Genomic DNA, 127,500 nt, shown 5'->3' on the forward strand with positions numbered 1-127,500 from the left:
TCGAAATGAACGTGGTGTAAAATAGATATATTATGATTCTTGTCTACTCATATTCTTTTCATACCGCTCGTTATTAAAAAAAAAATATATTGATGCTCGTTAAAACTCACGTCAATTGAAATTTTGAAGATAACTCATGGTATGAATAGACACTCATTTATATCAACTATTTATTCCAGTTCTATTAGAATTAGGATTTTATATTAACCATCAAACGAATGTATCTTTACTTTGACAAATTTCTGATGAGTAATTATTATTATCATTATTATTATTATTGTTATTATTGATATTATTATTATTATTATTATTATTATTATTATTATTATTATTATTATTATTATTATTATTATTATTATTACAATGCATAACAGAGAGATGATTTATTAGACAAAAAAAATATCATCTTCCAAAACTCTTTACTATATAATACAATGTTTCCCTCCCGGCTAGGGTCTCCTGACAGGGCCAGGTAAAACTAAGTCATCTCATCCCAAGACAAAGACAGAAAGCATGTTGGAAAACAGATAATATAGGGGGATAGAAGACACAGTAAGTGCCTCCCTGCCCTATGGGAGGTAAGGAACAGTCCTCTTTCATTCGCAACCGACGTATTTTCCCTCCGAATTGAAGCCCTTTTAATTTCACAACTGAAACGGACACTAGCAATGGAGAGAGGCACATTATAGTGATAAACAATCATCATCATCATCATCATCATCATCATCATCAAGTGCCAGGCCTGTTTCAGACATCGGCAATCATGTCCTTCCAACCATATCTGTCCTCAGATCTTCTCAATAGCTCGATTCCTGTTCCTCCTCCACCAATCCATCCGTTCAAATTGTCAATGTAATCTATCCTCTTTCTCTCTCTTCTTCTCTTCCCAGCAACTTTACCCGTAAGTACAATCCTTTCAATTCCGTTTTTTCTGTGAATATGTCCGAGAAATTTTAACTGTCCTTTACAGATGGTGTTTACCAAAGTTGGTCGTACTCCAATTTCTTTTAATACCTCCTCGTTTTTTATTTTATCTTTCCGTGAGATTCTAAGAATACGTCTATAAAACCAAATTCCGGCTGCAGTTATTCTACGTTCACATTCATTGTTAATCTGCCAACACTCGATGCCATTAAGAAGCAGAGATCACACGTATGATTTCATTACCCGGAGCTTTGTTGCCGTCTCAATGTTGTGGTTGTTCATTGTTTGTTTTAATTGATTATATGTGTTCTTTGCTAAAGCAATTCTTCTTTAAATTTCATGGGTGGATCTACCATCAAATGTAATAATGTATGCCAAATTATATGTAAAACTTTCAACTCTTTCGATCTTTTCGTTTTGATAGGATCGTTTGCAGGTTGGTTTAACATCATTTCTGCTCAAAACCATACATTCTGGGTTTTTTTCCACATCAATATGATGTTCTAAAAGCGATTACAAAGAAATTACGTGTGATGTTACACTTTGCGGTGGGAATGTGATAGAAATTTTAATTCCGAGATAAAACGATTGTGTTCACTTCTAGTTCGACTGTGCAACTGAAAGCGAAAAGGGTTAAACCCAGATTCTGGTGGTGTAAAAGATATTGATGACGATTCGTCAACCAAGAGGAGAGATCAACCAGAGTAACAAGGAGCCCAAACAAAAATGATTGCACCCAGTCTTAGGCCTTCTTCTTCCATTAAGGCCAAAACTTCAGGGTGAAGATTGTATGGCCGTCTTTTCAGTAACAGGTGTTTTAGAGGGAATCAGGGAGCAACTTTTTGAAGTCATCAGTCGAAAGGGCTTGTTTACAAGGTAGGGAATTCCAAAGTCGGATGGTGGAGGGGAAGAAAGAGTAAAGATGATGGTTTGTTCTTGAGTGGGGGATTTCAAAATGAAATGCTGAGTTTTGCCTAAGACAAGTATTGTGATAACAAATGTCTACCTTCGCCAGGCGTGAATTTGACAGGCGTCACTTGTCCGGGATGTCTGCTTCGTCTCTAACATTTTTTACTGCAATGACAAGAATAAAAAGAGAAAACACATTAATCAATATATAATTTCAAAAAAAAGGCTGAAGCTTTGAATTATTATCCCCTCTCTTCTATAAATGAATATAAGATAAAATCCCTTCTGATAGCCCAGAACGATTCTGCCAAGCTTATTTATAGAAAGAGGAGAAATCAATCTGCATTGGGTTTTCTAAGACTCTCTTGGCTTCTAATTGAGAAACGTATGGAATTGAAGATCTATACTATTAGTACTTTTGTCTTTAAATCACTGCAATCTGCTTGCCAAAATGAGTACCTGGTTTGTCCGAAAAAATGTGTAATTTCGCTTAACAGGCGTCATGTCCTTTTCTAACTGTTAAATATTGCGACCAACTTTGATAAACAACATCAGAAAAAGACAGTTAAAATTTCTTGGACATATTTATAGAAAAAACGGAATTGAAAGGATTGTACTTACGGATAAAGTTGCTGGGAAGAAAAAAAGAGGGAGAAAGAGGATAGATTACATTGACAATCTGAACGGATAGATTGGTGGAGGAGGAACAGGAATCGAGCTATTGAGAAGATCTGAGGACAATGTTGGTTGGAGGGACATGGTTGTCGATGGCTGAAAGAGGCCTGGCACTTGATGATGATGATGATGATGATGATGATGATGATGATGATGATGATGATGATGATGATGATGATGATGATGATGATGATGATGATTGTTTATCACTATAATGTGCCTCTCTCCATTGCTAGTGTCTGTTTCACGCTAAAGAAATTGTGATAAACTCCGACTCCAAGGACTGAATGGCTCTGAAGGACTACAACTTGAATCTGAGACTGAAATACGAATACGCGGACTGAATATTTCTCTGTCGTCAATCTATTTTTTGGTAATGTATTTATGTTTTCATTGTTTTGTTTGTTTTTTGGTTGATAATGTTGTTGGCTGAAGAATGATTTTGGGCCTAAAACGTTCTGTGATTGGTATTTTGTTCCCTTTTTAAGCAGTTATATTCTTCATTTAGGTTTGTTTTACTTTTTACAGTCCACAGCTTCTAGCAGCTTAGTATCACTTTGATTTGCTATAGACTAGAGTCATATCTTAAGGGTAGCAACAACAAAAATATCCTATTATCAGCATGAAACTATCAAATAGTCCCATAAGAACACTGCTATAGAATCATCGCATAAAGGTTAACTTTTAAAACTTAATGAGAAAAATAGTATAGGACCTAACAATAGACAATGAAAAAATATGGAGATAGAGAGAGAGAGAGAGAGAGAGAGAGAGAGAGAGAGAGAGAGAGAGAGAATGAAAGAGAGAGAGAATGAAAGAGAGAGAGAGAGGATGAAAGAGAGAGAGAGAGAGAGAGGGAGAGAGAGAGAGAAAGGGAGATAGAGAGAGAGAGAGAGAGAGAGAATGTGTACTGGGACCCCTTGTATGCATCTCATGATTAAGAGGGCATTGTTCAATTTGATTTTTTCGTAATACTTTACTTTATATTTTAATATCGTAAACTTTTATATCTAATTTGATATATCAAATTTGAAAGTGTAATTTATTTTAGAGACGTATTTATAGCCTACATTTCAAATAAAATTTTAAAATACTGGTATAATGTATGGAGGAACGTTGATTGCAAGTAAAATGTTACTATAATCGTATAATGTATGGAGGAACGTTGATTGCAAGTGAAATGTTACTATAATGGTATAATTTATAGAGGAATGTTATTTGTCTAACAAAACGATGGATTGACTGGCCATTTAGTTTGAGCACATTGAAGTATGTGAGTGGAATTGGGTTGTGGATCAGCATTGTTCCGTACATCATCATCATTGCCTTTTTCACCCTGGGTCAGGGTATAGGCCACAGACAGTTTCAATCCTTCTCTATCCTGAGCTAACTTTTTTTTTATCTCATTCCATGTCTTACCACTTCTCTGTATATCAGCTTATTTAATTCTTCTCAATGTTCCTCGTGGCCTTCCCCTTGATCTTCTGCCCTGAGGATTCCAGTCGTCTTGGTTATAGTGGAGTCATTCTTTTTAAGGGTGTGCACATCCAATCCACCTCCATTGTCTTCTTCCTATTTCCTCTCCCACTGGTTTTTGCTGTGTCCTTTTCCATACTTCTTCAATTTTAATTCTATCCATCCATTCTATTCCTAGGCATGCACCTGTTTACAAATATCTGTACCGTCGTGTGATGCATTCCAAGGTCCGAACAACCAAAGTTAAATTCTTATAATTATTATTAATACACAAATACACCGCTTACACAGCAATTTTTCACAGTAGTAATGTTGCTTTGTTTTTTTGTGTTTTTTTTTTTGGGAGGGGAGGGGGGGTTGGGGTTTTTTAAATTTTTTTTAATTGGTCCAAAAGAGCTCCATAATGGACATAAAAGTGATTTTTATTTCTGTTTTGATAATAAAGAGGCGGGGCACTCGAGTAATTTTCACCAATGGCAATTTGGTTAATTTTTAATACCAAATTACAAAATCTCGGCGTTTATTGAAGTCGGTGTGGGCATGGGAAAAATTGATTTGACATTTAGATAGTCATGCTTTTTTTTTTGGTGCGGCTATGGGATCTTGTGGTATGACCCTCGCTTTCAGATCAAAAGGTCCTGGGTTCGAGCTTCGCTTGGCGCATAATTGAGTCATTGGAAAAAACTCTTTACTCACAGTTTCTCACAGTACTCAGTACCTGGTCTCTCTCGGAAAAAATGTATTGTCGCCTAACAGGCGTCATGTCTCGTTCTTTATGTAACTTATTGCTGTTGATCAGGAACCCTTTGTAAGCGCTTTGAGCACGTTTAGTTAATATTGCACTATATAGAAAGCCCTTTTCATTTTAATCAAAAGAAAAACCGAATCTAACGATGACGCATGTAGGGTGTAGTTTTTTAAAGTTTTAATTGAAGCCTTGGATCGATGAAGGAAGGGAAATCGCCATAGATAACCTAAGCATTCTACCATTTGTACACTACGGACAGACAGTAGATCGCTTAGATATTCTAGAATCGTGAAAAGATTTGAAGATGAGCATAGTATCCTTGTACGTACTTGTACCTTTTATAAATTCCTCCTCATCAGTCCTGAAAACTTGAATAATACAATAAATGCGCTTTGTGGTGTCATCTTTATAGATGGAATGAAGTTGACGTAAGTCAAGTCTTTGTTACTTTTTTTTCTTCTTTTTTTCGCCATCCACGTTTATGAGTAATTATCACTAAATTGTATATTATCTAGACTATAAACGTTCAAGGTTACACATAATTCTGTGTGTTGATCCGTTATACTTCCTGATGGCAATGTTATGAGCATCTTAGCCAAGCGCACGCTATCTATAGACATATCAATGATAAATAATACTAAAATGAACTTAATTAAAATACAAACTAGACATAGAGCATAGTACCCTTGTACTTTTTATAAATTCTTCCTCATCAAACCTGAAAGCTTGAATAATACAATGAATGTGCTTTGTGGTTTCATCCTTATAGATAGAATGAAGTTGACGTCACTCAAGTCTTTGTTATTGTTTTTTAATTATTTTTTGTTATTGTTGTTGCTGTTTTTTTGTGTTTTTTTTTTGTTTGCTATCCACGTTTATGAGTAACTATATTATCTAGAATATAAACGTTCATGGTGGGACACAGTTCTGTGTGTTGATCCGTTATACTTCCGGATGGCAATCTTGCGATTTTCTTAGCCAGGCGAATGCTATCTATAGACAAATCAAAGATAAATAATACCAAATGAACTTAATTAAAAGACAAACTCGACAAAGAGCATAGATTGTACATTTTTTTGTAAATTCTTCCTCCATTTGCCATTATTGTTAAAAGTCCTGATATGATTTTTAATTCAATAATTTATGTTAACAGATATTTTTCGTCTCTGTATGCATATGCACGTTTTGGTGAATGTGTATGTATTTGTGAGTGTGTGTGAGTGTGTTTGTGCACGCGCTTGTATAAATGGTTGTGTATACAAAAATGATTATAATGATGTTTTACAATGGTTGCGCCTAGAGCTGTTTTGTCAACGGGATTGGGCGCTATACAAATAAAGATGTCCTTCCTTCCAATCATTTGAGGAATATTCCGTCATTCCAGATTCTCTCAAATAGTGGTGGGTGCAGGGCCTCAGCATTTCTTTCAGCATCAACTTTTAGAGCCTCATGTGGAATCTGATCCGGTACAGCAGCTTTCTCCCTTTTCATCTTGTTAATGGCACCCACAATCTCTGATATCCATCGACCACCATCAATAATACCCTTGTACCATTTATAAATTCCTTGTCATCAGATCTCAAAACTTGAATAATGCAATGAACGTGCTTTGTTGTGTCATCCTTATAGATATTATGTGGTCTTGTGGTATGACACTCGCTTATGGATTGGAAGGTCCTGGGTTTGAGCCGCGCTCAGGGCATAGTTGAGCCCTTGGAAATGGCTCTTTACTCACATTCTCTCACCTTATCCAGGTGTAATAACAAGCGTCATGTCTCATTCTATACAGTTCATGTTGGCTGTTGGTCATGGACTCTTGGAAAAGCGCTTTGAGTAAGTTTAGTGAATTTTGCGCTATATAAAAGCTCAATTATTATATTATCAAAGATGAATATTACCAAAATGAACTTAATTGAAATACAAACTAGACATTGAAAACTTCACATTTTTTGTTATTCCAACGCTTTTCGTATAGACGAGGGCTAATGACTTAGACCCTAACTTTAGTGAAATGCTTTAAAAATGTCACTCCTTATATTATAATAATTATTATTATCACTATAACTTCAAATACGTCTACTACTACTACTACCACTACTACTACTACTACTACTACTACTACTACTACTACTACTACTACTGCTGCTACTACTACTACTACTACCACTACTACTACTACTACTACTACTACTACTACTACTACTACTACTACTACTACTACTACTACTACTACTGCTGCTACTACTACTACTACTACCACTACTACTACTACTACTACTACTACTACTACTACTACTACTACTACTACTACTGCTACTGCTACTACTACTACTACTACTACTACTACTACTACTACTACTACTACTACTACTACTACTACTACTACTACTACTACTACTACTACTACTACTACACTATTATTATTATTATTATTATTATTATTATTATTATTATTATTATTATTATATCATCATCATCATTATTATTATTATTATTATTATTATTATTATTATTATTATTATTATTATTATTATTATTATTATTATTATTATTATTATTATTATCATTATTATCACTATAACTTCAATTACGTCTACTACTACTACTACTACTACTACTACTACTACTACTACTACTACTACTACTACTCCTACTACTACTACTACTACTACTAACTACTACTACTACTACTACTACTACTACTACTACTACTACTACACTACTACTACTACTACTATTATTATTATTATTATTATTATTATTATTATTATTATTATTATTATTATAATTATTATCATTATTATTATTATTATTATTATTATTATTATTATTATTATTTTATTATTATTATTATCATTATTATTATTATTATTATTTTTTATTATTATTATTATTATTATTATTATAATTATTTGTGTTGTTGTTGTTGTTGTTGTATTTTTTGCTCAATTTGTTCGAGTTTCAGTTAAATTGTCATTGGCCTAAATATTAGAATTGGCAGTCGACCATGTACATCAATGTAGTCCCAATCCGTCGACAGTGAACATTGCATGGTTTGATCATCATGGCAAGTAAGTTCACATAAGTAACAGAACGAAATATATCTATACACGTTGTGTTGCTAATTTCCTCTTTGGAAGCCTTTTTGCGTTGAAAGTATGAAGGCTGATATCTCCCAATGTGGACAGGGAGGTAATTACTGTGTCTCCTATCTCCCTATTTACTGTTTTCCAACTTGCTTTCTGTCATTGTCTTGGAGTGAGATTACTTGGTTTTTCCTGGCCCTGGCCGGATATCCTGGCTGAGAGTAATACAGTTAAGTATAGTTAGTTTTGGGAGATGGTATTTTTTTTCCTTGAAAATCATCTCTCTGTCATGCACTGTATTATGGTTTTTATACATATTATACATGATTTGGAAACACTTAAGAGTATTCCTCTTGGTAGAGACCTGTGCTTGTGTCTGGACCAAACTTTTAGGTGATCTCAAACTAATTACTTTAATAGTGTGCTCTTGGAATCTATATCTGTTCCCTATTTTAACAAACTCCCATTTGTCTTACATTCTCGTGGGTGCTCTAATTATAATTCTAGAACTTATTACTCTCCCATTTTCTTCCTTCTTTTTTCCTGGCGCTGACATGACCTTAAATCTCTTTCGAGTTCATCCCCATGGAAAATGGAAAAACTGTGTTCGATATTCCATGAATATGAACTCGAGAGAGGAGGTAGCGTTCGTACCCGACAGACAACGAGTTCGATCACCCGCCGCTGCGTTGTGTGACCTTGAGCAAGTCACCTCGCCTTAGCTCAATTTGCGGCGCTGCATTGCGGCTAACGCCTGGGTTATTCCAGTCTTCCCTTGGAATAGACCCTAATGACAAATTTCTCCAATAGGATGAATAAAGGGAATTTTTTTCTGTTTATTTTTTTAATATGTTGAAAGTGCCGTAAAACCCTTAAAAACAAACAAACAAACATAACTTGAGAGTAAAAGTAAATAAGTAACATTAAAGTTGAGTTTCAATTGGCAGCAGCCTCTTATTACATTATATTACTGTTTAATGGTGATCTATTCATGCCGCAAATTCCTCGTCGCAAACGTGTACGGTCGTGAACTCGCCCGAAAGCTTCATCATAACGCAACGCTCGACTAGATGCTCTGCCGCCCCGGGCTCTCGTCCACAACGAGCACATGTGGGACAGGTCGAAAGTCCCCACTGATGAAGCGACACTGCCGTAAGGCAGGTTCTCGACCGAAGTCAATTCGCCACCACCAAATGCTTCCTCTTGCTGGTGCAGAAGCCTGGCAATAGGATTCAATAGTCTGATGTCACGTCCGTCCAGCATCCAGCAGCTTGGTTCTTAACAAAGAAAATCGATATTTTCTATTCTTCGTGCTGGCTAGAGTATTTTCACATGTCATGTGATCAGAATGTATAAAAGTCAAAACATGATCAGATTTATAATGTTATTCTCCTCTGGATACATTTTTACGCTTGTCGGAGAAATATTTCATAAGGGCGGTTATGGGGATTATGCCGTCCGCCAATGTTCCGCAACAGTTTAGAACGAGGAAAGTTGACTGTTGAACCTTATTGGCAATGATATAATCTGGATGTTTCGCTTTTCCTATAAATTAATTAAGAGAATCACGAAAGGAACATAAGGACATTTCCCGTTTCCTCTTTACCTGTAAATTGTAAACGAACCACGAGTATTAGACATAAAACAGTTGAATTAAAAATAAATAAAATGTAGATATGCCTTGAAATTTCTCTATTTACAAAATGGACAATGAATTAGATTGAAATGCTGAAAGTGAATTTCATTATCCCGAAAGCATCATTGTTTTAATAGTTTGTATTCATTATTTATTTATTTCTCTGTTTGTGTCTCTACTATTTATTATTTATTATTATTATTATTATTATTATTATTATTATTATTATTATTATTATTATTATTATTATTATTATTTTATTATTATTATTATTTATTATTATTATTATATTATTATTATTATATTATTATTATATTATTATTATTATATTATTTATTATTATTATTTATTATTATTATTATTATTTTATTATTATTATTATTATTATTATTATTATTATTATTATTTATTATTATTATTATTATTATATATTATTATTATTATTATTATTATTATTATTTATTATTATTATTATATTATTATTATTATTATTATTATTATTATTATTATTATTATTATTATTATTATTATTATTATTATTATTATTATTATTATATATATATATTATTATATATTATTATTATATATCATTATTATATTATCATATTATATTATTATATTATTATTATATTTATTATTTATATTATATCATCACATTATTATCATCTCATATATCTCACATTTATTTATTTTTTTATTTTTTTCTTTTGTGGCAATAATATTTTTAGTTTTGATTTACTTTGGGGGCGATGGGTTGGGGAAGGCGGGGGGGGGGGGGTTGGGGGAGGGGTCATCAAACTGCAATAGGCTTCAACAGTCATGACGTTACTTCCCTCGTAATGACGCATAGTAACTTAGTAACTGGCTCAAAACTATCGGAACAATGGCGGATGCCCTTATGAATTATTTCTCTGACGAGCATAAAATTGTATCCAGAGAAGAAACATTTTATAAAATATGATAATGTTTTGACTTTTATACACTCTGATCACATGACATATGAAAAGTTCTATGTGACCAATAAAAATTACCGATTCTTTCTTTGTTTAGAACCACGATGCTCGTTGTTGCTGGGCGACGTGGCATCAGAATCAGACTATGGAATCCAATTGTTTCAGGAGTTAAGAGTTGGTCATAGAGTTTACAATTTGATAGTGTCGTACAGTGGAAACTGGATAAAGCAGGGATTGCAAAACATGGACGTAACCCTTGATATATCCAATCGCTACCATATCCGATTTGAAATCACGTTATGATGCAAAAAAATGAGAGCTGTTTTTTTCAATTTCTCTTTGAAACTACTTCCAGGTTTAGTGAAAAGGATAAGTTTTTATCCAAACTGAGTTCTTGTCATAAAAAAGATTAAATTAACCCATTTTCTTGTACATCTTCGGGAAATATCACAGCTGAATTTCACTTCTAAATATTATTTTTACAGCTATTCAAATTGAAAAAGTATGAAATTTGAGAAAAGTTGCTGGATACATTTCCAATACATCTGACTGTAACTTCATGAAAAATCACCCGATTTACTTCAAATATGGATTAAAATGCTCTGAGAAGCATATTCTTTCAGAAAATGGAGAGAAAAATGCAATTCCAAAATTTTCAACTTCCGACTGAGTATGTCGTGCACTGACAAAATATATATCAGCATCGATAGCTGATGCAGCATTTGCTGGTTATACACTAGACAAGGGATATTATACGCTCGTGAACACCGTTCACAGTTCAAAATCTCTTCAATTTTCTAAACTCGAAGTATAAGATGAAAAAACATAATTCTAGCTGAGTCAATCGACAAATTAAAGATTGTTGCAAGGGTGCGATTAAAACCCATTTATACAAATAATAATCTACATTCTGTATCATGATTTCTTTATATTATATTATATGACTTGTAAAACATTTGAGTGTATTCCTCTTAAAAGAGGGGACCTGTGCTTGTGTCTGGATGAGACTTTTAGTGATCTCAAACTAAGTGCTTTGATAGTGTGCTCTTGGAATCTACACATGTTTCTTATTTGAACCAATTCCCCTTTGTCTTACCTTTTCTTGGGAGCTTTAATTGTAATTCTAGAACTTTTTACTATCCCATTTTCTTCCTATTTACTGGCGCTGATATGACCTTAATGTGTTGCAAGTGCCGTAAAACCCTTAAAGACATTAAGACCACTTCTTGGGTCCGACTATAACCATAGCTTACGCTTCAACTGTGGAAGTCATGACTCTCATAGAGAGCAGGGAGACATTTATTGTGTCATCTATCCCCCTATATCTGTTTTCCCACGTGCTTTCTGTCTTTGTCTTGGAATTGGATTTCTTGGTTTTGTCCTGGTCCAGGGCGGATGCTCTGGTTGAGAGGGAAACAGTCAAATGCATAGTTAGTTTTGGGATATATAGCTTACCATGTAAACCATCTCTCTGTTATGCATTGTATTATGTTTGTTTTCTTTATATTATATATAATTTGTTTAACATTTGAGTGTATTCCTCTTAGTGGGGACCTGTACTTGTGTCTGGATGATACTTTAAGGTGATCTCAAACTAAGTACTTCGATAATGTGCTCTTGGAATCTACATCTGTTTCCTGTTTGAACCAATTCTCCTTTGTCTTACCTTTTCTTGGGTGCTGTTATTGTAATTCTAGAACTTATTACTCTCCCGTTTTCTTCCTTTTTAACTGGCGCTGACATGACCTTAAAACTCTTTCGAGTTCACCCTCATGGAAATCGAAAAAATGTGTTCGATCTTCCATGAATATGAACCCGAGGGGTGATTTAACATTTTTGTAATGGACAATATTCCGCGTTGGTTTGATAGTAATTTCGATTACAACAATGAGCCCACAACATTTAGGGTTATCAGACCTGCAAATAAGTACACGTAGGTTTACACGATTGGAAGAGGACGTCAAAATGATTTTTACTCCTAATAGGATTAGAAATATGTAAGCTGTTAGAGGTAGGTGAACGTTTTGTCTACAGAAAGACTGTTGTCACACAACTACCAACCGCAATCGTTGTCACACAACCATCAACCACAATCGTTGTCACACTACTATCAACCGCAATCGTTGTCGACCAACTATCAACCTCAATCGTTGTCACACAATTATCAACCTCAATCGTTGTCACACAACTATCAACCGCAATCGTTGTCACACAACTATCAACCTCAATCGTTGTCACACAACTATCAACCGCAATCGTTGTCACACAACTATCAACCTCGATGGTTGTCACACAACTATCAACCTCAATCGTTGTCACACAATTATCAACCACGATGGTTGTCACACAACTATCAACCTCAATCGTTGTCGCACAAATATCAACCTCAATCGGTCAAGAAGCCCTTTGATGTTCCATATCATCTATCACCGTTACGTTGATAGTGCCTAGAGGCATTGCGTACAGAATACCTTGTTTGAACTCGTCCTTTTTTTAGATCATAACTATAGATAACAGGGGCAGTGTGGCTCAGCTGAACGGCCTTAGCTTCGTACCCGAAAGGTACCGAGTTCGATCACCCGCCACAACACTGTGTGGCCTTGAGCAAGTCACCTCGCTCTAGCTCAAATTGCGTCGCTGCATTGCGGCTGACTCCTGGGTCATTCCAGTCTTTCTTCGGAATAGATCCTAGAGACAAATTTCCCCTATGGGATGAATAAGTGGATTTTAAAAAAATATTATTAATCTATCGCTGGTCTTACCCACGTTCACGTACATCTTGTGATATGGATCAAGTTGCAATCTATGTTGACGAAGACATGTGGAATAGAACGACTTACACTATATTTTTTTTTAATTCTTAGAATTGGATGGAATATTACAAATGTAAAATTGTTGACATGTCGTGCTGTTCATACAAATCCGCAAGCCAGTGTCATACAATGATTTCTCTGGATATGGTTCCTGACATTCCGTAGTGGCCAGGGAGGTACTTACTCTGACTTCTATCCTCCTATAATATTTGTTTTCAAACTTGCTTTCTGTCTTTGCCTTGCAATGAGTCTACCTGGTTTTGTCCTGGCCCTTGCTGAGAGGGAAACAGTCAAGTATATAGATAGTTTTGAGGGATGGTATATTTTTCCTTGTAAATCATCGCTCTGTTATACACTGCATGATGTTTTGTTTACATATTATATATAATTTGTAAACATTTGATTGTATTCCTCTTAGTGGGGAACCGTGCTTTTGTCTGGATGAGACTTTAAGGTGATCTCAATCTAATTACATTGATAGTGTGCTCTAGAAATCTACATCTTTTTCCTAGTTGAACCGATATCTCGTTGGCTTACCTTTTCTTGGGTGCTTTAATTGTATTTCTAAAACTTGTAACTATCCCATTTTCTTCCTTTTCAATGGCGCTGATATGACCTTAATGTGTTGCAAGCGCCGTAAAACCCTTAAAATCAATAAAAACAAACAAACAAACAAACAATTGCTTTTAATATAAATTCGTGACCCTACACCTCAAAGCGGTATTAAGTCGGGTTGGTTAAAATGTTGAAAATTGAATTTGTAGCCAGAAATATCAGACTTGTGTTGAGTTTATATCCTTTATTGAGGAGAATGGATATCATATTTTAGGATTCTAATTCCAACAATTTATATTTTTGACCAGTTTAACATTTAATTCGGCTTCTAAGCATCTGGTTCATTCCGACATAACACGGTTTTGAGACCATGGGTCACATTTGAGTAACGTACCGTCGGAGTATGTTCCTTGGGAACAGTTCTGCAATGGATGGTTGTTGGTCGAAAACAACTCCAAAAACCAGCCTTCTTTGACAGAGATTTCATACTCTATCGAGGAGTGCTGATTTTTTGGAATTTTCCTTATTAAAAGTAAAAGTACTTTCCAAAAGATTCGGCAAAGCGCTCTCCAAAGTTTTAGCAGAAATCGTTACTTTCGTTTTCATGCTAAAAAATCATGAATCAACTCCGGCTTTTCGTTTCTTGTGCTTCTGAATGGATACTTTTCTTTTCAGGTAACAAATCATTCGGACTACTGCTGCGTTAGATTAAATTAAATTGAGCTTTTATATAGAGCAATATCCACTACACGTGCTAAAAGCGCTTTACAAGGGGTCCAAAAGCAACATTTAACATTATGGACGACGTGACATGACGTCTGTTAGGCGATGTTACAATATTTTTTTTTGGACAGAGACAACGCTGTTAACGGCCAGGTACTCATTTTACACCTGAGTACGGTAAGAGAATGTGAGTAGTAAAGAGCCTTCTCCAAGGACTCAATTATGCGCAGAGCGAGGCTCGAACCCAAGACCTTCCGATCCGAAAGCGAGTGTCATACCACAAGACCACATAGCCGCACATACACTACATACATCTTTGAAACAAACAAACAAACATTCTAAATCTAAAAGCAGGCTTGTGGTGCAATGCGTTCTTTAATTTTCATTTATTTGGGGTTTATTTGATATTTCTTGAAGCCATTTAATCTGTTAGACGTTTTTAAACTAATAAGATGGTTAGTAGATTATGCTGTAAGCGCACACAAAAAGGACACCGCCCTCCCCCAATAAAAACCGAAACAAAACAACAACAAAAAATAAACAAAAACAATACAAAAACAATACAAAACAAAACAACAAATTTTAAAAAATCAAACATTAAAACTTAGAGGTGGCTCTTGTTACAATGTCTACTTGTTTCCCATGTAAAAAAAAAATAATAACGTACCCTAAATTATGTAAAAACAACAATATCACGAAATCCCAGGTTTGAGAGTCTTTGTCAAGACGAGTGTCATTTAAACCGAGAGATTTGAAGTTCGAGTTTTCTGGCCAAATTTTTTTCAAAACGCTTTTTTTTTCGATAGTTAAGTCTTTATTACTCAATCTTTTTCATAGATAATTTCGGATATATTTTGATAGCTAAGGACACATTATCAAACAACAGTATCTATATGGCATCATGGCAACAATAAGTAAGATTAAAAACTGAGCAAGTGTGTATGTAATGTGCCAGACAAAGCAAGAAAAAAAGCACATTTCATACACACTTGTTCAGGTCTTTATCTGCACCATTCGCATGCACTTGTTCAGTTCTTTATCTTAGACTGGTGCCTGCTCCTTAATTTCTTATTTCAGCATTAAAAAAGCTTATATCCCGTCATATAAACCATTTAGCAAAACCATATTAACTCACTCAACCCTAACACCGACTATATCCGTAGTTTATCGGGGTTACTTTTACCCCATGCCTATTTATTACATTTTTTTTTCTTAAACAAATTATAGGCGTAGTATCAAAGCTAATGTTTTAAGATTTTACATGTTATTAGTAGTAGTTGAATAAAGCAATCTATGTACAAGATCATTTTTAATACATTTTTTCCAATTTTGAAAAGTAGCAAAAATCTCTAGGGTTGAGTGAGTTAAATAAATTTGAAAAAAAATATCAATGTTATCTAATATATAATATGGTTTTTTTTATTAGTCGTTTTACCAACTGTTGTTTTTTTACTTTTAAGTCCATGGCATATTATCTACACCATCTTTAAGAACATTTATACAATAATCTATACCTATTAAATGTTTTAAGCCCTCAAGGCGGGCAAATTATCTATTTGAATTATCCATACATAATACCATGGCCTCATTTTAAGACACGTATCGTATATCCACAAGCGTTAATCGATATAACATATCATTATAATCACATTCAGTTTCAGGCAATCACTGTTAATACACCCACTTCTGGAATATTCCAATTCTGTTTGAAAAGCGTGATTGCGATTATTTTTGTTTCACCTGCAGGGTACAAAAAGGAAACTTGTTTGAATAGAAGAGAGAAAACTTTTTTGAATTACCTTGTAGAAGAGATAATTGAAAGCATCATCCACTTATCCATTTTGGGTAATTTCTTAACGCCAATGGCATTCAATTATAACAACGAATAAAAACATAGATAGGGCTATGTATGTCGTTTGAAGAAACTTCGATTATCAAGAGTAAAATATATATCTGATAATCAATAACCAAGTGATGTGCTTCTTCATATAGTCACTAAAATGTCATCATAGTACATAACACATCGATTCATAGCCTAATAACATTCTGTGATATGTGACACCTTAGAATCTTATTTTAAAAAATGAACGAACTCCAAATTGATGTCAATCTATCTCAGCATTGTATTTAAAGAAGATAACCCTCTCCTTACCACCTACAGCGAAATCGTTTGTAATAATAAACTGAATAAGATAATAAGAGATGAAAATCATACTTTGTACCCTCAAATTAAATGCAATAGACGCCATAGGCTGCTGCTCTTAAAAGCAGACAAAGAACGCTATAACAAATCTTTCTTACCCGCTGCAATTAGGAATGATCAAATGTAATTTATTTAGTTATGTAGTTTTAATGCTCTCCATTTATTATTAATACCATTATTTCGGACATCTTTAATAAATGAGGGAGAACATAGATATAAGAGCGAGTGTGAGAATGAATGATCTGAATGTTTTCTAGGGTACTAAATCCCAACTAGCTATGATACATTGTTAGATTTATTTTGTACATCACAATAATCTTTGTTTAATTAATAAGAACATAAAGTTGTTTCGTAAAGAGCTTGTTTGAGTTTTTTTTTAATCATTTATTTCTGCTGGGTAAGCCTGTCATTTTGGGAAAATACTGAAACGGATCAATAAGGAGAGAGTTAAATATACTTTAATAGCTTTCAACTTTTGAGAATTTCATATCTACCTGGAGCGGGCTCCGATATTCAGATCTCGTGATAAACTGCGAATGGTATGTTTTGTATTTGAAGTATTGGCTAGCTATTTCACTGATCTACAACAATAATCGAGTTGGTTCGAAAATGAATTGGACTGACGAAATTAGGAACATGTCAAATGTTCCCCTTGAAGACGACGGGGGCGTCATAAGTGACGAGCTACGAGATATTATGGAAGAAACACTCAGGATCATCTATTTACCCGTGACCGTGATGGGCGTGGTGACAAACATCATCAACATCCGGGTATTTCTAGAACAAGGCGTCCGAAACGACAGTACCAATATTAGTTTCGTTTTCTTATCAATTTGGGACCTCTTGGGTTGTGCCTCTTTAATTCCTTCCTCTCTATGTCCCATTATCAGATACACAAACGGATTCATAACATCTTTCACGTGTACTACTATTTCTTTTGGGTTCAATAATTATATACACGTCGCAGTGCAGAACATGACTGTCTGGACCACTACGTACATATCCCTTATGAGATGCCTGTGTGTCATTTTCCCCATAAAAGTAAAGGTTTGGTTTACCCCTCAAAAAACAATCATTGTCAACATAGCCATATTTGCCGTTTTTCTGCCAGCCCAATATATCTATGCTGCATTTACCTCCTTTGTTTGGGTTTTTTCGTCCGAATTCAACGCAACAATAGCCATCTTGAAAGACTCGGCAACCGCACAGATTATACTTTTTTATCATCAACCCATCTCAAATTTTACGCTCCCTGTAATAGCCGTCGTTATTGTTTCCATCAACACCGTACTCTTGACTCGGAAACTTATTCAGGTCAAAAAATGGCGACTCGAGAATTCAAGTGACAAGGGTGGAAACGCAAGGGGAGACAAATCTTCCAATCCTACTTCAGGAAAAGTACTGGGATCCAAGGACATTGAGCTGATAAAATTCATCAACACAACAACAAGTATATTTCTTGTGTGTTCTTTAATGGGTTTTATACCGGGTGTTGCAATTATGTCAGTTCCCGGCGTTACTTGGGATGGAGTGAACAAGAACGTCTTTTTCGTGGCATTTTACTCGCGATTTTTATTCGACATCATCAATTCCTCAATTAATTTCTTTTTCTATATGCATGTTTCTAGTCGGTATAAATCTGCTTTTGCCTCAGCATTCAAAAAGTGCATTTGCCAGGATTTGAACGATGTCAGGAACAAGAATACATAAATATCAATCGGCAAAATATAAACAACTTCAGTAGTCAGGACTTTTGCAAAATGTCAAAATTCAGTGAAAACCACCTTACATCAAAGAGTATATAAATAGGCTTCAACATAGTAATGCATAGTAACTTAGTAACTGGTTCTAAACTATCGGAACAATGGCGGACGCCCTTATGAAACACTTCTCACACGAGCATTAAAGTGTATCCAGAGGAGAAAAACATTATAAATCTGAACATTGTCTTACTTTTATACATTCTGATCACATGACATTTGAAAAAGTTCTAGCCAGAATGAAAAATAAAAAGTACCGATTTTCATTACTTAGAACCAAGCTGCTCGTTGCTGGGCAGACATGACAGACTATTGAATCTTATTGACGTTTACAGTAACCGATATTGTTTTGGTCTCACTGTTGTAAATGGAAATACTCTCAACCAACATAAACATTGTCCAATGCAAATCAAACCCATTAATTAAATAACGTCCAGTTTTCAGACTTGCATGAGATCCAAGCATCGCCCCGCCCCCAACACACACATATTCGACCACTGACTCACAGTCTCATTTAAACTGCAAGGCGAATGGATGTGACTTAAAGTGCATCATGTGTTTGTGTACTGGGCGTCTCAGGTCGAGAATTAAATTTGATTAAATGTTATGATTATTTAATTTTATATTAATGATCTCCTGACCAATTAATTAAGTGTTTACAGTGTCAGCCATCACATGCACCCGTGGAATTTCTCTATTAATAGAATTTGTGTTGAGATAATCATAATAGAGGTCTGCGAATGGGGCAGCGTGGCTCAGCGGTACGGTCTTTGCTTCGTACCCGAGAGGTACTCAATTCAATCATCCGTCGCCTGTATCATCATAAGTAGTAATCGGTTACTTTGGAAACTGTTCGTGTGTGTACGTATTCATCACTTATTATACTAATAGACTGTTCAAGTCCTTCCAAAAAAAAAAGAACATTCATTATGCTTCCTGTTGAACACAAATGTGTTTGAGTCTCTCTCTCTCTCTCTCTCTCTCTCTCTCTCTCTCTCTCTCTCTCTCTCTCTTGATTTATTTAATTGAACTCTACAAGAATACGAGTTATATAACATGGTGTCAGAAGTGTTCGATGTCGTCATACAGGTACTCTATGTTTTTGTCCTGCTAGCCAATCTAGCTAAATTAAAAAGAAGTACGGTTGCAATCAACAAACCAGATGGCTTCTGACAATGACCTTTTCCATTATCCTCGTCCACTACTCTTTAATGGGAATGTTAGTGAAAACTTTCGACGTTGGAGACAATGTTACGAAATATACATGACGGCAACTGAGACAATAGATAAGCTAAAAAGTCAACAGGCATCTATTCTCCTTTACTCATTGGGAGATGAAGGAATTGAAATATTTATCACACTTGACAGATCGATTAGACCCAGAAAAAATTCTTGAAGCTTTCCAGAAGGATTGTGAGCCAAGAAAAATTGTGGTTTATGAACGTTACAATTTCTTCACAAGAAATCAGAAAGAGGGCGAACCAGTGGATCACTTTATCGCTGATTTAAATAAATTAAGTATGAACTGCGAATTTGGTGAGCTCAAATACGGCTGAATCAGGGACAGACCTTTTCGTGGAACAACGTCAGCATCACTCAAACAAAGAATGTTGAGGGAAACAGGTCTAGACTTGGAAAAGGCGATAGCTGCAGTTCAAAAGGAAGAGCAAACATAACGACAACTTTGGACCATGGACCCCGAAAACAGAAGGAGTGTTCATGCTATCAATAAGAAGCATGGAAAAGGAAAGACAGACAGATACAAATACAATCCCAAAGGGAATTCAGGAGCAGCACAAATGATCCACAAATGTTCCAGATGTGGAAAGGATCATAAGATAAGATAATGCCCTGCATTCGGAAAGACATGCAGTCGATGTCAAAGACAGAATCACTTTGCCGATAAAGTTCACAGCACCCTCCTCAGAAAAATAAATCCGTACATATGGTAAAGGATGATAATGATAGTTCTGATGAAGAACAAATATCATGGGTTGGAACTCTTAAAAATTCAAATGTTCCAACATCATAGTCGGTTAAAGTGAAAGTAAACAACAAACAGCCCTTGAACATGAAAATCGACACATGTGCCGAAACAAACGTTATAGCTGAAGCACAGTGGAGTAAACTAAAGAGTGTACCCAGTTTGAAACCATGCAAGTCGAAATTGAAGAATGTTGACAATGTGGTCACCGAATGTAGAGGTACAGCCGGTGTAAATCTCTCAGTCGGACAAAAAAAAGAACAAAAACGACAGTCTACCTATCAGCTAATGATGGTGTGTCGGTGCTAAGCTTACAGTCATCTCTTGCCTAGGGACTAGTGAGGCATGGAAAAAAAACCCAGCAAGACTGTGAAAATTAATTCAATCACTACAGAATCATTGACTGAGCAATACAAAGATTTGTTTACAGGACTAGGAAAATATCCTGATAAATATCACATTGCACTGGCTACGGATGCAGATCTAATTATATGTCATCCAAGACATGTGCCACCAATACTACACAAGCAATTAAAAGAGAAGTTGGACTCAATGGTCAGAGATGGTGTCATAAAATCTGTTGACCAACCTACTAAGTGGGTTCTTAACCTGGTTGTTGTGAAGAAGACTGATGGATCCCTACGAATTTGCTTGGACCCATGAAACCTGAACCAACACATTGAGAGAGAACTATTTGCAATACCCACTTTCGAGCAATTTGCAGCCAATTTGGGAGACAAGAAGTTTTTTTTTACCATTTTGGACCAAAAGGACTCTTACTCGCAAGTGGAATTAGATGATGACAGCAGTTCGCTTCTAACAACTTTCAATACTCCATTTGGACGTTACCGATTCCTGAGAATGCCCTTCGGTATATCGAGCGCGAGTGAAGTCCTACAAAAAAGAGCCTTCCAAACATTCGGAGACATTGATGGTGTCAACTGCCTGTCAGATGATATGGTCATCGTTGCCCAAACTGAAATTGAGCACGATGAAATTCTTGAAACAGTGATGAAAAGGGCACATGAAGTCGGTGTGAAATTCAACCCAACTAAAATACAGTTGAAGAAATCAAATGTGAAATACATGTGGAGAATCATTTCTAAAAATGGAATCACGCCTGATCCATCAAAAGCAAATGCCCTCATGGATATGCCCCTTCCCAAGGATGTCAAAAGAACACAACGATTCCTTGGAATGACCAACTTCATATATCCATTCATTCAGAATAAATATGTCAAAATTGACTGCGCCACTACGAGAACTCTTGAAAAAAAAGATGCACAGTAGGTCTAGTTACCAGAACGCACAGAACCAGTCAACCAAATAAAATCAGTAGTCATCAAGCTTCCTCCCTCAAGATATTTGACTCAAAGAATGAAACAATAATTCAATGCGATGCGTCATCAAAAGGACTTGGTGCTTGCCTTCTTCAGCAAGGCAAACCTGTTGCACTTGCGTCAAGATCACTGACAGACACAGAGAAAATGTATGCCCAAATTGAGAAAGAACTTTTAGCAATTGTGTTAGCGGCAGAACATATTTATTAGTACATTTACGGCCAATCTGTGAATGTGGAAAGCGATAACAAACCGTTGGAGACAATCCTAAGAAAACCTTTGTATAAAGCATCTCATGACTCCAACTGATGATGTTTAGACTACTGAGGTACAACCTACATGTCAAATACACCCCTGGATCAAAATTAGTCATAGAAGATATTCTCTGCGGAGAGCTTACAATATGAAGCCAATAGAAAAAAAAAACAAAAGAATTTGAAGAAGACACATTGAGAATTCATTCGACTATCTGTACAATGCCTGCCTCATAAAAAAACGGGAACAGATCAAATGGGAAACAAAGAAAGATCCTGTTTTGTCCCAAGTAATGAATAATATGAGAAATTACAACTGGACAAACACCTCGAGGCATGAAGGAAAGGAGTTGGGACAATTGAGGGCCATGAGAGATTTCATTTATGAAGAGAATTGCATCTTGTATACTGATAGCAGGATGATAATTCCAAGGGGGCTAAGAAATAAAATTCTAAGCAAGTTACATCAAGGACATTTGGGAATTGAAAAAAGCAAAAGAGAGCCCGATAGAGTTTCCTTTGGCCCAACATGAATTTATGTTTGTTTGTTTTTAAGGACTGTGTGTTACATGAGTTTGGTTTGTTGTGTGTTGTTGCTTGTTGAAGTGGTTCCGTAGGTTTGTAGTTGATTAGTATATGTTTTCGTCATCTGTGCAGCTGTTGTACATCTCATTTTTCGTGTTGAGTGTGGCTTCATGAGGGTGTTTGATTATAGCATATTTATTTTCTTCAACAAGCAACAACAGACAACTAACCAAACTCGTGTAACACACAGTCCTGACGATGGCTGAAAGGCCTGAAACATCGATGTAGACTGACTCCAACATCGTGGTAAATATTACAACAATAATTCGCTCCATTGATACATGTTGAGCACTATTCGTGCCATATAATTTGTATCCAACATGATTCAATAAACAGCTCCGCATCGCGCCACAACTTAGACCTACGACTTTCCCATATTCTATAAAGAATATTCCTACCTGCAACAGAAAATCTTACATTAAATTACTAATAGTAATAGCAAGAACATAAACATTTGTCAAGAATCTATGAGGGAGAACATTCTTTTTCCTGAACCCGTCCACAAGAAAACGTACAGCTTCTACTCTACAAATTCACACCCTCCAATGACTGAATTTTAAAAAATGGAAAATGGACTTTCAGATCTCATTCAAAATATATACAGTTCAAAAACAAAAATAACAACTTCCAAAACCAACTGACTAGCGATGTGAATAAAATAAACAAAGAGAAACAACTTCTGTTACCAGCCGACAAATCCAACAACTATTATAAAATGACACCTGAGGAATATGATAAAATGATGTTTTGTTTTGTTTTTAAGGGTTTTGCGGCGCTTGCAACACATTAAGGTCATATCAGCGCCAGTAAAAAGGAAGAAAATTGGATAGTAAAAGTTCTAGAATCACAATTAAAGCACCCAAGAAAATGTAAGACAAAGGGGAATTGGTTCAAATAGGAAACATGTAGATTCCAAGAGCACACTATGAAAGTTTGAGGTCACCTAAATGTCTCACCCAGTCACAAGCACAGGTCTCCACGAAGAGGAATACACTCAAATGTTTACAGATCATATATTATACGTAAACAAAATATAATACAGGACATAACAGAGAGATGATTTACAAGGAAAAAAAATAAACTCCCAAAACTCTAACTATACATTTGACTGTCTCCCTCCCAGCCAGGGTATCCGGCCAGGACCTGGACAAACCCAAGTAATCTCATTCCAAGACAAAGACAGAATGCAAGGGGGATTGAAGACACAGCAAGTACCTCCCTGTCCACTATGGGAGGTCAGGAATCTCCCACCCAGTGTGATAAAATGGCACACAAACAAATCAACAAAAACTATAAAAAAAAGACAGAACACACAGAACCGAAGAGATCACAAAAGAAGATAAAAATCTAGCGAACAGACTTGACCTTAGCGATCAAATTGATACAGCACCAAGAAGAGAAGCGTTCATCACATTAAAAGACCACAAGCCTGACTTCAAAAATAATCCAAAATGTAGACTAATAAATCCATACAAAACTGAAATTGGAAAAATCAGCAAAAAGATATTAGAAAAAAAACGCCAAAGAAGAAACTAAAATCAACCAGTGGAAAAACACCGATGATGTCATTGAATGGTTTGAAAATATCCAAAACAAAGAAAATTTCACCTTCATCTCTTTCGACATTTGCGATTTTTACCCCTCCATCACCCCAGACTTACTAAACAAAGCATTGGAATTCGCATCAAAATACACCAACATCACAGAAGAGGAAAAACACATCATCAAACACACCAAGCACAGCACACTATACTATGACAGCACGTGGTGACAAAGCGACATAATGATTTCGACGTAACAATGGGTTAGTTCGACGGTCGGACTCTACATCCTATCACAACTGCAACACACACACACATACATCGGCCTCTATAGAGATGACGGACTCGCTCTCAGCAATAAACGACCAAGAGCGAACAAAAACATTAAAAAACAAATCTGCAAAATATTCCAAAACAACAATTTGAAAATCACTATAGACGCAAACAAAAGAAAAAAAACAGTTGACTTCCTCGACATCACATTCGACATAAAATCCAATTCATTCCAACCGTTCAGAAAACCAAATAACACCATTAGCTACATAAATAAAAACAGCAACCACCCTCGTTCCGTCATTGAAAACATACCAAAAAACATAGCACTGCGGCTGAGCAAACTTTCGGGGGAAAAAAACAGAGAGATTCATCGTCGCAGCCACCCCCTACAAAGAAGCACTCACAAAAAGCGGATACAACACACCATTTGAATACACAGACGCCCCCCCCCTCTCTCTCTCTCTCTCTCTCTCTCTCTCTCTCTCTCTCTCTCTCTCTCTCTCTCTCTCTCTCTCCTATAAACCTCAACACACAAGTGAAGAACGCAAAACAGGAAAACGACATACTTGGTTCAACTCACTTTTCGACAAAAACGTCAGCACAACCATTGGACAGCAGTTCCTGAAGTTAATTGATACACACTTTCCAAAAAACCACAAGCTACATAAAATTTATCAACAAGAATACCATAAAAATAAACTACTCTTGTATGCGCAACATAGAACAAATAATTTCAAGCCACAACAAAAAAAATATTTTAAAACTACCGACAAGAACAAATCCTGCCCACCAGAAAATGCAACTGCAGAAATTAAGGAGCATTGCCCGTGAAATAAACAACGTTTAGAATCAAGTTTAATTTACCAAGCCACAGTCACCGAAACAAAAATAAACAAGCAGGAAAAATATGTAGAGTCTAGGACTAAAGAAAAATAATTTCAAAACAAGATACAATCTCCACACCTCAACCTTTAGAAACACCAACAAAAACAAATGCCACAAAACTCAGCGAACATAATATTTGGAAATTAAAAGACAACAAACTAGACCACAGCATTTCATGGAAAATTATATCTAAAGCGACATCATCAAAACAATGTAGCTTATGCCTGGAAGAAAATATACTATAATCAAACACCCTCATGAAGCCGCACTCAACACGAAAAATCAGATGTACAACAGCTGCCCACATAGACGAAAACATCTACTAATCAACTACAAACATACGGAACCACTTCAACAAGCAACAACACCCAAAAAGCCAAACTCATGTAATACACAGTCCTGACGATGGCTGAAAGGCCAGGACATAACTAAGTAATTTCATTCAAAGACAAAGACGGAATGCAAGTTGGAAAACAGATATAGGGGGATAGAAGACACAGAATGTACCTCCCTGCCCACTATGGGAGGTCAGGAACCCAAACCCAGTAATACATTTAATTATTTTATAAATGTAAATATATTTTTAACCATTGTATTGTTTTTAAACTGCATTTTAATTACATCTGATAAAATCCCACAGTATACATTTTGGGGAAACCCTGTATTTAAAACAGATCTCAACAAAACACGAACAAACAAAATTTAAATGATCAAACTCGAACAATAAATAACATCTATGATTTGCTTTTAATTTATCAAAATCTAAAACGAGTTCAGTTCACTTCGGCAAGATCATTTTTCTTGGATTAAATCCTTAAAAGGACCGAAAAAAAAACCCCAACAAAATGGCATAAAATATCCAAACATGAATATGCTATTGGAACGTTAGTAGAAAACTGGTTATATCAAAGAAGTATTTGTATGAGAAAAAAAATAAATAAATACAAGCGAACAAAATCACCAAAAAAAAATTACATAAAACTTAGGAAAATAGATTTTCCAGCGTTCACAAAAATGGCTTATGATAATACGATATATCTTAAAAACTGGAAATTTACTCCAAACAAAGAATGGAATATGCCTATTTTTTTTCAAGTATATCAAATTTTAATTTTAAAAATTATGTAGTGTTATGTCATGTAAATTGAGTTAAATTAGCCAATTTAAAAAGAAGGGTGCATTTCGATTTTGTTTTTTTGTTTTTAAGGGTTTTACGGCGATTGCAACACATTTAGGTTGTATCAGCGGCAGTAAAAAGGAAGAAAATGGGATAGTAAAAATGTTCTACAATTACAATTAAAGTACCCAAGAAAAAGTAAGACATAGGGGAACTGGGAACAAAGGGATCAGATGTAGATTCCAAGAGCATACCACCAATGTACATAGTTTGAGATCACCTATAAGTCTCATCCGGACAAGCACAAAATCCAACAAAGAGGAATACACTCAAATCCTTACATTATACATTCAAAATAACAAATATAATAATACATAACAGAGAGATGATTAACAAGGAAAAAAATATCATCTCCCAAAACAATAATGTGACTGTTTCCCTCCCAGCCAGGACTCCCGCCAGGGCCAGGACAAAACCAAACACGTAATCTCATTCCAAGACAAAGACAGAAAGCATGTTAGAAACAGATAGAAGACGCAGTATGTACCTCCCTGCCCGCTATGGGAGGTCAGGATCCCCACCCAGGAAAACAGATATAAGCGGATAGAAAACACAGAATGTACCCCCCTGCCCACAATGGGAGGTCAGGAACCCCACCCAGTCCTAGCGAAGGACTCCGGTCAGATTCAGGACAAGACTTAGTAATCTCATTCCAAGACAAAGACAGAAAGCAATTGGAAAACAGATAAACGGGATATAAGATACATCAACTACCTCCCTGCCCACTGTGGGAGGTCAGGAACCCCACCCAGTTTATTATGACATCTAACATTCGTCTGACAACAAAGGAAAAGAAAATGTCATATATGAAAGATCTTTAATAAAATGTTCTTATCATATATAGCATCAAGAATTTGTCTGATGTCATAGTATTAGAAAAAGTTATAAAAAAGCTCTAAAACAAAAGGTATTCGTTATTTATTATGGCATCAAGAATTTGTCTGATCTCCTAGTATTAGAAAATACCATATGAAAATATTTGACAAAAAGTATTCGTCTTTTATTATGGCATCAAGAATTTGTCTGATCTCCTAGTATTAGAAAATACCATATGAAAATCTTTGACAAAAAGTAATCGTCTTTTATTATGGCATCAAGAATTTGTCTGATCTCCTAGTATTAGAAAATACCATATGAAAATATTTGACAAAAAGTATTCGTCTTTTATTATGGCATCAAGAATTTGTCTGATCTCATAGTATAAGAAAAAGTCGTATAAACGCTCTATAACAAAATGTATTCGTTATATATTACTATGGCATCAAGAATTTGTCTGATCTCATAGTATTAGAATATATAAAATAATAGAGATAATAGAAACGATATAGAATATATAAAAGCTTTATGGCATCAAGTATTTTTATGATCTCATAGTATTAGAAAATGTCATATTATGAAAGCTCTATGACAAAATGTATTCGTTATATATTATGGCATCTGCCATTCGTGGCCAATAGTCTTACATGGCATTTATGTTTATTTTTCATGCAAAAAAATTATAAGATTTATTCATTTATGGATTTTCAAAATTTAAAAACTGTTTTCCCTTTAAGAATACTGCATTAATATACATAGTAAGAAAACTCCATTTCAACGATTTATAGATTATCTCTTGTAGTACCTAGTATTATGCAACAGTGAACCAACCCTGGAGACAAATTTCCCCTTTGGGATGAATAAAGGGAGTTTTATTTTAAAATGTTATTTATTTTATAACAATTTGAGTTATTTGACTAGTAATAAAGTACCCGTATGTTTGAGATTATTTCCAATACAACAATGAGGTTATAATTTGAGTTATCAGACCTGTAATAAAGTACCCGTATGTTTGAGAGTATTTCCAATACAACAATGAGGCCATAATTTGGCTTATCAGACCTGTAATAAAGTACCCGTATGTTTGAGAGTATTTCCATTACAACAATAAGGTTCTAATTTGAGTTATCAGATCTGTAATAAAGTACCCGTATGTTTGAGAGTATTTCCAATACAACAATGAGGCCATAATTTGGCTTATCAGACCTGTAATAAAGTACCCGTATGTTTGAGAGTATTTCCAATACAACAATGAGGCCATAATTTGGCTTATCAGACCTGTAATAAAGTACCCGTATGTTTGAGAGTATTTCCAATACAACAATGAGGCCATAATTTGGCTTATCAGACCTGTAATAAAGTACCCGTATGTTTGAGAGTATTTCCAATACAACAATGAGGCCATAATTTGGCTTATCAGACCTGTAATAAAGTACCCGTATGTTTGAGAGTATTTCCAATACAACAATGAGGCCATAATTTGGCTTATCAGACCTGTAATAAAGTACCCGTATGTTTGAGAGTATTTCCAATACAACAATGAGGCCATAATTTGGCTTATCAGACCTGTAACAAAATACCCGTATGTTTGAGAGTATTTCCAATACAACAATGAGGCCATAATTAGGGTTATCAGACCTGTAATAAAGTACCCGTATGTTTGAGAGTATTTCCAATACAACAATGAGGCCATAATTTGGCTTATCAGACCTGTAATAAAGTACCCGTATGTTTGAGAGTATTTCCAATACAACAATGAGGCCATAATTTGGCTTATCAGACCTGTAATAAAGTACCGTATGTTTGAGAGTATTTCCAATACAACAATGAGGCCATAATTTGGGTTATCAGACCTGTAATAAAGTACCCGTATGTTTGAGAGTATTTCCAATACAACAATGAGGCTATAATTAGGGTTATCAGACCTGTAATAAAGTACCCGTATGTTTGAGAGTATTTCCATTACAACAATGAGGTTATAATTTGGCTTATCAGACCTGTAATAAAGTACCCGTATGTTTGAGAGTATTTCCAATACAACAATGAGGCCATAATTTGGCTTATCAGACCTGTAATAAAGTACCCGTATGTTTGAGAGTATTTCCAATACAACAATGAGGCCATAATTTGGCTTATCAGACCTGTAATAAAGTACCCGTATGTTTGAGAGTATTTCCAATACAACAATGAGGCCATAATTTGGCTTATCAGACCTGTAATAAAGTACCCGTATGTTTGAGAGTATTTCCAATACAACAATGAGGCCATAATTTGGCTTATCAGACCTGTAATAAAGTACCCGTATGTTTGAGAGTATTTCCAATACAACAATGAGGCCATAATTTGGCTTATCAGACCTGTAATAAAGTACCCGTATGTTTGAGAGTATTTCCATTACAACAATGAGGTTATAATTTGGGTTATCATATCTGTAATAAAGTACCCTTATGTTTGAGAGTGTGTCAAAGCAACTGCAGAAAAGCATTTACCAATAGCTCAAATAAACAGCAAAAAGGAATGGATGACAAATGAAATTCTAAACCTATTTGAAGAAAGACGAAAATGCAACAGAGGGTCTGCAGAATACCAAACATTGAACAACCACATTAAATCCAAATGCATCGAGGCACACGAGAACTATCTAGACTGGAAATGCTGCGAAATCGAAAGAGAATACAAACCCAACCCCCAACAAGCTCACCAAAGAATAAAAGAACTATCAGGGAAAAGGAAAAGCAAAGCAGCAGGAAGTTGTATCCAAAACAAACAAGGGGAACTGCTATTTGAAGAACAACATATAGAAAGCCGATGGGTAGAATACATAGGCAAACTGTACAATGATCCAAATAGAAATGAACCACCACTGAAATTCAAAGAACCATTAAGCGGACCAAACATCACCAAAAGTGAAATTGAACATGCCATGGAACGAATGAGGGATGGTAAAGCAACAGGCCCTGATGAAATATCTGTAGAGGTATTAAAAAGCCTAGGAGATCTAGCAATTGATGAACTTCACATATTATTCAACAATATATACAATACTGGGAAAATTCCAGAAGATCTCTGTAACTCTATTTTCATAGCAATACCAAAGAAAGCAGGTGCAGTCAGATGCGAAAATTTTAGAACTATAAGTTTAATAAGCCACATCAACAAAATACTGTTGCGTATAATTATCAACAGGCTAAGGAATAAGATTAACCCCGAAATCGCAGAAGAACAATAACAGAGGGACAAGGAACGCAATATACCTCCTCCGTGTTTTAAGTGAAAGAGCTATACAGGTTCAGACCCCACTATACCTCTGTTTTGTCGACTACAAAAAAGCTTTTGATAGAGTACGCCACGAAGAAATACTAAAACAACTGCACTCCATTGGCGCTGATGAGAAAGACCTCAGACTCATGCAAACATTATACTACACCCAGCAGGCATCTATCAAAATCGGAAACTCTACAGGAAATTCCATTCCTATTAAGAAAGGAGTCCGTCAAGGGTGTGTTGCCTCACCAGATCTGTTTAATCTATACCAAGAAACAATCATGAGGGGCATAAATAATATGGAGGGAATAAAAGTGGGAGGTCACAACATAAATAATATAAGATACGCAGACGATACGGTACTCATTGCAACATCAGAAATCCAACTTCAAAAGATTGTTGACAAAGTGGTAGTAGATAGTGAAGCCAAGGGAATGGAAGTGAATATCACCAAAACGGAATGCATGGTAATACAGAAAAACCCCGAAAACAACAACACCTGCAATATAACGATTCACGGCGAGCAACTTACCAACGTAGAAAGTTTTAAATACCTAGGTTCAATAGTGACAACAGATGGAAGATGTAACCGAGACATACGAGCAAGAATAGCTCAAGCCAAACAGGCCTTCATGGACCTGGGAAACATTTTGAAAAACAAACAGATGTCGTTCGGGATTAGATTCCGAGTCTTGAAGTGCTACGTGTGGCCAATCTTGTTATACGGATGCGAAAGCTGGACTACAAATGCAGAAACACAAAAGAACATTGAAGCTTTTGAAATGTGGTGCTTGAGAAGGATGCAGAGAATATCGTATACTGCACACAAAACGAACGAAGAAGTGCTAAAACAAACATACCAACAAAGGAAACTAATGCCCTTAATAGTGGATCGACAACTATCCTTTTTCGGACACATAGTAAGGAAAGATAAGAATGAATACCTGGCAAGTTGTGGAAAAATACCTGGTAAACGCGCCCGGGGGAGACAAAGAAAAACACTCATAGACCAACTGAAGGGCTTCACCAGCCTAACAATCCAAGAGCTGTTTGAAAAGGCAAGAGACAGGGAGGAATGGAGAGAGATAATTCATGCAGTATCCGAAGCCTGGACCAGGCATGGAACCTAGAAGAAGAATGTTTGAGAGTATTTCCAATACAACAATGAGGCCATAATTTGGCTTATCAGACCTGTAATAAAGTACCCGTATGTTTGAGAGTATTTCCAATACAACAATGAGGCCATAATTTGGCTTATCAGACCTGTAATAAAGTACCCGTATGTTTGAGAGTATTTCCAATACAACAATGAGGCCATAATTTGGCTTATCAGGCCTGTAATAAAGTACCCGTATGTTTGAGATTATTTCCAATACAACAATGAGGCCATAATTTGGCTTATCAGACCTGTAATAAAGTACCCGTATGTTTGAGAGTATTTCCAATACAACAATGAGGCCATAATTTGGCTTATCAGACCTGTAATAAAGTACCCGTATGTTTGAGAGTATTTCCAATACAACAATGAGGTTATAATTTGGCTTATCAGACCTGTAATAAAGTACCCGTATGTTTGAGAGTATTTCCAATACAACAATGAGGTTATAATTTGGCTTATCAGACCTGTAATAAAGTACCCGTATGTTTGAGAGTATTTCCATTACAACAATAAGGTCCTAATTTGAGTTATCAGACCTGTAATAAAGTATACATTGGTTTGAGAGTATTTCCATTACATAAAATAATAAATAAGCATATTTCTATAGCGCCTTCGTAAAAAAAAAGCGCTTTAAAAAAATTTAAAAAAATTTTAATAATAAAGGACATTGTTTATCCAGGTAACAATAATGTTGCAAGTCCAATTAAACCAAAATATCAAAACAATTAAGAGCATAAAAAGGTCATCAAAACATCATCAATAAGTCACATACAATACATTTAAAATTCAATTAAGTAAATATTTCCTGAACAGATGTGTTTTCATGGATTTTTTGAAAATGTCTATTGAGCTCGAGAATTTCACAGATTGAGGGAAATCATTCCAAAATGTGGGTCCGAATTTCATAAGGGACCTATCACCAAAATACTTAAGTTAAGTTTTAGGAGATGCTAACAATTTTGAATCGTGGGATCTAAGATTTCTCAGAGGTATGTACGGTGGGAGTAAGCGTTAAATGTAGAGGGGGACAGAAGACTCAAATACACCAAAGCAGACAAGGGCTATTTTGCATTCAATTCTAGCCCGGACTGGCAGCCAGTGGAGGGTTCGAAGCATATATATCCTTTGTATCATCGTAATGAGATTTTCCCTGAACTATCCTAGCCGCACAATCCTGTACTCTCTGGAGCTTGTTTATTCTGTTATTAGGGAGACCAGCGAGGAGTGAAACCTCCGAGGTATATCATATCGGGTTGAGAAAGGTACTGGAATTGAATGTCAAGCAAAGGATATGAACATTGGGAATAATCGATTTCCGTTTGCTATAGTGGGAATAAAGACACTTCCATACAAATTGGAAATAGCTCAAAATAGACAATTAGATAACGATGCCTCAAGAAACAATTGTCATAATGTAAAAAATGACATTGATTGGTAAACGTAGCAAACTACACAGGCTTTACAATCGATGGTATGTATTTAAGTAAAATACCCACTGTTCTACCGCTTGATCAATAGAACCAACACAGAATCTATATAGAAACTTACACGTTTATAATATGATGGAGAAAATCGTGTGATAAATAGCCACCCATTTGGTGGAATAAAAACAATAACAACGATCAGAGAGATAGAAGTCAATTTCATTCATGATTTTGTTTATGGTTTGGTTTTTAAGGGTTTTACGGCGCTTGCAACACATTCAGGTCATATCAGCGCCAGTAAAAAGGGAGAATATGGGATAGTAAAAAGTTCTAAAATTACAATTAAAGCACCCAAGAAAAGGTCAAACAAAGGGGAACTGGTTCAAATAGGAAAGATGTAGATTCCAAGAGCACACTATCAAAGTACTTAGTTTGAGATCACCTAAAAGTCTCATTCATTCACAAGCATAGGTCCCAACTAAGACGGATACACTCAAATGTTTACAAATTATATATACTATGTAAACAAAACAATACACTGCATAACAGAGAGACGATGGACAAGGGAAAAAAATATCATCTCCCAAATAACTATACATTTGACTGTTTCCCTCTCAGCTAGGGTATAGGGCAGGGCCTGGACAAAATCAAGTAATCTCATTCCAAGACAAAGACGGAAAGCAAGTTGGGAAACAGATATAGGGGATAGAAGACACAGTATGTACCTCCCTGCCCACTATGGGAGGTCAGGAACCCCACCCAGTGATTTTGTTTATAAACAACCAACTATGTTTGTCCGAGCAGTGTGAAGGTGTGTCACAAATCCCATGTTTTGATTGGTCAAATATCAACTAGTTAATTCCTGTACCTCAACCTTTTAATTGTAAAATTTACTTTCAGAGGTTTGATCTTGCCTGACACAATATTATTTTGAGACAATAGCAGACCTGCCAACCCTTCACATTCCAAAAGTGGAATCAGAGCACATAAACATAGGAATTTGAGACAAAAAATAGGAATTTCGCCTGGCCATGACATTGTGTACAATGGACATCCAAAATGAGTAACATCTAGAGAAAATGCATACAATGCGTACAATCTTGCAAAACGATAAATAGCCCTAAATTTGAAAATGGGCTATTAGACCATACTAGGGATGTTATAATAGATCATTTAAATTCATGAATAAATAAATTAAATCTTTATATAGAGAATGTAAATGGTATCAACTTCCAGAATACACATATAATGTATATGGTGCAGCTCGAAGCTCGAAGAAATAAATAACAATGTGAAATTCAATTCAATATAATACAACAACAGATAAAATGGACACAATAGATGCAATATCTATTGTTCTAGTTTAATTCATGCTTCCTTACAAAAGAGCATACAATTTCCTGCTCATCCAATTTTTTGTTTATTCATCTTTAAAACGCCACTACCACATTATCTCATTCGTCTGTAGTGTTTCATTCATTCTGTTTTGTTGATAAAAGGGAAACCTGAAACGTCCATTTTATTTTTTCATATATTGAATAGCTTACATTCAATTTCACATTGTTATTTAGAATCCATATATATAAAGCTTACATGAACCCAGATACTACTATATTGAACTTCCTATATGAACGTCCAGGTCAGCAAAGAGATTAAAGTGTTTAATAAAATTAACAGAGTGTATGATTGTTAACAATGCTTAAATAATAATTTTTACAAAATAATTGCAAAATGTGTGCAATGAGCAAAAATGTGTAAAAATACGAATTTTTAAAACGTAAGTTTGGCATCGCCGTGTTAAGTCACATCCTTGACAATAGTTTGTTTGGGTTTTTTATGTTTTGTTTTTTAAGGGTTTTACAGCACTTGCAACACATTAAGGTCATATCAGCGCCAGTAAATAGGAATAAAATGGGATGGCAAAAGGTTCTAGAATTATAATTAAAGCACCCAAAAAATGGTAAGGCAAAGAGAAATTTGTTCAAATAGGAAACAGATGTAGATTCCAAGAGCACACTATCAAAGTACTTAGTTTGAGATCATCTAAAAGTCTCATCCAGACAAGCACAGGTCCCGACTAAGACTAAGAGGGATACACTTAAATGCTTACAAATCATATATTATTAATAATATGTAAACAATATATAATAAAGTGCACAACAGAGAGATGATTTATAAGACAAAAAATATAATCCCCAAAACTATGACTTTACATTTGACTGTTTCCCTCCCAGCCAGGGCCTGGAAAAACAAAAACAAACAAGTTATCTCATTCCAAGACAAAGACAAAAAGCATGTTGGAAAACAGATACAGTGGGATAGAAGACACAGTAAGTACATCCCTGCCAACTATGGGAGGTCAGGAACCCCACCCAGTGACATTAGTTTGTTTTATAACAGATTACTGAATTCCCAGTGAGAGACTAATGGACCTTTAAATATGACTTAAAACCCTGAAGACCTGAAGCTGATATGTTCCAGCTTGAATTCTATTTCGTATCCAAAGGGGTAAAAGTAAACTTGAGTGATTTGACAGGTTTCAATAAAAGTCGATATTCAAACTCCGTGTCCACACTTTTCGCTGCCAAACCAACTTTCATCTTATGTAGCAGTTTTGTGACAATGAGAAACAACTCCTGTTCAAAGAGGCATCTTCCAGGGCATCCTCTGGGTCCCATTCCAAAAGGAAGCAAAGCCCAACTACTGTCACTATCAGCTTTACTTTTTGAATCTCCTTTTACGTCAGGTCCTTGTTTATTTTGTCGCAGCCAACGTTCTGGCATGAAAACGTGAGGATTTTCAAAAACGTTTTCGTCACGACAAGCTATGGCATTGTACATGTAGATCGTGGCACCGGCTGGTACATTGTATCCCCCTAATACAACGTCCACTGGCAAAACCCTCGCAGGTCCAAAAGGAAAAATATTTCTAAACCTGTAAACTTCTTTCACAAAAGCTTTCAAATAAGGCATTTTATCAAAATGTTCTTGCGTTACATAAGTCTTATCCTCTTCTTTACCGAGAACGTTTTGAATTTCGTCTCGAAGTTTGTCCTGCTTATCTGGGTGCTTGGCCAGTGTGTGCAAGACAACATGCATCACAGATGCTGTTGTGTCCATTGAAGCTGTGAAAGCGCCATCTATGATCAATGCTACTTTGTCTTCTGTTGTGTAATTGAGTAATGACCTAATCATATTTCGCTCATCAGAAACAGATTTGCCATCCATTTCATTTAGGTTGATTTTCTCCTTGGCCTCTCTTACATATTTCAGGGACAAATCAGAAAATCTACCTTTAGCGGACTCGAATGATTTGTAATTTTTGCTTTTGTAAAACCTGAAGGCAATAGATTTCCCAATTGTAGTCGTGTACAGTATATCAAACAAATCCCATGCTGCTTTAAGTGACTTCGTTTCTTCAGTCTGAATCTCATCTAAGAATCCAAGCCTTCTGTTAAAGATGGCTGTGCCGGCACTTTCGGCTCCGTATGCCATAAAAGCTTCCTCGGCTGTGTAGTTTTCCATGTTTCCACGGGTCACCATCTTCATGAAATCATCCGCAACGCCATTCATCATTGGAAGATACTGGGACAGCTGTCCGGGTCTCATTAATATTCTCTGCATTGGCGCTCGGAGTTCCCACCATTCTGGGCCTATTGTATTTGTAATATTGCGTGGCCTCTTTGTACGCCTGTAGTAGACATCAAAAATTTCAAAGTTAGGCCTGAGTGGATACTTCCCCTCGTTCCGCATCATTTGGGCCACGTCTTTGGGATCACTGATAATAACAGATGGATGGCTTAACCGAATTTTGAATATTGAGCCGTACTTTTTATACATCTCCTGTAATAGAAGGTCTACAGTCCCAGTTGTGTATTCAGTAAACGGTTTCAGATGGAAAAGGAATCCGATGTAAGGTAAGTTGTAAATACCAGTGGGACCTGGAATGGCCTCAAATGGCTTTGCTGGTGTTTGATCAGACTTTATTTCATCCACTAGACAGGGGGTTGTTTTAGCCGACACTGAGCACATACGAAAGCAGATATTGATTCGCTGGCCCGTCATGCTTTTCCCGATATTCAATAATAACATTTTTGTAGTTCTTGCACGGGGCAGCATTTTCTATAAATGTTTATCTGTTTCCCGAAATATCTGAAAAGAAAACAAGAAAGATTTCAGAGCATGTGCCAGAAGTTGGATTTAAAAAGGATGTCAGAATTTTGGCATAGGTTTCAGCGGAGTGCTGAAGCTACTTAGAAACATACAAGAGCAGAAAGCAAGTGGACCACACAGCATCCCAAATCATATCCTACTAACATTATGCAATAGAACTTGCGCCTGCGATAACAAAAAAATTTAACTTGTCCCTCAAACTCAAATATGGAATCATCCAAAAAAAAAATGAGGAAACACGCAAATATAACACCAGTTCTCAATAAAGGCTGTAAACATGTTGCACCAAACTACAGGCTTGCATCTCTGACATGTGACTCTTGTAAATATTGGAACATAATATACTATGCCATCATATAATGGAACATATTGAAACAAACAGGTTAACATCTCGACATGAGTTCAGACATTTGTGTGAAAGCCAACTAATTATAACAATGCATGAAATTGTGTAATCTTTTGACAATACAATGCAAACTGACCCAAACATCTGAGACTTAAGCAAGCATTTGACACAGTCCCAAACAACAAACACCTCTATAAATTAAAAGGTTATTACATAAAAGGTAATATCCACAAAAAAGTGGCTTTCATCATTTCTGACACAAAGAACACAGCGAGTTGTTGTCGAAGGTCCATCATGATCATTCTATCAAGTTTACTTGAGAGGTTCACAAGAGACAGTTCTAGGTCTAATACTCTTCCTCTGTCACATAATTTACCTCCCACAAGCTGTAGTATCTAAAAAAAGGCTCTTTGCAGATGACTGTCTTCTCTATAGGCACATCAAATCACCAAATTCAACTGCAAGCAGACTTTAAAAATCGTGAACAATGGGCACACACCTGAGGCATGCACTTGACTGAAACCAAATGCTACAAGATGGAGATACTTCACTGCAAACTATCACTGACTTAGATCCAACTATTAAACAGCTCAAATATGGATTTTCTGCTACTTGTTTTATTTATTATTTAAAAGGAACAATTCACGTAAAACATTTGTGCAACAAGATCAATCATTGGCATTTAAACGTAAATAGTAGATGTTTCACCAACTGGCAAGGTCCTTGACCCTTTTGATCTCTGTCATCAGGCGACCCACTGTTTCTTTCATCTTCCGCCATGCCCTCTCTCTCTCTCTCTCTCTCTTGTCATAGTGACATCCCTTCCCCTTTGCAAATCATGGAAAACGAAAACTGTCTGCTCGGTTTGCAAATACATGTAGGATTTGTCTCTCACTAGGCCTAGGCTAATGGACTAAAAACCAAGACATCGGGTAGTGGGTGTCTAATACACCAAACTATAGATTCTCTATTTGCCCAATTTAATCAGGATGCCTATCACACAGATGCACACACACACACACACACACACACACACACACACACACAAGGGGGGGGGGGAATCAAGGTCATAAGTTACCGTGCACCAAGTTCAATGCCCCCCCCCCCCCCCCCCCCCACGCCCCTCCCTCCCAAAGCACGGTACAAGGTTAGTCTATATCTTACCCTGTACATAGATCCTGAGGCTAAGTGCCCTGTTACCGTGTACGTAGACACTCTGTTTTCAATATAAACATGAGCAAAGATCCTCATTTCTCGGAATATTTTCTTAGAATTTTACCAATTCAATAGGCTGTGAAACAAAATGAAAAAGTATACTTAGGACAAAAAGAGCCTTAAAACTAAAACATTATTATTAAATCCCACATACAGGACAGCATTCACCATGAAGCTGGCTTCAAAGTTGCTAAAGGGAAGGTGTGGAGATGAAGCATGTTGGTGTACTTTACTTGGCCCTCTTACTCTTACTCTTAGGGCCATGGGAGGATGACTGAGTAAAAGTGCCCTTCCTCTTTCTCCCTTGAATTTGTTTATTTATTTATTTATTTTCGGCGGAGCATTGCCGGCAAATTTACAGGCCTGAGAGAAGATAAAATGACGAGAGAGAGAGAGAGAGAGAGAGAGAGAGAGAGAGAGAGAGAGAGAGAGAGAGACATATAGAGAGAGAGAGAGAGGGGGAGGGAGAGAGAGAGAGAGAGAGAGAGAGAGAGAGAGAGAGAGAGAGAGAGAGAGAGACATATATATATAGAGAGAGAGAATGAAAACGAAGAGAAAATGGCAGAGACTGGAGAGAAAATGAGAATATTAATTAATATTATCTAAATATTAATATCACTCCGTGGAAGACACGAGCGTCTCTACTGATAATATTTCAGTGACAGACGACAGACAAAATTAAAAGTCTATCACTGTCAATAACGTCAGCCTACTTATAGTTATAGGTCAAACTAAACAAAACGAACCTCTATCTAGATTATTGTTGTAAGATGTGAGGATGTTACGATCTTACTTTGTTAAAAAGAAAGGAATGCCAACGACAAGCGAAAGATAAGATTAGATGTTTAATTTTAATAATAAAAAGACGAAGTGACTATTACTGTTACTCCAATAGTAGGAAAGTAAACAATATAAGAAGTGGCCAGATATTTTTGGGAAAAATCAACTAAACACTATTTGACGCCACATAGTAAAGACAGACGACATTATGCCAGAAATCCGTCAACTTTTTTCCTACTTCACCTGCGACATTTCCCAAAATCCGCCATTTGATTTTAAAACACTTATAATCAACAATAGTGTATTGTCTCAGAATAAAAATTGTGTTACCAAACGCTACTCACTTATTTACAACTATGTCTACTCACCTATTTACAACTATTTCTTTTTCAAGGCTAGTAGATTCGGGGTTGATATCCCCCAAAATCACACCATGGACTGGATTCATTTCAGCCTCAAGATTCTCTAAAGGTCAGTTTAGGGGGGATGTTGGGAAGAGGAAACGATTAGAATTGTTTGCCATAATTTTACTTTAATAAAGGGTAAACAAGTGATCAAAAATCCGCCATCCGCCAGGCCATTTTTCCCTCGCCCCCGCCTATTTGGCGGAAAATCCGCCAACCTGGCAATATTAGAAGTTTCACACATCAAACAGGAATAAACAATCAAGGGCATTCACTCTTCAAAACAAGGGAACAATACCAGGGTTGCCAGTTTGGCATTTTAAATGCCAGATTCCAAAAATCTGGCATTTTTGAAAACAGTTTGGCATTAGAAAAATCATTTGGCATTTGGCATTTTCATTTGGCATTTTCTTTTCTTGTATATTATACTTCAAATGACACATTTTCTTAATTATTTCTAAACGCGTAAAAACAAACATCTTCACATTTCTTTTTCATTCTTAAAATCCAACCTTGGTGTAGTGGTTTAGCACTCCACTTAGTAGTCAGTAGGTAAATAATTACCCCAACAGGAAATTTAGTATAATTCAAAAAAAAAACAAAAAAAACAAAAAAGAAAAAGAAAAGAAAACACGCAAGCCACCAGGATATGATAGTAAATTGTCTATCAAAAGTGAGTAGTTTTCTTAGTGGGGGTGGGAGTCAACAGACTTTGGCATTTTTTTTGAGTGTTTTGGCATTTTTTGAGTCTTCCCCTGGCATTTTGTTGAAAAATAATCTGGCAACCCTGAACAATACAGAGGATATAACTAACGAAAGAGTGAAAATGGAAAGGCTTCGTATGGGAACAAAACAGACAATGGACGTTTCGGGTACAAACCCTTCGTCAGCACAACAATACACAAATAAACGTGGAAAACAAATAAAATATAATGAAAAATAACTTGTATCGTCTGTACTCAATGGTGGTTGCAGTATGAATGAAATGTTAGCGTGGCGTGGGTAGAGGATAGGGTGCCCCAGGGGGGTGATCTAATTGATAAGCAAAGGTCAGCGTCAGGGAACAGAACTTTCCAGACTATAATGGAAGATAAAAGACATATTGGTAGTAGTAGTAGTAGTAGAACGCTGTAGTGGAACAGTAGGGTGGAGGGGGCGAGGTGAAAGGGTCACGGCGGAGGTGGGGGGGGGGGGGGGGGGGGGGGGGGTTTGTTGGATGAGCGAAGGTCGAATCTTCGCAAAGGAACGATGCGATAGTAAAGTGGAATACACCAATAAATAGATAGATGGATAGGCAGATAGGTAGGTAGATGGTCAGAAAAGAGGGGAGAGAAGGGAGAGAGAGAGAGAGAAATTAATAAAAGAAAAAAAATTAAAATAAAAATTAAAAAAAAAAAGGGGGGGCGGGGGGGGGGTTGGTTTGAGGCGGACCGGTAGAGAGGGGGAATCAGAGAGAGAGAGAGAGAGGGGGGGAGGGAGAAAGAGGGAGGGGGGGACAAAGACAGAAAGAAAGAAAGAAAGAAAGAGAGAGAGAGAGAGAAAGGGTGGAGGGGAGGTGAGAGAGGGCGAGTAAACAGCCGAGTGATAGCTGGGTCTATATGTATATTAATGGATGAAAAAGTGGATGATTGGACACAATGAGAGAGAGCTAGGAAGGTAGATGACTATTAATCGGTGGATAATCAGTAGATAGATAGCTAGCTAGCTAGCTAGCTAGATAGATAGATAGATAGATAGATAGATAGATAGATAGATAGATAGATAGGTAGGTAGAGTTGTACTTTTAGTAGTATGAACAGTAGTAGTAGTAGTCGTAGTAGTAGTAGTGGTAGTAGTAGTAGTAGTAGTAGTAGTAGTAGTAGTAGTAGTAGTAGTAGTAGTAGTAGTAGTAGTAGTAGCAGTAGTAGTAGTAGTAGTAGTAGTAGTAGTAGTAGCAGTAGTAGTAATAGTAGTAGTAGTAGTAGTAGTAGAAGTAGTAGTAGTAGCAGCAGCAGTAGCTGTAGTGGCAGAAGTGAGAGCAGCAGTGGTGATGAATATGGGTGACGTTGACATCTAGTGGTGGTCAATCCTGGTGTTGAGTCCGCGTGGAGTCAGCGTTCCCAACAACTTGATCAGGTGAGTTTCCCTACGTCGACGGGCGGAAGTGTCCGAATGGCAAAAACTGAGCACACACACACACGCACACACTGTACATCGCAGTGGTCTGGCAGATTGAAGTGTTTGGCCACTGCTGTGTCTGCACAGTTCGATATGTCACGCAAGTGCTGCACGAATCTGTCACCCAGCCTCTTTCCGGTCTCACCAACGTAAGCAATCCCACACAGGGAGCACGTAATCGCATAGACTAGATTACGGTCAGTGCAAGTAAACGGCCGCCTGATGTCCCAAATCTTGTCTGGAAAGCTGACTCTGTCATACTCCCACAGGTGCCCACAAGTCTTGCATCGGGGTCGCATACACGATCTGGCTTTAGGTCCATCCCTAGGTATGGGTTCCAGGCGGCTTCTGACAAGGAGATCCCTCAGGTTACGATCCCGTCGATATGCTACCAACGGAGGTTCTGAGAAAACTCTGTGGGTGTCTTCGCCCGCCTGGAGGATCCCATAGTTCTGCAATAGGATGTTCCTCACTTGATCGGCATGGGGGTGATGCGTGAGGACTAAAATGGGACGCTGTGTCTCCTGCTTCCTGGCATTGCGAGGCCTCATTGCTGCTTCTCTCGACACGAGGCTGGCTTTCCGGACAGCCTTAAGCAAAACCCTTTCGGGATATTCCTGTGCCCTAAAAAAAATCGAGCATGCGATCACGTTGAAGCGCAAATTCATCATCTTCCAGACAGAGTCTCCGCAAGCGGAGTATCTGACTGAATGGGATGGAGTCTTTGCACCTCACCGGATGGGATGACCGATAGAGCAGGTAGCTGTGACTGTCCGTTTCCTTGTAGTGTACAGTGGTCGGTACTCCCGTGCTGGTCAATACAGCCTTGATGTCCAAAAAGTTCACCTCAGAGGTTGAAATCTCATAAGTGTACTCTATGGACGGGTGGAAGGAGTCCATCGCTAGGATGAACCCTTTCAACTGGCTGTGGGTCAATGACGTAATGCCGAAACAGTCGTCAATGTACCTTTTGAACAGCTCGGGGGCAGGTCCACTGTACTGATGGAAGAAGGTTTCCTCAAGGTAGCCCATGAAGAGGTTAGCATATGAGGGACCCATCTTGGTGCCCATCGCAACACCTGAGATCTGATGGAAAAATACATCATTGAACTCAAAAGTGTTGAGTGTGAGTACAAGTTCGGTGAGCCTCACAATGCTGTTGCTGGAAATCCCTGGTAATGGATGGCGGTCGACGAAATGCCTGATGGCACGCAGTCCGTCAGGATGCGGTATGGATGTGTACAGTGCCTTCACATCCATGGTGAAAATTAGCCGTGGACGTTCATCCTGGAATCGAATTTCGTCAATGACACCAAGAGCATGGTTAGTGTCCTTGATATACGATGGCAAGGTGGGAACTATACGTTGAAATACCGCATCGAGGAACTGCGATACCTTCTCAGTGGGGCACGAGATAGCCGACACAATCGGCCTTCCAGGTGGAGTGTCAGACAATTCCCGGATCTTGTGTATCTTAGGGAGCATGTAAAAACATGGATTACCTAGGTCGCTGGGGTCGTGTTTAAGGACCTCTGCTCTACTAGGTAATTCTCCCTGCGATATCAAAGACTGGATTGTCTGGTGGACTCTGGTGTTGTTAGCAAGTGTTGGGTCCGAAGTCACTTTCTCATAAAATATCTGGTCACTCAATTGCCTGTGACCCTCAGCTCTATAGAGCTCAGCGTCCCAAACAACTACGGCCCCTCCTTTATCAGCCGCTTTGATCACTATATCACGACGTGATCTAAGTGATCGTACGGCAGCCCATTCAAGACGGGTGAGGTTAGACCTCTTGATAGGTGTGGGTCGTAGTGCCTCTATCTGTCTAAGACAAGTCTGGATAAACAGGTCGAGTGTAGGGGACTTGCCAGGACTAGGAGTCCAGTTACTTTTACGTCGTGAGAAAGCGGCAAACGGATCCTCAGGGTCACGGTCATAGTCATGGTCACGTTCATCATCTTTGAAGTGATACTTCAAGCGTAAAATACGCATGAAGCGACGTACATCCGACTCAATGCGGGACTGGTCGGACGTTCTTCGCAGTGGGATGAACTTGAGACCTTTCCTTAAGACCGATTCCTCTGCACTGCTCAACTGGATGGTCGGGGGGACAGAAACCACCAGCCGGTGGTTGTTGTGGTTCCTACTGGGGGGGATAGCTCCAACATTATCCATCACGTGGGTGGGTTCGCTGGTGGGTGGGGTGAATTGATCGCTTCCAGACTGGTCCCCGGCTGTTGGAGGGACTCCCAAACCACCAATGGTGACTGGCTGGTTATGGGTGCCATTAAGAGCAGTGGGGCCAGAGGAAGGTTCAATGGGTGAATCCACCGATGGGAGTGTTGCCGAATGGGAAGGGAGGTTATCGTCAAGATGTGTAATTCTGTTAGGAAAGAGAGCATCTAATTTACTGGTTTTGACATAATTTAAGCATGCATGGTAATGTTGATTACATAAATGTATGAATAACCTAATGGCTTTGTAAAGTAAATGATTATGATAAGTACGATGCCTCAAGCATGTGGAGGATGTGTCGATGGTGTGTGTTAATTTGGATATCTGTTTGCGAAGGATGTCTGTAGTAAGTCTAAGTCGTTGCATGGCACACTTGGATTCTAATTCCAGAAACTGGGAGAACTGGGATGAGGTTAGAGAGCCTAAAGAAGGGTGGAAATGTGAAACGAATCCTTTAGGGGCCGTGCGTTTCCTAAGGCAGTACATTAAGAAAGTCAAGTGGCTGCTAGCTCGAGTTTTATAGAGGGTGGCGTGGGCGAGAGTGTAGCCTACTTGAGATAGGTGGATAGGGAAAGAGGAAAGAAACGTACGAATGTCCCGTAAGGAAGAACGCAAGAGTTGCTTGGGAGATGTATGAGACATGGTGAAAATAGGGAAAGAGGGCGAAAGGCTAAAAGGATGAGTAAGGTAATCAATAAGTATAGGTAAACTGGAGAGGCGAGTGAATGAGAGAAAGGAAGGGAGGGATAGACTGCTGGTAAGAGAGAGGTAGTGGTTGAAAACGTGGGTGTGGTGAAAAATAATGCTGAGATGTAAATGATGAGGAGAGGGGGGGGGGGGGGGGTAGTGTGCTAAAAGAGGTAGACTGGTAGGGGAGAAGAGTGTAAATAAATATATAAATATGAGAGTAATGAAAAGGTGATGATAGTGCAATGTTGGATAAAACTAGATTGATAAACTGAAAAGTATATTTAAAAAGTGCAACATATAGCAGTACAAATAAAACAGAAATAAACACTATACCTAAGTAAAGTACTAGGTAACACTGATGGGGACGGTCCAAAAACACGGTATGGCAGCAGAAGTATAATTCAAGTGAATCAACGAAAAAACTCAAATGAATCAAAACGGAAAAGCAGAAAACGGTAAGGGCTGCCTTCAGGCAGCCCTTACCGTTTTCTACTTTTAGAGGATATAACTCTGTCATTCCTGCACTTACCAGAATAATTACGCAGTTATTTCCCATCAATTACATTCTACCTTTGAGATGAAAACTTCATTTCAAACGGTGAATGTTTCGATATTCAAGAACTAAACCATAATGAGCAAGTTACAATACAAGCAATAATGGCAGTACGACTGTGTGGTTTACTGGTATGAAACTCGCTTTCGTGTCAGAAAATCCTGGGTTCGAGCCTCGCTCGGCACATAGTTTCCTTAGAAAAGGTTCTTTAGTCACATTCTCTCACCGTACTCGTGTGAAAAATGAGTACCTGGCCGTTAACAGAGTTGTCACTGTCCGAAAAAAAAAGTAAAATCACCTTACGGGCGTCATGTCCCATCCTACATGTTAAGTATTGCTGTTGGCCAGGGACCCTTTGTAAAGCGCTATGAGCACGTTTAGTGGATATTGCGCTGTATAAAAGCTTATTTTAAATAATATTTAATGATATCTATTTCATTCTTGAACGTAACGACCTAATCTTTGAGGCTGTTTTACTCATTTGCGTGCTCTAAAAGTTTTAAACATGAAACGTAGGTGCGATTCTGCCAGACCTCTGCTTCATGACCTGCATTGGCTGCCTGTTGAGAAAAGGATTAAATTCAAAGCCTTTGTTTTAGTGTATCGTTGTCTCGAAAATACTGCCCCGTCCTACCTTTCGGAACTAATTGAAAGATATTCAAAACCCCGCCCCTTACGTTCGGCCAGTGATTCCACCAAACAAGTTGTCCATCGAATTTAGAAAACTGCTGGAATGAGATCCTTTTCTCATTTCGGACCCTCTGTTTGGAATGCCTTACCACAGAGCATTCGTGAAAAAGAATCTTTGTCTATTTTTAAACGTTGCTTTTAAACGTTGGCTTAAAACAAATCTGTTTCGATTTTTATTAGTTAGATGATATGGGAAGCGAGCTAGGTCTAGTTTGTGTTGTGTGTGTTGCTTCTGTGTGTGTGTGTGTGTGTGTGTGTGTGTGTGTGTGCTTGTGTGTGTGTGTGTGCTTCTGTGTGTGTGCTTGTGTGTGTGTGTGTGTGCTTGTGTGTGTGTGCTTGTGTTTATGTGTGTGAATGAGTATTTTCAACCAAAGTAATTTGTGATTTAAGCGCTTAGAGTCCGGTGTCTCGGAGTTATAGCGCTATATAAGTTTTCAACATTATTATTATTAACATAGGGTCTACTTATTCGGTTAAACTGAACACAACTCACAAAATCAAACAATTTATTAAAACAACAAGCCACATCGACTCAGCTCGCCATCCCGTGTGGAAAAGTCTTTGAAATATGACAAATAATAAATAAGCCGAGACGTCATACCTTCTAATCTTCTGGTTCCAAGATTCTTTGGAAGTGTGTATGTAACCAGTCCTTTAGAGCACTAATATTGAATATGTTATATTATATTTAATCATAAAGTGGCATAACAATTTTAGTAGCTTGATGTATAGGCAGATTACGGGACGTATAAGAACGCGGATGGACTCATCTTTATCGACGACTGGCATATATTTAGACTAGAAAATAAGATGCCATCACTCTAAAACCAGAAGATGAATTACACAAGCTATGTATTCAGTCCTTCGGATAGACAGTTTTACACTTCCATGAAATCGAAACCAATTTTTTTACATCAGTCTTTTGTTCTGTATTATTGTTAGCGCCGGGCATTCGGAACATTTTCATGTTCTTGTTACGATTGGGTTCCTGGTGGCGTTGTTCCTGTTCCTGGTCGAAGAGTTTCGTATCAGTCATGTCATCAGTAGTACGGCGTGCTTCCTCGTGTTTGTGGTTCCAGACTGAGAGGGAGGGACGTAGGCTGGTTTGCGCGCGTGCTCTCTCTCTCTCTCTCTCTCTCTCTCTCTCTCTCTCTCTCTCTCTCTCTCTCTCTCTCTCTCTCCCCACACATACACATACACACACACACACACACACACACACACATGCATTCACGGACACAGCCAAGGCCTTCACACAGCATAACAATAACGACGTCCGCCCATCTCCACCTATTCTTCGCCCGTAGACTGAACCCTTCCTCACCCCACAGACTAATAGTAATAGCTGTGTTATCTATGCCTCACCCTTCTCCTCACCAAATCACATCTTTTTGTTGACACTCGACACAGGAACAGTGACCATGAACGTGTTCCTGGTGTATGTTCCTGGTAAATGTTCCTAGTTGAGCTGTGTTCCTGGTGTTCCTGTTCTCAAGAACCAAAACCCGTGCGGCACTAATTTATTGTAAGGAAGGGAAGTGTGATGTAAAAAATCGGGTTCTTGTTGCATTGGCGACGAGGTAAACTCAGCAAATCACCAACTTTTCTCAACTCTATGAAAATTTTATCATCATGACTTCCTTCGGCTTCGGTCAGATTGAACAGTTTGTCCCTCAGCTTTGTAGTAGCATCGTTCGGCGACACTTCTATGTTCAAGGTATCAATCCAGGTTCGGAAGTCATCATCACATTTGTTGATGGTTTCAAATCCCCCTTCAAGTTTTGTCTCTGGGCAATCTAGTACGAGGTGGTTTGCATCTTGTGGTGCTTGGTTGCACTTTGGGCATGTTGGTGATTCTTGGAGCCCCCATTTGTGCATGTTGGCAGCTGTTCTTGTATGTTTTGACCGCAGTCTATTTGCAGCTACCCAGTATTTTTTTTTTTTTTTTTTTTTTTGGTTGATCCTGTAGACCTAGGAGGCTTTTACGGGGATCTTCAAAGAAAGCTGTCTTTATCTTAGCTATAATCCCCAAAAACATTTAATTTACTGAGAGATTTAGTAACACCAAATTCCATTTCCGACCAAACATTCGAGGAGATAAGACAAGTACTTCAAAATCTTTTTGAGCCAAAACCACAGAAATTCGTAGCAAGGACAGAATTTGAGAAAAGAATTATAAAGAAGGAGAAGTCAATCGGTGATTTTGTGGCCGCACTAAGAAAGCTGTCACAATACTGTCAAATAGAGGTGCCTAAATGAGTCAATATCTTTGTCTCCACAATATTGTCGGTTTGGTGATCAGGTGGAAAACCGGCTGTGTGAAAAACTAGTCAGATCAATCAACGATGAGACAAATCCAAAGAAAATACTCGCCGAACCAAATCTAACATTACAACGAGCTATCGGAATTGGATTCAATAGTTTGATGTCAAGTCGCCCAGCAACGGCGAGCAACGGTTCTAAACAAAGAAAATCGGTACTTTTTATTCTCCATGCTGGCTAGAACTTTTCATATGTTATGTGATCAGAATTATAAAAGTCAAAACATGATCCTATTTATAATGTTTTTCTCCTCTGGATACACTTTTATTCTCGTCGGAGAAATATTTCATGAGAGCGTCCGACATTGCTCAGATAGTTTAGAACCAGTTACTAGTTACTATGCGTCATTACGAGGGAAATGACGTCATTACTGTTGAAGCCTATTTGTCAAGCTATAAAACTAACGTACGATGGAGCAAAGGGGTTTAAACGAAAACTACCCACAAACAGTAAACCTCATTCGAACTCAACAAAATCAACACAAGTGTTGTGGTAACGATCGCCGAGGTGTAACGTGCAAATTTATCAACGCCGAATGCCATAATTTTGTCATAAAACGGGACACCTGGCAAAATATTGTCTACAACAAAAACAACAAAACTTCAACAACAACAGCAACAATGGCAACTGCTGTCACGTCTATGTAGGATGTTGGCAAGGGAAGAGATAGAGTCAAATAGTTTTCCCCATAGACAATGTTCCAGTTCCACAATATAAAAAGTAATAATTTTAAAATCTTTTACTGGCAGGTACTGTGGTAATCAGTAGTAATCGCAAATTTCTGATTTTGATTCAAATTAAAGTGAACCCTTTATATATCTTCAACATAGGACAGAAGGATTAATAAGTTTAGTTGTTTTTATTTAGAGTGGCTAGCACTATTCAGTATCTGATACTGAATAGTGGTTTTGCACTATTCAGTATCAGATACTGAATAGCGGTTTTCCACTATTCAGTATCTGATACTGAATAGTGGTTTTGTACTATTCAGTATCTGATACTGAATAGTGGTTTTGTACTATTCAGTATCTGACACTGAATAGTGGTTTTGCACTATAATACGGTGTTGTTTTTTTCCGAAACCCGACAAAGAGGGCAGCTGTGGGAGTGAATCTGGGACTCAGAGGAGTGTACACCTGTGGGGAGTGAACCTGGGACTGGGTTTCGGCGGGTTTCGTAATAAAAAGCAATTTTACTTTTTTACGAAACCCGACGACACCTGGCAATATCCGACAAAGTTATGGGAGTTAGGCATCAGCGTGTGTGTGTGTGTGTGTGTGTGTGTGTGTGTGTGAGTGTGTAAGGGAGGCGGGGGGGGGGGGGGGAGGAAGGGATGAACCTGAGAACCAGGGAAGTGTACACCAGTGGGGAGTGAACCTGGGACTCTGGGTTTTGTAAAACAGCAGTAACAAAATGGGGGGGGGGGGGTGTTACTTTTTTACGAAACCCGACAATATGCGGCAAACTTGTGGAAAGTAGGCAAAGCGTGGGACTGAACCTGAGACAGTGAAGTGTACACCAGTGGGGAGTGAACCTGAGACTATGGTTTTCGGCGGGCTTCAGATAATTTCATATAAAAGCAATTACATTTTTATGAAACCCGACGAAACCTGACAATATCCGATAAAGTTATGGGTAGTAGGCAACAGTGGGGAGTGAACCTGAGATTCGAGGAAGTGTACACTAGGGGGGAGTGAACCTGGGACTGGATTTCGGTGAGTTTTGGAGGAAAAAAAAAGCAATTACTTTTTGTTTACGAAATGCGCCAAATCCCAACAAAATGGGGCAAAGTTATGGAAAGTAGGCAAATAATGGGGAGTGAACGTGAGACTAAGGGAAGTGTACACCAATGGGGAGTGAACCTGAGACTCTGGTTTTCGGCGGGTTTCAGCGAGTTTCATATAAAAGCAATTACTTTTTTTCGAAACCCGACAAACCTGGCAATATCCGACAAAGTTATTGAAGTAGGCAACAGTGGGGGGTGATCCTGTGATTCAGGGAAGTGTACACTTGTGGGGAGTGAACCTGGGACTCTGGATTTTGTAAAAAAGCAAAACCAAGGGAAAGGGGGAATTACTTTTTATCGGAAGCCGCCAAAACCCGACAAAGTTATGGGAAGCAAGCAGCAGTGGGGAGTGAATCTGGGATTCGGACACCGATGAGGATTGAACCTGGGACTGCGAGAGGTTCATACCAGTGGACAGGGAGCTCAGAATGTACTTTTATTTCAAAACCTACCGATATTGTCAAAAGTTATGGGAAGTGGGCACCATTGGGCAATGAACCGGGACTCAGGGAAGTGCACACCGGTTGGGAGTGAACCTGGGACTGTGAGAAGAGGTTAACAGTGGGAATGAACCTGGGACTATGGAAGATGGATACCAGTGGGAAATGAAGCCGGACTATGGGAGGTGGGTACCAGACGAGAATGAAGCAATTACATTTTTACGAAACCCGCCAAAAGCTGTCGAAAATCCATAGACTTAGGTTTACTCCCCAATAGTGTACACTTCCCTGAGTCTCGGGTTCACTCCCCCACTGTTGCCTACTTTCTTTCCATAACTTTGTCGGATATTGTCGGGTTTCGTAAAAAAAATTAATTGCTTTTTTTTTTACGAAACCCAGTCCCAGGTTCACTCCCCACTGTTGCCTACTTCCTGGCGTGTTTCGTAAAAAAAAGAAACACCTCTAAAAATACCACTATTCAGTAAATAGATGTCAATTGTAGTCTAATATTCAGTATCTATTATTATTATTATTATTATTATTATTATTATTATTATTATTATTATTATTATTATTATTATTATTATTATTATTATTATTATTATTATCATTATTATATTATTATTATTATTATTATTATTATTATTATTATTATTTATTATTATTATTATTATTATTATTAATTATTATTATTTTTTATCATTATTATTATTATTATTATTATTATTATTTATTATTATTATTATTATTATTATTATTATTATTATATTATTATTATTATATATTATTATTATTATTATTATTATTATTATTATTATTATTATTATTATTATTATTATTATTATTATTATTATTATCACGTAAATTTTAATATAATACGGCAATTAATTCACGGAAGTACATCGCTCAATTAAAAATGGCAGAAAGTCTGGCCACATATTTATAATGAATCGGGTTTGTCTTAGATGACCAAACAAACAAACAAACAAACAACAACAACAACAACAACAACAACAACAACAAAAACAACAAATGAGACAAACAGAAAATTCAAGATTTTAAAAAGTAATAAACAAGAGAAGAGCACATCAATGAAAAACAACGAGATTATAACACATAAAAGATATTCGTAATAAATCGATAACTGATTAAATTACTCCAACTACTTGATTAAAAAAAATAATAAACATAATAATAATGATGATGATTACGATTACAACAATAATAATAATGATAATAATAATAATAATTATTATTATTATAATAATAATAATAATAATAATAATAATAATAATAATAATAATAATAATAATAATAATAATAATAATAATAGTATAATATCAACATTAAAGCATATTACAAGCAAATAAAATTATTAAAACAAAAGTTTTAAAAATATCAATAGACAGAAGGAATTTTTAAAATATTGGGGAAAAAAAAAGTTATCCCAGCCGGGATTTGAACTCTCGAACCTTAAGCTCAGAGTCAAACAGCTTATTTATATCCACCAAGACATGGTGTCACTTAACATTTGGTGACATTTAATCATGTCTATTTAGACATTTAAAAATGTATTTGAATGCCACTCTTACTTTGATATTTTGAACTAGATATGTTAATTGCACAATAGCAGAAATTTAAAAATTACGATCAAAATATTTTTACAACTTTGAATCGGGCTGTCAGTTACTGCACATGTTCAATCTGGAAGGAGGTCAGCAGTTTATTTACATTCAACCGAGATTGTCGCACTTTTCACTCTCTCTATAAAAAAGAGTTCCTTGTGGATACTGAATAGTGGAAAAGCACTATTCAGTATCTGATACTGAATAACCACTTCCTTTTATTTAATGTTTAGGTGAAAACTGCCAAACTGGTCACACTACACATTGTTTTGTTTATTTTGAGTTGAATAGAATCCTTTTTCCGTCTACCATTATCTAAGAATAGTGTTGTGTTGTTCTTTGAGGAAGACTTAAATGTAAAAATAATTATTATTATTTGAAATAACACATAATATATATTATAACGACGTACTAAATTCTTCACTTTTTTGTTGTCTGAATGTGATACGTGTTCCTCATTATATTCCGATAGAAAACATCCCAAGCATTGCTGTAACTGTAACACTCACACTCACAAAGATTATCGAATGGTTAGATTGATAGATATATTACTTACCTATAGTAAAGCGTTAGGTATGTGTTGGTTTTCTTTCCTTCTTAAATCGAATCATTTCTGCGTGTTCTCTCTCTCTCTCTCTCTCTCTCTCTCTCTCTCTCTCTCTCTCTCTCTCTCACACACACACACACACACACACACACACACACACACACTTTCTGTCCTTTGCCTTTGACTTTGACCATCTATACTAATTTTACGATTATTTTATACAACTCCACCACCTCCTCCTTTATTTTCTTCACCAACTACTCCTTTTCTTCATGGTCTTCTTCTTCTTCTTCTTCTTCTTCTTCTTCTTCTTCTTCTTCTTCTTCTTCTTCTTCTTCTTCTTCTTCTTCTTCTTCTTCTTCTTCATCATCATCATCATCATCTTCATCTTTTCTTCTTCTTCATCATCTTCGTTTTCTTCTGATCCAGAAATCGCCTGCTGATCCAGTCTATTTTAAAATTGCTACACGACTCATGATACGTGTATTTTCTATTAATAATATCGGGGAAAACCCTTAGATTCTTAGATGACAGTGAATTAAACTTAAGGAAATAAATTCAATCTCTGACAACAGCGGACTGTAAAAACTAATGGACTAGAATAATAAATGTGATAACAGCTTTTAAAAAGGGGGAAAATACAACAAATTAACAAAGAGATAACATTTTGAGCTAAAAACCCTTTTAAAGTTTAAGCAACTATCAAAATGTTTCGGGTTAGGAATTTTGTCCTTTTTTTTGAAGCTGTTATATTTATTCTATTTATTTTATTATTTTTTTTTTCACTTAAAATTGATAATTCATGTTGTAAAGTTCCCAGAGCTTGTGTTTTACACGAGAATGAGCTCAGTATAAATGTGTATTATTATTATTATTATTATTATTATTATTATTATTATTATTATTATTATTATTATTATTATTATTATTATTATTATTATTATTATTTTTATTATTATTATTATTATTATTATTATTATTATTATTATTATTATTATTATTATTATTATTGTTATTATTATTATTATTGTTATTATTATTATTATTATTATTATTATTATTATTATTATTATTATTATTATTATTATTATTATTATTATTTATTGTTATTATTATTATTATTATTATTATTATTATTACTCATCTCGTTTTACATTCCACAGCTTTTATCAGCTCAGTATCACTTTAATTATTCCTACAGCGACTGGCTCTCGATCTATCGGCATCCGTTGCAAAGCATAGCGATTTATGGGCAACCAAATTAATGCAACGCCCATAAAATGAGCTTTTATATAGTGCAATATCTACTAAACGTGCTCAAAGCGCTTTACAAGGGGTCCCTGGTCAACAGCAACATTTAACATTTAGGACGGGACATGATGACTGTCAGGCGATCTTACAATTTTTTCGTACAGCGACATCGCTGTTAATGGCCAGGTACTCATTTTACACCTGAGTTGGTGAGATAATGTGAGTAAAGTCCTTCTCCAAGGACTCGACTATGTGCCAAGCGAGGCTCGAACCCAGGACCTTCTGATCCGAAAGCGAGTGTCATACCACAAGACCACATAGTCACACACCACAAACCATGCTTTTATATCGGAGTCTATAACATTCTGGGCTGTCCGATAGCTCAGCTGGTAGAGCACTCGCTTCACACAAAAAGGGACCAAGATTGATCCCGAGTACAGTAAAGATTTTTTCTGACCTCCACCCTCAGTCTACCCAGCAGTGAATGGGTAGCTGGGTCTGTTAGGTCTGGCAGTAAGTAGTTTTCGATAGACTAGAAGTCCTATCCAAATGGTAGCAAGCAATAGCTATTGACCATTTCACGCTATAGAAACCGGGAAAAACTCTGGCTCTATGCGTCACATGGCTCTGAATGACTACTTTTTCTATAACGTTAAACCAACAATAGCTATTGCTTTTATCCACTACTCTTTGGATAGGACGTTAGTCTATTGCAAAGTATTTTCTGTCAGATTTAACAACCCAGGTACCCAATCACTAGAGAGGAGTGGACGATTAGTCTGAAAAGATGTGCGGCTATGTGGTCTTGTGGTATGACGCTCGCTTTCGGATCGGAAGGTCCTGGGTTCGAGCCTCGCGCTCAGCGCATAGTTGAGTCCTTGGAAACTGCTCTTTACTCACATTCTCTCACCGTACTCAGGTGTAAAATGAGTACCTGGTCATTAACAGCGTTGTCTTTGTCCGAAAAATTGTAATATCGCCTAACAGGCGGCATGTCCCGTCCTACATGTTAAATGTTGCTGTTGACCAGGGACCCCTTGTAAAGCGCTTTGAGCACATTTAGTGGATATTGCTCTATATAAAGCTCAATAATCAATAATCAAATATAACCCGGGATGGATCGATCTCGATACCTTTGCGTGTGAAGTTAGAGCTCTACCATCTGAACCATCGTAAGCCCCTTTATAAAGTAAAAGAGTTGAGACATGTGAAAAGTTGGAAGTCAATAAAGTAAAATGGAAGAAAATTATTTTATGGTGAACGTGAATATGAAGTTACGAGCAAGTTTATACTGTAAAAAGTATAGTATAATTCTGATTACGACAAACTGACATGATAAGAGAATGAAATGCTAAACACGTAATGTTTCGGACACTAAACCCTTCATGGGTCAAAAATAAAAACAGTCAGATCAATAAAGTCAGACAGAAAAGGAGAAAGTTCAACGCATGTCTGTTCGGGATTAACAATGACGAAATCAAATGTCACGGTTATCAATGATTCTTATTTTATCCGTTGTTGTTTTAACAGTGTCACGAAATGTTTTTATTAATGTTTTATTAAGTTTATTGTGTACACTAATCCCAATGTTATCCTTAGTTCGTGATGTCCCGATGTGATGATCATATCGCATTCGTCCTTTTGTGGTTGACTTCTCTGGAATAGATAAAGGGACATAGGGACCTGGTGTTGCGTAGAACCGTTTTAATGGCTTTAGTTTGAGGTCGGAAATTCTATTTCACAGTTCGTAGATTTTCCCGCGAGTCATTTCCGGGCACACAAAGAGAGACCATTTTAAAAAAAAAGTATTTCTTTTCTTTTAAAATTCTGTTTCTTGGTTTTTGTAAAACTTTCATCCTCCCCAGTCACCAGTTGGCCGTCCGACGATTCGGACGTATTTTATTTTCTATGCAAAGTTCAGCCGATGCTGTTTTGCAAGAAGTTTTTACTTCAGTTTATTAAAATCAATTAATTGTGATTTTAATTGTTACAGGCCTTGTGGTTGGTGGAATTATTCATTTGATTCTATCTTTCTGCTTATATTATGAGTGTATTAATACAAGTGATTTTCTAATTTGATAGTTTGTGCCAAGCACGTAGGGCAGTGACCACGTGTGTTGAGAAGTTTATAGTGTTGTGATGTGTGTAAAGGTGATCTAGTTTAAGTATTATTGCTTTTGTTTTTCTAGGGTTAATTAAATATTGTTTTCTTTCCCATTCTAGTGGGCCTGTTGATTTGGGGCCAAAGCCAAAGAAACTATTATATGAATTAACTTTAACCTGTTGAATTTTGGATGTAAGACCTTTCTTCTTTTGATTTGTGGCCAAAGCCAGAACATTTTAATAGCCTTATCCTTGGCCGATGCCATCGATATTATACCATATGAATATTGTTCATATCCGGCCAAAGCCGTGGACATTTTAGTTGTATTGTTATAAGGCCGACGCCTTAGATTCAAAGAGAGGTTGGACAGTACAAATTGTGACAGTAGAAAGAAAGGACGACAGACTGCATCATCTCGACTAGAGGAAGAAACCCTGACGGACCTGTTACGGACAGTTCATATTGTGTTCTATGTGTTCTGTAAAGGTAAGGGGCCCCACCTTCTTGTGAAATCTGTTTGTGACATGTGTTTATACCTATTCATCGTTACTGTCTAGTGAATTGAGTGATCGTCATTACATGTGCGAATGAGAGGCAGTGGGGGAGAGAGTAATTTGCATTAATAAATTATATGAAATCTGAAAATTTACTCATCATTCTTTGATTGTTAGTTTGTTGGGCTGGTCAATTTGTTGGACGTTAGCAACCCTTTAAGGCCATTGACTGGGACGGAGGTTCTGCAGACCACCGACTCACTCTTTGGCATTGTCACTTTGTGACATTTTTGGTGGTGGGGCTGCCGGGTATTTTTGCTGACGTTTAAAAGGTTGATTTTTGTCTAATACTGATGGTCGGGGGTGATTTGTAATTGACTCTCACCTCATCTGTTACTCACTTATAAAGACAGTTTATATTTTGTTGACTGACGTAAGACTGTATAGTCGTATCCCATGACATTGAATAGGAACTTGCACTGTCATTGATTTATTGCCTTTTGTTAAAAGACGCGGCTAAGTTGAAACCTTCTGTTATTGTTGTCACTTGCTGGTTATCTTAAACCAGTTGTCTGTCGCTGAGATTTACATGAATTGGGTCAGATTGACTTGTTATTTTAAACTGAGTTGGGAACAGGGAGCGTCGATACCTGCTGTATCCCCGTGGTTGTTATATTATGAGAAGTGTTGTTACACATCATCGCTGATTGTTTTATTTGCCATTAAAGGCGAGAAGAAATGATAATTGCTTGAAGTAAGTAATTATTGCAATATTTAAATTCATTCGTCAGTTATACCCGAAGGTATATAAATTTCCACTAGTTGATATTGTTGACTGATTTTCTATTTGTATAATTACAAAGACTTTGTTTTTAAGTTTCTCTTGCTTGCTCAAGTGGTTTAACTTCTTTGCTTTATTTTATTGAACTACATTGTCTTTTCCATACTTGAACCATCATGGATGTTGAGAAATTAATCAAACTCGGTGCTCAACTGGCATTGGAAGGCGAGGCTTTAAGGAAATGGGTAGATGAACAAATAAAGCAGGAAGAGGCTCGCAAGACGGATGCTCTGAATGAGGCCAAGGCGCGAAGGGAGCACGAGCGAGAACAAAGGGAGCACGAAAGAGAGCAAAGAGAACACGATCGAGAAGTGGCAAAGGAGGAGAGCGCCCGCGAAGAGAAGAAACTGGAGCTGAAAGCCACTCTTTTGGAAAGAGAGTTGGAGTTGGAAAGACTGAAGGTACAGCATCCAACCCATGCCTCCTCCAGGACTGATGTGCCGTCGTCGTCGGTCGGGAAGAGCCCACGACTACCGCCGCTTGATGATAGGAGAGATGATGTCTCGAGTTACATCTCGCGATTTGAGAGGCATGCTTCTGCCAATAACTGGCACAGTTCTGACTGGGCAACCCACCTGGGTGCCCTACTGTCCGGAAAGGCCCTGGAAGTTTATACCCGTATGGACGAGGCCGATGCCAAAGACTTCGGGAAGGTCAGGGACGCTCTGCTCGCGCATTACAATTTGACGGAGGATGGGTTTGCCGCACGCTTCCGTACAAGTAGGCCAGAGCATGGAGAGCGTATGGGCCAATTTAAGATTAGAATTGCTGGGTACCTGGACAGGCGGATTTCTTTGGCGGGGAAAAACAAATCCGACGCTGAAGAGATTATAGATCTGATACTGAAGGAGCAGCTAATAAATTCGTGTGGCCGGGATTTACAGGTGTTTCTCAAGGAAAGGAAACCTGGGAACACGGAAGAAGTTGTCAAGTTGGTTGAAAATTATGTGGAGGCGCACGGGGCGATGAACGCCTATTCTAGGCCTCACTCGACCATGCCTAGGACGGGTAAGGAGTCATCATTGACAATGAAGCCGACGAAGGATGAGCGTCATATGAAGGCCATGGAGACGAGTTCAATGGGGGCGCAGAAGGACAACCGGATGACTTGTCATCGATGCTCCAAACCTGGCCATATCGCTCGGGATTGCCGACAGAAGCCACACCAGCTCTCTGCTCTTCGAGCGGAAGTTCCAACGTGTGCATTTTGCAAACGACGGGGTCACACCGAAGAAAACTGCTGGAAGAAACGTGACCGTGTGTCACATACTGCGGCGTCATTGACCACAGAACCGGGGTGCGAAAATCACCACGGATCTATGGAACTCAAATGTGGGTGCACTATACCCGTGATCTCTGCAGCTTGCACAGCAGACGACAACCATCAATTCTCGCGTATGCCAGTGGCAACAGGCTTCATTGACGGGAAGCGTGTGACTGTTCTGCATGACAGCGGTTGTAGCTGCGTGGTGGTACGCAAGGGAATATTGTCACCAGAAAAAGTCAGCGACAAGAAAGTACCAGTTTCGCTTGCAGATGGTAGCATTGCAACAGCTTCCGTGGTAGAAGCGGAGTTGAGATGTCCATACTACGATGGGCCGGTTTCGGCAATGCAAATGGACAACACATTGTATGATGTAATTGTAGGGAATATTTCCAATGCAAAATGTCCAGGAATTGCCATTGGGGAAGTGAATGCGGTGGAGACGAGGTCAGCTGCGCGCAAGAAGGGCAAGAAGCCATTGACGACGCCGATTGCGTCAAATATCGACATCACTGTCAAGCAGTTAGTGGAGAAACAGACTAACGACCAGACACTGACGAAGTGCAGGCAGATGGCACAGACTGGAGAGGTAAGACAGACCGGCCGATCTAACGAGACTTGGTATGGTTTCGAAGATGGTGTCCTCGTCCGATATTTTAGGTCAAAGCTGACCAATCATGGAGATGTCATGAGACAATTGGTCGTGCCGAAGGACCTTAGACCAACGGTTATGAAGTTGGGTCATGAAAGTATACTTGCTGGGCACATGGCCGCAAAGAAGACTACTGACCAGATTCTCAACGAGTTCTTTTGGCCCAGCGTGTGGACCGATGTCCAGAGATTTTGCCATTCGTGTTACCGATGTCAGCGATCGGCACCTAGAGGGCGAATACCCAAAGTGCCACTTGAGACTGTACCCTTGATAGATGAACCGTTTAAAAGGGTGGCCATTGACATTATTGGACCAATAATTCCAGCATCAGAAAAGGGGTACAGATACATTTTTACAGTAGTTGATTACTGTACCAGGTATCCTGAAGCGATGCCTATGAAGTCTATGGAGACTGAGACCGTGGCTGAGGCTCTGGTAGATATTTTTAGCTGGATAGGAATCCCGCGAGAATTCCTTACCAATCGAGGCACTCAGTTTACATCGGAACTGATGTCTGAGGTATGTCGACTCTTGTCAGTGAGACAGCTCACGACAACTCCATACCATCCTCAGTGTAACGGACTAGTGGAGCGCTTCAACGGGACTTTGAAGTCCATGCTGAAGAAGTTAACAGCAGAGCATGAGAGAGATTGGGACAGATATATTAATGCCGCTCTCTTTGCCTATAGGGAAGCACCACAGGAGTCGCTCGGATTCTCACCATTTGAACTACTTTACGGTAGGTCAGTGAGGGGACCACTTACCATTTTGAGGGAATTGTGGTCAAGAGAAGTGGAGGATGAAGAAGTCAAGACCACTTACCAATATATTGTGGATCTCAGAGAGAAAATGGAGAACACAATAAAGCTAGCTCAGGAGAGTTTGGGAGCGTCCTCACTGAGAAGCAAACATTATTTCGACGGAAAGGCTAGACAGAGGTCTTTCCAGGAAGGAGACAAAGTGTTGTTACTGCTACCAACAAAGGGCAACAAGTTGCAAGTTAAGTGGCAAGGACCATACACTGTTGTGAAGAGAGTTGGGAGGAACGACTACACAATTGAAGTCGATGGTGACGAGAGGACATACCATATCAACCTGCTGAAAAGGTACTATGAAAGAGAGTCGCAGGAAGCTGTGGGGCTGCTTCAGTGCGCAGTTGCAGCTATCGTCCATGAAGAGGAAGTGACTGATGGAAGTGACATAGATAGTGATACCGTGCGTATAGAGTTGCCGAAGCAACGTCAGACTGAAACAATCCATGACGTCACAATTGGCACAACCTTGTCACCATTACAAAGAAGCGAGCTGGAGGGCGTTCTCAAGAAGTTTGAGGATGTGATGACGGATGTACCGGGCTGCACCGATGTGTATGAATATGACATCCGGCTCACCACTGACACTCCAGTAAGGAAGAAGCCATACCCAGTGCCTCAAGCGATGAAGGAAACGCTCAGACAGGAAGTCACGACGATGCTTGAGTCTGGGATTATTGAGCCTTCCGATAGCTCGTATTGTTCCCCTTCTGTCATTGTTCGGAAGAAGGACGGGTCAAACCGATATTGCATGGATTATCGTGCCCTAAACAATATCACAGTGTTTGATGCTGAGCCAATGCCATGCCTTGATGATCTGTTCCAGCAGATTGGCCCGGAATGCAATTACCTGACAAAAATTGATTTAGTCCGTGGGTATTGGCAAATTCGTCTTTCATCCAAGACCAAGCCCATGACAGCATTTGCAACAGAGCTAGGACTGATGCAATTTACTGTTTTACCTTTTGGCCTCCAAGGTGCACCAGCGGCATTCTCAAGACTTATGAGAAAGGTGCTACGTGGGCTATCAAATGTCAAGAACTACATCGACGACATTTTGATACATCATGCCGACTGGGAAAGTCATCTCAGGTGCATTGAGACGGTTCTTGGTAGGCTGAGACAGGCGAAACTGACAGCGAGACCAACCAAGTGTTTCTTTGGTCTCCCAGAAGTTGAGTTCCTGGGACATAAGTTGGGAAGCGGCAGGATTGCACCCACCATGGAAAAGGTTGAGGCAATCAGATCAGCTGACCCACCTCAGAATAAGAAGCAACTTCGGAGCTTCTTGGGTCTAGCGTCGTTTTATCGTCGTTATGTTCCCAACTTCTCGGCTGTAACGAGCCCGCTTACAGATGCAATTAGAAATGGTATGCCGAACCGTATTGTCTGGGATGAGCCAAAGCGTCGAGCGTTCGAACATGTAAAGAACGTGCTTATATCAGAGCCTGTTTTGCAACTTCCTGACTTTTCAAAGTCATTTATCCTCTCGACTGATGCCAGTGATACCGGAGTTGCCGCTATCATGAGCCAAGAACATGAAGGAGAGAAATTCCCTGTAATCTTTCTTAGCAGGAAACTGTTGCCAAGGGAGCAACGTTACTCTGTTGTGGAGCGTGAATGTCTTGCTATAGTTTGGGCAATACAGAAGTTGAGCACGTATCTTGTCGGGAGACAATTTGTCATTGAGACAGATCACGCGCCTCTTCTTTACTTGAATCGAGCAAAGTCCGAGAATGGCAGACTCATGCGTTGGGCTCTGTTATTGAGTCAGTATCGGTTCACCCTGAGGTCTGTTAAGGGAACTGACAACCATGGGCCAGACTTCTTGTCTCGGATGTGAACATTTCGTTCAAATTATTGTAACAAAAATTGTGTTTTTGTCTTAAGAAAGGGGCTGTGTCACGAAATGTTATTATTAATGTTTTATTAAGTTTATTGTGTACGCTAATCCCAATGTTATCCTTAGTTCGTGATGTCCCGATGTGATGATCATATTGCATTCGTCCTTTTGTGGTTGACTTCTCTGGAATAGATAAGGGACATAGGGACCTGGTGTTGCGTAGAACCGTTTTAATGGCTTTAGTTTGAGGTCGGAAATTCTATTTCACAGTTCGTGGATTTTCCCGCGAGTCATTTCCGGCACACAAAGAGAGACCATTTTTAAAAAAAAGTATTTCTTTTCTTCTAAAATTCTCATTCTTGGTTTTTGTAAAACTTTCATCCTCCCCAGTCACCAGTTGGCCGTCCGACGATTCGGACGTATTTTATTTTCTATGCAAAGTTCAGCCGATGCTGTTTTGCAAGAAGTTTTTACTTCAGTTTATTAAAATCAATTAATTGTGATTTTAATTGTTACAGGCCTTGTGGTTGGTGGAATTATTCATTTGATTCTATCTTTCTGCTTTTATTATGAGTGTATTAATACAAGTGATTTTCTAATTTGATAGTTTGTGCCAAGTACGTAGGGCAGTGACCACGTGTGTTGAGAAGTTTATAGTGTTGTGATGTGTGTAAAGGTGATCTAGTTTAAGTATTATTGCTTTTGTTTTTCTATGGTTAATTAAATATTGTTTTCTTTCCCATTCTAGTGGGCCTGTTGATTTGGGGCCAAAGCCAAAGAAACTATTATATGAATTAACTTTAACCCTGTTGAATTTTGGATGTAAGACCTTTCTTCTTTTGATTTGTGGCCAAAGCCAGAACATTTTAATAGCCTTATCCTTGGCCGATGCCATCGATATTATACCATATGAATATTGTTCATATCCGGCCAAAGCCGTGGACATTTTAGTTGTATTGTTATAAGGCCGACGCCTTAGATTCAAAGAGAGGTTGGACAGTACAAATTGTGACAGTAGAAAGAAAGGACGACAGACTGCATCATCTCGACTCGAGGAAGAAGCCCTGACGGACCTGTGACGGACAGTTCATATTGTGTTCTATGTGTTCTGTAAAGGTAAGGGGCCCCACCTTCTTGTGAAATCTGTTTGTGACATGTGTTTATACCTATTCATCGTTACTGTCTAGTGAATTGAGTGATCGTCATTACATGTGCGAATGAGAGGGAGTGTGGGAGAGAGTAATTTGCATTAATAAATTATATGAAATATGAAAATTTACTCATCATTCTTTGATTGTTAGTTTGTTGGGCTGGTCAATTTGTTGGACGTTAGCAACCCTTTAAGGCCATTGACTGGGACGGAGGTTCTGCAGACCACCGACTCACTCTTTGGCATTGTCACTTTGTGACAAACGGGTATTGACTGTATTTTCCTCTATTTTACCTTATTACTATTATTTACTTTTTAGGATTACTACACAAACATGGATGATAATCTATCGAAGATTTTACCACGAGGAAGTCATGACAACATTTCTTCAAAAAGACTCCATCACAAGGTTGAAGATGAACTCCCTGTTATGTCATCGCTCGAGTGTCATCACAACGTTGAAGACGATCGCCCTTGTAAGTTGTAAGTCATGCGTAACATTGGTACTAAAAAATAAGCTTTTAAATCACGCAATATCCACTAAACATGTTCAAAGCTCTCTATAAGGGGTCTCTATTCAACAGCATCATTTAGCAGTAGAATGAATCATGAAACCTGATAGGTAATAATACAATATTTGTTTCGATGAAGACAGCAATTTTAATGGCCAATAGCTATTTTATGCATGGGTGCGGTGAGAGAATGTGCATTTGCCAAGGACTCAACTATGCACCACTCAGAATGAGACATGAACCTTGAACTTTCGGGTCTGGAAGATGAGTGTCCAACCACTAGACCATGTAGCCGCACAAAGTATAGATGTCCTTTTGATGTAAGAATTATTTCCCTTTATGTTGTTCACGCCGAGAAGTTACCAGATTGAGACCCCTATGGAAACCACAAAAACCAAACAACGTTCGACTCTTGGCTTTCTTCATAAGACACAAAAGGCAAAGAATGATGACATTTCGTTGATTGTAGTAAGTTGTCGTTCCAAGCCATAAAGTCCAAGGCACCAGAGTTTATCCCAGTTTCTATAGCAGTAAACGGACAGTGGCAGCTTTTTACTATATATCGATAGGACGCATCTGTTGCAAAGGATTTTTCGTCATGTCTAACAGATCCAGCTACCCAATCACTACCGGGGACACAGGGTTAAAAATAAATTATTATTATTATTATTATTATTATTATTATTATTATTATTATTATTATTATTATTATTATTATTATTATTATTATTATTATTATTATTATTATTATTATTATTATTATTATTACTTGTATTATTGTTGTTGTTATTATTATTATTATTATTATTATTATTATTATTATTATTATTATTATTATTATTATTATTATTATTATTTTTATTATTATTATTACTTTTATTATTGTTATTATTATTATATTATTATTATTATTATTATTATTATATTATTATTATTATTATTATTATTATTTATTATTATTATTATTATTATTTATTATTATTATTATTATTATTATTATTATTTATTATTATTATTATTATTATTATTATTTATTATTATTATTATTATTATTATTTATTATTATTATTATTATTATTATATTATTATTTATTATATTATTATTATTATTTATTATTATTATTATATTATTATTTTATTATTATTATTATTATTTATTATTATTATTATTATTATTATTATTATTATTATTATTATTATTATTATTATTATTATTATTATTATTATTATTATTATTATTATTATTATTATTATTATTTATATTTTTATTATTATTATTATTATTATTATATTATTATTATTATTATTATTATTATTATTATTATTATTATTATTATTATTTTATTTATTATTATTATTATTATTATTATTATTATTATTATTATTATTATTATTATTATTATTATTATTATTATTATTATTTTATTATTATTATTATTATTATTATTATTATTATTATTATTATTATTATATTATTATTATTATTATTATTATTATTATTATTATTATTATTATTATTATTATTTATATATTATTATATTATTATTATACTATTATTATAATTATTATTAGTACTAAATACAGTAGAATTACTTGAAATACTTTAAACTGAAATTTTGGGGACCTTCTAAACCATTTCGGTTTAAAGACATTTTGGTTTAAAGCAAGTTCCCTTTTTGCGATGTTTTTCAAAGGTGGTACAATTTAGTTGCTGATTTAATCGTATCATGGGTTGTTTTCCCTTAAGTAAAGTTTTTGAATAAATGCCGCCTTGGTAACCATTTATTTATTTATTTTAAAAAATTTTTTGGTTGTGTTTTAAAAAATGTTTTAATAATACTTTTGGGAGTTTTGTTTTTACAATAAAAATTGTTAAAAGAATTGAGTTCGGGATGCCTTGTTTTTCACATATCTCTGTCTTGCTCAACTTTTTTTCATCGACTTCACATGGTATTTTGATTTTAATCTCCAAAGTGTAAGTGAAGTGCTTTATTTTTAACATCTTTTAGTAAAATGTAAAGCTAAAATAAGATCGAAAGTTCTTGTGTGATAATTGAGAATGAATGATTCGCAGCGACTCAGAAGTGAAGTGAAATGGAATTGAAAAGACGTGTCAATGCTAAGCTGTCTACTACATACCCCTCTTTTGCTGAAATGTCATTAGATTCAAAGGCCTAATTACATACCCCCCCCCCCCCCATTCACCTTCCACCCCCTCACACACACACATTTAAACAAAGTGGAAATGAAATGGCATGTCAGTGTTAAGTTGTCTACACCGAACCCCCCTTTTTGTTGTGTTGAAAATCCAGTCAGTTCCAAAGCATCAACACACGAGCGAGAACATTTTGCCTGCATGATTCTACACCCCCACCTCCCTTCTTTCCTCCGTTTTCGCCTGCCAGTCACCCGTTGTCTTCCTTTTCAGTTCTGTGCGATTGTGGTGCAGTGATTGAAATGTTTGCCTACCCCTGACCCCTACCCCACCCCTAAACCTCATCTCATACTTAGGCTCTTTGTTTAATATCGCTGGGCATTATAACGTATGGTCACCTTCCCGAATTTTTGAAGAAAAATAGAGAGAGAAATGGGTGAGGTGCTCTCAAGTTGTTTCAGTTTAAAGAAAGGCCTGAAGTATTTCGGTTCATCGTAAAAATTATTACAAAGATAATGAAGAAACTAGTACAATTTATTAAATTTTTTGCGGTTTAAAGTATTTTTCGGTTTAATTTTTTTTCGGTTTAAAATTATTTTACTGTATTGTCATCATCATCATCATCATCATCATCATCATCATCATCATCATCATCATCATCATCATCATAATCATCATCATCATCATCATTATTATTATTATTTTATTACTATCTTTATCCTTATATTTCCATCTACAGTTAGAGCAGAGTTTGAAGAGTGCTGTTTCGGGACTCCAGAGAGTGGTGAACCATTTGACAGATGTAAGAAAAACCCTGGTCATCAGAATTTTATTCCCGTAAATAAATTAAAAATGAGTGACCTTCCAGAAGACTGCAGAACGAAACGTGATATGGAAGATATCAAAGAATGCATTGACCGGACTGTGAGAATTGTAGTGAAATATATCAGTGAAAAGAGGCCGGATTACTATCAATATACAACAATACTATATCCGAATTCTAACCAACGTGGACGCCGGGTGGCTGGTATTTTGGGAACAGGATTCATAGAGGTGTGTACTCCAGTCCCTGACAAAGCCTGCCCTTGCATTGATTGCCGTAACAGCGGTGATCCAAAGATGGGTTATACAGAGTTCATAGTGAAGACAGCAACACATGTTGTATTTGACCAGCTTGAGTTAGAGAAAACGACAATAGAGTTATTTTTTGACTCTCCAGATAGGGATACAGTGAAATGTATCAAGGGAGTATCAATTATTGGTGATGATGATGATTATGATGATGATGATGATTATGGTAATGATGACAATGATAATCACTATAGTATATCTACTAATGAGGTAAAGCGATGTAGGACAGATGTGACGTTGTTAAAGTGTGTTAGTCATGATCCTCCTGACTTACCTCTAAGGTGCCTTGTCGGGCCTATCCACGTCAAGTCAACAGGCATTATAATATCCCATCCCCATGGAGGTAGCAAGCACATTACCATTGGACATTTTACAAAATATGATCTGCCATTCCAATTTACAAATACATCTGACGTAAAAATTGATCTGCCATTGGAATATGTTGCAGATTTGACACAAAACACAGATAGGAAGTCACTTATTGGGGAAGACGAGATCAATAAATACAAAGTCATTAAATGTAATGACGAGGCATCAATTTGGTTGCCCAAGAGTTCCTTTGAGATTCTAAAAGTTTTTTTTCCAAAATATAGGAATATCTTTGGTCTTACAAGATTCATTGTCGTTGGCCTACATTGTTTAATCCCACGAGATGCTGATTGGCATTATCCCTATCAAAATCATTTGAAAATGTGGATTAAGTTCCCTCCAGACACAATATTTTGTTTTAAAGAAATTAATCTATCTTTCTGCTTACCTGAATTGGAAATTTGGGATGATGACATCCCAATGGCAAGGTGCTATGACATTGACACTTGTCCAGGGTGCAGTGGTGCCCCAGTTTTCGGAGGTGGTACTTATTATTCTAAAAAATATATACTTACTCATTCTGGCAGTTTAGGAATCCGAACCAACCTCAGTGCAGTCTATAATTTGGTGATACCTTAATAGGATCTCTCACCGTATGTGGGTGTTTAATGTTATTGAGCAGGTTTGTCTCTGTCCCAAAAGAGGCAATGTCGCATCCTACATTTAAGTGTTGCTGTTGGCTTGGGACCCCCTGTAAAGTGCTTTGAGCACGTTGATTAGAAATTTCTCTTTAAAAATGCTTTAAGTTTTATATTTAAAATTTTGTCTTATCAGCTGTTCTTAGTGACTCGTTGCCAAAGTGTGGGAAACCTGTCAGTGTATTGGACAACACAACACATGATTTAGCCAACCAAGTATGGAGAAATGATATTTTATGTCAAAACAAACGTTGTAGAAAATTACTAATTTTTTAAATAGGACAAATGTGGCGTGACGTCACACCTTCTACTCTTCTGGTTCCAAACTCCCTAGAAGTGTGTACTTGTGTAGCCAGTGTTTCGGGGGATTAATAATGAATAGGTTATCTATCGACTCAAAAGGTAGCCTAAATAGTTTTAACTGAATTTCTAAAGATTCACGTAAGAGAAGTAAAAAGAAGTAATCCTACAGAGTCATTAGGCCCATGGATCCACAGTTCTATCCAGGTTTCTACAGGGCTTAACGGATGATAGCAATTGCCTGCTATCCTTTGGAAAAGAGGCTAGTCTAGAGTAAATTACTTTCCACCAGATCAAACAGACCCAGCTACCCAATCACTGCTTGGTGGACAGGGGGGTCAGAAAAAGTTTCGACTGTGCCCGGGATAAACCTCGGCCCCTTTGATTGACAATCGAGTGCTCTACCAACTGAGCTATCGCCCCCCTTCCCAATAATAGAAGAAGCACAACATTATCAAAATAACCTGCTTGACAACTCAGCTTTTTGACTTGTCTTGAAAATTGTGTTCCATTTGGTGATTTAGATCATTATTGGCTAGATCGGTTCATTGACCAGCATCAACGTGTACATATATACAGGTCTGACCTCCGGACCCGATTATGGGCCTAGTTTAACATTGTTGTAATGGACAATATTTTGCCTCATTTTTTTAGATTCCCATTACAACAATGAGCCTAAAAGGAATTGGGTTGTAAGACCTACACATAAGCGCACGTCGATCAGCGTCTAAAGATTCTATCCGATGACAGATTTTTCTCACAAATTTTGGGGCAGATTTTCTTATATAAATGAAATCTATTCCATATTGATTGGTAGCTCTGTATTCAAGGATTCAGATTTTGGTGTTTGGACATTTATCGACATATTCTCTTCTTTTTAAATGTATTTAAGCACTAAAATAGTTCTGCTGGGTCAATATTAATCGAATAATATACGATTCTTACACTCTTGCTTTTTGAAATTCCGGACGTGTTCTCAACCGTTGCACGAGCTTGCGAGTACGTGTTGGGAACAACGTTGTCACGTTTTGTTCTAATTCTATCAACCTAATGAAAATGGTGGGGAATAGACAATATCAACATTTACACACTCACTCAGAGAATATTGGAATAGAAAACTGGAAGGCTGATTTTTGGGGAAATTGTTTACTTGTTATTTTTTTTTTTTACTTCCTCTATCACTGTTTTCTACTATACACACTTTTTAAGATCTTTACAATTCAGTGAAAAAATTTTTATTGATGAAGAAATCGTGAATAAAATTATAAAAAAGTTATTATGTTTGTTTCTGTGTTTATGTGTGTGTGTGTGTGTGTGTGTGTGTGTGTGTGTGTGAATAAATAACTTTACCTATTCATATTTTTATGGCTTGATGTCATTTAAAATTCCTTAATAAAATGTGAAAATTGATTTGAAAAGTACCATAATATATGTTGTGCCTTTATATATTATGAATATATTGGTGTTGAAGTACATAGAATTCAAATTTCAACTGCTTTTCTTATCAAACACGTGTAATTGTAATATATATATATATATATATATATATATATATATATATATATATATATATATATATATATATATATATATATATATATCGAAAGTTTATGTATATATGAATGCTTCTGATTAACGTATATTTCCCTTTTCAATTATTGTACAGAATGTTGGATACCATCACATTTTATTTTTTCATATTTACTGATGAAATATACCATAATCAATCCTGTTGTTATATTTCCTTGACTTTGGCCTCTAAGATAAATATCATTTATATTTTATTTGCTTTCCATTTTTATATACAAGTCATAGCCGAGTGACACATTGTTCTATGAGGCTTATTGGTGGCCTCTAACATAAATATCATTTATATTTCATTTGGTTTCCATTTTTGTATACAAATCATAGCCCAGTAAAATTGTTCTAAGAGACTTTTTACTCGATTTGCCTAAAGAATAATCTTTAATTAAATGATTAAAAAATAAATCATTTATTTATGTTAAATAATACCCTTGACACATTTTTATTGATAGATGTCCTGTATTGTAAACAGTGCTTGATAAATTCATTCATTTAAAGCATAATATGTTGAGTAAAAGAATGGACAAGTTAGAATCACATCGATAATTCATGGCGTCATTCTGGTCTAATTATGGATGTTTTAAGTAAAGGTTGAACTGACCCGTTTTTGGAACAAGATGGGAGATTACTGTTAGAGAGTGGAAGATTGAGTACTTTCTGGGTGGGGTTCCTGACCTCCCATAGTGGGCAGGGAGGTACATGCTATGTCCTCTATCCCCCTATATCTGTTTCCAACATGCTTTCTGTCTTTGTCTTGGAATCAGATTACTTGGTTTTGTCCTGGCCCTTGCCGGAGTCCTTGGAGGGAAACAGTCAAATGCATAGTTATTGTTTTGGGAGATGATATTTTTTTCCTTGTAAATCATCTCTCTATTATGAATTATTATATTTGTTATTTTTAATGTATAATGTGAGCATTTGATTGTATTCCTCTTTGTTGGATTTTGTTCTTGTGTCCGGATGAGACTTATAGGTGATCTCAAACTAAGTACATTGGTGGTATGCTCTTGGATTCTACATCTGATCTCTATTTGTTCCCAGTTTCCCTTTGTCTTACGTTCTCATGTGTGCTTTAATTGTAATTCTAGAACTTTTTACTTTCCCATTTTCTTCCTTTTTTACTGGCGCTGATATGACCTTAATGTGTTGCAAGCGCCGTAAAACCCTTAAAAACAAAGGATTGATTACTTTACTTACAGATGGAACAAGATGGGAGATTACTGTTAGAGAGTGGAAGATTGATTACTTTAGCTATAGAGGGAATAAGATGGGAGATTACTGTTAGAGAGTGGAAGATTGATTACTTTAGTTATAGATGGAACAAGATGGGAGATTACTGTTAGAGAGTGGAAGATTGATTACTTTAGTTATAGATGGAACAAGATGGGAGATTACTGTTAGAGAGTGGAAGATTGATTACTTTAGTTTTAGATGGAACAAGATGGGAGATTACTGTTAGAGAGTGGAAGATTGATTACTTTAGTTTTAGATGGAACAAGATGGGAGATTACTGTTAGAGAGTGGAAGATTGATTACTTTATTTATAGATGGAACAAGATGGGAGATTACTGTTAGAGAGTGGAAGATTGATTACTTTAGTTATAGATGGAACAAGATGGGAGATTACTGTTAGAGAGTGGAAGATTGATTTCTTTAGTTATAGATGGAACAAGATGGGAGGTTACTGTTAGAGAGTGGAAGATTGATTACTTTAGTTATAGATGGAACAAGATGGGAGATTACTGTTAGAGAGTGGAAGATTGATTACTTTAGTTATAGATGGAACAAGATGGGAGATTACTGTTAGAGAGTGGAAGATTGATTACTTTAGTTATAGATGGAACAAGATGGGAGATTACTGTTAGAGAGTGGAAGATTGATTACGTTAGTTATAGATGGAACAAGATGGGAGATTACTGTTAGAGAGTGGAAGATTGATTACTTTAGTTTTAGATGGAACAAGATGGGAGATTACTGTTAGAGAGTGGAAGATTGATTACTTTAGCTATAGATGGAATAAGATGGGAGATTACTGTTAGAGAGTGGAAGATTGATTACTTTAGTTATAGATGGAACAAGATGGGAGATTACTGTTAGAGAGTGGAAGATTGATTACTTTAGCTATAGATGGAATAAGATGGGAGATTACTGTTAGAGAGTGGAAGATTGATTACTTTAGTTTTAGATGGAACAAGATGGGAGATTACTGTTAGAGAGTGGAAGATTGATTACTTTTGTGATAGATGAAACAACACGTGTTTCCACATTCAGACATAAGGTTTGCTGATAATGGATCAAGCTTGTAAGATTTCATCAGTGCTTTTGTAATCAGATTTTTCTTCTCATAAAGTAATCATGTATTTATCTAAAATTGTAAAGTCTATTGCCCAAAAAGGAATCTATTTCATTGTTGTTATCATAGATGTCACGTTTTATTCTAATTCTATCAACCTTATAAATATGTTGGGGAATAAACTCTAAGCTGGGTGGTGTTCCTGCCTCCCAAAGTGGGCAGGGAGGCACTAACTGTGTCTTCTATCACCTTATACATCTGTTTTCCAACTCGCTTTCTGTCTTTGTCTTGGAATGAGATTACTCGGTTTTGTCCAGGCCCTTGCCGGATACCCTGGTTGGGAGGGAAACAGTCAAATGTATTGTTAGTTTTGGGAGATGATATTTTTTTCCTTGTAAATCATCTCTCTGTTATGCGCTGTGTTATGTTTGGTTATATATATATATATATATATATATATATATATATATATATATATATATATATATGTATATATTATTTGTAAACATTTGAGTGTATATCTCTTATTAGGGACCTGTGTTTGTGTCTGGATGAGACTTTTAGGTGATCTCAAACTAAGTACACTGATAGTGTGCTCTTGGAATCTACATCTGATCCCTATTTGAAGCAATTCCCCTTTGTCTTACATTTTCTTGGGTACTTTAATTGTAATTCTAGAACTTTTTACTATCCCATTTTCTTCCTTTTTACTGGCGCTGATATGACCTTAATGTGTTGCAAGCGCCGTAAAACCCTTAAAAACAAAAACGATCACGATTGGGCATTTTGTTCTGCTTGACACCAGGGGCCGTTTTCATGATCGCGGACTAGCGCTTAGTCTCTGACTATCTCTAACTTTAGTCAACGACTTGAAAAAATCGGATTTCATGTTAGCTGACTAAGCAACTGTGCTCATTGATGTGTCCAAAATGTCTTGGTTGTTGTTGTTGTTGTTGTTATTATTTTTGTTGTTGTTGTTGGTGTTGTTGTTATGTTGAACACATATTTGTTGAGGCACTGTCTCATAATTGATGCATTTTCACTTTTGACCATTCTCCATAAATTTATGTAATCCTCTTTGGCATAAACAAAAGCTATCTGTCAAACTTTTACAATCAAAATTATATTGGAAGCGCGTTATGTTCATTTTCGTTTGTATTCACCAGTAATGTGTATTGATAGTTATAAAATGTAGATGTCTGATAGTTAATAATTGCCATTCATTGCTTCATATCCAAATACTGCACGTATGTCGTTTAAGCTTCAATTAAACGAACTCTCCAGTTAAACGAATTCCTTCAAAATGGATATGCGGAAAATTCATAATTTTTTATAATGTAAATCTTCTACGAGTTCCGATCCTCACCTGTTATCGATTTTAATATAGCTGTAATAAACTAAATCCTTTCCTATTGTTTTAAAATTCATGAAAAAATATTTTGTTTATTAAGACACATTGATTTAGAGGTTCATACAATTTTTTGCAGCTATGCATTGGGGGGCAGCTGAGAAAAAGAAGAAAAACACGCGCCATTTATTTAAAATCTGACTATAATACCTTACTATTTGGTTACAAAATATCTAATAATCTTACTTGGAGGGGTAGAATAAATTTTTCTTCCATTTCTTTGTATTTATTAAACTCGTTTTATTATTATCGTGCAATAACGACATACTCGCAAGCTCGTTGTGTTTTAGGGCACGATAAAAAAAAATAACGCGTTTAATTAAATACAAAGAGATGAAGGAAAGAATCGTATATAATAACACCCCTGTTGTACCGTTTCCTATAGATAGTATGTGCTTGGCTAAGAAGCTCACAACGTTGCCATCCGGAAGTATAACGGACCAACACACCAAACTATGTGTAATCATGAACTTTTATAGTCTGGAGAATACAGTTAAGAGAGAATTACTCATAAATGTGGCTGTCAAAAGACAATGACAAAGATCTGAATGACGTCAACTTCATTCTATCAATAGCAATACTTGAATAATTGTTGAAGTCAATAGATACAAAGTATTTAATTATTAGATTGATAGATTTCTATCGGAGGACTAGATTTTTGTTTCATTCAGAGTGTCAAAGATAGAATGAAATTGATTTCACCCAGGTCTTTTTTATCGCTTTTTGTCATCCCTGTTTACGAAGAATTCTCAATAAACTGTATAAACGTTCAGGTCTACGCATAGTCTCGTGTTTTGGTCCGTTATACTTCCGGATGACAATGTTGTGAGCTTCTTAGCCAAGCGCAGACTATTTATACACAAGGGAAATAAAGCGCTATGAACATGTCTAGTTGATGTTGCACTATAGAAATGCTCAAGCAAAAGTAAAGTAAAATATACCTTCTCTAAAATATAGGAATTATCATAATCTTCTTCTTCTTCTTCTTCTTCTTCTTCTTCTTCTTCTTCTTCTTCTTCTTCTTCTTCTTCTTCTTCTTCTTCTTCTTCTTCTTCTTCCTCTTCTTCTTCTCCTAGCGGATGGTTGGATGGGAGCATCACCCTTGAATCATATACCTATGATGTTCGTATGGGTGTACGATCCGATAGTGATGTCGTTTCTTCTTCTCTTTACTAGACTATCCTGCTTCTTTGGTTTGTGATTGTATTTTTGACAGGGGATATATTTTTTTTTCTGTAAATCTCCTGCCTGTTTGTTCTTGGTTATTTATAATTTAGCTTATGATATCTTTAGGTTATGATTTCGATTTACATTTGTACTATTTTTGTTAGATTGCTTGTTTTTTTTTGTTTCAGCGGTCTCTCATATAACCTCAATTGTGTTGGAAGAGACCTAAAGCAACAAACAAACAAACAAAATCTTCTTCTTCTTCTTCTTCTTCCTCTTCTTCTTCTTCTTCGTCGTCTTCTTCTTCTTCTTCTTCTTCTTGTTCTTCTTCTTCTTCTTCTTCTTCTTCTTCTTCTTCTTCTTCTTCTTCTTCTTCTTCTTCTTCTTCTTCTTCTTCTTCTTCTTCTTCTTCTTCTTCTTCTTCTGGGTGGGGATCCTGACCTCCCATAGCGGGCAGGGAGGTACATACTGCGTCTTCTATCCCCTTATATCTGTTTTCAAACATGCTTGCTGTCTTTTGTCTTGGAGTGAGATTGCTTGGTTTTGTCCTAACCTTGGTCGGAGTCCTTGGCTGAGAGGGAAACAGCCGAATGTATAGTTATTGCTTTGGGAGATGATATTTTTTTCCTTGTAAATCATCTCTCTGTTATGTACTGTATTATTTTTATTTACATGTTATGTTTGATTTGTTAACATTTCAGTGTATACCTCTTAGTGGTGACCTGTGCTTATGTCTGGATGAGACTTTTAGGTGATCTCAAACAAAGTACTTGGAATCTACATCTGTTTCCTATTTGAACAAATTTCCCTTTGTCTTACCTTTTCTTGGGTGCTTTAATTGAATTCTATAACTTTTTACTGTCCTATTTCTTCCTTTTTACTGGCGCTGATATGACCTTAATGTGTTGCAAGCGCCGTAAAACCCTCAAAAACAAAAACAAACTTCTTCTTCTTCTTCTTCTTCTTCTTCTTCTTCTTCTTCTTCTTCTTCTTCTTCTTCTTCTTCTTCTTCTTCTTCTTTGTTTTTTTCCCCTTTTCTTCCTCCTACTCCTCCTCCCCCCCGTCCACCTCCTCCACACACCGCCGAATTAATACCGATTAAATTACTTGAATATTTATCCTTGAACGGATCCATTTTAAACGTCACATCTTTGAATATTTCAACAGTTAATTAGCTTTTCGTCACACACACACACACACACACACTCACACAGACACACATACACACACACAAACTCACAACAAATCAAATTAAACAAACAAAAACGCATGAGCATTCTATAACGTTTACTGTCGCCTGTTTTTCTGTAGGTATTCGTTACAAGTCAAATATTATCATGTCAGAGGCGGCACAGACAAGACGACAAGGTTGTCGGAGCCCACTTAAATCACTTTTATTTCAGACGGCAGCTAAGAACTTATTACATCTACCACCTCTACAACTCAGCCCGTCCCGACATTTGCATGTGTAATAGGTGCTACCGAACTTAACTTCCGCGCAAGATGTTCCCATTCCATGCATACATTCTCTCTGAAATATAATATAAAAGGAGTAATTAGTGCTCAAAAATTTTAATCAGACTTATTTTTAAGAAAAAATAAAAGAAATCTGGAATATCCCGCTTTTCTCTTTATGTGCATGTACAGGATTACTAAGAAATTGAAGGAAAGATGAGGATAAAAAAATTAGAGGAAGAAGACTAAGAAAGATGGTGATAATGATGATGACGAAGAAGAAGAACAAGAAGAACAAGAAGAAGAATAAGGAGGAGGAGGAGAAGAAGAAGAAGAAGAAGAAGAAGAAGAAGAAGAAGAAGAAGAAGAAGAAGAAGAAGAAGAAGAAGAAGAAGAAGAAGAACAACAACAACAACAACAAAACAACAACAACAACAAGAAAAAAGAAGAAGAAGAACAACAACAACAACAAGACCAAGAAGAATAAACCTGACCCTTACCATAACCCCTTGACACATGAATGCGTGGTATATGTGTGAATTGCTAGTTTCTCTAGATACGACTATCATTGAGTCTCCAGGTTGACAGCGACACTTCTGATCCACAATTTCTCGGGGTTGGAACAGGGGTCCCTTTACTTTGAAGGCCTGTACAAGACGGGAGAAAGAAAAGAAAATATTTTTAGAGCTCTAAGAACCATGGAGCCGGAGTTTATCCGGGTTTAACTATAATGTTAAATGGACGAAGTTTTTTACTTGTCACCCTTTGTAAATAATAATAATAATAATAATAGTAATAATAATAATAACAATAATAATAATAATAATAATAATAATAATAATAATAATAATAATAATAATAATAATAATAATAATAATAATGATAATAATAATGATAATAATAATAATAATAATAATGATAATAATAATAATAATAATAATAATAATAATAATAATAATAATAATAATAATAATAATAATAATAATAATAATAATAATAATAATACACATTCATACAGCGCTCATTCTCGTGTAAAACACAAGCTCTGTGCAAAGGAAATTTTTTGTACAGACGTGTTATAATTTACACAATAAGATCAAAATACAATGGAAATAGGATGTATATATAAAAAAGGTAGCCCTATTCGTCCTTAAGGTCGAATATCATCAACCGCCATTGCCGTACGTAAGGACAAATAGTGTTGCTTGCGCTATTCGTCCTTCAGACTAAAGCTGGGCAATATTCTGTTTTGTTTTTACTGAGCTGGATTCGAATCCACGTAATTACATGATATATCCGTATCGTCTTAAATGTTTGACAAACCCCACCTCCTCTGTTTGTGAGTCAAATAATCAGTTGAGTGTGTATGTGTGATTGAGGTGTGTGTGTTTGTGTATGTGTTAATTTCGTGGGCTTTTTTTTTTTTTTTTTTTTTTTTTTCTCCTTCTGGGATATGATTTTTATTCCAGAATGGTGATTGATTTCTTATAAGGAACTATTTTCGTGTTCGCCTATTGGCAAGTATTCCATTCAAATACTGCTCGAGAGTTTGGGTTGGCTGGGCACAGAGGAAGATTCGTCAGGTTTTCTTTGTTTATTTTTTTTTGTTTGTTTTGTTTGTTTTTTTTTTTTTTGTTGTTTTTTTTTTTTTTTTTGGGGGGGGGGTTGTTGTTGTTGTTGTTGTTTTATTTGTTTTGTTTTGTTTTGTTGTTTGTGTTTTTGGTATTTTCCTGCTTTTGTGTGTTTATTTGTTTGATTTGTGTGTGTGTATGTGTGTTTTGCCTTTTTTACATTTTTTTCAATCTATAATAGTGGGTAAGCACTCAGTAACTATTTGTTTTAAATGACTAGTATTAAATTTGTCAAAAATATTATATATATTAGTCATAATAGTATAAGCAGCGCAAAAAACATCAAAGTTATGTATCTCTTAATCTTAAGAAGCAGTTTTATAAAAAATGTTATAATCTTGATAATTCAGTGAGTGCCATCAATAATGGCTTGAATTTAGCCAAAATTTTTGAACGATGTCGATACCTCAGAAAATTTTGTTATAAGTTGTACTGTCTTGACTAGACTAGCTGTATAACATAATGATAGATTTAATTCATGGAGAATTCAATGCGTTATCAAATTGGCAATAAACGAGGTAAATGTATAGACGGAATGGAATTTGGCGGATTTACAACACGCAAATTAATTCCAAAGTCGAAAGCAGAACTTTGCATTTAAACTTATCTCCATAGACGATGTCAATATATTAAAGATTAATAAAGGACACAGATACCAAGTCCTCAATATTTTCAGTACTTCGTTCGTTAGCTAATACTATTAAGTATTTGGTATCCACTTTTGCCCTGACGAGAAGTTAGAATATCAACGGGCTGGGATGTAGAATGTCTACGGGTTGAAACTGGGTGAAATAGAATGATACGGAACATTAAAACCCAGTTCGGCCTAAGAACAATAACTTGCCTATGTTCTTAAACTCAGAACAAGGGGTAATGTTGTCAGGGGTGTTGGGGTTGTTGTTTTGATCTGGGTAGGGGTCTAATAAGTCTGATAAAGTTACGATTACAGACCAAAAACAAATTCCTAACTTTAGTTTAAAATTATAAAATAAAAAGACGGAAATATATACATAAAAAGCTTGATATATAAGAAAAATAAATCCACGATTTTTCTCAATAATTCTTTACTCAAACTACTTTGTATGCAAATGTTGTTTTCCAGATGTGTAATTTGGCTTATCACCATTCAAGGTGGTATTTCAATAGATATTTTTACAACTAACGTGTGTCTATGTACGCAGTGATACAGACCTGCCAATCATTCGACTTATTGTGTTATAGTGGAAAAAAGAATACCATTTCGAAAGGGATTTGTGCTGCATTGTAAGTTAACAAAGCATCCACAAACACGCAGGTCTGACATCCGAACCCACTTATGGGCCTAGTTTAACATTGTTGTATAATGGACAATATTTTGCGTCATTTTTTTGAGATTTCCATTACAATAATGAGCCCATAAGGAAATGGGTTATCAGACCTGAAAATAAGTGCACGTCGATCCACATCAATTTTAAAACCATCATCATCATTACCACAAGCATTTTTACAACATAATCATTAACATCAGAATCGCTACCACCATCATTTGCACAATATCATAAATATCAACATCACAATCAATATCACTACAATAGCATTATACCAACCATTAGATCAGTGACACCACCACTATACTACTACCATCATTTCATCATCGTCGAAACAAGAACAACATCACTGCAATTTCTACCATTGTCACAAATACTAACGAGAGTTTTTATATAGCGCAATATCCGCTCGAAGTCTCAAAGCGCTTCACAGGGTGTCACAGCAACACTTAACATCCTACATGATGTCTGTTAGGCGATATTACATTTTTTCAGACAGAACAACGCAGTTAACGGCCTGGTACTTATTTTAAACCTGAGTACGGTAAGAGTGGACTCAACTATTCGTCAAGTGAGGCTCGAACCTTCTTCCTTATTTCACACTTTTCTTTGTTTCCTCTGTCGGGTTGTCACTGCTCCTTCTCTGTCTATTCCTCTCTTTCGTGATCTTCTTCTTCTTCTTCTTCTTCTTCTTCTTCTTCTTCTTCTTCTTCTTCTTCTTCTTCTTCTTCTTCTTCTTCTTCTCTCTCTACCTCCATGATTCCCACCACGACCACCGACTCAATATCTCGATTCATTACCATAGCAAGCTCACGACGAAAACTTTTTAGGTCTTCCGAATGTATTTTAATTCTTCTGTGGTTGGCAACTCTTAAGTTGTACAGGCGGCCAGGAAGTGTGTGTTTTTTTAAGGGGGTTATAATTTATGATGTTGCAGTCGCGGGGTGCGGTGTAATCTGTGTCGTTGTCCCCTTTTGTTATTTTTTTTCTTTTCTTTTCCTTTTTTAAAAACAATAATGGATCAGAGAAGGTGACACCATATCCCAGACGAAACGCGTTTGAGACCACTCAGACATAAAAAAGGATAGATCAATAGATAGATAGAGAGAGAGAGAAATAGAGGAATAGACTTAAAAGGAGCGAGAGACAACCCGACATAGGGAACATTAGAGATAGGAAGAAGAATGAGAGACAAGGAGAAAGAAATGTGACAGAAGTCAAGAAAGAAAGAGGGAGGGGGGAGGGGATAAAATTGAGAGATAGATAAAGAGAGAGAAAGGTTTTTAAGAAAATAAAAGAGGAAGAAATTAGGAGAGATAGATAGATAGAGAGCGAGAGAAAGAGAAGAGAGTATGTGAGAGAAAGAGAAATACAGAGGGAAAGAAAGACACACAGAGCGAGAACGATCGAGAGAGAGAGAGTGTGTGTGTGTGTGTGTGTGTGTGTGTGTGTGTGTGTGTGTGTGTGAAGAAATGAAAGAGGATGATAGCAAGATAAAGAGAGGAAAATACAAAGGAAGAGACAGATGGAGGGAGAGAAGAAATTATAGATAAAAGGGGGAAAATATGACAGAGAGAGAGAGAATAATATGCTTTTTTTTCTACTCATACTCGTAACGATGCTTATGTTTCAACAGTCGTTAAAAAAGTGAAGGCGTGAAGGACTGAAAACTCCGATTTTGTAATTCCAGTTAATTACATAGATAACATGGGTGCACACAAAAAGCCACGGAAGCAGTAACATATATAGGTCACTGTAATAACAATGCGATTTATTGGAGGGCAATAACCTTGAATTTAATACATATAAAAATACGGTGACAAATGTGAACATTCGCCTCAAAACGGTATTAAGTCGGGTTTGATAAAATGAAAATTTATTTTATAGCCAGAAATATTAGATTTGTTTTGAGTTTATATGATTTATTGAGGAGAATGGCGGCCATATTTTATGTTGCGAATGCCAACAATTTATATTTTTGACCAGTTTAACATCAAATTCGGCTTTTAAGCATGTGGTTCGTTCCGACATAATACCGTTTTGAGACGATGGTTTACAAAAATAAAAAACGGCCTTTCCGTCAATTGCCTGGTGCGTATTGCACGCCTACCTCATTTGCATAAGCACTGAAGGTCGGCTAGACACTTTAAGAATACGACCTGAAGGACGAATAGATACTCCGTATATATAAAAAAAAGGAACAGCTCCATAACCAGAGCTGCGCTTTATAATATGAATAAATTCAACACTGTAAAATAGTTAAAACTGTAACTATAAATTGAAAATTGAAAAGATTGCAAAACAAATAAATTAATAAATTCATATTTACATTTTTAAAAAGTAAAAATGCGAAATAATTATATAAAATGATTATTGCTTGTTGTTATAAAGCCTAATACTGGACGGCAGAAAAGATTTTCGGTGTCTCTCTGTTTTCGTTGAAATAGAGAAAGGGCGACCACTTCTTTCTGACATAATAACTGATGGTCTTAGTGGATAATACTGGTCATTTAATATTTTAGTTATTTTATTTATACAAAATTTCTCGTATAAAAGATCTACATCGTCAACATCATTTATATAGCGTTTAATGGATTTTTTAAATATTTGAATTTATTTTGTTCCTTTCCACTGCTAAGCAATTGCCTCCCCAAGCTGTTATACAAAATGACAAAACACTTTCGATTACTGCCCTATAAAATAATGTGCAGGGGGTTTTATCTATTCCAAACTGAGAGAGTTTTGATAAAAAATATGTACGTCTGCACATCTTATGCCGAATTATTTTCAAGTTTTCATCCCACTTGAGCCTGTCATCAATTGTTACACCAAGGTATTTGTAGTGAGGACCTCGCTGGACGAATTGGTCCTTTAATTTTAACGGTTCTATCGGTTCCTTCGCTCTCCTAAAGTCAATCACTAGCTCCTTTGTCTTGCTTATGTTAAGCTCTAGGTGGTGGGCATCACACCAAGACACAAATCTATCAATTTCTTGCCTATAAGCCACTTCGTTGCCATTTGTTATGAGGCCTTGAAGAGCGGTGTCATCTGCAAACTTTATTAAAGGGACACTCAGGTTTTGACTTCTACAGTCATTCGTGTATATTGTGAATAATACAGGGGACAATACACAACCATGAGGAGCACCAATATTTGTAGTTATACAGGAAGATATGTTTTGTCCTAATTGAACATATTGTGCTCTATCCGTAAGAAATTCGAGCACCCAAGCAATTATATACTTCTTTAAATTCAGACTAGTCAGTTTTTGAACAACCAACTGAGGTTGCATTGTATTCAACGCTGAAGAAAAATCTGCAAAAAGCAATCTGCAATAGCTCTTAGCGTGATCCAGATGCCTGTAGATGTTGTTTGTAAACAGCAAAATGGCATCCTCTACGCCACGTCCTGGTTTGTAAGCAAATTGATGACTATCACTCAATGGCATAAACTGGTTCCTAATTTTAACAAGAACAAGTTTTTCTAAAGATTTCATGACTATTGAAGTCAGTGCAACAGTTCTGAGATCGTTCATAGATTCAAGTTTTTCTTTTTTTGGATCAGGAATAATTTTTGAAGTTTTCCAAATTTCAGGGATCGAAACGCATTGGAGGGACCAGTTAAAAATATGTGTATAAATGGGGGAAAGCTGATGGGCACATTCTTTTAATAATTTTCCTTTCAATCCATCCGGCCCAGCAGTCTTCCTCTCGTTTAGTTTCGAAAATACGAATCTCGTTTTTTCTTCTTTGACCTCAATAGTCATTTCATCTTCCAAAGCCCTGTCTAATTTATGTTTTTCATTTTCAATATCAAATTTGTTTGCTGTGTCGAAACGTGAATAAAATTTATTCAGAGTGTCAATTTCGATATCTTCTGATATAATCGTGGGCTTTGGATTATAGTTAACAGCAGTTTTAAGCCCCCGCCACGTGTCCCGTATATTCCCAGAAGAAAAGCATTTTTCAATTTTATTTTTGTACTTGTCTCTACAACTAGATATTACTCTCTTTATCTCTTTTTGTTTTGTTTTCAGATCTTTTTTGTTTCCACTAGTCTGGGTGGGGTTCCTACCTCCCATAGCGGGCAGGGAGGTACTTGCTGTGTCTTCTATCCCCTCTTATATGTTTTCCAATTGCTTTCTGTCTTTGTCTTGGAGTGAGATTGCTTGGTTTAGTCCTGACCTTGGTCGGAGTCCTTGGCTGAGGGGGAAACAGTCGAATGTGTAGTTATAGTTTTGGGAGATGATATTTTTTTCCTTGTAAATCATCTCTGTTATGTACTGTCACTCTTTTCATTTTTAACATATGATTTGTAGACATTTGAGTGTATTCCTCTTGGTGGGGACCTGTGCTTGTGTCTGGATGAGACTTTTAGGTGATCTCAAACTAAGTACAATGATAGTGTGCTCTTGGAATCTACATCTGTTTCCTATTTGAACCAATTCCCCTTTGTCGCCCTATTCTTGGATGCTTTAATTGTAATTCTAGAACTTTTTACTATCCCAGTTACTTCCTTTTTACTGGCGCTGATATGACCTTAATGTGTTGCAAGCGCCGTAAAACCCTTAAAAACATAAAAAACAAAAACAAACGTTTCCACTAGTAAAGAGAGTTTTCTTTTGGTTCAATAAAAGTTTTAGATCTTTTGTTACCCATGGCTTGTTGTTAGGATAATATTTTATTTCTTTTTTTACAAGACACTAGCTGTTCACAGAATTTTAAATACTCACTCACACAGTCATTCAGCTCATCCACACTATCACATGATTCGATAAAAACATTCCAGTCAGTGCATTCAAAACAACCACGCAACTCCTCACACACACTTTCAATCATATTAGTTGGTAAACGATCTAAATCACATGACTTCGAGGGAGATGAACAAATTATTTTAGAAATCTCTTCTTCAGTTGTCTCTTTAAAACAAGAGAGTCCCTGTGAACCCGAAAAAGGGTGGGAATTTATATCTTCATTTTGCAAGAGGTCCAAATTGTTCCGAATTTTCGATATTTTTCACGAAAGGAAATCTTAAAATGCATCCGGCTATTTTTCTACCGAGATATTAGTGGGTACACACATGCCCTTTTCTTCCCCTAAAAGTTTCTTTGAAACAGAGAAAAATTTCTTAGTGTCCCTCACTGATGATAGTTTCGTGTTATAGTAGTTTCTTTTTGATATTTTGAAGGTGCTTTTATATATATATATATATATATATATATATATATATATATATATATATATATATATATATATATATATATATATATATATATATATCCTTTCTTTAAAAAATATTAGCATTGTGGAGAACATTGTGCTTATTTGAGTCAATAAAAAAATTGATACGGTGCACAACTCTACTGAAAGATTTGAAAATTAGAAATGTATTTTTTACAGGTAGATAAACAGATAACTTGATTTCCTTTTATAATTTAAAGTCAGTTTGAATGTTCGTTGAGTCACACAGATATCATAAAATACGTACCGACGACACTAAACAGTCCCAAAATCAACCAATTTTGTCACTGTAAAAAGTTGTCAGTTTGCGTCATCTATTTATGACATCAAGTATTATTATTACTTCCGTTGTGTTGTTAATTTAGCGGTGATCAGTGTTGTTATATAGTAGTCTGTTCTAATTGCGTGTATATTTATGTGTGTGTGTGTTTGTGTGTGTGTGTGTGTGTGTGTTGTGTGTGTGGTGTATACATGTGTGTGTGTTGAGTTGTTTTTTTTTTCTATTAGGGTTAGCTCGAGAGGTTAGTCATAAGCAGGGGCGTGGCTCTATTGGTTCAAATGGTGCCTGGCACCACATCAATGTTTTAAAAATGGATAACAGCATTTTTTAAAATATTATATAAAACTGAGAAATGGTATATATCGCCTTTTATCAACAGTGCGAAACAGACTCCCTTTCTGTCACAACGCCTTCTATCCACGCTTTCTCCCGATTCCACACAGTCCGTTGATGACTGTCGTCAGCGACTGTGTACTATGGCTGAGCGAGTGACTGGATTTACCCACTCAAACGATTCCAAGGAGCGGATCTTTGCTGGCTCCATTTAAGGCTATTACTATAATGTACTATAATGTTGCCACATTGAATACCTGGCTCGAATTTTTACCATCTTCACATACGAGAAAAAAACCCGCCTCAGGTGCCGAGAGATTTTTGCTCCAACTCTGTTGGACTGGGGAAAAATAGCTAATGTTGGTCATTTACGTCCTAGTCATAGTATGGTAACTTCGACCATCTTTATTATTATCGAAATCACGATTATTAACAAGTTCATTTGTTTCTCTCTCTGTGTCGTGATTATTGTATATATTAATTTATTATTATTATTATTATTATTATTATTATTATTATCATCATCATCATCATCATCATCATCATCATCATCATCATCATCATCATCATCATCATCATCATCATCATCATCATCATCATCATCATCATCATCATCATCATTATTATTATTATTTATTATTATTATTATTATTATTATTATTATTATTATATTATTATTATTATTGCTGCAAAAATTGATATGAAGGAATGTGAACGAGTTAAGTCAAACATTTCTTGATAGTGATGCTATATGCTAAATGCATGATCTTCGCGTGAATATGCGTGTTTGACTTTGTGTGTGTGTGTGTGTGTGTGTGTGCGTGCGCGCGCGTTCATCTCACATACACACACACACACACACACACAGATAGGTAGATAGATAGATAGAGAGAGAGAGAGAGAGAGAGAGAGAGAGAGATCTTGTATGGTGTCATGTTTGATTTCCGAAGTGGAATGGGGCTGTTTCATGTCGTAACTACAGTACTCTTTTAATAGGCCATGGGCTGTTTACATTCTTACGCTTTGTAAGTTTTGAAATTACCCTTTGTTTGATTGACATTCAATGTCTGCATGTGTCCCTTTAGCCATTTCCCTCGGTGTCCAAACTCCAATCAATATATTCGTTTGTGATTTATATAAACAAACTATTGAAAAGATTTGCAGGAATAGATAGAAACATCACCATGCAAATTTACTTTACAAGTATGTAAGTTTTTTTTTCTTTCTTTTATATTTACACATGTAGCATGTGTAAGTCATTTTCATCTGGCACCACTTTATACCGTAAGCATGCCACGCCGCTGGTCATAAGTCTTATTAAAGGCGCTAGGGTGTTTGTTTTTCCATAAGTTAAGTAAAGGGGAGACATTCCGAAAGCTCCTACATCCCCAGTATTCTTTAAATTTGTATTTTCACCGTTGTTCGTTTGTCAGACGTTTATTTATTCAATTTGTCATCATTTTTTTATTAGGGTTAGTTCGATATCGGAGTATATTTTTTTTCTATTAGGGTTAGTCATAAGTCTTAGTAAAGGTGCTAGGATGTTTGTTTTTCCATAAGTAAAGTAAAGGGGAGACATTCCGGAAGCTCCTACATCCCCAGTATAATGTATTCACTCAATGTAAATGTTGCTGCTCGAAGCTCGAAGAAATAAATAATCATGTGAAATTGAATGTAAGCTTCAATTTAATTACAAAAACAGATCAAATGAACGTTTCGGGTTTCCCCTTTATCAACAAAACAGGATGAATGAAACACCAAAGATGAATGAGATAATGTGGTAGTGGCGTAGTTAAGATGAATAAACAAAACATTGGTTGGCAGGAAATTAGTATGCTCCTTTGTAAGGAAGCACGAATTAAAACAGAATGCTAGACATTTCTAAAAGGTGCGCAATTAATTCAGTGAAAGAGGGGAGGCGGGGAGGAACTGTGTAATGCAGTTTAGAAAGTGAAATATAAAAACATGTAGAATGTTGTTGGAAGATAAATACAATGGAATTGAAAATCCTTTCTTAAATATAGTCTAGCCTTGTGGAGAACATTGTGCCATTTGAGTCAATAAAAAAAAATTATATGGCGCACAACTCTAATGAAAGATTTGAAAATTAGAAATGTATTTTTTACAGATAGATAAACAGATAATTTGATTTCCTTTTATAATTTAAAGTCAGTGGAGGTGCATAAAAACGGTGCCAAACGCCACCAAACATGATCACCAGAGTACTGTACTGTAAGGTCAGTTCTCGATCCCAGGATCGTCTTTCAACTCTGCTCACGTCTGCTACTTCAGGTTTATTTTCGCAGTTGATTTTATTACCACAACCTGTTTTCATACACGGACAACTATATGTTGCTGTGTCACGGGTCAGAGGCTATAGCGGCTTACACTTCATGTGGGCCACACATAAAAATCAACAGAGGATGTACCAATGGTGGGTATAATATCGAATAGAAATAGTTCATTCCCCGCGAAATTGCGGGCTTTTTACTAGTATATATAATTTATATATATATATGTATATATATATATATATATATATATATATATATATATATATATATATATATATATATATATATATATATATATATATATATATATATATCAGTCGGTCAATCTCAAGGCCGGATTTTCTCCACGATGCCTCCGCATTCCTCTTTTCCCTTTTGGCAATTTTTTCACTCTGGTTAAACCAAGGGGACGGTTTCCTGGAATTGATTACTCTCGTTGTCTTTGGCGAATGCCTGTCGATGACGTTGCGCAGTACGTCGTTCGTTTTCTGTGCTGATGGTATATCCATTCTTCCTAGTTCCTCTGACAGATTATTTTTTAAGGAACTAATGTATATTCTATTAGTATCCCTAGACACTATCTTGGCTTTCTTTGTTTTCTCTTTGATGCATTTGAGAGTTGCCAGAATCAGATTGTGGTCTGAAAATTCTTTTTCGATGTTTTTAATTGATTCAACAAGCGAGGGTGTATCAGTGATGAACCAGTCCAAGATGGGTCCCGATCTTTGAGTTGGAGAGGTCACTAACTGAGTCAGGCCATGTTCATTCAGCATATTTTTTATAATTTTAACGAGACTATTCTTATCAACATTAAACTGAATATTAAAATCGCCGATAAAAAGTTTTCGCTTATTTGATGTGTCTTTTGATAAAAGAATCAGAAAAGTCGTCAGCAAAATCATTCTGTCTCAGTTTGTTCTTTTTGATTGGGGGTGGTCTGTAGATACAAGTGATTAAAAAAATGAAATTTGAGGGTTGGTCAATGTGGTTTGGACACACTCAAAACTTTTGAACGAAATTGGCCTGTTTTGTATTTTAGACGAAAGAGCTTGTTTGTATATGATGGCGATCCCCCCTCTTGATCGTCCATTTCTTGGGAACGATTCCATCTTGTAGCCGGGAGGTGTCATTTCTTTCATTATAGGTTCATCACCGAACTGACGCAAGCATGATTCAGTTATATATAGAATATCGATATCGTGTTGATCTATGATATCAATTATATCGAATGTCTTGTTTCTCGATGACTGTGCGTTTATATGGCCAATACAAATGTTATGATTTCCATGACTTGGTCTTGTGTCATTTGTCAATATTTTTGTTAACGTCTGTGGTGGTCGAGTTGAACGATGACAGTTCATTGGACGTCGCAGGGCTGTCGTTTCAATAACATGTTGTTTACGTCGACCACCACGTTTACAAACAATCTTTTGTTGATTGTAATGGTGTTCACGTTTGAGGTAGGAGTGTGTGTTTTCAACTTGTAAACAATAAAAGCGCAGGGTGTGAATAAAAGTCCAACGACAGCCGACAGTAAAAATTGATTGTGAGAACGAGTAAAAATGGCGGGGTCTTGGTGAAACATTGTAAAAAAAGTCCGAAACAATTTCGATAAAAATATAATTAAAGCAATATCACAATGGTATCTTACGTGTTGAACAAAAGTCCTTGAATAAAAATTGAATTGAAATAAGACGTGTAAATCCTTGAAATCGGTAAAAATTGAAGAGAAATGTCACAACAACAAAAACACGTCTTGCCTGTGAGGCAACTACACACAACTACATTTGTTTTCAACAGAAACAACTCGGTTAACTGCCAGGTAATCATTTTACATCTGAGTAGTACGTTGAGAGAATGTGAGTAAAGAGTCTTTTCAACGGACTCAACTCTGCGCCGAACGAAGCCTGAACCCAGGACCTTCCGATCCGAAAGCGAGTGTCATACTATAAGACCATATTTAGCCGCACTACTCCCTATTTTTATGTACTTTCTGTGTTTTTCTTTCTTGCTTTGTCTAGCACCTTTCATACACATTTTTACATTTCTTTAGTATCTTTCAAACTTCACGTAATTAAAACCATTTAAAAAATTGTATTGCTGATAATATAAATATCTTAGAATATATTTATCATTGCCGTGTGCATTTTGCCCCGTTGGCTTATTGTCATTTCGTTGTACAGAGGATGGGCCATGTGTCTCGGAATTTTGTTAATCTTAACTCACTCAATTCTAGAAATTGTTGCTACATTTCAAAATTGGAAAAAAAAAATGTTTTAAAAATGAGCATGTACATAGATAGTTTTACTCAACTACCATTAACATGTTAAAAGTTAAGAACATTAGCTTTGATTACGTCTATAATTTGTCTCAGAAAAATGTAATAAATAGGCGTGGATAAAAGTAATCCCGGGGTGTACAATGGGTATAGTTGGTGTTATAGTTGAGTTTAACGTTAACAAAATCTTTGTGGAAATTTTCAAAATTATCCCTTCATAATTATATAAAATTTGATGAGCAATGCTTTATTTTTCTATTTATTTTCATGACTTCATACTGTTTATAATTCCCACCCCAAGCAGCAACACCGAAACAAAAGACACTTGCAGTACAGGATACAGTAGTAGTCCTTCAGAGTCATACGCCCATAGCGCCGAAGTTGTGCGGCTATGTGGTCTAGTGGTATAACACTCGCTTTCGGATCCCAAGGTCCTGGGTTCGAGCCTTGCTCGGCGCATAGTTGAGTCATTGGAGAAGGCTCGTTAATCACATTTTCTCACCGTACATACTCAGGTGTCAAATGAGTACCTGTCCGTTAACAGCAAGGCCTCTGTCCAAAAAAAAAAAAGGTGTAATATCGCTTAACAGGCGTCATGTCCCGTCTTACATGTTAAATGTTGCTGTTGGCCAGGGACTTCTTGTAAAGTGCTTTCAAAAAGTTTAGTGGATGTTGCTCTATATAAAAGTTCAGTTTGAGAGCTCAATAGACCCGAAGTTTATCCCGATTTCTATAGCATGAAACGGAAAATAATAATTGCTTGCTATCCTTTTGGATAGTACTTTCCGCCAGATCTATCACACCCAGCTGCCCAATCAATGCTGGGTGGACATGGAGGTCAGAAAAAATCTCGACTGCACCGGAGATCGATCTCTGTCCCTTTAATTGTGAAGCGAGTGTTCTACCAACTGAGCTATCGGGACAATATTTTTTTTAACAAAAAAAAAAAAAAAAAGACACAAAAAAACTAGAGTTTTTATCTACCGCAATATCCAATAACGAAGTGACTATTCTCACCCCCGGGATGTTAGTCTTCATAATAGTATAAAAAGTAGTCCACAATTGTTATATGTTTAATCCAAAAGTTGTAATGCAGTAATTTGTTAAGTTTCTTGTCACAAGTTGCACAATTAAAAAAAAAAACAAAACAATCAAATCCAAATCGCAAAAAGCCGGCGACGTTTTTTTCGGTAATCCAATCGGCCGGGGGGGGGGGGGGGGGGGGGGCGGTGAGAATAGAGGCAGCCATCCACTAAATGTACTCAAAGCGCTTGACAACGGGACCCTGACCAACGGCAACACGTAATATATATTACAAATTTTTTTTTCCGACAGAGACAACGATGTTGACGGCCAGGTACTCATTTTACACCAAAGAGAATGTTAGTAAAGAGCCTTTTCCAAGGCCTCAACTATGCGCCGAGCGAGGCTCGAACCAGGACTTACCGATCCGAAAGCGAGTGTCATACTGGTAACTATAAGACCACATGTGTTCCTCTGACCTCGTACTTTGCACGGAAATAAATAACAAAGTGAAATTGAATGTAAGCTTCAATTTAATGATATTTGAAAACAGATAAAATGGACGTTTTGGGTTTACCCTTTATCAACAAAACAGAATGAATGAAACACTACAGACGAATGAGATAATGTGGTAGTGGCGTTGTTAAGGGGAGGTTTGGGTCTAATTATTAGGAAAATTCTTCAGAAAATTGATTTTGAAGTTTTGGTGGAAAACAATATTTTATTATTTTAGATATAATATCAGGGAAGTTCAAATTCTTAAAATAGACCATAAAGGCACACACAAAAAACACAGTTGAAAAGGGAACAGGTAGTAAGAAAAGAGTGAATAACGGAAAGCTATTTTGCTATTTTCTCACTATGACAATTTTCTGAGGGTATGGGATACCTACTGTGTCAAACGTTACTCATATATATTTTTTTTTTAATTAAAATTTAAAAATTATTACTCATAATCTATTCAATGAAACTGTCTGAAAATTTCAAGTTATCACAGAGATCATGTATTAAGTCACCATTGAAAGATTTTTTTGATAAGGTATGTGTATTTTGAATAATAATCCAAATTATAAATTTTTAACATCAAATTTCTCATAACATTTTGATTCTCAAGTGTGTAATGTTATAACAAAATCCCCAGTAAAATCTCTCTATGGCGACACACTATGGAACAATGTTGGTAAGACTGTGCGGCTATGTAGTCTTGTGCTATGACACTCGCTTTCGGATCGGAAGGTCCTGGGTTCGAGCCTCGCGCTCGGCGCATAGTTGAGTCCTTGGAAAAGGCTCTTTACTCACATTCTCTCATCGTACTCAGGTGTAAAATGAGTACCTGGTCGTTATTAGCGTTGTCTTTGTCCGATAAATTGTAATATCGCCTAACAGGCGTCATGTCCCGTCCTACAAGTTAAATGTTGCTGTTGACCAGGGACCCCTTGTAAAGCGCTTTGAGCACATTTAGTGGATATTGCGCTATATAAAGCTCAATTTTATTTATTTTTTGTTTTATTTTTTAAAATAAGAGGGTAGAACATGAAGGTCATTAGTTTTTGTTGAAAATTTGCCAAAAGATTGGTATATTTTTTTTAATGCCATCACCCCGACACCATATGATCAAGTACATACATCCCACCATGTCGAAGAGTGATTTTGCACTCCGATTTCATCCTGTTTTGTTGATAAATGGGGAAACCCGAAACGTCCATTTTATCTGTTTTCGTATACTAAATTGAAGATTACATTCAATTTCACATTGGTGTATATTTCTGCGAGCTTCGATCAGCACCATATACACTTCCGTTGAGATTGGAACCATTTTTTGAACTCACCATTTTGTTCCTATTGCTCGCAAAAAAAAAAAAAACAACTTTGGATTGGACGCTAGTCTGTCGCAAAAAGTACTTTCTTCCAGATCTTCCAAATCAAGCTACCAAGTTATTGCTTGGGAAACAAGGAGTCAGAAGAAATATCGACTTTGCAGGCTTTGTTTTCCCCCCCCCCCCCCCCCTTTTTGCGCGTGAAATACGTGCTGTAACAACTAACTTTTCGGGACCACTAGTCTACTTCAGTGCCGTAACTTTGCCTCGAAGGGAAACTTTGCCTTTGTGAATTTGGGGCATTTTGAATAACCTCAGCTATGTTGCAGTTAGTTACTATACACATTAACTCACTCAATCCTGCCTAGAGATTTTTGCTACTTTTCACAATAGGAAAAAATGTATTGAAAATGAGCATGTTATAGATATGTTACTTCAACTACCATTAATATGCAAAAACTAAAAACAATAGCTTTGATCCTACGCCTATAATTTGTGTCAGAAAAATGTAATAAATAGGCATGGGGTAGAAGTAAGTGTTGTGTGAGTGAAAAGACTTGAATTGTTATCAATGGAAATAATTGCCGCAAAACTAAACAATCTCTCATTGGCCCAAAATTCAAGAGGCAAAGTTTCCCCCTTAGGCAAAGTTTCCTCTTTAGGCAAAGTTTCCCCTTTAGGCAAAGTTTCCCCTTTGGGCAAAGTTTCCCCAGTTGACGGTACTCTGCTCTTCGATAATTAATCATTTACTTACGTAACTGTCCTCCGGAGTACACACTTTAGTGGGCATCTGTGACTTACACAATTTTACGAGAGGGTACACGAAGGAATCTAAATGAAAGATCAAAAGTTGTTCGACATTTATATGGCGCAAAATTTGGTAAATTATGTGTCCATATCGCTTTATACCGTGTCTCAATCTAACAACAACACTTAACATGTAGGACAATTCATGACGACTCTGAGCGAAGTCATCGTTAACTTATAGCCTGACACAAGAACCCTCTAAGAGCTTAGACACAGTGGCTGCCGTAACGTTGTAGTCACCTCAACGTGCAGTGAGGTCTGAACACAGTGAATCCCGTTTTTCTCTCGTTAAGTTGGCAGTCTGTAGCACGGTGCATCGAATGTGTGTTCAGGTTTTGATATTCCACCAACATGGACGGAGTGATCAAACTCATGTTATTGTATTGGATGAAAAGAAGACGTTTTTATCGAAGGCGTTATTGGGTTCACTCGATATTTCAAAGACGAAACATGTTTGGAGAATTTCATCATCTCCTTGATGAAGGTCTTAATGATGAAGAAAAATGTATTTCTTATATAAGAATGGAACCAGCAGCATTCTTTTTTGCTACTGTAAAAGATTGGACCTAAAATAGAAAAATCTGAAACAAACTTTCTAAAACCTTTATCATCAGTAATTGAGGTGTGTCTTGTCATATAAGCGGTCACCCTTCTAAGTACTAACCACGCCTGACGTTTCTTGACTTCGATGATCGGACGAGAACCGGTATTTTCAACGTAGTATGGTCGTAAACAAGTGTCGAAAATAGAATTTAATATAATATTAAAACACTATTGCTAATTTATATAATGATGAAGATAGTTTAGAAATGTATAATATTGTTAGTTGAAATAACGTGTTGTATTCGTCTGTTGCACAATTTGTCGTTACTGGAGAATTTAAAATGGCGATGGGCTGTCTTGAAAGCGGCATGAGACACTTCACTGGAAGCGAGGACAAGAGACGCATGCGCAAAAACCAGGATGACGTTCTCTCCGTAACGGCATGTGTCCTACTGTGTCTAGACCAAGAAGCTTATAATATGAACATATTATAAGCTTCTTGGTCTAGACCCTTACACAGTTTGGTGAGAATAATAGTTTGAATTATGCAATTTAGTGAGAGCTACTCACAGAAATGGCAGACAATAACAAAGACCTGAGTGATGTCAAGGTTCTTCTATCTATAGATAGTATGCGCTTGGCTAAGAAGCTCATAACATTGCCATCCGGAAGTATAACTGACCAACACACAAAACTGTGTGTATCCATGAACGTTTATAGTCTGGTTAATACAGTTCAGTAAGCATTACTCATAAACGCGGATGGCAAAAAAACAATAACAAACACCTGAGTGACGTCATCTTTGAACTATCTATAGACTACAAGATCTGTCGTATTGTTCTCTATATTCAGCAAATTCTGATCTTCATGGATACACAAATGAAACATTCTCGTGAAGCCAAAAAGTGACTCGCAAAATCGGTGAGCATGCGTTTGAGTATTCGGCATCAAGTATCCAGAACTCCCTTCCAAGATATATCAGAAGCAGCAATGATGATGCATTTATAACAAACATCATTTAACTATTCTTTTGAATAGGTAATACTGTACAATTAATAATAATAATAAAAATAATAATAATAATAATAATAATAATAATAATAATAATAATAATAATAATAATAATAATAATAATAATAATAATAATAATAATAATAATAACAATAATGGTTAATAATAATAATAATAATAATAATAATAATAATAATAATAATAATAATAATAATATAAAAATAATAATAATAATAAATGCTATTTATATAGCGCTTTACCCCGTTGTCACAGGCTCTAAGCGCTTTACATTGATATAAAACAAAACATATTACAGTAAGACAGGTTTGATAGAAATGTGATACGAACTCAATTTAACAACAACACAATATGATAATAGTATTTCAACAATATGACGTAAAAAGATAAAACTTTAATCATGATTTGAAAAAGTTGTCAACGAATCCGAGCATCTCACGTATGATGGGAGAGAGTTTCAAAAAATGGGGGGGGGGGGGGGGGGGGGGGGGGGCGAATATTGAAAAGATTGTTCACCTATTTTACGCAATGGCTTAGGTTTGATGACAAGGATTGATTGGTCATTGCTTGACCTCAAGTTTCTATTGTGGACATATATGTTTAGAAGGTCTTTAATAAAGGAGGGACTGTGGGTGCTCAAGGAATTGTAGACAACAGTACAAATCTTATAGTTAACTCTTTTATCCACAGGAAGCCAATGTAACTCACGGAGAAGGATAGTTGCTGACGGGTATTTTTGTCTATTGCGCACAATGAGTCTGGCTGCGTTATTTTGAGCAACCTGAAGTTTGCTAATTTTGTCTTTAGCTAAATTCGCCCAAAGGGAATTAATTAAAAGTTCTGCTACATGCTTCGGTATTAAATGACTAATTTTGCTCGTTTTTTTTCATTGGAAATAATTAATTCGTCTTCTTCTTCTTCTTCATCTTCTTCTTCTTCTTCTTCTTCTTCATCTTCTTCTTCTTCTTCTTCTTCTTCTTCTTCTTCTTCTTCTTCTTCTTCTTCTTCTTCTTCTTCTTCTTCTTCTTCTTCTTCTTCTTCTTCTTCTCCTTCTTCTTCTTCATCGTATTATTATTATTATCATTATTATTATTATTATTATTATTATTATTATTATTATTATTATTATTATTATTATTATTATTATTATTATTATTATTATTATTATCATCATCATCATTATTATCATCATCATCATCATATTTATTATTATTATTATTATTATTATTATTATTATTATTATTATTATTACTATTACTTTTATTATTATTATTATTATTATTATCATCATCATCATCATCATCATCATCATCATCATCATCATCATCATCATCATCATCATCATCATCATCATCATCATCATTTCAAACTTGCTTATTCATACTCACTGATTGAGGCGACTTTTAATGACAAAACCCTGTCGGGATCCTCCCAGGTATCATCGCAATGATCTTCACCAGGGCAACGACATACTATCATGTCATGTACTACCCCATGATTGGTCAACTTTATCCTGCATGGCTGGGTCGGGATCTTACATTCGTCGTCCTGAAAATGACAGATTTGGAAAATAAACTTAACTCATTCAACCCTAATACCGACTATTATCCGTAGTATACCCGGGTTACTTTTACCCCATGCCCATTTATTACATTTTTATGAGACAAATTATAGGCGTAGTATCAAAGCTAATGTTTTTAGTTTTTACATGTTAATGGTAGTTGAATAAAACTATCTATGTACATGCTCATTTTTAATACTTTCTTTCCTGTTTTGAAAATTTGCAAAAATCTCTAGGATTGAGTGAGTTAACCCTGATCTTACGTCGCCATTATAAACTTTTATTGCCTGGCACTGACCCAAAAATGACGTCAAAATACAAGTCTTTGGCCACAAATGAAAACAAATCGTGAGTTGTATTCAATAGGTCAACCAATGGAATCACTTGTTTCCTTGAGCTCTACTAACGACAACTGACGAGATGGTGGAAAAAAAAACAACTAAAAAATGACGTCAAACTGTAAGTCAGGCTATAGATAGTATGCGCTTGGCTAAGAAGCTCACAACATTGCCATCCGGAAGTATAACGGACCAACACACAAAACTGTGTGTATCCATGAACGTTTATAGTCGGGTTAATACAGTTCAGTGAGCATTACTCATAAACGCGGATGGCAAAAAAACAATAACAAAGACCTGAGTGACGTCATCTTCCAACTATCTATAGATAGTATGCGCTTGGCTAAAAAGCTCATAACATTGCCATCCGGAAGTATAACGGACCAACACACAAAACTGTGTGTATCCATGAACGTTTATAGTCGGGTTAATACAGTTCAGTGAGCATTACTCATAAACGCGGATGGCAAAAAAACAATAACAAAGACGTGAGTGACGTCATCGTCGAACTATCTATAGATAGTTCGAAGATGACGTCACTCAGGCCTTTGTTATTGTTTTTGCCATCCGCGTTTGTGAGTTGTTCTCACTAAACTGTATTAACCAGTCTATAAAAGTTCATGGTTACACATAGTTTGTGTGTAGGTCCGTTATACTTCCGGATGGCAATGTTGTGAACTCCTTGGCCAAGCGCATTCTATCTATAGATAGATTGAAGTTGACGTGAAATCGGGTTTTTGTTATTGTTTTTTTTTTTTTTTTGCCATCCACGTTAATGAGTAATTCTCACTTAACTGTATTATCCAGACTATAAAAGTTCAAGGTTACACGTATTTTTATGTGTTGGTCCGTTATCTTACTTCCGGATGGCAATGTTGTGAACTCCTTAGCCAGGCGCATTCTATCTATTGGAAAATGATCACGTTTGTTACGATGTAACCGTCACTTTTCTCATCCATATTTCATTTCTTTTTGCTATATCTAGCTATAGAGACTTGGCATTCTGTAATAGATCTCATATTGTGGAACACTATTACGTATAGAATGTGCTTGTTACTTTTTTGTTTGAGTAGGGAATGTCTGTTTTTGTATTGGGTGGGTGTGAAGTTTTGGGGAAAATTCTGAAAATGGCTGGTGAGGAGAGGGTTAAACTTGAGCTTTTTTATAGCGCAATATCCACTAAACGTACTCAAATCGCTTTACAAAGTGTCCCTGACCGACATCATCATGTAACATATAGAACTAAATATGACGCCTATTAGGCGATAAAAAAAAAATTTCGACAGAGACATTGCTGTTAATAACGGAGAGGTACTCATTTTACACCTGAGTACGATGAGAACTCCAAGAACTCAACTATGCGCCGAACCCAGGACCTTCCGATCCGAAAGCGAGTGCCATACCACAAGACCACATAGCCACACAACAAGTGTGTCCGTCTCTACGTCAGACCCTCACTGTCGTCTGTCCCATGGAATCGAAGTTTATCCCGGTTTCTGTAGCGTGAAGCAGACAATATTGATAATATGAACGGACAGTATTGAATGCTACACTTAGGTTAGGACGATATCGAAAAGTACTTTCTGTCAGCTCTAACAAACACAGCTACCCAATCACTGCTGGATGGACAGGATGGGGGGGGGGGGGGGTAGGAGGAGCAGAAAACATCTCGACTGCATCCGGGGTGAAGAGAGTGCTCTACCAACTGAGCTATCGGGACCCCCTTTCTACAGTAGGTACTCTGATTCTATAAAATTAAGAAATTAAGGAGCAGGCACTGGTGTAAAATGAAGAACTGACCAGTACGGCTCAGCGCTACGGCCTCTGCTTCGTACCCGAACGGTACCGAGTTCGATCACCCGCTGCTACGCTGTGTGGCCTTGAGCAAGTCACCTCTCTCTAGCTCAATTTGCGGCGCTGCACTGCGGCCGATGCCTGGGCTATCCCAGTCTTATTGGGTGAATAAAGGTAATTTATTTATTCATTTTTATATATTTATTATTTTTCGGTTTTTGTTTGACAACTTAGACATGCATTTTTTTTCTGCATAAACTGTTAGGTAAATCGTTATCATATTATATATATATATATACCTCTGTGAAATCTTAGATCCCACGATTCAAAATTGTTAGCATCTCCTAAAACTAAACTTAAGTATTTTGGTGATAGGTCTCTTATGAAATTCGGACCCACGATTTGGAATGATCTCCCTCAATCTGTGAGATTCTCGAGCTCAATAGACATTTTCAAAAAGCCCTGAAAACACATCTTTTCAGGAAATATTTACTTAATTGAATTTTAAATGTATTGTATGTGACATTTATATTGATGATGTATTGATGCCCTTTTATGCTCTTAATTGTTTTGATACCTTGGTTGAATTTATTTTTTTAAAAAGCGCTTTGAGGTTTCGACGAGAGGCGCTAAAATATTATTATTATTATTATTATTATTATTATTATTATTATTATTATTATTATTATTATTATTATTATTATTATTATTTAATATTATTATTATTATTATTATTATTATTATTATCATTATTATTATTATTATTATTATTATTATTATTATTATTATTGTTATTATTATTATTATTATTATTATTATTATTATTATTATTATTATTATTATTATTATTTTGAAGCGCAAAAGCATGGGGATACTGTGAAAAAACCCTTAATACGTTGTTCATGAATTGGATAGTTGAAAAACGGTAACGGTCCTTACCTCAAGGCCATTGACTGGTGACGAGTGAAAGGCGGCCACTACCAATACGGCAACACTGGCAAGTTGATACATTGTTAGTTGGGGTTTTATCTGTTGCAACTGAAAGAAATCAATTAAAACTAGTTTGGCTGTATGAAATGTTGTTTTCAATTTTGGCCTTATATATATATATATATATATATATATATATATATATATATATATATATATATATATATGTGTGTGTGTGTGTGTGTGTGTGTGTTATGGTTACTGTTATTCAACTATCCACACATATATTATACGAATATCTATGCAATATGATATACATATATATGTATATATTGCATAGCTGTTTGTTCATTGAACGTGATGATCTACCGATCAACTCAAAATACCAAACACGGAACGTTTCGAGCCCAAAACCCTTTTTCAGCCAACAACGATAAATTACAATTTTTAAAATATATATATAATAATATATACATTACCAGATTGACGGTAGGATGAATTTGTGTTTTCATTCATTTGAGTGTTCTGTTGTTATTGTTGACTGAAGAAGGGGTTTGAGCCCGAAACGTTCCATTTTCGGTATTTTTTGTTGTTGTAGTTTGTTTCATTTTTTTTTTTTTTTTTTTTTTTGAAGCTGTTTTATTATTCAGGTTTTGTTTATGACTGTTGAAAATATAGACGAATGAAGAATTTATTGTATTACTTCCCTTTGTTTACGAAATTATAATTTGCCTTTATTCTGAACTGTTTGGACTGCAATGTTGTTGACTATTGGCTTTTGATTTTTGATTAAAAAAAGAAGTGAAGACGAACGAACACATGAGGCATTTCGGTGTTATTTTATCTTATCTTATTGACTTTTGACTTGATTATTAGACAAATATTACAATTACTTTTGAAAGAATAAAAGAAATGGTTCAAAATATATAATGTACTCATCTGTTTTCTTTTGTCTTACTCTTACCGCAATGCAATAAAAGGTCCGGTCTGTTCATGAGGAGGATGTTTACACTGGGGGACTCAAGGGATATTTTCTACCACGTGACATTTTTAAAAATGTTTGTCGGGTTGTTTGTTTTTAATTTTTAATTCTTAATTGAAAGGGATTGAACTTCTGGTACGTACGAAAACAAAATGAGTTAATTATTGATTTTTCAATGGATCAAGCTGGGGTGTCTGTTAATGTTAATCTAATTTGCGATCGCATCCTTCATCTTATTACATGCATCTACCCCTTCACCACTACCAATCCCCCACCCCCATCCAACGCTTTGATTTGGGAAACTAATAATAATAATAATAATAATAATAATAATAATAATAATAATAAGAAGAAGAAGAAGAAGAAGAAGAAGAAGAAGAAGAAGAAGAAGAAGAAGAAGAAGAAGAAGAAGAAGAAGAAGAAGAAGAAGACTGAAAAATAAAGGAAAAAAACATTTGTTTTGTTTTGTATGTTTTTGGGTTTTTGTTTTTTTTTTGCTTTTTTTTGCCACGAAACTCATTCTCTTTTTTTTTCAAAAATCAATCGATGATAAAAACCCATATCTAGTTCCAAACACCCTAACCTTTGACCTCAAAGAGGACTTTGTTGAAGTCCCAGGTTGGACAGTTTATGACATGAATTGGGTACTTTTAATCCATCGATATTTGAAGGACGATTTTCTAGGCCAACATTTTAAAAAGTTCATTTTTTTGTTTTATTTCACAGCACGGAAAAGTAATTATGGTTGGAGCTAAGAACATTAATTAACTTTATAGACCCAAGAGTGTCAGCTGGCAATTTAATTGTTTTCAATTCAGATATCGTGCACAATTGCATATGATATGCATTTATGTAAAATACTCAACTCAGTTGCCTGGTAAGAGACCAATAATATTTCAGAGTCACTGGGTCTTTGGAGCCGACGTTTATCCCGAGTTATATAACACGGAAAGGACAATAGCAATTGCTAGATATCCTTTGGATAGGATAATAGACTGTCACAAAGAACTTTCCGCCAGATCTGAACAATCCAGCTACCCAATCGCTGCTGGGTTGACAGTAGGGTCGGAAATATAATGGCCTCGACTTAACTCGGGATAGATCGCGTTGCCCGTGCATGTGAAGGGAGTCTTCTACCAACTCAGTTGTCCTGATCTCCAACTAGAGAAATTCCAAAGTTTTGGGATAGCGTTTTTTAAAGAAAAAAACTGTCGGAAATTTTTTGTTCTTGATTCAGGCCGTTGAGTTTCAAGTTTTTGAGTTTGGACAGAGCCATGACGGACTAGAGTATTATAGTTACGTCATGGACAGAGCCATGGCGGGCTAAAGTACTATAGTTACGTCATGGACAGATCCATGGCGGACTAGAGTATTATAGTTACGTCATGGACAGAGCCATGGCGGGCTAAAGTACTATAGTTACGTCATGGACAGAGCCATGGCGGGCTAAAGTACTATAGTTACGTCATGGACAGAGCCATGGCGGGCTAAAGTACTATAGTTACGTCATGGACAGAGCCATAGCGAGCTAGAGTACTATAGTTACGTCATGGACAGAGCCATGGCGGACTAGAGTATAGTAATATAGTTACGTCATGGACAGAGCCTTGGCGGGCTAGAGTACTATAGTTACGTCATGGACAGAGCCATGGCGGACTAGAGTACTATAGTTACGTCATGGACAGAGCCATGGCGGACTAGAGTATTATAGTTACGTCATGGACAGATCATGGCGGACTAGAGTACTATAGTTACGTCATGGACAGATCATGGCGGACTAGAGTATTATAGTTACGCCATGGACAGAGCCATGGCGGACTAGAGTATAGTAATATAGTTACGTCATGGACAGAGCCTTGGCGGGCTAGAGTACTATAGTTACGTCATGGACAGAGCCATGGCGGACTAGAGTACTATAGTTACGTCATGGACAGAGCCATGGGGGACGAGAGTACTATAGTTACGTCATGGACAGAGCCATGGCGGACTAGAGTATAGTATTATAGTTACGTCATGGACAGAGCCATGGCGGACTAGAGTATTATAGTTACGTCATGGACAGATCATGGCGGACTAGAGTACTATAGATACGTCATGGACAGAGCCATGGCGGACTAGAGTACTATATTTACGTCATGGACAGAGCCATGACGGACTAGAGTACTATAGTTACGTCATGGACAGAGCCATGACGGACTAGAGTATTATAGTTACGTCATGGACAGAGCCATGGCGGACTAGAGTATTATAGTTACGTCATGGACAGAGCCATGGCGGACTAGAGTATTATAGTTACGTCATGGACAGAGCCTTGGCGGGCTAGAGTACTATAGTTACGTCATGGACAGAGCCATGGCGGACTAGAGTACTATAGTTACGTCATGGACAGAGCCTTGGCGGACTAGAATCCTATAGTTACGTCATGGACAGAGCCATGGCGGACTAGAGTATTAGTTACGTCATGGACAGAGCCATGGCGGACTAGAGTATTAGTTACGTCATGGACAGATCATGGCGGACTAGAGTACTATAGTTACGTCATGGACAGAGCCATGGCGGGCTAGATTATTAGTTACGTCATGGACAGATCATGGCGGACTAGAGTACTATAGTTACGTCATGGACAGAGCCATGGCGGGCTAGAGTACTATAGTTACGTCATGGACAGACCCATGGCGGACTAGAGTACTATAGTTACGTCATGGACAGATCATGGCGGACTAGAGTACTATAGTTACGTCATGGACAGAGCCATGGCGGACTAGAGTATTATAGTTACGTCATGGACAGAGCCATGGCGGACTAGAGTAGTATAGTTACGTCATGGACAGAGCCATGGCGGACTAGAGTACTATAGTTACGTCATGGACAGATCCTTGGCGGACTAGAGTACTATAGTTACGTCATGGACAGATCCTTGGCGGACTAGAGTACTATAGATACGTCATGGACAGAGCCATGGCGGACTAGAGTATTATAGTTACGTCATGGACAGAGCCATGGCGGACTAGAGTACTATAGTTACGTCATGGACAGAGCCATGGCGGACTAGAGTACTATAGTTACGTCATGGACAGAGCCATGGCGGGCTAGAGTACTATAGTTACGTCATGGACAGAGCCATGGCGGACTAGAGTACTATAGATACGTCATGGACAGAGCCATGGCGGACTAGGAGTTATAGTTACGTCATGGACAGAGCCTGGCGGACTAGAGTATATATTACGTCATGGACAGAGCCATGGCGACTAGAGTATATAGTTACGTCATGGACAGAGCCATGGCGGACTAGAGTATATAGTACTCATGGACAGAGCCATGGCGGACTAGAGTCTATAGTTACGTCATGGACAGAGCCTGGCGGACTAGAGTATTATATAGTTACGTCATGGACAGAGCCATGGCGGACTAGAGTATATAGTTACGTCATGGACAGAGCCATGGCGGACTAGAGTACTATAGTTACGTCATGGACAGACCATGGCGGACTAGAGTACTATAGTTACGTCATGGACAGAGCCATGGCGGACTAGAGTACTATAGTTACGTCATGGACAGAGCCTGGCGGACTAGAGTACTATAAGTTACGTCATGGACAGAGCCATGGCGGACTAGAGTACTATAGTTACGTCATGGACAGAGCCATGGCGGACTAGAGTACTATAGTTACGTCATGGACAGAGCCATGGGCTGAGAAGACTCTGACGACCTGGGGACAGTAGTATATAGTTACGTCATGGACAGAGCCATGGCGGACTAGAGTATAGTATTATATTTACGTCATGGACAGAGCCATGGCGGACTAGAGTATAGTATTATAGTTACGTTCATGGACAGAGCCTGGCGGACTAGAGTCTATAGTTACGTCATGGACAGACATGGCGGACTAGAGTACTATAGTTACGTCATGGACAGAGCCATGGCGGACTAGAGTACTATAGTTACGTCATGGACAGAGCCATGGCGGGCTAGTACTATAGTTACGTCATGGAGAGCATGGCGGCTAGAGTATTATAGTTACGTCATGGACAGAGCCATGGCGGACTAGATGATATATAGTCTAACGTCATGGACAGAGCCATGGCGAACTAGAGTACTATAGTTACGTCATGGACAGAGCCATGGCGGACTAGAGTATATAGTTACGTCATGGACAGAGCCATGGCGGACTAGAGTCCTATAGTTACGTCATGGACAGAGCCTTGGCGGACTAGAGTCTATAGTTACGTCATGGACAGAGCATGGCGGACTAGAGTACTATAGTTACGTCATGGACAGAGCCATGGCGGACTAGAGTATATAGTTACGTCATGGACAGAGCATGGCGGACTAGAGTTATAGTTACTATGACAGATGCGGACTAGATTATAGTTACGTAGGACAGAGCCTGGCGGACTAGAGTATTATAGTTACGTCATGGACAGAGCCATGGCGACTAGAGTATATGTTACGTCATGACAGCCTGGCGGACTAGGTACTATATCGTCATGACAGAGCCATGGCGACTAGAGTACTATAGTTACGTCATGGACAGAGCCATGGCGGACTAGAGTACTATAGTTACGTCATGGACAGAGCCATGGCGGACTAGAGTACTATAGTTACGTCATGGACAGAGCCATGGCGGACTAGAGTACTATAGTTACGTCATGGACAGGCCTTGGCGGACTAGAGTACTATAGTTACGTCATGGACAGAGCCATGGCGGACTAGAGTATTTTAGTTACGTCATGGACAGAGCCATGGCGGACTAGAGTATATATTACGTCATGACAGAGCATGGCGGACTAGAGTATTATTACGTCATGGACAGAGCCATGGGACTAGAGTACTTATAGTTACGTCATGGAGACTAAGAGCCCTGGCGACTAGGAGTACTATAGTTACGTCATGGACAGAGCCATGGCGGACTAGAGTACTATAGTTACGTCATGGACAGAGCCATGGCGGACTAGAGTACTATAGTTACGTCATGGACGAGCATGCGACTAGAGTACTATAGTTAGCATGGACAGAGCTACTGATATATAGTTACTCATGACAAGCTGCGACTAGAGTATATAGTTACGTGTCATGGAAGTAGTCTGAGGCTGGACTAGAGTATATAGTTACGTCATGACAGAGCCTGGCGACTAGAGTATATAGTTACGTATGGACAGAGCCATGGTCGGACTAGAGTACTATAGTTACGTCATGGACAGAGCCATGGCGAGACTAGATACTATGTTACGTCATGGACAGAGCCATGGCGGCTAGATACTATGTTACGTCATGGACGAGCCATGGCGGACTAGAGTACTATAGTTACGTCATGGACAGAGCCTTGGCGACTAGAGTACTATAGTTACGTCATGGACAAGCCATGGCGAGATAATTCTTCAAGCTACTATCTAGACGTCATGGACAGAGCCATGGCGGCTAGAGATACTAGTTACTTTACGACATGCGACAGACTCATTTAGAGGACGAGCTGAGGACTAGGACATGTCACTGACAACCAATGGTGGAAGATAGTTGCATGGAAGCTCTAGGGAATTGTACCATGGAGAGCTCAATGGTGACTGGTATTTAGTTGTCGGAAGAACAGAATAGCTATTTACTTAAAAGCCATGGTTAGAGCATTAAACTGTTACGTCAACTAGAGCCAGCACTTAGAGTACTTTAGTTATATATGTTGGGACAGAGTCATGTTACGTCATCCAAATACTGAAATATGGTATGGACAACATGATAGATCTTCAACTCGACATGGAACAGATCATGATCAGAGACTTGATCAACCAGGAGTGAACTAAATTACCATGCGCTACAAACTATTATATTGCATTTAAACAATTAAATTTTCAAAATATAATTGTTGGTTTACCTATATTTCCACCAATAAAATCAAATCCTGCAATATGTTAAATCAATTTTATTCTCATCGAAACGTTTTGGTCAAATTAAATAGTTAGACAGGTGGTTCTTTTTACGAAACCCACTGAAATCCGCCGAAACCCACAGAAACCAGCCGAAACCCGACGAAACAAGCCGAAATCCGTCGGAACCCGACAAAACCTGACAATGGTTATGGGAAGTAGGCAGCAGTGGGAGTGAACCCGGGACTCAGGGAATTGTACACCACTGGAGAGTGAACCTGGGACTGGGTTTCGTCAGGTTTCGTAAAAAAAAAGCAATTACTTTTCTTAAACCGTGAGCTTTTATGTAGCGCAAAATCCATTAAACCTGTTCAAAGCGCTTTACAAAGTAAACTAGTAAACACAGTAACACTTAACGTTTTGAACGAGACATGTCACCTTGTTAGGGGATCATATAATTTGTTGACAGAGACGTCCGTCCACTTTAACGTCCAGTTACTCAATTTACACCTGAATATGGTGAGAAAACATGAATAAAGATTCTTTTCCAAGGACTCGACTATGCGCCAAGCGAGACTCGAACTCAGGACCTTCCGATCCTAAAGCGTGTGTCAGAACACAATACCACATAGCCGCACAAGTACTTTTATAATTGTTATTTTTGAATAAATTATAATTTATAAATATCTAATTGTGTCCTTTGCTGTCTTTTACACCTTATTTCACACCAATAAAATGTGCGAAAATATTCTGCAATCGTTGAATACAAATTTTTTATTCGTTATTCAACGATTACGTATTTACTAATAAAAGATAAGGTTTTCCAATGAGAGGGCTGGAATAATATCTTTATTGTCACACATCATTTGATGAAGACAGAAAAAGATTATGACTAAGCTTACGTGAGATCCATTGATTTTATAAGTCGTGCGTCTATTTTGCAGCTCAGTATAGTGACTATGCGAGTTAGTACAGCCAACGACTTGCCAATTATAAAAATGAAACTGTAATAATGACTTAAAGAAGAAGAATAATAACCAGTAATAATTTTTAAAAAGCAAAACCCAGAAACAATGTCACCCTTTAAAGGCGAAATTCGATCTTACTTTGACCCAATACCAGATCTTAAGTTTTTCACCAAAAGGCAATAATTTATAATTTATAGACAATCGCAGTCCGACTCGCGATATTCTTACTGCTCTCCCAATGGAAATGGTTTATCCTCCATTAAAACAGAATACATAAAACGAAACAATTGCCTGAAAACGAAAAAAAAAAAATCAGCGTAGATTTTAAGGGATTAAAACACCTGCAACATTTTGCAACAAACTCCGTGACAATTCTATGTACGACGTTATCAGTTTTGTAAATTTGTTTCTTTCTCATTGAATTATATTTGTCATTATCGCGTTTATCTTTACTTGATGTATTGCCGGTATCCACAAACAGTGTCAGGGGCGCGTTGCAATAGTTTTTGGTATCACACAAATTCATTCAATTCGACGAGAAAATCATGACAACAGCCACACACATATGACTATGACTTACTTGACTGACTTAACTCACTCAATCCTAGAGATTTTTGCTACTTTTCAACATTGGAAAAATATGTATTAAAAATGAGAAGTGCATAGTTTTATTCAACTATCATTAACATGTAAAAATTAAGAACATTAGCTTTGTTACTACGGCTATAATTTGTCTCAGAAGAATGTAATAAATGGGCATGGGGTAAAAGTAACCCTGGGTATACTACGGATATATTCGTTGTTAGGGTTGAGTGAGTTAAGGCCTTTCGCTTCCTAATAATCCGATCGGGACGCCTCGGCCGCCTCTCTAATCATCTGTGTCATTTCCTTCCACAGTTCACGGTATTTTGCTGTGGATGCTAAGTTCATATATTATTATCTTGTTCAAATCTTACACAGAATAATGGTAAGCAGAATGAAAAAGATTGGATTTTAGATGCCGTTTGACTTCCACATCGTTTTAGGTGGTAAAGAATTCCATACGATTGGAGCCAAGAATGCAAAACCATGCTCAGTAAGCTGTCTTCTTGGGATGTTTTTTCTACATTAGCGAAGAACTGGTCGATCGAAGAGATCGAAATGGTTTATATTCCCTGCTAAGGCATTCAAGATATTCAGGTGATAAATGTTTGTTTGTTTTTAAGGGTTTTACGGTACTCGCAACACATTAAGGTCATATCAGCGCCAGTAAAAGGGAAGAAAACGTGATAGTAATAAGTTCTAGAATTACAATTAAAGCACATAAGCAAAGGTAAGACAAAGGGGAATTGGTTCAAATAGGAAACAGATGTCCATTCCAAGAGCACACTATCAAAGTACTTAGTTTGAGATCACCTAAAAGTCTCATCGCACAAGCACAGATCCCACTAAGAGGAACACACTCAAATGTTTACAAATCATATGTAAAAATGAAAAGTGTAACAGTACATAACAGAGAGATGATTTACATGGTAAAAAATATCGTCTCCCAAAACTAACTACACTTTGACTGTTTCCCTCTCAGCCAGGGCATCCGGCCAGGACCAGGACAAAACCAAGTAATCTCATTCCAATATAAAGACAGAAAGCATGTTGGAAAACAGATATAAGGGGATAGAAGACACAGTAAGTACCTCCCTGCCCACTATGGGGGGTCAGGAATCCCACCCATATAGTATGGTAACAAATGTGAGGATTTTCCTGTAGTTGGTAAGAAGAGGATTAACCCTTTCCTTACCAACTACAGGGAAATCCTCACATTCGTTACGATACAACCAACATTTTTCTTATTCGTTAAGAGAGAGACAGAGAGAGAGAGAGAGAGAGAGGCAGAGAGAAAGAGAGAGAGAGAGAGAGAGAGAGAAAGAGAGAGAGAGAGAGAGAGGAGAGAGACAGAATGAAAGTGGGAGAACGGGAGTGGAAGGGTGCGTTTCAAAGTTATCTATATGGTTTCAAAGTTATCTATATTTAAAATGAAGGAGAGAGATAAACTAAATAAATAAATAAATACATTAAAAAATTTAAATAAGGTAATAACAAAATACACACACAAAAAAAACCCCAAAAAAAACAAACTTTATTATTCTAAAATAAAGAAAGAAAGAAAACTTATCTTGTTTGTTTGTTTATTTATTTTTAAGGGTTTTACGGCGCTTGCAACGCATTTAGGTTATATTTGCACCAGTAAAAAGGAAGAAAATGGGATAGTCGAAAGTTCTAGAATTACAATTAAAGCACCCAAGAGAGAGTGAGACAAAGGGGAATTGGGAACAAATAGGGATCAGATGTAGATTCCAAGAGCATACCACCAATGTACTTAGTCTGATATCACCTATACGTCTCACCCAGACACAAGCACAAGATCCAACAAAGAGGAATACACTCAAATGCTTACATTTCATTATACATTAAAAATAACAAATATAATAATACATAACAGAGAGATGGTTTACAAGGACAAAAATATCATCTCCCAAAATAATAACTATGCATTTGACTGTTTGCCTCCCAGCCAAGGACTCAGACCAGGTTCGGGACAAAACCAAGCAATCTCATACCAAGACAAAGACAGAAAGCATTTGAAAAACAGATGTAAGGGGATAGAAGACACGGTAAGTACCCCCCCCCCCCACTATGGGAGGTCAGGAACCCCATTTAAATGCATTATACTGTAGTTTATAATTTTTTGTTTGTTGCTTTAGGTCTCTTCCAACACAATTGAGGTTATATGAGAGACCGCTGAAACAAAAAAACAAGCAATCTAACAAAAATAGTACAAATGTAAATCAAAATCATAACCTAAAGATATCATAAGCTAAATTATAAATAACCAAGAACAAACAGACAGAAGATTTACAGAAAAAAAAATATCCCCTGTCAAAAATACAATCACAAACCAAAGAAGCAGGATAGGCTAGTAAAGAGAAGAAGAAACGACATCACTATCGGATCGTACACCCATGCGAACATCATAGGTATATGATTCAAGGGTGATGCTCCCATCCAACCACCCGCGTAGTTTATAATTAAAGAATCTCATATTCATATAGCTTGCATTGTATCATTCACAGAGAGTTTTACACAACTTTGAATGTCAGGAAAAAGGTATTAATACGGCAATGTGCAATAGAAAAATACAATCATAGAAAACTTATAATTGAAAATTGGTCATGATCGAATGAATCATAATTGTACAAAGTTCATAATACAATGAAATATTAATGACAACAATAATCGTGAAAGCAACAACGATAATAATCATACATAAGTCTCTGATAAATTATGATTTTATATTGTTTCAGATGTCATGCATTTTACTTGTCAACATTTACAAACCAGTCTACAAAATCATGAAATTAATGGAAACAATTAGATATATCCACATGACAATTTAAAGTTTAAAAGATAAAGAAATAAATGGATAAATAAATAAATAAACAAACCAACAAATAAATGAATAGATAAATAAATAAATAAAAATTAACAAGATCAAATTGAATTCAAAAATTAATCAATTAATTAATCTATTAACTATTAATAAAAGGGCCAGGATAAAACCAAGTAACCTCATTCCAAGACAAAGACAGAAAACATGTTGGAAAACAGATATAAGGGGATAGAAGACACAGTATGTAACTCCCTGCCCACTATGGGAGGTCAGGAACCCCACACAGAGATAGGTGATATAAAATATTTTAAATACATAACAATCAGATAGGTGATGTATAATATTTTGAATATATAACATGAACACACACAAATACAGCGTATTGCAACAGAATTATCATGCCCAATGCCCTTCATATTATTTCTTATATTTTCTCCCCTAGAAGGCCATATGGAACTATATTTTCATTACATACAGTTCAAGTCGTCTTTTTGCATCTTTTTTTTTTTTGGTACTAACATTTTTACAAAATGAGACATTGCCTATAACCTGATACTCATTCACACCTAAGTCGAGTGAAAGAGGGGGGGGGGGAGTCATCCCTAATTTTTAAAAAATACATAAGTTTAATGGACATTCGCCAATGACGTTATCGACATAGCTTACATTCAGTTTCTATACTTATTGATGCATGAATATATCGCATACATACACACACGCACACTTATAATTTCTTCTCCCTCCCCCTTTCATTCTTTCCTTCCCTCTTCAGAAAAACAAATAATCACTAAGGAGGAGGAGGAGGAGGAGGAGGAGGAGGAGGAGGAGGCCCTTACCTACATGCAGAGATGCCAACATGGACAAAGTCATTTGGGGGACACATTTCAGCGACACTTCAGTGACAACAGAACGTCGCTTATTTACATTAAAAATATGAAATATTTTACTCACCAGAAACTCTTGTCCTGATATTAACGTCAAATCATGGAGTGTCGTCATGGTGGTCTTTTTACATCATAATTTAATCACATCATGCATAGTCCTAGTTTAATTAGTTCCAAATAAAATAATATTACGAGTCCACATTTATTTATATATATGTATACATTAGTATTTACACTATTTACAATTACAACTCCTCCATAGTTATTACTCCTTGTTGAGAGCTCTTGCTGTGGCTGTTTTACATAGCTTCAGCAACTCTGGAGCATTTTTCCTCTCGTGACACACATCTTTTTGTTTTAGAATCATTAGGGGTTCTAGTGTCTCAACAGACATTGATGACCGAAAGTCTGTCCTGTTCTTCCTCACTGTGCTGAAGATGCGTTCACATGAGGCATTGCTGTGAGGAATGGCAAGAATCGACGTCATGACTTTGGCTAATGTGTTCAATGAAAGATGTCCTGTTGTTATATCCTTCACAGACTCTCCAAGCACCTTCCGCTTCAATCCCATTTCATCAGGCAAGTTATCTGGTAATTCACAACATTGATATTCTACAAATTGCATTTGCAACTCGTATTTAGTTGCATCCTGTGGTAAAATGGTTGGAAATTTACTTTAAAAATATTCCAACTGTTTCCATGCGGCTGTTTGCCTCACATTGATGTCAGCCACCTCAGCATTCTTTAAATAAATAGCTTCCATTTGTCCATTCTTTAAAAGGTAAGTAATGGCAGTTTGTAAACATTTCTTTATAGTATAGATGAATAAAATAAAATTGTTGTACCTTCTCCTTATTCAATTTCTCCAGACTCTTCTTTGTCCCCTCCCCAATAACAAGATCACCATTTGATCTTTTGTTGTACTGTGACTTGTAGTCAACATCTGTAACTCCCTTGTGGGTAAGAGCACATGGTTTTAGCCCCATTGTCATAAGAGTTCAAATGAAGCGCTGTACCAGACGGAGTTGGACATGAACCATTGAAGATTCCGACTGAAGTTGAATATTCACTTTGTCAAATTCAGAAAGGATAAATGAAAGGTAGTGGATATAAGCCTTCATTGTTCTTGACTTCAGGTTGTCCAACACTTTTTTTTCCTATCCTGTTTATTCTCCTGCATCTATCTCCTTTGCCTGCTCTGTAGTGCTGTTACATTCTTCCTCATAAAATCCATCCAGTGCAGGCCATTGCTCCAGAACCCAGAGGCATGTCTTTGACAGTGAAAGCCAACGTGTCGGGGCATGTTTACAGAGCTCTGATGGCTTCACTCCACATTCTTCCTGGAAATTTTAAAAGTTTTTCACTCTACTGGCACTCTTCTCGATATAATAATAAATGTCAATGAAAAATTGCTCAACATTGACTGGCAACTGTTTGGCTGCCCACTCTGCAGCAAGATGGAGCCTATGACAAATACACCCTGTACTGATGAGATTAGAATTGTACTTCAGAAGTTCACCATAACATCCAGTCTTTTTACCTACCATGACATTAGCATTATCACTGGTGAAAGCCAAACAATTATCCAAGCTGATGTCCTTTGACTTTAATTCCCCTACAATTGCCTCCGCTATTTTTACTCCAGTGTTTTTACCCTCCACTTCAATGATAGACAATAAGGAAGTAACAATATTTCCATCCATGGCCAATCGAACAATGATGGGGTACAATTTGTCATTTCTATCATTGCAGACCTGCCAACCTTCCCAGGATGAAAAGTGTATTCCATGACCCTAAAAAGTGTATTTTTAGAAGAAAAAAAAAGTGTATTTTGTCCGCACATGTGGAAAAAAAGTGCGCACTAAACAAAAATTTATAAAAAATGTATATTATAATATATTTATATTTATATAATATTTATTTAATCCCAAATCAAATAAACTTTCATCTTCATCATTCAAGCAATCTCTAGTGATTACAAAATTATCGATTTATCGAGAAACTAAAACTTAATGGCTATTTAAAATTAGCATAAGGCTCAGAAATTGCAATATCAAAAGGAAATTGCTTTCGAAACACTCAAAGAAATGATCAACAGACCCTTAACATGTTGGTAGTATTGATGCTAGTGTCAGTGGAAGAAATGTTGGTTGTTGTAGCGATGGTGCTCTATAGGTGGTGGTGGTGATGATGATGAAGCTGTGGTGGCAGTGGTGGTAGAAGTGATGTGGTGGTAGTTGTGGCAGTGACAATGCTGTGATGGCAGTTGTAGAAGTGGTGATGTCATGATGTTGATGGTAAGAGATGCTGATGAAGTTGTGATGGTGATATCTGCTAGCCCAGTACATCATTTATGAGAAAGTTTTGAGATAAAATAACTGGGAGAGTGGTCTTCAATTCAATAGATGACAATTTGCAACAGTAGCAAGATATTTTCCATATGTGTTATCTAATGATCCATCCTCTTTCTCTCTCTCTCTTTTTTTTTTTTGAGCATTCACTACTACTACTCCTCCTACTACTACTACTACTATTACTTCCATATACTACTAATACTATTACTTTGGTCAAATGATGGGAAATTTGCAAAGTATGTAATATGCAGAGAAAAGTTAAATACTTTTAAAATGGTTCTAAAAAATTCATTTTGAACCAAATACCGTTCCTAAAGCTGCCCACTTTGTAATTCAAGACTCGTACAAAATAATAAAGAAAAAAAAACGATCATTATAAATTTTATAAATCAAAAAAGAGTAATTTAGTTATAATAAAGGGAAATAGCCCATTTATGTTTAAGTTAATTAGCAATACGTTTTCAATTGAAGGCTTCATAGTCAAAGATGTTGGTTCAATTAAATTTTCAATTAGAATTTTGTATTTAATAAGTGGCAAAAGTTTAAATGTGGCCTGAGACTATTTAAAGTATAAAACAAGCTTATGTGCATAATTCTATGCAAATCCTCAAAAATGTATGAGAAAAATATAGGTGAAAACCGGCATCATATAAGCAACTGAAATGATAACTATAGTATTAAATGTGATGCATCATTCATTCAGAAACACAGTCAACAGTTGGTGTACGACACGTGTGTATCATCAATGCATCAAATGTATCATCAATATCATTCACATCACACATCTTTAAAAAAATCACGCAAATCGTATCTGCGTATTCGGGGTCCAAAAATCGTACTAAAATACGATTAATCGTACCGGTTGGCAGGTCTGTCATTGCTTGCATCTGTGGCAATTGAAAATGTTCCTGTTTTCATCGATGCAACCAACATGGACGTCTCCTGACTTGCCATTTCCTTCACAATGTGAGTTTACTTGGTTCTGACACATATTTTTCTATAATCTCCCTAGCAGACACAGACTTATTTAAAAACATTGCCTTAAATAGTTTTCCCACATGATCAGCAGCCGCTAACGGAATATTGTGCTCCACTAAAAATCCAGAGAACATCACTTCGGCATCCGTCACCGACTCCACACTCTTAGCATTGACGAATGAAGACACAGACTTAACACTACTCACTGATTTAGCATTTTTAATAAGCTTAGGTCCATTGACATGCCTAGAACAATCAATCATACCACTATTGACTAAAATGTCATTGAATCACACCGTACAGTAAATGTGACCAGGGCTTTTGGATGATTTAATGAGACCAGGAAATTTCTCAATCATCTCGGGCCGATAAAGAACCGCCTGTTTCCTCCATTTTGCTGGCGGTGTATCCATTTCAAAGCACAGTAAGAAATCGCAAACTATTACAAAGTAGAAAAGTGAATAAAGTGAAAAATCAATAAACGAATTTAACAGTAGACAAGACCACGTATGAACAGCTTCAACAATCGAATGAAAATGAAAGAAAGAACTAAGAACACATGCGCTCGTAATCAGAAACAGCAATGAAAGATTATTTTAACATTACGATAGACAATTCCCTGAATGACACGAATCCAACAAACAATGTATAGTATTTGATGTGTTTAATGAAAAAATCGATTACGGAATTGTCAAAATATAGATATTAAGGCAACTTCCTGTTGTTAGCATGCGTCCATCACCCGACATCCAGTTTTAAAATGTTATGCATCCCAGCAAAAAAAAACAAAAAAAAACTTTTTTTTAAACTTTTATTTCGCCCGTGCAACCATTTCCGTGACAAAATGGTATGTTTCCGTGTATCCGTGACTTGTAGACTATTTCCGTGACAAAATGGTATGTTTCCGTGTATCCGTGACTTGTAGACTATTTCCGTGACAAAATGGTATGTTTCCGTGTATCCGTGACTTGTAGTCTATTTCCGTGACAAAATGGTATGTTTCCGTGTATCCGTGACTTGTAGACTATTTCCGTGACAAAATGGTATGTTTCCGTGTATCCGTGACTTGTAGTCTATTTCCGTGACAAAATGGTATGTTTCCGTGTATCCGTGACTTGTAGTCTATTTCTGTGACAAAATGGTATGTTTCCGTGTATCCGTGACTTGTAGTCTATTTCCGTGACAAAATGGTATGTTTCCGTGTATCCGTGACTTGTAGTCTATTTCCGTGACAAAATGGTATGTTTCCGTGTATCCGTGACTTGTAGACTATTTCCGTGACAAAATGGTATGTTTCCGTGTATCCGTGACTTGTAGTCTATTTCTGTGACAAAATGGTATGTTTCCGTGTATCCGTGACTTGTAGTCTATTTCCGTGACAAAATGGTATGTTTCCGTGTATCCGTGACTTGTAGTCTATTTCTGTGACAAAATGGTATGTTTCCGTGTATCCGTGACTTGTCTATTTCCGTGACAAAATGGTATGTTTCCGTGTATCCGTGACTTGTAGTCTATTTCCGTGACAAAATGGTATGTTTCCGTGTATCCGTGACTTGTAGTCTATTTCCGTGACAAAATGGTATGTTTCCGTGTATCCGTGACTTGTAGTCTATTTCCATGTCCGTGTATCCGTGACTTGTAGTCTATTTCCGTGACAACATGGTATGTTTCCGTGTATCCGTGACTTGTAGTCTATTTCCATAAATTTCACGGAAGTTCTGTGACAGTTGGCAGCTCTGTACATGAAATCTGCAAGAAAAGAGAAGACGAGGGAAGCCCCCGAAGCAAACGAAGGATGTCAATAACAGAAGAGCTCTGAAAAAGGTTAGAATGAGCTGGAATGAAATGGAGAAGATGGCCCTGAGCAAAGTGATATGAATGTAGGAAGACAGTTGATGAACTAAGCGTACAATTTTAACCCTCTCCATACCAACTACAGGAAAATTGTCGCATCTGTTACGAGTAAGTCAGCGAATGGCTTAAAGCTCTCTTAAAACTGTCTTGCTTCAGTTTTGGCGTCTTGCTCGACTTTGAAAAGGACGAGTTGCATGCAGGATACAGCATCATTTTTACTGTCATGGCCGCCATCTGAAAAATAAATAAATAAATAAATAGTTCCTGTTATCCGCCAGCCAGATCTTACATATTTTTTTGTTTGTTTGTTTGTTGCTTTAGGTCTCTTCCAACACAATTGAGGTTATATGAGAGACCGCTGAAACAAAAAAACAAGCAATCTAACAAAAATAGTACAAATGTAAATCAAAATCATAACCTAAAGATATCATAAGCTAAATTATAAATAACCAAGAACAAACAGGCAGGAGATTTACAGAAAAAAAAATATCCCCTGTCAAAAATACAATCACAAACCAAAGAAGCAGGATAGGCTAGTAAAGAGAAGAAGAAACGACATCACTATCGGATCGTACACCCATGCGAACATCATAGGTATATGATTCAAGGGTGATGCTCCCATCCAACCACCCGCCACTATCGGATCGTACACCCATGCGAACATCATAGGTATATGATTCAAGGGTGATGCTCCCATCCAACCACCCGCCACTATCGGATCGTACACCCATGCGAACATCATAGGTATATGATTCAAGGGTGATGCTCCCATCCAACCACCCGCGATCTTACATATCAACCCAGAATTAAAAAAAACAAAACAAAAAAAAAAAAAAAACAATGGGTACCCTAGAACATTTATAGTTTGTTGATAGAATTCATTTAGAACTCATCATAGTGACGTCAATTTTGTTCCTTCAATAGACAGACACTTAGATAACCGTGCCTCTCGGACAGTCGTCATACTGTAAACATTGGCAGGGAATGGTTGACAAGCCAAACTACACAGGCTTTACTATCGATGGTATGTGTCTAAGTAAAATATTCACTGCTCTACCGCTTGATCAACAGAAACAATAGTTGGAAATTCAAATGATTATAATATGATGGAGATAATCATGTGATAACTAGTCACCCATCTGGCAGTATAAAAACAGTAACAATGATCAGAGAGAGGTCGATTTCATTCACGTTATTGTTCATAAACAACTCGGTATGTTTGTCCGGGCACATGTGAAGGTGTGTCACATATTCCATGTTTTGATTTGTCAAAAATATACTGGTCAATTAAATTATTTTTTTAAAATTGAGCTTTATAAAGAGCAATATCCACTAAATGTGCTCAAAGCGCTTTACAAGGGGACCCTGGCCAACAGCAACATTTAACATGTAGGACGGGAAATTACGCCTGTTAAGCGACATTACAATTTTTCGGACAAAGACAAAGCTGATAACAGCCAGGTACTCATTTTACACCTGAGTACGGTGAGAGAATGTGAGTAAAGAGCCTTTTCCAAGGACTCAACAATGCTCCAAGCGTGAGCTCGAACCCAGGACCTTCCGATCCAAGAGCGAGTGTCATACCACTAGACAACATAGCCGCACAAGATAAAAGTAAGCAAGCATGTCTCACAGGTGATCATGATTCAATAATAATTTGTTTTTTGTTGTTTTTTTCAATTGAGCAATTCTATAGAGTAATATCCACTATTGTTTTGTTTTTAAGGGTTTTACGGCGCTTGCAACACATTTAGGTTATATCAGCGCCAGTAAAAAGGAAGAAAATGGGATAGTAAAAAGTTCTAGAATTACAATTAAAAAGCACCCAAGAGAAAGTAAGACAAAGGGGAACTGGGAACAAATAGGGATCAGATGTAGATTCCAAGAGCATACCACCAGTGTACTTTGAGATCACCTAAATGTCTCACCCAGACACCAGCACTAAGAGGAATACACTCAAATGCTTACATTATACATTCAAAATAACAAAAATAACAATACACAACAGAGAGACGATTTACAAGGAAAAATATATCATCTCCCAAAACAATAACTAAGCATTTGACTGTTTCCCTCCCATCAAGGGCTCTGACCAGGGCAAGGACAAAACCAAGTAATCTCATTCCAAGACAAAGACAGAAAGATATTGGAAAACAGATATAAGGGGATAGAAGACACAGTAAGTACTTCCCTGCCCACTATGGGAGTAATATCCACTAAACACGCTCAAATCGTTTTACAGTCAGGTGGCACCTGTTAAGCGATATTACAATTTTCATCGACAGAAACTTCACTGTTGTTGACGATTTGGGTTTACTCTTTGTCAACAAAGCATGATGAATGAAATACTTAAGATTGACGAATGAGAGATGAGAGAATGCCGTTCATCTAAAACCCAGTCTAGAGCTATACTGTACGATTAAATAAATTACATGGTTATTATTATTATTATTATTATTATTATTATTATTATTATTATTATTATTATTATTATTATTATTATTATTATTATTATTATCATTATTATTATTATTATTATTATTATTATTATTATTATTATTATTATTATTATTAATATCACTATTATATTATGATTATTATGATTATGAGTATGATGATGATGATTATTATTGTTATTATTATTTTTATTATTATTATTATTATTATTATTATTATTATTATTATTATTATTATTATTATTATTATTATTATTATTATTATTATTATTATTACTACTATTATCATTATCATATTTTGATTATTATTATATTTTTCATTATATATTCTATTATATTATGATTATGAGTATGATGATGATTCTTATTATTATTAGTATTATTATTATTATTATTATTATTATTATTATTATTATTATTATTATTATTATTATTATTATTATTATTATCATTATCATATTTTTATTATTATTATTATTATTATTATTATTATTATTATTATTATTATTATTATTATTATTATTATTATTATTATTATTATTATTATTATTATTATTGTCATTATTACTATTCTTCTTCTTCTTCTTCTTCTTCTTCTTCTTCTTCTTCTTCTTTTCTTCTTCTTCTTCTTCTTCTTCTTCTTCTTCTTCTTCTTCTTCTTCTTATTATTATTATTATTATTATTATTATTATTATTATTATTATTATTATTATCATAATCATTATTACCATCAGGTTGGATATCCTTCTGCAAGTGATCGGCGACCAGATTTCTCAGGGTACTCTTGAAGGGAAACCCCCGTCGGTTTGGGAAGAGAATGGAAGTATCAACAACGGTACTGTGTATCATCTGAAATGGTGAAATACAGGAATTATGGTAGCAGCACGTTCAAGCTATGGGGCAGCGTGGCTCAGTGGTACGACCGAAGGGCTAGAGCTCGGGTGGTCGCTTGTTCGGATAAATAAAGGCACAGCAGTACAGTCTTTGCTTCGTACCCAAAATGTCCTGAGTTCGACTACCCGACTCGTTGTGTGGCCTTGCACTAGTCACCTCGTCTCAGCTCTTACTTTGCGGCGCTGTACTACAGCTGATGCCTGGGTTATTCCAGTACTCCGTTCATGGGTGCCAGCAGGAAGAAGTGCTGAAACCTGAAACTAAAATCTCGACACTTTGCCAAACCTGAAAATGTTCCTACTGAAAATGCGGCCTAAACTTTACTCTTATTTCATCACCGTTTTTATACCATTATCAAAACATATTGACACAATGAGGAAATTAATTTGATTTTAAAACCAAAATTTTTTACCGATGCTATTAGGTTATTTTACCCAAAACACTGAAACCGGAGGTATTTGACTTCGAGATATCGCGAAACCGGAATTCCGGCATGAACCGGAAAACTGGCAACCATGACTCCGTTGGAATAGACCATAAAGACAAATTTCCCCATGGGGATGAATAAAGGGAATTTATTTTTTAAAAGCCACTAGTCAATTTTGGCTTAGACGAAACAGTGAAATTTATCGCTCAGCGGCTCAGTTAAAATTGGCTACCATTGGGATCACGACAGGTTTGGAAAGTGAAAAAATAATTTCACGAAGGCTGTGTGAAAATACACTGGGATGTGTTCAGATATGGCAATTCTAAAAAGCGTCGCTTAGCCTTGGCAATATATCCATCATTAATATAAACAGCCCATGAGCTATGCGTAGCGCTGTGGAACATTCCTAATTACTTTACGGTCATTCACATCACTACGATTCATGAATTCTATCTTTCTACATTTCTTTCTTTCCTTTTTTAAACTATTTGAATTTGACAAATTGAATGATTCCAGTTAATTGACTGAAAATTTACAGGTCTAGTGCCAGACAAACCAAGAAAGAAATATACAAGAAAAAAAAAACATCCCAAAAAATCAGCTACCTCGACTGGGGTTCGAACCTCAGACCTTCTGATTACCGGTCAGACATGCTATCATTAATAGTAGGACGTCTGACCGGTAATCAGAAGGTCTGAGGTAGACAGATTTTTTGGAATTTATTTTATCTTGTATATTTCTTTCTTGCTTTTTCTGGCACCTTTCATACAGACTTGTTAGGGATCTTTATCTTCTTACACCAGTGCCTGCTCCCTGTTCAGATGTTTGTCAACAACGTTACTGTGTATAATCTCACGTGGCTAAAGGCCCATAAAACCAGAAATATAACCCCAGTTTCTGTTGCACGAAATGGAAATTAATTGTATAGCGCAATATCCAGTAAACATGCTCAAAGAGCTTTACAATGTGTCACCACAGCAGCAAAATAGGACGAGCCATGACATCTGTAAGGCGATATTACTATTCGTTTTAGAAAGAGACAGCATTGTTATGGGAATCAAAGCACGTTTGAGAGAATGTGACTAAGGAGCCTTTCTCAGGGATTCGGCTTTGTGTCTCTAACCCAGGACTTTCGGATTCAAATGTAAGAGCAATATCATTTGACCATATAACCGAATTGAACGTGGCAGGTCTTTCCTGGGAAGTGTCAAAGAAGAAAGCCAAGGGCAAAGACAGGTCCGGACCCTCTTAGAGCCCCTATGTTTCACAAGGAGCGAAGAAGATGAAGCCGTCGCTTTTGTAAGTTCAAGGCCTGATCATAGCCATCGTTAACTTAAAGCCTGACACTGACCAAAAGGTGACGTCAAAAGACAAGTCTTTGGCCACAAAAGAAAACAAATGGTGAGTTGTATTCATTAGGTCAACCAATGGAATCATTTGTTTCCTTGAACTCTCCTAAAGTCAACTCGCTTTCCGCTTCACAAACCTTAAAATTGATCTCAAACTATAAGTCTGAGTGGGTTCTTGTGTCAGGCTATAAATTAACGATGGCTGTGGCCTGATGTTGACCAAAAAATGATGTCAATAAAGAGAATGACGGTCATCAAATGAAAGTTTGTTTGTTTGTTTTTAAGGGTTTTACGGCGCTTGCAACACATTAAGGTCATATAAGCGCCAGTAAAAAGGAAGAAAATGGGATAGTAAACAGTTCTAGAATTACAATTAAAGCAGAAAAGAAAAGGTATGACAAAGGGGAATTGGTTCAAATAGGGAACAGATGTAGATTCCAAGAGCACACTGTCAAAGTACTTAGTTTGAGATCACCTAAAAGTCTCATCCAGACACAAGCACAGGTCACAACTAAGAGGAATACACTGAAATGTTTACAAATCATATATGTAAACTAAACATAATACAATGCATAACAGAGAGATGATTTACAAGGAAAAAAAATATCATCTCCCAAAACTCTAACTATACATTTGACTGTCTCCCTCCCAGTCAAGGAACTCCGACAAGGGTCAGGACAAAACTAAGCAATCTCATTCCAAGACAATGACAGGAAACAATTAGAAAACGGGTATGGGGGGATAGAAGACACAGCATGTACCTCCCTGCCCACTATGGGAGGTCAGGATTCCCACCCAGTCAAACGAAAGTAAAAAATGAGTTGTCGTTAGAAGTGCTCAAGTAAACAATTTACGATTCCATTGGTTGAGCTGTTGATTACAACTCACAATTTACCACCACCCCCTCACTCACTACCCTGTGATCTACATCTTCTTTTATCTGAACAAGTATGTATGAAACAAAGCAAGAATGGAAAATACTAGAAAAAAAAACCCATCCAAAATAGTCAGCACGCCTCGAGGTAGACTTAGGATTTTAGGGACTTTATATTCCTTGTATTTTTCTTTCTTGCTTTGCCTGGCACCTTTCATACACACACACTTGTTAGGGATCTTTATATTACACCAGTGCCTGTTCCCTAGTTTCTTAAATTGAATTCTTCTTTTATGACGATTTCTTTTGGCTAGTATCAGGCATTTAGTTAATGAAGGTTTCTATTAAGTCAAGTAATTCATATCCTGCTTTGAGCACATTCAGTGGATATTGCGCTATATGAAAGCTCGGTTTTTCTTTTGTCATTTCCTAAAGAGGTCAAGACTCATTACGGTGTACGTACCTTGAGAGCAGTTAAGTCACTTTCCAGGCCGTGGCCGACTAAAATGGTATCGTTGGAGACCAGGTCACGCATTACATCGTGCACCTTTCTTATCGTTGTGTCCACTCCCTCCATGTCTTCAGCTGTGATTCCACTGAATCTGAAACAATAGGGAACAAAAGAGTGATGTCACAATTCTGGTTCCTATCTCACTGGAAGTGTAAAACCAATTTACAAGAGAACTGGATACATATTTTATTATAGTGTAATTCTTCTTCTGATTTCAGAGTGATGGAATCATATTTTCTAGTCTAAATATACGTGTGGCTGATTGAGAAAACCCAGAAAGATGTGCAAATTTCATTAATTGAGAAATATATGCAGTGGTGTAGACCACATGTTTTTGATCATTTACCACTTTACATTTTCTTTCTATGTCTAATAGAACCCAAGTTATGAATTTTTGTATGAATAAAATCTGTTGCTATGGGAATCACTTTATCTTCAATTTTGGCTCATATCTCGAATCTAAGCTTGCCGTATCTTTTCCCAGGTTTTCTCAGCCACATGCCAATCGTCAATAAATGTTTTGTTTATAAGGTGTTACTGAGCTTGCAATACATTAAGGTCATATCAGCGCCAGTAAAAAGAAAGAAAACGGGATGGTAAAAAGTTTCAGAATTACAATTAAAGCACCCAAAGAAAAGGTAAGACAAAGGGGAATTAGTTCAAGTAGGAAACAGATGTAGATTCCAAGATCACACTGCTAAAGTACTTAGTTTGCGATCACCTAAAAGTCTCATCCAGACGCAAGCACAGGTCCCCACTAAGAGAACACACTCAAATATTTACAAACAATATAATATTTAAACAAAACATAAAACAGTGCATAACAGAGAGATGATTTATAAGACAAAAAATATCATCTCCAAAAAATCTAACTGTGCATTTGACTGATTCCCTCCCCACAGTAACGAAAATATCGCCTGAGCGGTAACTTAGTTCAAGTGATGACCCGAGGTTGACTGGGGTCACGCCTGCCAAGTTACGGGGAATCCCGTAGTGAGTTCAGTTACGGTGATATCGGGTGATACCAGTCGATTTATGTTCACTTTCATCTCTTTGTTATCGCTTCACAATGAGCTTAAACACAAATTTCTTTATTCTGTAATATTTATCAAGATTTCCTCTTTCCATTCATATGTCTTTTATGCCAGTGCTGTATATAATGATCGTGATATTTCAATCCTAAATAAGACTTTTTTTTCTGTAATTTATAATGCATTAATTTTTCCAATAAAAAATTAAATTCTCCATACAGAAACATAGAACAACTTTTATTCTTCCACAGTTAGAATCTATTATAAATGAACTATAAGTTGCTAAAATTCCATCTGTGCGTCAACAAAATTGAATTTATTATGATTTTTAAAATTTCATTTAGCCATGGAGGACACTCAAGAAATTCATGATAAACATTTGAATGAACTGTGTAGACTTTGTAGAAAGTCAAGAAACACAGAAAAAAAGAAAACGAATCTCAAAACATAATTGTACAGGATTTAAAACCAGATATTAATCTTTAAAACCAGATATTAATCTCATCTTTAATGTGGACATTGATAATGATGATGCTAAAAAGCCCTCAAAACTATGCGCTACAAGTGTCATGAGAGACTACGTAATTTTGAGATTTTGAGCTTTTTTAATTAGCGCAATTTTCACTAGACATGCTAAAACGCTTTAAATATGGTCCCTGACAAAAAGCAATGCCTAACCTGGAGAACTGGACATGATAATTGCATCATAATAATTACAAACAATACAAGGTTTCTTTTGTACCCACAAAGGACTGAAACAATATTTTAACCTGGGAAGTAAATTTCAAATATATACAACTGAAATGTGAAATGACTCGGACTTTATTCTAGTGTTCTTTATTGACCACGTTTGTAACCAGGGGAACTAAAAGCCGATATAATTGTGTTCATATAATATTAAGCTAAACTTATGTGAGCACCTGTTGAATATAACTTGTGTGATGAAGACATCTTGACCGGAATCCATATGCCTCTGAACCAGCAATGATCAAAGCATAACAAATCGGACAGCTGCACCAAGATGTTATCGAATATCATCAAAGAACTAAGAGCAACCCACAAATTGTGAGGGAAAGAATGAAAGGTTACTTTATTCCTCCATCGGTTAGAGCAAGTTTTGAGAGTTTCTATCGTTTTGTTTGCTTATAATAATGCAATCAATAAATTAAATTTAACAAACTATAATCGAAATTGTGCTGATATCTAAATGCAAAATATCTCAAAGACAGTAATTCTAAGGACAGAGTGTTTGGTGCCAAAATACAGATCAAAGTTTTCTCGATGTGTTGCCAATTTGTTTAAATTGGTAAAATAGACTGTGATTGTGCAAAAGCGATTGTAATTTAACCAGATATCAGTATAACAAATCTGTTGAATATCACGGGAGATAACCCATTGCACTGGTCGGGAATGTGATGGAGTGAATGACCTCTTGACCGCGGCACATGTATAGAACTAAAAGCTCGCTTATTGAACACTGTGTCCCAGTTAGTGAATCCGGCAAGGACAAAACGAAGTAATCTCATCCCAAGACAAAGACAGAAAGCATGTTGGAAAACAGATAAATGGGGATAGAAGACACAGTAAGTGCCTCCCTGTCGAACATGGGAAGTCAGGTACCCCACCCAGATCGTCAATAAAGATCATTCATTCTTGTCTGTAATCCGAAGAATCCACCTATACGCTGCTACTAAAAATGTTACGACACTTTGTTTTTGTTTTTAAGGGTTTTACAGCGCTTGCAACACATTTAGGTTATATCAGCGCCAGTAAAAAGGAAGAAAATGGGATTCCAAGAGCATACCACCAATGTACTTAGTTTGAGATCACCTATAAGTCTCATCCGGACACAAGCACAAAATCCAAAAAAAATGCCTACATTATACAGTAAAAATAACAAATATAATAATACATAACAGAGAGATGATTTCCAAGGAAAAAAATATCATCTCCCAAAACAATAACTATGCATTTGACTGTTTCTCTCCCAGCCAGGACTCCGACGAGGGCCAGGAAAAAAAAACAAGTAATCTCATTCCAAGACAAAGACAGAAAGCATGTTGGATAACAGATAAAAGACAATAGAAGATACAGTATGTACATTCCTGCCCGCTATGGGAGGTCAGGATCCCCACCCAGTTATGACAAGAGATGAAGTGAGTTTTGTTTGTTTGTTTGTTGCTTAAGGTCTCTTCCAACACAATTGAGGTTATATGAGAGACCGCTGAAACAAAAAAACAAGCAATCTAACAAAAATAGTACAAATGTAAATCAAAATCATAACCTAAAGATATCATAAGCTAAATTATAAATAACCAAGAACAAACAGGCAGAAGATTTACGGGAAAAAAAATATCCCCTGTCAAAAATACAATCACAAACCAAAGAAGCAGGATAGGCTAGTAAAGAGAAGAAGGAACGACATCACTATCGGATCGTACACCCATGCGAACATCATAGGTATATGATTCAAGGGTGATTCTCCCATCCAACCACCCGCAGATGAAGTGAGTAGAAAAGTGCCAGAAGACAATAGGGAATAAAAAATGTTCGCGGCGGTGGTGGGGTTTGAACCTGCGACCTTATTGGTACGACAACTCCTCCTGGCAGGTGAGAGCGTGGCTCTACCGTGTGAGCTATCCACGAATACAAAAATATTCGTATCAAACCCAGGTCATTTCTAGATCCCTCTCTCACCCACTTCTAGAGACCGCCGGTTCGCTCGCCACACAACCATCGCGAAGTTACTTGACCAGCAGTTAAGCTTAATAGCCAATATTCTCAACACAAACATATAACATTTTTATTCTCTATTGTCTTCTGGCACTTTTCTACTCACTTCATCTCTTGTTGTTACCAACATAAGTGCCTGCTCCACTCACTTTTCTGAATTAAA

At 36.7% G+C, this 127,500-nt stretch overlaps 6 protein-coding genes across 11 annotated transcripts in view; 3 read left to right on the plus strand and 3 right to left on the minus strand.

The window, feature by feature from the left end:
• The first annotated feature begins 17,337 nt into the window (after positions 1–17,337).
• LOC144979248 (uncharacterized) lies at positions 17,338–18,411 on the plus strand. The gene has a single exon (XM_078925858.1). The coding sequence runs from the start codon at positions 17,338–17,340 to the stop codon at positions 18,409–18,411; it is 1,074 nt and encodes a 357-aa protein (XP_078781984.1).
• Positions 18,412–26,054: 7,643 nt separating this feature from the next.
• LOC144980278 (putative cytochrome P450 49a1) lies at positions 26,055–37,531 on the minus strand. The gene has a single exon (XM_078927911.1). It carries the CDS (start codon positions 37,282–37,284, stop codon positions 35,656–35,658), a length of 1,629 nt encoding a protein of 542 aa, XP_078784037.1. The 5' UTR covers positions 37,285–37,531; the 3' UTR covers positions 26,055–35,655.
• Positions 37,532–52,855: 15,324 nt separating this feature from the next.
• LOC144980275 (uncharacterized) lies at positions 52,856–70,153 on the plus strand. 3 transcript variants are annotated; one of them, XM_078927908.1, is made up of 3 exons: positions 52,856–52,937; positions 63,859–64,015; positions 66,946–70,153. In XM_078927908.1, exons 2-3 carry the CDS (start codon positions 63,874–63,876, stop codon positions 68,283–68,285), a joined length of 1,482 nt encoding a protein of 493 aa, XP_078784034.1. In that variant the 5' UTR covers positions 52,856–52,937; positions 63,859–63,873; the 3' UTR covers positions 68,286–70,153. The 3 variants fall into 3 exon arrangements, with proteins under 3 accessions (XP_078784034.1, XP_078784035.1, XP_078784033.1); XM_078927909.1 differs by lacking the exon at positions 52,856–52,937 and adding an exon at positions 53,078–53,154; XM_078927907.1 differs by lacking the exon at positions 52,856–52,937 and having other exon boundaries at positions 63,865–64,022.
• On the plus strand, positions 57,935–62,389 carry LOC144979249 (uncharacterized). Its single transcript, XM_078925860.1, has one exon. The coding sequence runs from the start codon at positions 57,935–57,937 to the stop codon at positions 62,387–62,389; it is 4,455 nt and encodes a 1,484-aa protein (XP_078781986.1).
• A 6,213-nt stretch (positions 70,154–76,366) lies between the features above and the next one.
• On the minus strand, positions 76,367–100,770 carry LOC144979404 (uncharacterized). Its single transcript, XM_078926050.1, has 6 exons — positions 100,721–100,770; positions 99,766–99,864; positions 96,522–96,681; positions 93,509–93,585; positions 77,052–77,198; positions 76,367–76,627 (listed from the first exon to the last, which is right to left on the minus strand). The coding sequence occupies exons 2-6, from the start codon at positions 99,835–99,837 to the stop codon at positions 76,496–76,498; spliced, it is 588 nt and encodes a 195-aa protein (XP_078782176.1). The 5' UTR covers positions 99,838–99,864; positions 100,721–100,770; the 3' UTR covers positions 76,367–76,495.
• An 8,890-nt stretch (positions 100,771–109,660) lies between these two features.
• Positions 109,661–127,500, minus strand: part of LOC144980279 (RNA exonuclease 1 homolog) — a 45,867-nt gene continuing 28,027 nt past the window's right edge. For all 4 annotated transcript variants that reach the window (XM_078927912.1, XM_078927916.1, XM_078927915.1 and 1 more), the window contains exons 9-11: positions 123,526–123,664; positions 120,247–120,367; positions 109,661–117,295 (exon numbers count right to left, since the gene is read on the minus strand). In XM_078927912.1, the coding sequence (XP_078784038.1) occupies positions 117,198–117,295; positions 120,247–120,367; positions 123,526–123,664 (358 nt within the window). In that variant the 3' untranslated portion in view covers positions 109,661–117,197. The remainder of the gene's footprint in view (positions 117,296–120,246; positions 120,368–123,525; positions 123,665–127,500) is intronic.

This window comes from Berghia stephanieae, chromosome 9 (genome assembly GCF_034508935.2).
Source record: "Berghia stephanieae isolate SIO BIC M18660-M18661 chromosome 9, UCSD_Bste_1.3, whole genome shotgun sequence".
Taxonomy (NCBI): domain Eukaryota; kingdom Metazoa; phylum Mollusca; class Gastropoda; order Nudibranchia; family Aeolidiidae; genus Berghia; species Berghia stephanieae.

Coding starts and splice junctions, on each gene's coding strand:
- LOC144979404 (XM_078926050.1), bottom strand. CDS start 99,837: ATGTATCAACTTGCCAGTGTTGCCGTATTGGTAGTGGCCGCCTTTCAC. Junction 96,682..99,765: donor CACCAGTCAATGGCCTTGAG/GTAAGGACCGTT, acceptor TGTCATTTTCAG/GACGACGAATGTAAGATCCC. Junction 77,199..93,508: donor GTACTCCGGAGGACAGTTAC/GTAAGTAAATGA, acceptor CGTCTTGTACAG/GCCTTCAAAGTAAAGGGACC.
- LOC144979249 (XM_078925860.1), top strand. CDS start 57,935: ATGGATGTTGAGAAATTAATCAAACTCGGTGCTCAACTGGCATTGGAA.
- LOC144980278 (XM_078927911.1), bottom strand. CDS start 37,284: ATGCTGCCCCGTGCAAGAACTACAAAAATGTTATTATTGAATATCGGG.
- LOC144979248 (XM_078925858.1), top strand. CDS start 17,338: ATGTCAAATGTTCCCCTTGAAGACGACGGGGGCGTCATAAGTGACGAG.
- LOC144980275 (XM_078927907.1), top strand. CDS start 63,878: ATGATAATCTATCGAAGATTTTACCACGAGGAAGTCATGACAACATTT. Junction 64,023..66,945: donor GACGATCGCCCTTGTAAGTT/GTAAGTCATGCG, acceptor TTCCATCTACAG/TTAGAGCAGAGTTTGAAGAG.